At 40.6% G+C, this 143,502-nt stretch overlaps 10 protein-coding genes across 11 annotated transcripts in view; 7 read left to right on the plus strand and 3 right to left on the minus strand.

Annotated features, from left to right (window-relative positions):
* Positions 1 to 9,278: 9,278 nt before the first annotated feature.
* On the plus strand, positions 9,279 to 37,372 carry csnk1da (casein kinase 1, delta a). Its single transcript, XM_071540911.1, has 9 exons — positions 9,279 to 9,721; positions 22,871 to 22,981; positions 30,821 to 30,969; positions 32,140 to 32,368; positions 32,554 to 32,724; positions 33,365 to 33,513; positions 33,623 to 33,791; positions 35,575 to 35,681; positions 37,322 to 37,372. Exons 1-9 carry the CDS (start codon positions 9,646 to 9,648, stop codon positions 37,370 to 37,372), a joined length of 1,212 nt encoding a protein of 403 aa, XP_071397012.1. The 5' UTR covers positions 9,279 to 9,645.
* A 12,307-nt stretch (positions 37,373 to 49,679) lies between these two features.
* Positions 49,680 to 53,885, minus strand: slc16a3a (solute carrier family 16 member 3a). Its single transcript, XM_071540918.1, has 5 exons — positions 53,663 to 53,885; positions 52,432 to 52,575; positions 51,568 to 52,193; positions 51,017 to 51,197; positions 49,680 to 50,104 (listed from the first exon to the last, which is right to left on the minus strand). Exons 1-5 carry the CDS (start codon positions 53,883 to 53,885, stop codon positions 49,680 to 49,682), a joined length of 1,599 nt encoding a protein of 532 aa, XP_071397019.1.
* A 9,111-nt stretch (positions 53,886 to 62,996) lies between these two features.
* On the plus strand, positions 62,997 to 73,822 carry dus1l (dihydrouridine synthase 1-like (S. cerevisiae)). Its single transcript, XM_071540917.1, has 13 exons — positions 62,997 to 63,233; positions 64,416 to 64,524; positions 64,953 to 65,003; positions 65,284 to 65,396; positions 67,259 to 67,341; positions 68,009 to 68,112; positions 68,341 to 68,488; positions 68,991 to 69,087; positions 69,422 to 69,510; positions 70,150 to 70,319; positions 70,526 to 70,563; positions 70,707 to 70,782; positions 71,018 to 73,822. The coding sequence occupies exons 1-13, from the start codon at positions 62,997 to 62,999 to the stop codon at positions 71,164 to 71,166; spliced, it is 1,464 nt and encodes a 487-aa protein (XP_071397018.1). The 3' UTR covers positions 71,167 to 73,822.
* A 1,722-nt stretch (positions 73,823 to 75,544) lies between these two features.
* Positions 75,545 to 81,755, minus strand: LOC139662282 (tryptase-2-like). Its single transcript, XM_071540925.1, has 5 exons — positions 81,682 to 81,755; positions 80,611 to 80,782; positions 78,766 to 79,034; positions 76,953 to 77,092; positions 75,545 to 75,869 (listed from the first exon to the last, which is right to left on the minus strand). The coding sequence occupies exons 1-5, from the start codon at positions 81,731 to 81,733 to the stop codon at positions 75,681 to 75,683; spliced, it is 822 nt and encodes a 273-aa protein (XP_071397026.1). The 5' UTR covers positions 81,734 to 81,755; the 3' UTR covers positions 75,545 to 75,680.
* Positions 81,756 to 83,387: 1,632 nt separating this feature from the next.
* cln3 (CLN3 lysosomal/endosomal transmembrane protein, battenin) lies at positions 83,388 to 99,087 on the plus strand. Its single transcript, XM_071540922.1, has 15 exons — positions 83,388 to 83,733; positions 83,827 to 83,863; positions 85,645 to 85,741; positions 85,858 to 85,941; positions 88,310 to 88,389; positions 89,783 to 89,868; positions 91,054 to 91,126; positions 92,416 to 92,559; positions 93,077 to 93,225; positions 94,294 to 94,346; positions 94,454 to 94,522; positions 94,638 to 94,693; positions 94,794 to 94,887; positions 96,146 to 96,286; positions 97,020 to 99,087. Exons 1-15 carry the CDS (start codon positions 83,685 to 83,687, stop codon positions 97,134 to 97,136), a joined length of 1,329 nt encoding a protein of 442 aa, XP_071397023.1. The 5' UTR covers positions 83,388 to 83,684; the 3' UTR covers positions 97,137 to 99,087.
* A 1,390-nt stretch (positions 99,088 to 100,477) lies between these two features.
* LOC139662285 (serine/threonine-protein phosphatase 4 catalytic subunit B) lies at positions 100,478 to 108,785 on the plus strand. The gene is made up of 9 exons (XM_071540927.1): positions 100,478 to 100,614; positions 101,297 to 101,606; positions 102,394 to 102,445; positions 102,563 to 102,613; positions 103,256 to 103,357; positions 103,970 to 104,143; positions 104,578 to 104,704; positions 106,381 to 106,570; positions 107,723 to 108,785. Exons 2-9 carry the CDS (start codon positions 101,497 to 101,499, stop codon positions 107,850 to 107,852), a joined length of 936 nt encoding a protein of 311 aa, XP_071397028.1. The 5' UTR covers positions 100,478 to 100,614; positions 101,297 to 101,496; the 3' UTR covers positions 107,853 to 108,785.
* Positions 108,786 to 113,742: 4,957 nt separating this feature from the next.
* On the plus strand, positions 113,743 to 127,979 carry aldh3b1 (aldehyde dehydrogenase 3 family, member B1). The gene is made up of 10 exons (XM_071540914.1): positions 113,743 to 113,857; positions 115,159 to 115,328; positions 116,251 to 116,361; positions 117,735 to 117,855; positions 119,761 to 119,846; positions 119,940 to 120,021; positions 121,913 to 122,305; positions 124,309 to 124,475; positions 124,580 to 124,679; positions 125,755 to 127,979. Exons 2-10 carry the CDS (start codon positions 115,167 to 115,169, stop codon positions 125,952 to 125,954), a joined length of 1,422 nt encoding a protein of 473 aa, XP_071397015.1. The 5' UTR covers positions 113,743 to 113,857; positions 115,159 to 115,166; the 3' UTR covers positions 125,955 to 127,979.
* A 1,882-nt stretch (positions 127,980 to 129,861) lies between these two features.
* Positions 129,862 to 134,418, minus strand: clpp (caseinolytic mitochondrial matrix peptidase proteolytic subunit). The gene is made up of 7 exons (XM_071540921.1): positions 134,355 to 134,418; positions 133,089 to 133,190; positions 132,608 to 132,679; positions 132,411 to 132,507; positions 132,063 to 132,250; positions 130,952 to 131,057; positions 129,862 to 130,272 (listed from the first exon to the last, which is right to left on the minus strand). The coding sequence occupies exons 1-7, from the start codon at positions 134,364 to 134,366 to the stop codon at positions 130,046 to 130,048; spliced, it is 804 nt and encodes a 267-aa protein (XP_071397022.1). The 5' UTR covers positions 134,367 to 134,418; the 3' UTR covers positions 129,862 to 130,045.
* Positions 134,419 to 135,706: 1,288 nt separating this feature from the next.
* On the plus strand, positions 135,707 to 141,181 carry LOC139662271 (guanine nucleotide-binding protein G(I)/G(S)/G(O) subunit gamma-5). 2 transcript variants are annotated; one of them, XM_071540913.1, is made up of 3 exons: positions 135,707 to 135,855; positions 138,271 to 138,443; positions 138,597 to 141,181. In XM_071540913.1, the coding sequence occupies exons 1-2, from the start codon at positions 135,763 to 135,765 to the stop codon at positions 138,394 to 138,396; spliced, it is 219 nt and encodes a 72-aa protein (XP_071397014.1). In that variant the 5' UTR covers positions 135,707 to 135,762; the 3' UTR covers positions 138,397 to 138,443; positions 138,597 to 141,181. The 2 variants fall into 2 exon arrangements, with proteins under 2 accessions (XP_071397014.1, XP_071397013.1); XM_071540912.1 differs by having other exon boundaries at positions 138,271 to 138,397.
* A 1,616-nt stretch (positions 141,182 to 142,797) lies between these two features.
* LOC139662283 (histone-arginine methyltransferase CARM1-like) overlaps positions 142,798 to 143,502 on the plus strand; it is a gene marked incomplete at its 3' end in the record, with an annotated part of 7,895 nt that continues 7,190 nt past the window's right edge. Inside the window, exon 1 of the mRNA XM_071540926.1 lies at positions 142,798 to 142,940. Coding sequence (XP_071397027.1) covers positions 142,799 to 142,940 — 142 coding nt within the window. The remainder of the gene's footprint in view (positions 142,941 to 143,502) is intronic.

The following is a 143,502-nucleotide window of genomic DNA, read 5'->3' on the forward strand; positions in this document are numbered from 1 at the left end:
TTTCCCACAAAAGTGAAAAGTGAGAGTAAATGTTATCAATCATAGACCAACATAGATTTCTCCATATTCTTTGTGTATGGGTAGTGGCAGAATAAATGTAACAATGTTTCGGTGTGCCTCTGACAAAATACACAATTAATATCAATGCGTTTTTTTTAAGTAACTTCAATAAATAATGGCTAGCAGGGTAGAATTTCTGCATAATTTAAAATGACACTTAGCAGTATTTATGCCTTCTTTCAACATATTGTAGCATAATTGTTCCAATACAGCTAATTTTCCCTATAAATGTGTGTTAACTGAGCTGGCTCTTGTCAAGCTACAACTGAGTGTTTTGGAGAATAGAGCTGAAGACAAGACTACTGTGTCATAGTGAACTTTGGAACCAAATCCACCTTATCACACTATTCACTTTTACTGAGAACGTTACTGAATGGATCTACAGCCACACCACAACAAGCTGACTCAGCCAACACCTGTACACCTGCTTACTCATGCAATCATCCAATCAGACAATCATGTGGCAGCAGTGCAATGCGTAAGATCATGCAGATACAGGTCAGCAGCTTCAGTTCATGTTCACATCAAACATCAGAATGGGGGGAAAAAATGTGATCTCAGTGACTTTGACCGTGGCATTGACATGGCTGTTGGAGTGTTGAGTATTTCTGAAACTGCTGATCTCCTGGGATTTTCACACACAGCAGTCTCTAGAGTTTACACAGAACGGTGTGAAAAACCAAAAAACATCCAGTGAGCGGCGGTTCTGCAGATGGAAACGCCTTGTTGATGAGAGAGGTCAGAGGTCAGAGGAGAACGGCCAGACTGGTTGGAGCTGACAGAAAGGCTTCAGTAACTCAGATAACCTCTTTACAACTGTGGAGAGCAGAAAAGCATCTCAGAATGCAACAAGTCCAACCTGGAGGAGGACGGCACTTTGGCAGCCGGTTGACACTGAGCTGAAAGCTGATACCTACCCAGTATAAGTAAAGTGTTCCTAATAAAGTGCTCAGTCAGTGTATATTTAGACATTGTTTGCACACAGCTAAGTCTCCAGTGGACCTCCATGATGGTGCCAGACGTGGCTGTTAGGAGATTTGTGACGCAAATTGCAAAGCCTCTATTAAGCAAAGCCAGTGCAGTATAAGCAGCCACTGGCCACACAATAAAGATGGGAATTTTGGAGTGATGAATGATGGTTCATGTTCATGTTCATGTTCATGTTCATGTTCATTGTGATTGAATTGACCGCTCAATAAAGTCAGTAGAGTTTACCCACCGTTTTAGGCTGACATAATCTTTATGAGGTAAATATTAAATTCATACTATACATCCTATTAAGCAGTATCAAATAGGGCTGAACAACTTTGAAAAAATATCTAATTGCGATTATTTTGACTGATATTGCAATTGCGATATGATTCGCGATATTAGAGGGAATGATCATTTTTACATCATTATTCTCATTTTCATTGAAAAACGTATTAAAATGATTATGGTGTGATTTTTGCAGGGATCTGCACCAAACAAAGATGTTTTCTTAAGTCTGTAGAATATGATGTGTAGGCCAGGACATCCCTGCAGCACCACAATATTTCATTTAAAATGGTATTTTGACACACATTTCGCCTTTAACAAATATTGCGCCTCCTGCGATTTGAAAATTGCAGTAGGCCATATTGCGATTTTGATAAAATTTTGATTAATTGTTCAGCCCTTGGTATAACTACTGTAAACAAATGAGAGCATGGTGGAGATGATTGGTCGCCTCTATCTCACACCAGCGCTATTGTTAATGTTAGTGTTTCTCAAAATGAAGACAACATTTCCCACATTATTAATGCCTCAAAATTAATGTGGTAATGGTTTGTTGATGTATAAATGTATAAATGAAGGTAATACACATAAATTACACGTGTTTCTCTTTCACATACTGTTCTCTCAATCAAAACTTCTGTCATTTGGACTGTAAAAAAGCTAAACCCCATGCTTTAGCTGTGTGTGACTGGCCTCCCTGTTGCTGCTGTTTGCATTACCACAGACAAAGTGGTGGTTTACACAGTCTGTTGAATGCACTGACAAACAGTCTTAACGATTCAATTCATTCATTCTGGTGTGGGTGTGCAGGGTGTCTACCCAGAGCTCAAAGTAAACTGTCTATCCAGATTGTCAGCCTGAGTTTTGTCACAGATGGCTGCAGAGCTTAAGGATATTGTCAGGCATCTCTTATGTCCTTAAAGCAATGTTCCACTTTTTTTTTTTAACATGGGGGTTATTGAGCAGTTGACCACCATGAAAACCAGAATATAAACGAATCACCAAGATTGGATGCAGCTGGATGAGTTTGTAGCATTCTGATTTACTTCCCATTCATTTGAATGAGGCCACAAACATAGCCTGAAAACTGACATTTAACACATTGGTGAACAGATTCAACAACAGATCCCACTACTGTGATAGAAGAGAACATAGCGGAGGGATACCATTTAGGAGAAAAAGTTCATGTTTAGGAGACCGGATCTACTTTCATTTTAAAATTTCAATGTAAAACAAGAATAGAAATGAATGAATACAGGTGAAAGTGTAAACCCTGAACAAGTCTCTACCATAGCCGAAACCCAACAGAGCCAAGACTATTCTGTGGTGCCATTACATGACACTGGGGTTTTTCTGGGGGTATGTGTATATTTTCTGGTTCAGAGATGTTATCATGACTATAGATGAAGATCATTTGACTGCCAAAATCCAAACATTGCACACACACAGCATCAGCCTCCCCTTCAGTGTGAGTGGAGCAGCTCCAGAAATTGTCTCTTGAGAATCATACGTTTGAGTTTTTTGGTCTCTGGGAGAGAGTTCAAGCTCACAAACATTGATTTAACTGCCAAAGATAATAGGATGTGAAGATATGAATTAGGTTTTAAGATTAATTGAGATTTTCCCATTAAGTGAATGTTTCCACATGATAAGCTTTAGTTGTTTGAACATACAGTATATGTCCTAGCCTTTAGTTGGATGTAATCAGATGTACATTTAATACCAACTTAAGTTGGCATAAACGGAACTGTACAACATCAAAAGCAGATTGCAGAAACTCAAGAGCCTGCAAGACAGAAGACGAACAACAATAAATAATGGTATCATCGGCATATAAATGGTACATAGCATTTAGTATATTGTGACACAGGTTGTTGACATAGATGTGAACAGAATTGGGCCCAGTACTGAGCCTTGGGGCACACCTTTGGAAACATTCAAAACACATGGGACGGAACCATCAAATAGCACACACTGAGTTCTTCCAGAAAGGTAGTTAGCAAATCATCCCACAGCTTGACTAGATAAACCAATACTGAGAAGATGCTGTGGTCAGCCGTGTCAAAAGTCTTTGATGAATCAATGAAATAGGCAAACACAATTTTTTTTTGCAATCTAACCTTCAAAGCAGCAGTGCTGTGTTGTTTCCCAAAGCCTGACTGATATTGGGATAAAATACAATTTGAGCATAAAATCTCCTTCAGTTGTTCACTCACTAGTTTTTCAAGAACTTTCGCTAAAATTCATAACTTAGTTGGGCCTAATTGTTCAGATTAGAAAAATCTGAACATCAGCTGACTTCCAAATTTTAGGAATGTCATTTTTAGTGAGCGTGAGATCTGCAATAACATCAGCAGCTAACCTTAAAAAATAAGGATCCAGTTTATAAGGACCTGCAGGTTTTTTTAAAGATCCAACTACTGTAGGGCTTTGTGAACCTCAGTCACAGAGGAGGGACTTTATACTGACAATTCAGTATAAATAATGCATTATGAACAATGGAATTTTTATGGTCAGAATAGAGACAGACTTATTCAGTGAATCCCAACCATGAAATCAATGAAGAGATTCATTCATGTTATGACACACAATTTCCAATGTGTAAGAGGTGTTTTGGACAGTACAAAACAGGAACAGTCATGACAAATGTTCTATTTCCCAGGTCAGGCACTTTTACTGCTTGTAGTGGAAACCTCCCAGTATCTAGTAATCAAAGAATCAAACAATGATTTGTTTGGCCTACCTATGACGTCACACTGTCTGAGGTGTGTGAAGTCTACCTTTCATTGTGGGCTGAGTTGTTGCATTGCATGTGTGAAGGGACTGCTGCTGAATCACGGCTACATGCCCCAACAGGTCTTCACGGTGGGTGGAACAATGGGTTCCATCAGCGAGGTACACTGATTCAAGTTTGAATTCTGCCCTTAGGGGATTCCATGGGATAATTAAAGTTAGCAATGCAGTCCCCCAACCGACTCTAAACCACAGAGCAATATTGTGTGTGTACCTGGGTAGAACCTGCAGTAACCTGAAGTAAGGTGGCCCAGGTAAAGTCCTCCGGCACAGAAACTATAATAATTATATTGACTTTCAAATACTCTATAACTTGTCTATTCTCATGACAGGTTCAGGTCATACCTTGGGTTTCTAGCTCCTTCCTACTTTCTAGACTATTTACCTACCGAAAACAAGTGTCCAGAAATATGTACCAACTCATGCAGAGGACGTCCCAGCATATGTATAGCGTAATGTATTGCTTATCAGAGGTGGGGACTCGAGTCACATGACTTGGACTCAAGTGAGATTCATGATTTTAATAGCTTGAGACTTGACTTGATGCATGAAGAGAATTCTTGAGACTTGACTGGACTTGGGTTCTTGTGACTCGGGACTTGACTTTGACTTGTACTTTGATGACTTGAAAAGGTTTCTAAAGTCTTGACTTGAGATCTTGTGTTTGTGTAAATGACTTAGATTGAAAGTGATGAGATTTGTTCCAGCAGACGACTGAATTTAAATTCTGTTTTCTGAATTTGTATGGAATGATTGAATTTATTGGAGTTGAAACTGATTCTAGAAATCAAACTCCTGATGCTCTTACCAAGTTTTTATCCTATTAAAACCATATTGCATTGAAAAGTCCTAGATATTTAGTTTTCTTTAAGATATTAAATTGATACTGAACCCTTGATTTGTTCTGACTTGACTTGCCGTTCTACATTTAGACTTGGGAGTTGATTTGAGACTTGTGCCTTGAGACTTGACACTGACTTGGGACTTGTTGCTTACACATACAGTATATACTGAAACATATGCTGTGCAAGTAATGCCATATATTGTTCCAGAGCATAGGAATGTGAGGTTGGTCCAGAATAGTTCTTAAAGCTTGTGCTTCAGCTCCCTCCCAGTTGGCTGCGACTGGAGCCATTTGGACAGGAACCATTGTACAGTGATGGCTGTAAAGTGCTAATAGTACAGTACTACTTTTACTACCTGTTATTACTGCTATTACTCCATGAGGTTTACTTTACCAGTCTACAACAGAGCCAGACTTTTAACCAGTTTGTTGGTATTGGCTGCATCCTCAGTCTTGATGCTGGCGTGGCAAAGCAGCCGGGCAGGATGAAGGTATTGACGTTCAGGGCTTGGTAGTGTTTTTCCACAGAATAAGACGGAGGAGGAAAACCAAAGAATAAATATTTAGTGAGATGACAATGCCCTTTTCCACTGCCACTGAGGATAGCATCTCAAACACTGTGAGTCAACGTAGCATTTGGAATCTGCATGGAATACAGTTCACCACCTTTTTAGACTATATAAATCTATATCACATGAACTCAGGTTGCAGTCAACTTATTTTAATGTCAAAAAAGTTGCATATTGCAGCATATTGCAACAAGCTGAGCAGTGCATTTGAATCGGAGTACGCTTCCCCTTCAGCCAACTAGTAGATATTTGGTTTGCCATATGGCTTGGTAACCAGTCTGTCTACATGTGCATAGTACTTTGGAAACCAAAGAGGAAGGCTGTGTGTTCCCGCACCTCGACATGTATTATGTAAACCTATCAAGATTATGTTCCGCGGCTGGCATCAGCAGAGGCCAGCTTTGTGTAGGAAGCAGCTGATGGACGCTAAGCGGCCTTGAGGTATCACTGTAATTACTGGTGAGTAATCTGACCCCCCTCGCATAGCTGGGATGTCTTGTTCCTGTTAACCCTTGCAAAGGGGACAGTTTTGTATTGACAGGTGCATGTGGATGGATAGGGTTCGGGAGTCCTGAGGGAGTCATTCCTATGTTCCTAGGGTCCTATGTTCCCAGGGTCCTATGTTCCCCTGTTCTTCATATGTGCTCTCCCAGGGTCCTATGTTCCCCTGTTCTTCATATGTGCTCTCCCAGGGTCCTATGTTCCCCAGTTCTACATATGTGTTCTCCCAGGGTCCTATGTTCCCCAGTTCTACATATGTGTTCTCCCAGGGTCCTATGTTCCCAAGGTCCTATGTTCCCAGGGTCCTATGTTCCCCAGTTCTACATATGTGTTCTCCCAGGGTCCTATGTTCCCAGGGTCCTATGTTCCCCAGCTCTATATAGCACATAATGGGAACCTGAAAAAGATGTTCCCCGGCTCTGTATTCACTTAATATGGTTAGTTAGGGTTAGGTTGGTTGTGTGTAGATGTTTACTTAGGGTTAGGGGTATGGTTTAGGGTTAGGTTGTTTGTTTGTAGATGTTTACCCAGAGCCCTGACCACAACAGTTTTAAAGAACAGAAGGGCTTTTATTAGGGTTAGGGTTAAACATAGGACCCTGGGAACATAGGACCCTGGGAACATAGGACCCTGGGAACATAGATACGCTCCCCTCCTGAGCATGGTGGGACACGGGGACACTCAAGTCCTACTTCTGTAAGTTCATCCTAACCCTGTATTCACACTGCAAGCAACAGGATCAACAAGTCACCAGATGTCCATTCATTTACTATAGAGCTGAGCGACCAGGGAAACTCAGAAGATGCGTGGACGCTCAACAAGCTTATTGGCTGAGAAAAGTTGGCCATGGCTGAACTTTTCACCATCATCGGTCGTCAACAGCAGATCACATTTCCGTGCTGTTTCCCTACCGACGTGATTTAATTTCATGAACAATAGTTCCGCCTGGCAAGTGCAAAATGGATCGAGAAGCTGATGACAGCCGTTCAAAGTTTCCCAGTTCTCTACAACTTTTATTTGAAAGACTGCAAGAGTGTCTCAAAACCAATGCTGGAAGAACCGTTGCATCCATCGTTGGGATCGATAGTCAGCTCTGAAGTCATTTTATTGTTTTTTTTTCTGTTTATTTTCGATTAATGCTGCAGAAAGTAGCGCTGCTTTGTTAACTCATCAAAACGATGTAACATTATGAAAGGCAATACAAAGCTATGGCACAGTTTACTGGTCTAATGGTTCTATTAGCCTGTATCTCTTTGCAGACAATACATGTCAATTGAATTTCAGAATATGCTTCAGCAAATTCTCAATGGTTGGCTGACCTTCACATTTGGCAGGAAGAAACTGTCCACATGGTTGACTTTTGATTGATTAGTGCCAAAATGACCAGAATGCCTTTGGCTTATTGAAGCAGAACTCACTGTGACTAACTATCCTAAATGAAACATATATTCCAAATAGTTTAGTTTAGAAGTAAGAGAAGAATGAGCATGCTGGTGGGCAGGCATAAACATTCCCCTTTAATTAAAAACACATCTATCACATTATTTCTTTATTCTATTGCTACTTTGATGACATTTTGCCTCATTTTAAAAACAACTTCACCTATATTTGACTTCAACTTCTCTGTTGTCAAGGGTGTATCTGCTGCTGTTTGTTTATCAAAAGAAAAGCATATCTCTGTTCTTTGGTAATACAACAAAAATGTGTCGCTATATTAATTCATTCATCACAGAGCCAACTGAAATCTTGACCCCCTCCACTGGGAATTTGATACAAAATTATATGACAGATTCCATTTCCAGACTTCTGACCAATTCCATTTAAATGTAAAACAGTCTTCTTCTATTGATTGTACTTAAGTTGCTAAAGATGAAATTGAGTTTTTACAGTGTTTTGTTGCAAGTGAACTTTACTGTATTATATTCTGATGTGGTTCATGCGGGGAATTGTTTCTGAGAGGATGGAGTGAGGCCAGCTGGACAAAGAAACCAATCCATTGTTGTTATTGTGCAAGACCAGACACTTTTAAAATGAGGAGATTAGTCGCTAGCTGGAAATCAAAAGAGCAACACCATATGGCATAGAGGGATGCAAATAAGCAAAGATGGTGGCGACACTGTGTGAATGACAAAAATTACCAGATTCCATATTTCTATTTTCAACATGGACGTTATTGAGCAAAGGGCAAATTTGAATCCATTCATTTTTGTGGAGCAGCGACCAGGCACACCAGAACACTCCTTTTTCACAACTATCCCATGATTCATTGCTCAATCAATGGGATTTATGCTGCCTTCGAGTACTGTTGGAACTATTGGAATTACGATTCAAGCATACGTCAACGTATTCACAAAGGGGTAAATACGACTGGGAAAGTTGTATTTATTTTTTAATTGATTGTGAAAGTGATGTATTTTATTATTATGATATGTTATTGTTTGGCATTCTGTGTTCATAAATAGCATTGCTGTGTGATTCTATTTTCACTCCTTTTAACTTTTAGTTGTCACACATTTTTGTTTTTAATAAATGAATTAAAACATCAACAACAACAACCGGGCTAGAAAAAGAGAGATACCTGAAAAAGACAGTTGACAGTAGATCATGTAGAGCCATTCAGAAATGTTTTGAGTAAAGGTGAATAGCCTTAGAAGGTGGATTTGTTTCCAAATGAAGGTTACTGTGACACAGTAAACTGTCTTGTCTTTAGCCCTAGTCTCTACTCCAAAACACTCTGAGTTGTAGCTTTCTGAACAGGCTGGTAGCTAGCTAACTAGCCATTGGGCTAACTAAGAAAGCAACTGATGTTAATGTGAGACTACTTACACTAGCTTCTACTAGATACATTAGCTAGGGTGCTAATCAGATGCGTTAACAGGATAGTGATGGTTAGCTAACCAGGTAGTCAAAAACAGCACAGAAATTAAACATGTCAATTCAATTTTGTTGAGACGGACAAGTTGTACGTTTAGAAGCATAACCAGTTGTTCACAGAGCTGAGGACCTCCAATATGGCTGCCAGCGGGGGGTTTACGTCACCTGAACGAGTACTTGAAGGCAGCATGACTGTGTCCAGAAGCGTTAGCGCTAATGGTAGCTGTTGGCAGCTCTTTCCTGAAAGGCTCTTTGGCAAGGCCCAGCGTCCTCCCGCCCCGCCCCCCTCCTCCCTGGGCAGTAGGGAAGTGATGTCAGCCTCATCCAGCAGATCACCAAGCAGGCTCTCATACAGAGAAGCAGCCAGAGGGAGAGGACCCCTAGCTAAACGTTCAATGAAATCTAACCTCCTCGAAATCCATCTTCATCCTTGGGGAATTAAAGCGCACCGATATCACAATTAGCGAGAGCATAAAGTACACACTTAAACCTTTATAACAAGCGCCGTATTATCATAGTACGATATTCGGAGGATTTTAAAACGAGTGGCGAAAGATTGTGAGGTTGGAGCTGACTACATCCGGAGGCAACATAAAGAAGAGCTAATTCATCACTTGAGGAGATTTTGTGTCGATGTTTTTACACTCTTCGGTTGAAGCAGGCTTGGGCTTTTAACCCGAATATTTTTTTCGTGTGCATTTTGGAGCTAGCGAGTTTGCTTGCTAGCTTAATCACAGCTCGCTTATCATGGAGTTGAGAGTGGGAAACCGGTACAGACTGGGCAGGAAAATTGGAAGTGGATCATTCGGAGACATTTACCTGGGTAAGTTTTAACAAACAAGAGCCTTGCTGTCGTGTTTTCCATTTGTTTCCAGTCAAAGCAAGTCGGTAGCTAACGCCGTAAGGTTAGCCTGCCGGTTGTCTTTTTGCTGGGGTTTGCAGACAAGCTGATTGTCAGTCAGCTGTTCAGTGTCCAGTGTTAGCAACATTAGCTAGTCAGTTACCAAGCTAGTCTATGTATCAGTTAGTGGCTTGGTTCCTCTGGTGCTAGCCAGACTTCTGCTATCTTGTAATATTTTACAGAAACTGTGTGCCAGCCGGTGCCTGAAGCAGGAAGCTGTGTCTAGCTAACATAAAGCGAAATTATTCTCTGTTTACTGTTTACGACAACAATGCATACTGTGGCTGTTTCTGCGTAACTTAGCCTGTCTTGCTCGGTGTATTAACACCATTCGACAGTGAGTCTCCGCTCATTTCCATCATTATATTCTTAGTTACCTGAAAGCAGCGGTCCAAGCCAGACAGCTGACCTTACCCTTTAGTCCCTGAGCTGGCAATTCTGACATGTAGACCTGCTGCGACCTCTTCCACTCTGGATAATGACAGATAGGATAAGAGGTCCTTTTCCTTCATTGGTTCGTGATATTTTGTGGAGAAGGTGCTAGAAACAAGTGCAAAAACAAAAAAATATTCCTCTATAGCACTGATTCTTAACCCTTTTCATATCAAGGACCCCTAATTTAGTCCACATTAGGGCCACGGACCCCCATTTGATGAGATTTTGTCTCTTGGACCCAAATCTGAGAATATTTTTATTGTTAGATATGATTTTGTCCAGAATTGCATGACTATCTGTATTGTAGGTAGAGAGATAACAGAGAAACTATGATCAAAATAGTCATTCTCCTATATTCTCTAATTGAGTTAACTTCTTGTAAATGAAATGATGCTGAAGGTTAACAATTCATCAATTTGCTGGGGACCCCCTGGAACTCCCCCAAGGACCCCTGGTGGTCCCCGGACCCCACGTTGAGAACCACTGCTCTATATCCTTGGTTCTCAAAGTGGGGTCCTTGAAGGGGTTCCCGGGAAATGACCAATGGTTTAATTGCACCATAATTGTATTCACTAGAAATTGTCCCTTGTAGAGAATGTATAAGAACGACTATTGTAATCCTAGGTTTCACTCTGACCACCACTGTCTCCCCACAGACAGTGTAGATAGTTGTACAGTTCAATACTAAATTAACACAATCTTCCCATATGGGTCTAGTCTGAACATATGTCTATGTTTCATCCATATTCCACTCAGTTCCATCCACTATGTGCAAAGAGTTGTAGCCTATTGATTGATTGGGAGCCAGTCAGTAGTTCTTCATGATTGTTGGCTGCCTTACCATTGTGGTCCAGTATGGACAAAAGTGACTCCAAGAAATAGAGAGATCCACATTCATTAGGTAGTTAAGGCTTACTGAATGTGCAGAGTGGATTCAGATTAGCCACCAGAGCAATGGGTCTCTATTTCGTGCAAGACTGTGGTCTCCATTTGCCCATAGACCACTTAGACCAATGATGACTCCAGGTAACGAGCCATAATCAGGGCTTTCAGGTGATGTAATGCTTCCTCTGGCAGCCACGTTGGAGGTCCACAGCTCTTGGCAACAGTGGCTGAGAACAGCTGATCACATGTCTGAGCTTACGACTTGGCCATCTCAACAACAATAGACGGCAGACATGATCATTTCATCACCGACATCTGGTCAGCTTTGAGTTTAGATAATATCAAAGGCTGAGTATTGTCAGTGACCTCACAATATGACTCAGTACTTCAGCATAGTGTTGATAGCCCTAATCATTTCAGCTTATCTAGCTAGCTAAGCATAATGTCTGTCTTGTTGTTAAGACATCTGATTTGCATAATGGCTAACATTAGGCGGCTAGCACCTGGTAGTGGCTAGTAGTCATGTGTTAACATCAATATTGGTGTCTTTGCTAAATGGCTAGTTAGCTAGCTAACAGTTTGTTCAGGTTAACTGAGCTGACTCTTCTCAAGCTACGACTCGGAGTGTTTTGGAGTAGAGACTAGGGCTAAAGACAAGACAGCTTACTGTGTCACAGTAACCTACATTTGGAAACAAATCCACTTTATCAGACTTATAAAATTACCGTGTTTCCTCTAATGTTGGCCCGGGCCTATATTTACCTCAACTGCAGAGGGTACCAGGCCTTTGTTGGAAGCAGGCTTATATTAGAGACAGGCTTTTATTTCTAATTTCCTCTGTTTGATAAGTATATTTGCTCATATTTTAGTATGAAGCCTCCTTGTTTTCTGATCTGCTTCTGTTGGGGTTCGTTAGGTAGCCGTTTTTTTGTTACCGCAATGCATTACCGATAATTACGGTAATCGACGACGGCACGCTCCAGAGACTTCCGCCGGCCGAGCCATCTTGTGGCATACTGCCATCTTGTGGCACTTGTACGTTACTACAAACTACAGTTACATTATATAACAGGCACCAGGAGTTTACCGGTATCCACCGTTGTTTTTTCCTCTTTTTTTTTCCCGGCCTTTATTTGTTCGTGTCGACCACGGCCCCGGCTATTATCAGAGACCCGGCTTTTAATTGACTACCGGCCACTATTAGAGGAAATACGGTAGTTTATCTACACTCATGACTTTTGTCTTGTCCCTCATGACTTTGTCTCTTTTCTAGCCTGGTTTACTGTGGCCTTTATTAGTGAATGGCCACAGAAAATGACTGCAGTAGTTTAAATCTACTCTACATGGACATTCAGTTTATTTATTGCAGTTTATTTAGACCGCTCTTCAACAACAAGGTGAACAAGGGTGTCTTTAATTGCTCATCTAACTGGTTACTGGCGGACTTTTCTCTGTGTGGGAGGATATTAGATGTGGTTGTGCCTTGTGCTGGAAGTGGCAATAGATTTATGGCTTTGTTGTTCTCCTGATGGACCCACACCACACCAGACCAGTTTCCTCAATAACATGAACTACTGAGTCAGTGGTTTCATGTCTTGTGAGAAGCCTGTGACTAACTTCATTAGTGTCCGGGGGCCATGTCATACGGCTCAGGTGGAGTTAGATTAATAGAGATCGACGTGATAGGGCTTTGTTGCTAGTAAGCACAGCACTGATATGTTGTAAGTTGATAAGTCTCCCTTCTTGAATGAATAAACGGCAGTGACATATGCACAGGATGTCTTTTATATCAAAACTTAACTCAGATGTGGAAAAGGAAATGTGTGAAAAAAGGTTTCTCGGTAGCAAGTGAACATCCTATCTTGATGTCTTTGAATTAGACTTTGAGAAAGAATATTGTAGTTGTAGTAAATATGGATTTCCCAATCAACGTTTTTGTCTCTGATCTGAGTCATTTATAACTAGAAGGGCATAGGAGAGCACAGACCTCCGCCAAGGTTCGTGCTATTATTGCTTGTTCGTGAGTCGGATCTGGATCCGCTCCAAAATTTAATGGGTTCTTCCTTGGCCCATGCTACACCCTTCCACCAAGTTTCATGAAAATCGGGCCAGTAGTTTTTCAGTAATCCTGCTGACAGACAGACAGACAAACAAACGGCATCGAAAACATAACCTCCTTGGCAGAGGTAAAAATACTCCTTGATTGCGTCCAATCCCGATCTCTGACATTGGCTCAGGACATCCCTTATACTACTTGTCCTGCACAATTCTGCCTTCCATATAAATATGAGATGAAGGGAAGTGCTTGAGGCATTCATAATGAGGAAGCAGGTCCTGAGATAGGTTAGTTAAAGGTTAAAACAGACGGGTTAACTCGGTTGGATTCCGGACACTTGGTGAAACCCAACGTTTGCCCACGGATTTCTCTCTAGGCCTCGGTCCAGCCTCGTCGGTCGGTGTGTTGCTCCAGACAGCGGTGCCCCGGACACACGCCGTCCTTCAGTCTCTCCATGTGTTCAGAGTGCTTGGCCTCGCGCCCGACATTTCAAACCGCAAGAGAGGGAGGGACATTCCAGTCTCTTTTCCACGTGACCTCTCGGTCGGGGGCTGACAATGCAAGCCGCTTACATAATCAGGTTTTTGTTATTATATCCATTCATCCCGCCCTTCGTTCCTCGGTGATTGGGGGGGGTGGGGGGGGGGGGGTGATTGATGGGATGTAATATCGCCTGTTAATCAGTTGTCTTGGGCCTGGAGTGTCGTTATCAACCAGGACAGTCTGTGGCCCCTTGAAAACAGGAGTACCTGCCCCCACTGTAAGATTCGACTGATACAGGTTTTTGAAGTTCGATTTTGTGCCAATATTAAATATATCTTTAACTTTGACCATTTTCATAATCAAGAAATAAAAAAAAACTCATCCAATTATGTCGTGTTTTTCCAGGATTTTATTGTTGTCGAGGTGGAAAAGCCTCTGAAACAGCATTTAGACCATCATGGGACACTAAAAACTCTCCATCGAAACCCAGGTTTAGCAGCTCTTTAAGGCAGGGTGAACCCCCCTCTACCTATTCAATCCATTACATTGGAGGTGGATGACACTGATATTTTAAAAAGGCCAATACGGAGGGTACAGTAAATTACCACGTGAGCGGCCCCCCACAGTGTTTCAACGCAGCGGGCGCTAATCACGCTGACAATGAGTGAGCAGCCTGAATGTGTCGAGGCTGTCCGATCGGTGTGTTCTGCTCGCGTCGGTCTGAAAAGGCTCTTTTATCGGTTTGTTGGCAGCGGTAGGTGGTGAGGTCAGTTCTTGGCCCGGCTAGCTGCTGGAATAAGGCCTCATATGTGGTGTGACTGGGTGCAATCTGGACCGTAGGATCATGCTTTCACCGAGGTTCTTCTTTAACAATCTGTGAGAAGTTTAGTCGTGACTAGCTCTTGGTCATTTAGTGCCTTGTCGGTTTTTGCAAAAACTGGGGGGGGGGGGGAGAGAGACTTGAGGGATTTTGTCACTTCCCGTGTGGAGATGATTTTCCCACCGGTGACTATACCAACACCAGAATGTCATTTGGTCAAACTTGGGGTGGGGGAATGTACAGCATCTCAATTAGCCGGGGATGGGACGCTCTTCTTCTTTGTTTCTTCTCCAAGCTTTGTATTTCCCCCTAAGATGTTCCGTCAGCCAAAGGTTGAATCATCTGTCGGCCCCCGGGCCCCGGGCGTGGGTTCATGTTAAGTTCACGTCAAGAAAGTCGGAAGCCTAGGCAGACCGCTGCGTTTCCAGTCGCCGCGCAAACTCCCCTCGACCGGAATTTTGCCTCGCCGCTTCAATGCAACAAATAGTTCTCCTTTCATTTTCTTTCACGCTCTCTTCTCCTTCTGATGCCGTTTCTCCTCCCTTTTTCTCTCCCGCCTCTCTGCCCTCAGCCGTGAGTCGGAACGTACAGTGTTGGTTACGGATCATGAAAACAAGTGTTACAACATCGCCTGGCTTCGGTTCAGCCTGTAGCCCGTTGAGTTCTGAAGGTGACTAAACGACATTATGCAACAGCACAGTGTGGTGCTGCTTCAGCCTGCCGCCTGTTTGTTTGACTTGACTTCAGGACTTATGTAAAAGTTATATGAGCTTGCCACACCTGGGCCAACTGGAACGGCTCCAGCTCTATATGCTAACAGGGATGGGTCCAGGTCTATATGCAAATATTTTTTAGGCACTGGAACAATAATGGAGAGCTTAAACCAGGCTGGGACTTTACATAATTGAAGAGGCTAAACATGCCCCAGGGTGGCCCTGCCGCCTCTCTACTATTTTGTCTGCAGAGTAGGGCTCTGACTTGATGCTTTTGATCACAAAAGGTGAATGTATAGGCTCCAACACCTTTGGGGCACTGGGGTTAATTGGTTTATATGAATATCAAATCTGCATTACAGTTAATTCAGTTCATCAGGAGGTTTTTGCGGTTTTCATTAAGCCCGGTGTGCTCGGTCTTATCTGTAATTAGTTGGAGCCACAGCCAGACTCCTGCTACCCTTAGCATTGATCCTGTTCTCTAGACCATCTATGCACTTAGCTTTAGCTTTCCTGACAGTGCTATGCAATTCCTATTTGGATATACCACTCTTTATCCCTAGAATTAATAGCACCATTTCTTCTTTTTACAGAGGAATTTGACACCCTTGTGAAACTATGGCTCATTGTAGCTTAAAGTCAGACTCGGATGGAACACGTTTGCAGGATTAATAGATTTGACTGTAGGAAGCATCTACACTGTAACAAGACTCTTAAAAATGTTCCAGTTTGTTGTGGCCAAGCTGTTGACTTGGGAGACAGCTGTCTTTCAGGCCCGAGAACTGGTTTGGTGGTTTTCAGTTTCTGATGACACTTGGGGAGATGAAAGATTGTTCCGCCAGAAACGATTGCGGGGTGATGCTATAGCCTTGATGCCATATTTGGCTAGCTGTTATGCTTACATGGTGCATCCAAATCCACAACACCTAAGCCGCTGGAGGAAAAAAGTCAGTTTTGGTTTTAATACATGCTTTCTGTCCTGGATGTGTAGCAGTTTGATCCTGCTTTGAAAAAACCCCCCACACTGGCCACATGTGCATGCACACATTAATGTGACTATTGCTAATACTCCCATGAAGACAACAGTGTGATCAAGCCATTTACATGAATCTCTAAAGTGACTCGTTCCCTGAAAATAGTCTACAATCTACATGTGACCTTTACATTTCAAATGTATATGTTTGACCATTTACTTCACAGGTGTTTTGATAGATTCATGGTCATGCAATGCTGAAAATCAAACTGCAGTATATTTTAAGGATTATAAACATGTTAAAAGTAATGCTGTGTGATATTTACAGTGTCACATGTTGACCCTACATCAGTATTTGCATCTGGGAAACGTCGGGGCTGAGAAATCTCGGCCCGAGTTTCCTACTCGGGATTCAAACTCGAAAGGGCCGCGCCGTTCCATTTTTCTTAGCAGGAAGTCCGAATTTCGGACTTTCCGACATCCCTGGAACGCAGCATCAACACATGCTAACTGGCTTGGCTCGAAGTGGTTTTGCTTGGCCGGTCAGCATGCCAACAAGGCCGTCTGGCCTGAACCGCAGGCCCTACCGCTCCCAGCAGAGGATGAGGTTACACTCCTAACTCTGACGTTCTCTCTGTAATGTATTGCATGTGCTTGCCTGGCCACTAGCTAACGCCCCCCCCCCCCACCCTCCAGTATGCTGCTACAGGCCTAGCAGGGGACAGGGCTGAAGGGATGGTTAGCATTCTGTGGCTGGGCTGACTTCCCTCAGCCACGTATGGCCTCCCTGTTTCCACTGCAAGCACTAGGAGGTGTGTTCCCTGACTCTGGTAGAAACCTGCCACCAGGAAGAAGGGAGTGCTGCAGGCTTGTGGTAGTGTGTTAGTGCGAGGCCGAGGCTGTACTTTGATATGTCAGGCAGTAGAGGTGTGCTCTCAGTCACGATGACTTGGGCTTATTTCACACGTTCCACTACCGAGAATAAGGCTGCATAATGAGGTAGATGTCGATAGCCTTTTGGACCCGCAGTGCAATTATTTGGCTACAAAATAGGGCTGGGCGATATGGTTGAAATCAATATCATGATAATCATAAGGATTTTTCTCTATCAATATATATCACGATATGGTTCATGTATGCAAAATCACGTTAAATAATCAAATTAATGTTCATCTCATTGAACCGAATGGTGATGTTAGGTGTGGTGTCAAACAAAACAGAAATATTCAAATAATATTCCTACCATACCTCATTTTATGAGAGTTTTTAAGTAAAATTTGCTTGTCATCATCAATTTAGACAGCAGAAATGTGTGTCATGATATCAAAATTTCGTCATATCATCACGGCGCAGCGGGCGCCCCTGATGAGATTGAAAGCTGGGATTGACCAGAAGTAGCTAACTCACTGTGTGTTTGGTGGGGGAACAATGAATACTTCTCACATTTTAGCATGAAAATGCATACATTTATTGAAATGTAAAGATATTGAGGTACGGGTTGGAATCTGGCCCGTGCCCTTCGCTGCATGTCATCCCCTCTCTCTGCCCTAAAGGCTAAAATACTGGTGTCTGTGTGAGCCTTCAAAATAGGCCTGGGCAATATATCGATATTATATCGTGATATGAGACTAGATATCGTCTTAGATTTTGGATATCGTAATATCGTGATATGGCATAAGTGTCTTTTCCTGGTTTTAAAGGCTGCATTACAGTAAAGTGATGTCATTTTCTGAACTTACCAGACTGTTCCAGCTGTTCTATTATTTGCCTTTACCCACTTAGTCATTATATCCACATTACTGATGATTATTTATCAAAAATCTCATTGTGTAAATATTTTGTGAAAGCACCAATAGTCATCCCTACAATATTGTCGCAATATCGATATCGAGGTATTTGGTCAAAAATATTGTGATATTTGATTTTGTCCATATCGCCCAGCCCTACTTCAAAACCCATTTTAGTTGAACCCTGCAACCTGTGTTTGCATTTACTACAGGAAGAGCTTCATATGATGCGGAACGGTTGGCAACTCAGTTCCGTCCAATATTTGCATATTTGCCGCGGTTTCGTCTCTTTCAGGTTTGACTGTGTTGCCCTTTGTGAACCAGTGTAGAGGGATGTGTCTGGACATGTCTAGCCAGCAGTACTGCAGAGGATAAATACACACACACACACACACACAGACACCACATACGTACACACCCTCTGCCATGTAACGCACACACACACACCACCACCACCACCGTCAAACGGAAAGAGCGGCACCGGTTGGGGCTGCATTCCCCCAGACGAGTCTGTCCAGACAAATCAAATTCCTGTGAAGGAAACAGCCTACAACAACACACTCAAATCTGCCCTGTAGCCAGCTTATGAAGAGCTTACAGTGCCCTACTGCCTTACACACTGTCCTTTTTTTTTTTTTGCCTTGACCGAGCACAGTGGTTCGTTCCAAGCTAGAAAGTACCTACTGAAATTGTAAAAGACACTCCTCACCCAATGTAAATAGGACTTGAGATGACGTCTGTTTACTTGTACTGTCAGATTCATTAGGCTAATGCAACTTATATCCATGTATATCCTATAGGCTATGTATGTATGCATATATGCAGTATGGAAGGGGAGAGTGGTCCCAGCATGCATCAGGGTACTAGTTTTGCCAGCTTGTTGTCTCTTTATTTTGGTTTTTAAATTGGGTCTAGAGCTGCATCGATTAATCTATTAGTTGTCAACTATTAAATTAATCGCCAACTATTTTGTTAATCGGTTTGAGTAATTTTTTAAAGAAAAATAAGTCAAAATTCCCTGATTCCAGCTTCTTAAATGTGAATATTTTCTGGTTTCTTTCCTCCTCTATGACAGTAAACTGAATATCTTTGGGTTGTGGACAAAACAAGACATTTGAGGACGTCATCTTGGGCTTTGGGAAACACTGATCCACATTTTTCACCATTTTCTGACATTTTATAGACCAAACAACTAATCGATTAATCGAGAAAATAATCGACAGATTAATCGACGATGAAAATAATCGTTAGTTGCAGCCCTAATTGGGCCTTAAATTAAATTCCATGTAGCATAAATCTTAAAAAGCCTTAAATTTGGCCTTCTGAAACCTGCAGATAGCCTGCACTAAAATCATGCTTTATGGGAATGTACTGCTGAATTTGTGTATGCTTCTGATTGGGATGAAACCTGCTCTAAATCCACCTTTCTAAAACAGGATTCTCATTATTCCTGTAGTTCTTTCTATTTGGGTGGAAACTGCCCCGGCTGTGGGCTGATGAAAAAGGCTATCCAGTCAAGTCAGCCCTTCCCCATGAATAACGCTTAGATCGATGCCATTTATTTTAGCTGCACACACAAGGATCAATGATGTGCAGCTAGCTGCAGGGGAGTGAATTAGAGGTTACACGCCGAGAAATCAATGGTGTGCCGTCGGCGGTGCTGCCAGCCTATAGGATTGAACCGCCGCCCTATCTGAGACGGGGTGTGTTAGGCTGGAATACGATTACGTAACCCGGGTGTCCCGTTGCTGCGTTGGTGTAGAGGGAACCAGACCCCCCGGACCATATTTAGGAAGAAGCCAGCTTGGGACGCCCCGGCCCGCGGGATGACGGAGAGCAGCACCAGGCGCTTTCAGATGGAGCTTTGCCCCCACCCCCCCACCCCCCGTCCCCACCCCCCGTCCCGGCTTTCTCTGTTTAAGGAATTGGATTTAGATGATTCTTTAATGATCTCCCTGGGGAATTTAGGCTGTTGCAGCTGCAAGTAGTAATGGTGGTAGTGGTAGTAATGGTAGTAATTCTCATTTTCATTGAAAAAACGTATTAAAATGATTATGGTGTGATTTTTGCGGGGATCTGTACCAAACAAAGATGTTTTCTTAAGTCTGTAGAATATGATGTGTAGGCCAGGACATCTCTGCAGCACCACAATATTTCATTTAAAATGCTATTTTGACACATTTCACCTTTAACAAATGTTGTGCCTCCTGCGATTTGAAAATTGCAGTAGGCCATATTGCAATTTCGATAAAATTTCGATTAATTGTTCAGCCCTATTATCCAGTAGTCATCATTTGGCCGGCCAAACCAACTCCACCCATTGTGGTGTTTCCCACATATTGATTTTACTCAGGCAGCCCACCCAGTTCAATTAACAGCCACCCAAGTATTTAATGTGCTGTGATTCACTCAAACCTAGAATTTCTGATCTGTGTAATTTTCAAAAAAACAAATATTTAACTATTTAACCCTAACCCTAATGACCATAATTCATTGCACCCGTGAGGCAGTGCATGGAGTTAGTGCTCACTAATCACTTGGCCTATATGGCATATTGATGAGGCAAACCAATTAGCCGTATGTTATATTTGCTTCACAGAACTGTTATGGGCACTGATGGGCTGTCAAATCCATCATGATTTAAATGGAGGAATAAAAGAAGACTTCCCAAGTGTAGGGCTGGGCAATAATTCTCCCAATACTATCACTTATCTTTCAATAGAATCATATCCTGAAGAACTAATAGAGTTATCATGGTACAGAATACAGTAGAGTTTTATCATACTTTATATCGCCATCAGTGAGCATCAATTTGAGTCTCACTGCACCATGTCATTTTAGAGAATGTAACTGTCACCCAGGAGTCCACAGAGGCTTGCATAAATATGATATACAGTATATCTCCATATATAAATGTGTCACTTTCTGTAGGTTATTTCCAGCCTTGAGGTGGGTGGTATGAGCAGTGGGCTCTGCATTAGTATTAAAGCAGGGGGCCTGTGTGACTGTGAACACCAGGTAGGAATACTGTCATACTCATATTTCAGAGTTCATTGACATTTTCTTTGTCTTAAATTTTCATGTGGAGTAAGTTTCTATAAGTAAAGTCCATGTCAGCAAGAGATTTCAGAGCCTGAATAAGACGCTAGGGCTGTAACAAGCGAAAACATCAAGTTTGTGTAGTGGAATTCCAAAAGTATGGCTCTGAATATCGCGATAATCACAAAATATCGCGATATTTTTGGCTCCGGGATGAATTGTTTACACCGTTTCCATACTTGGGATGCTCTTTTTCGGAATTCCACTACATCAACTTGATGTTTCGGCTTGTTACAGCTGATAGTGAACATGCACATTGACAGCTTTACACAGGATTGCACCGATCAATCAGGCTCCGATCATAATCAGCCAATAGACGTTCTAAATGGGTCAGCGGTGATCGACTGGGACACGTTTCATAGATTGGTTATTTATGCTCATGTGCCATTTGACAGCAATTGAATACAGGCCTTTTATTTATTATTTTTTTAAAAATGAAAGAACGGTTTCATCTGTTATCTTCACGCCTTTTTACAGAACCATACTAACAAATATCCACATGATTATGCAGCGATGTCATAAAAACAATCTGTTAAACACAATGCTAGACTGACATTTTACTGTTTGTGCATTTTTACACAGCCGATCACACTGGTGCAGAAGCAGTAATCAGAACTGGCCTTTAGAAATACTCATCAGTGCACAGTGGTGGAAAGTAACTAAGTACATTTACTCGAATACTGTACTTAAGTACAATTTTGAGGCACTTGTACTTTACTTGAGTATTACCATTTGATGCTACTTTATACTTCTACTTCTACATTTCAGAGGGAAATATTGTACTTTTTACTCCACTACCTTTATTTGATAACTTAAGTTACGAGTTACTTTGCAGATTCAGATTATTAATACAAAATATAATCAACTAATAAATTGTGATGTATTATTATAGATTACTGTAAGCTACCCAGCAGTATATAAAGTAGTGGAAATCAGCTCCACCTTTTCCAGCTGCAACATTAAAGTGATGCTTACACATTAATGCATCAATAATTCTAATTCAATAATATAATATATACTGTATTATTCTGAAATGGGCCATTCTGCATAATGAGTACTTTTACTTTTGTTGCTTTAAGTACATTTTGATGCTAATACTTTTGTACTGAAGTAACATTTTGAATGCAGGACTTTTACTTGTAACAGAGTATTTTTATACTGTGCTATTTCTACTTTTACTTAAGTAAAAGATCTGAGTACTTCTTCCACCGCTGTCGACACGTCCCCTGAACTTACGTAAATTCACACGGGTGTCGTCGGCCAATCGGCGCACTCCTGCTCTGTTTATATCTTCCCGGATCTCATATCTAGCCATCGGAGGGGAACGCGGTAGTTCTCGCGCTCGCTCGCTCTCTCCGGGGCGTCGGGCCGGTGACACTCAGCCAGTTATCAGCCGGAGCAGAGACGGCTTCATCACGCCCACGCACGGCTTTCTGCAGGGGCCCGGGTTCGGTTACGGAGAGCGCTGACTCACGAACGCCGCTAATCCCTATTCATATACAGCAAAGCCCTGCTATTTGCGGATTAGCCACTGTTACATTTTGATGAAGCCACGCTGCAGTGTGTGTGTGTGTGTGTGTGTGTGTGTGTGCGTGTGTGCGTGTGTGTGTGTGTGTGTGTGTAACTCCGTCAAACATCCGGACGATAATCTTACCGGAGGCAAAAAGGCTGCTAATGTGAGACTGTTTTAAATGAAGCCATAAATAAAAAATGGTGCTTGTGTTCACATTCCAGCTGCACCGGCTAACCCCCCTGTGTGTGTGTGTGTCTCTCTCCCTCTCTCTCTCCATCTTTCACTCCCTCTCCGGCTCTCTCCCTAGGTACTGACATCTCTGTCGGGGAGGAGGTGGCCATCAAGTTGGAATGCGTGAAGACCAAACACCCGCAGCTCCACATCGAGAGCAAAATCTACAAGATGATGCAGGGTGGAGGTACGCCGCGGTCGACAGCACACACTCACACACACACACACACACACACACACACACACACACACACACAAGGTAACATTTCGGTGCTTTTATGTACCACCGAGCAGCGAAAAATGTACCCCGCCAACTTCTGACACTTGAACGTTCCAAAAAAATGTAATCTCACGGCCAAATGTCATCAGCTTTATTGTTTTCAGCTGTACTTGTGATTGGTTATGCACAGTGGTGGAAAGTAACTAAGTACATTTACTCAAGTACTGCACTTAAGTACAATTTTGAGATACTTGTACTTTACTTGAGTATTTCCATTTGATGCTACTTTATACTTCCACTCCACTACATTTCAGAGGGAAATATTGTACTTTCTACTCCACTACATTTATTTGACAGCTTTAGTTACTTTTCAGATGGAGATTTGACACAATGGATAATATAACAAGCTTTTAAAATACAACACATTGTTAAAGATGAAACCAGTGGTTTCCAACCTTTTTGTCTTTTGACATCTTACAAAAAGCAGTGTGTAGTCGGGTCACATTTCAGATGTCTATGAGTTGTTAACAGCTCCACCAAATAGTGATTTTTCCCTCTAAACCTCACATGGTTTCATTTCAATAAATGTGCAAATGATCCAATATTTCAGCAAAAATCAAAGATTAGAGAGAAAGTCCAAAAACTGAAAACAGATTTGTGTATCAGAACTTTGTTTTTTCTTCTTTCCTCTCCCATTAATCATCTCACGACCCCTCAGATTTATCCGGTGACCCTTTGGAGGAGCCCGACCCCTAGGTTGGGAACCACCGGACTAAACTAGCTAACTGTATATAAAGTAGTTCAAACTAGCTCCACCTCCAGCAGCTACAACAGTAACATGCTGCTTACACACTGATGCTTCAGTATTAATAATCTAATGATGTCATATATAATAAAATATCAGTCAGAGGGACCAAACCACTACTTTGACTTTAATACTTTAACTACATTTTGCTGCTAATACTTATGTACTTTTACTTAAGTAGGATTTTTCATGCAGGACTTTTACTTGTAATGGAGTATTTTTTACATTGCTGTATTGCTACTTTTACTTAAGTAAAGGATCAGAGTACTTCTTCCACCACTGGTTGTGCATGCAAGGCTGTGACACAACAAACCGCTCATCTAGAAAGGCAGCCATCAGCAAATCAAACAAATATCGACAACAGTAAGAACGAGGGTTCGGTGAGAAGCTTCATCTGCACCTGTCTGCTCTGCCATTGGCCCGTTCACTCCGTCTGAATTTAAACTCAACCGTAAACGAACAGATATCGCTCGCCTCTCCGAAGCAGAGTGGATCGTATTAGCGTGAATGTAACGGCTCATCTTGATTTTCATTATCTTGGACCGCTGACATCAGTGGATTCGCTGCCAATCTTTCCCCGCCTGTGTCGACACACTCTCCTGCGATTTGTGACACCGAGTGGGAGACGCATCGGAGCCAAACGGCAAAATAATTCCACGGCCTACTCGTAATTACCGCTCGGATCTTCCCCGGTCGGCAGCTCGTGTTTACGGCACCTCTGACACGGCGAGAAGGCAGCATTAGTCAAGAGCGTGAGTCCGATCACAAAATCTGAAAAGGGAAAGGCTGCTCCTTTCTTTGCGGGGGTTGAAAATGAGAAGTACGGTGGATCAAGCTGGAGTTTTTTTTTTTTTTTTTAAGGATTATTGCGTTTATTTGCGTTTTCGGCCTTATTGGTTACTAGAGAAAGTAGAGAGAGCCACCAGGACGCCCCCAAGCTGGCTTATTTTTAAAACAGGGTTCTTATGCAGGTCTTAAAAATGAATTCGATCACTTCAAGGTCTTGAATAGTTTGGGAATTTGAAAAAAAATGTCTGGAAAAAGTATGGAAAATGTTGCAGTTCAGGTCCGATACACACATAATTCTAGCTTTTATGTTGCTGTAGAGCCACTTTGAGTCCACAGTTTTTGTTGATGTGCAGAATAATGTTCAGATAGAGGGACGCTCTTATTACCCAGCCGCTGTCAGCATGCATTATATCAAATACCCACCAAAATCAAATCCGGTCAAGAACATAGGGTCTGGGAAAAATATGGAATTTTAAAATGGAAAGCGTGTAGGAACCCTGCCAATCATCTCACATATTGTGATCTTTGTCACTGTGAAGAACAATCTTCATCTATACAGTGATATGACCTAGTTAGCAGGGGCAAGATGTCTATCTGCGTAAATCATATTGAACACCAGACAAAACCTTCAAAACAAATCAAGGTCTGGAAAAAGTATGGGATTTTTTAATTGAAAATGTGTAGGAACCCTGTTAAAAGCACCATAATCACCGTAAGTGTTCACTAGATGACTCTCGGCAAGAGGTGGTAGCACCCAATCTGGATTTTTGGCAAAGCAAAGCTGACAACCATCACAACATCCCATTAATGTATTGGCAAGACGGAGGAATAGAGACTTACCGCCCTTATGAATTTCCATTATTGTTTTGTTTTTTTTCATGTTACTGCTGGTTACATTTACAGAAAAGCTTCTATCAGTTAGTTATAGGGCTGGGCGATATGGTTGAAATCAATATCACGATAATCATAAGGATTTTTCTTTATCGATATATATCACGATATGGTTCATGTATGCAAAAATGTTAAATAATCAAATTAATGTTCATCTCATTGAACCGAATGGTAATGTTAGGTGTGATGTCACACAAAACAGAAATATTCAAATAATATTCCTACTATATTCATTTTATGAGAGTTTTTAAGTAAAATTTGCTTGTCATCATCAATTCAGACAGCAGAAATGTGTGTCACGATATTAAAATATCTTCATATCATCACGATATGATTCCACTGAAAGACGATAAACAATAATATTGAATTATCGCCCAGCCCTAGTTAGTTATGAGAGGAAGTATAACATTTTATACTTCATTATCATATAGAATTGTTCAAAATCATTTGTTTGAAATGTATTCACCAACAATTATTAGCTTTTTTTTCTGCTGGATGTTACAGACTGTCAATACCATACATTTCCATACATATTCGATACAGCGGAAAATATCGTGATATTCACAAAATATCGCGATATTCAATATTATTGAATATCGGCCCACGCTTAGTAGTTACCCCCCCAGCTGTAATTAACACACACATACTCTCTTTGCTGTCGTTAAGTGGTTCTCAATGTGGGGTCCGGGGACCACCAGGGGTCCTTGAGGGGGTTACAAGGGGTCCCCAGCAAATTGATGAATTGTTAGATTTCACCATTATTTTATTTACAATCAGAGAATGTAGAAGAATGACTATCTCTCTACCTACAATACAGATAATCATGGGATTCTGGACAAAATCATATCTAACAATACAAATATTCTCAGATTTGGGTCCGAGAGACAAATCTCATCAAACGGGGGTCCGTGGCCCTGAAGTGGACTAAACTAGTGGTCCTTGATGTGAAAAAGGTTGAGAATCACTGCGTTAATGCACACACACACTCTACCGTCGATTGTTAACACACTCTGCTGTACTTAACACATACACACCCTGACACACCACCCTGACACACCCCTCTTAATCCACTTCTCTACTTAGGAATCACATCCCCTGGTGGATGTCTGAGTCTGCTGTGTGTGTGTGTGTGTGTGTGTGTGTGTGTGTGTGTGTGTGTCGTGCACTATTGATCTGCACTGAGCAGAGGGGCCGTGCTTTAATTAGCTGAGTAACAGCAGTGTGCCGGCTTGGCCTGCACTTTGTCCTCAAAGCACACACAGTCACCAGCGCACTAGAGATTAAAAGGGCCAGATTTAATTTACTTTATTAACTCTACTAAATTTACTTTAAGAATGTATTTAATTTTTTTTTTTATTCATTTACTTGGGACGGAAGACGCTTTATAAGCAGACTCGACATATCTTCGGACCAAAAAAAAAGTTAAAATATAGACCGACATTATCACTGTGTCCGGTGGAGCTGGAGAAAGTCCAAATCAAAGACTACAGACACTGGATTGATGCTGATCCGTAATGTTACTAGGCTTGGGCTTGAGGTTTTTAGTCCTAGAGCTGCTCACATTTTCAGATTCTGTTCAGACTGAGGATCACGCAGCATCACACATTGAAAAGACGCCAGCAGGATTTTTTTCCACAGATTTGCTAATATTTCCTCGCTTTGCATCACACAGGTTTTCAGTGCCTGTGAAGGATTATGCAGGCTCAAAACACCGATAATGGACTATGATGTTTTGAGTTTGAATGAAGCTACAACATATCCCTACACACACACACACACACACACACATACAGCAAACCACACAGAGAGAGAGATGAAGAGAGAGAGAAAATCTTGTTTCCGTTCTCATTGATATTGCAACTGAGATATGATTTGCGATATTAGAGGGAATGATCATTTTTTACATCGTTATTCTCATTCTCATTGAAAAACGGATTAAAATGATTACGGTGTGATTTTTGCGGGGGATCTGTACCAAACAAAGATGTTTTCTTAAGTCTGTAGAATATGATGTGTAGGCCAGGACATCTCTGCAGCACCACAATATTTACTTTAAAATGCTATTTTGACACATTTCACCTTTAACAAATATTGCGCCTCCTGCGATTTGAAAAATGCAGTAGGCCATATTGCGATTTCGATAAAATTTCGATAAATTGTTCAGCCCTACTCAGGAATATAATTTTTTTCCCTCTATGTGTTTGCTGAGCATGTGAAAATGTGTGTGCGCGCACGTGCATTTGTACATTTGCCGCGACCCGACACGATCCACTGGAGCACGGTGAATGACCCAGACTGAGGGGATATATTTGTGTGTGTGTGTATAAATAGCTGATGCAGTGTGTGTGTGTGTGTGTGTGTGTGTGCAGCGCTAGGTGCTGAGCAGCAGCATTATGTGGCTGTCTGCCTGTAGAAGGAAATGCCAGATGGCCTCTGTGCCTGCCAGCCAGCAACCAGCTACTACTAAACCAGCTGGCTGCTGCCGGAACACACCTCTGAGTGAGTGTGTGTGTGTGTGTGTGTGTGTGTGTGTGTGTAGGGTATGTGCATAATGTGCACCATCAAGCCTTTCCATTTTTTCTCCTCAGCGGCATGCTAGTGGCCTGTATCGGATAATTTGCCTCATGCTAAAATGGGACCCACCTGATTGAATGTTCTATGTTTTTCATCATCTTAAAGCCATTTAGATCTAAAGGCTTCTGCTTAAATGCTTGAAATTACTTTCTTAGGCAAATATAAATAGTGAAGTTGATCCTATGTATGAATTTCTTTCCAAAGCCTTTTTGCCTTTCCATAAAGGCAAAGGGCGGCTACTTTAAAGAATCTAAAATATAAGATAGTTTGGATTTGTTTAACACTTTTTTGGTCACTGCATAATTCCATTTGTGTTATTTCATAGTTTTGATGTCTGTACTGTTATTCTAAAATGTGGAAAACAGTAAAAATAAAGAAAAATGTAGTGTCCCCAAAGGTTTGACAGGCAGTGTACTTCTAAAATAAATGTTACCATGGAAAACGGAGAACATATGCCACTTTAGATTCTAACTGGAGTAGGGTATTTCCAGTTATGGTCAGATCATGCTTGTAAATTTCTTATGATGCAACTAAAATCTTCAATTTTTTATTTTTATTCAGTGACCCCAGAGTAATGATCCAAGTCTGCTTAACTCAGCAAATGGAGTGGATCAGTGTTCATTATTGGATGCTCATCAGAAATGGTAGTGAAGAAGTGGTTTCAGTGCATCACAGTGAATATATATAGTAGTAAATTGAGGAGTACACACAACTTGTGTCTGGTTTTCTAGCCTCTCTCAAAGCCCGCTCTCTCTCTCTCATTCTCATTCACACACGTACCTTCATTCCCTCACCCCTCCATCTTCATTAGACGACTAGCAGGACGACTAACGTGGATTTGTGGAAAAGCACTAAAATCGGTTTACATGTTCAGAACAAGCGCATCCATTCCAATCCTCCAGGAAAAAAAGGGAAACATAATTGACGTTACTTAACGTTAAATGCGCGAGTGTGTGCAGAAAGAGGCGAGATAAAGAAAGTGATCAGAATGAGTGTTTACATGACGAAATTTTATCCATCGACCGGATTATGAAAGGGTTAAACAGCCCTGATTATTATTCTGATTGAGGCGTTTATATGAGGCGTTTTTATTCTGATTGGGCTACTATTCTGATTAAAAGGCTCCATGTGAACGCAGCTTATGACTGTATTCCAAAAATAGGTCTACAATTCACTGTTTAGGCCAAGGAATACTCCTTGGCCTAAACAGTGAATTGTAGACCTATTTTTTCAGTCCTGTCATGGTTCAGCAGATAATACAAGAAAACCCCATTTGCTGGTAATGGAGGAAAGAAATCGGTAATCAATTCTGAAAAGGTGCGGGACATCAAACTGTACATGTGTAACAATTTTCGGTGCCATTACACAAATCGGAACGAGTTGGCCTATTTCCGTCCTATTGCACCTGGACTATCAGCTGATTCTCCCCTCCGGCTCCTGCCTGCACAGCTGAATCAGACGGGCTCCCCTCTACACGCTCGCCCCTCCCCCCCCCCTCCTTTCTCCTACAGCTTCCGCTCTGCACGAGTAAAGGTCACCTTCATCATGTGTGTAAAAATACTCCTCCTCCTCCGACGCTATCTTGTCTTGCGCTTGGAACAAGAGGAGCACCAGCTTGATCTCTAACTGTGCCAGTTCTTTCAGTTTCACCAGGATTTTAGTGTTTTGGTTTTTTTTTTTTTCAGTCAGATTACTATTATCCTGCCTTTTCTTCCCCTAGTTTTTTGTGGTGTTCTCCAAATAAAGTGTGATTTTCGATGTGCTGTTGAAACATTCCTCATTTCCACCAATCATTTTCAATTCACTGTCAATGGAGCAGCTCCAGAAAGTGTTGATGAGTGTCTTGATGAAGGGCCACAGATCACTGTTGATTCTCTGGTATCTAGCTTCATAGATAGTCATAGATATTGGTTGAGCTGTTGAAGATCATTGGAACAATACATGGCCTAGGTTTTTCCCTCTATCTCACATGGTATCTGTTTAAAAAAAAAGCTTAATATTAGTATTAATCTAAGAGTGGACATACATGTGGATCATAATTACTGTGATCAACTGGAAGTGCAGTAAGAAAATTAAACCAACACTGCTGCTAGTCCCATTCACATTTTTAGGTGAAACTACACAATTCATGACATTCATTTGTCTTACTTTCCAACTCCAGATATCACTGAATGTAAAGGGTTAGGACAATATGGTTGAAATCAATATCATGATAATCATAAGGATTTTTTTCAATATCGATATATATGACGATATGGCTCACATAAGCGAAATCACCTTAAATAATCAAATTAATGTTCATCGTATTGAACCGAATGGTAATGTTTGGTGTGATGTCAAACTAAACTGAAATTTTCACATAATATTCCTACCATACTTCATTTTGTCTGAGTTTCTAAATAAAATTTGCTTGTTCTCATCAGTTCAGACAGCACAATTGTGTGTCTCGATATCCCAAAATCACCATATCATCACAATATAATCCCACTGAAAGACGATAAACGTTAATATTGAATTATCGTCCAGTCCTAATGTAAAGAATTTGGCAATATCGCCATCTAATTTTGTAGTTGCATCAAAATGAAACATAAAAATTAACCTGCGTAACATGGTGGGAAAACGTGAAAATGACTCTATTTAACACATTTTAATTTACGACTTTTCAGACTTTTCAAGAACCCTTCTCTCAACCGTGATCCATTTAACCATTTTTTATCTTTCTTTTGTTGCTCTCTCTCCTCGCGCAGTGGGCATCCCGACGATAAAGTGGTGCGGGGCCGAGGGCGACTACAACGTGATGGTGATGGAGCTGCTGGGGCCCAGCCTGGAGGACCTGTTCAACTTCTGCTCGCGCAAGTTCAGCCTCAAGACGGTCCTGCTGCTGGCCGACCAGATGGTGAGACCCACAGAGAGAGCGGGGCGGGGGGGGGGGATATTTTCATGTCATGATGATATGTCATACCTGTTGTGACAGGTGACAAGGCTCTACAGACAGTAGAGTGAACACAGTGATATTCGATATCATGGGAAATATCGCGATGTTCACGAAATATCGCGATCTTCGATAATATCGAATATTGGCCCAAGCCTAATGTCTCCTTTTTGTTTTGCTTTAACCTGGATATGCAATGTTGTCAGGGTCAAGGTTATTATCGTTAACGAAAACTAACGAAATAACGAAAACTAGGTATGAAAAAAATTTTCATTAGCTGAAATAAAAATAAAAACGAGGCTTTACAAAAAAACGATAACTAACTGAAACTGTATTGTAATTATAGAGAAAATGTCTTTAGTTTTTGTCTTTGTCTAGTCTTGTCTATTTTGGGTGGATATGAAATCTATCTTCAAATTTTTTTTTTTTACCTTTTTGAGTCTCGCCCCTGACAAATACCCCATATTACAAAAAAACACTAAAACTAACGCTGAAACTAATAAAAACTACACTAAAACTAAGCATTTTCAAAAAATAAAAACTAAACTAGCAAACCCGCTTTAAAAACGAATGAAAACTAAACTGAAATTGAAAACAAAAAGTCAAAACGCAATAAAGATAAAAACTAATGAAAAATGCAAAACAATAATAACCTTGGTCAGGGTGTTGTGATGATGTCCCAGGGATGCGAGGCACTCTGTTGACATAGAAATACTTGCTAATTAATGCATTAATTAGCTTAATTAATGACGTTATTAGCAGAAGTGGTCGTGTTGGGGACATTAGGCAGCTTAAGTGCCTTTTGTGTACCACTGGGCCAGATTTGGCTTTATAGCTTTATAGCACAAACGGAGCTAAAGCTGTCAGAGTTTCTGGCAGCGGCAGATGGTGGAAGGAGTGAAAGGCCGATGGAAAAATCACTTCTAACGTGATTATCCTCTTCAGTAAAGACGGAGATGCCAAGGAGGGGCAGGGGGGACATGAGGCAGCGGGGTGTATGGGAAATGTAGTCTTCATTTAGTACTAACAATATCATTGGGGTGAGATAGAGGCTACCAATCGTCTCCAACCATGGTCTTCTATTGATGTTTAACTCTTTCTCGCATTCTCGCCCTTCCCCTCCCGCCCCTCTAGATCAGCCGCATTGAGTACATCCACTCCAAGAACTTCATCCACCGAGACGTGAAGCCCGACAACTTCCTGATGGGGCTGGGCAAGAAGGGCAACCTGGTCTACATCATCGACTTCGGCCTGGCCAAGAAGTACCGCGACGCCCGCACGCACCAGCACATCCCCTACCGCGAGAACAAGAACCTGACCGGCACCGCCCGCTACGCCTCCATCAACACACATCTGGGCATCGGTAAGACTCGCGCTCCTCCTGATCGGCTGGGCTCGGCCGGCTCTTTTTGTTTCCTTTTATGTCAGTGTTTTCATTGGCCTTCAATCCAGTCCCATCTTGGACGTTTGCCATCAGCAGATAAAATGATCATTCAGGCCCGTGCAGCTTGCTAATCCCGTCTTTGTCTTCTCTCCGCGGGCCTACAGAGCAGTCCAGACGGGACGACTTGGAGTCCCTGGGCTACGTCCTCATGTACTTCAACCTGGGCTCTCTGCCCTGGCAGGGCCTCAAGGCCGCCACCAAGAGGCAGAAGTACGAGCGCATCAGCGAGAAGAAGATGTCCACGCCCATTGAGGTCCTCTGCAAAGGCTACCCATGTACGTCCACAATTCCTCACTGTTCCCGACCATGTGTAGGATTTAGGATTCATATTAACCCCCACGCATCTTCTGCGCCTCATACCTATTGCCCATACTCACAGTAAAGAACACCCTTTCTGGTACTGGCTACAATGCAAAAACTCGACATCTAAACAAGTTATTTCGTCTATTATTGAGTCCTAAAATTCAAATTTTCTTAAAACAAGTGAAAAAATCTGCCACTGGGTTGAGATAATTTCACTTGTTTCCAATGCAGGTTCACTTGTTTCAAGAAGTTTATAAAATTGAGTGTCAATATCTTGGAAAAAGGCAGATCACTGCACTACTCAAGAAAATGACGCTCGATTCTAGAAAATTCTTGAAACAAGTTGATTTGCATCAGAAACAAGTGAAATTATCTCACCCCAGTGGCAGATTTTTTCAGTCATTTTAAGAAAATTTGGATTTCAGCACTCAACATTAAGCTGAATGACTTGTTAAGATGGAGATTTTTTGCAGTTTTTGATGTTTAAAATGTGTAGATGAGAACTTTTTAGTGGAATACTACTTGTAGTTAAATTCAAGCATTCCTCTACCAAGCCCCGGTGTAGACCTGCTGTGTTTGAACCCTCCTCTTCGTCCTCTTCCTCTGCCACAGCGGAGTTCGCCACCTACCTGAACTTCTGCCGCTCGCTGCGGTTCGACGACAAGCCCGACTACTCGTACCTCCGCCAGCTCTTCAGGAACCTCTTCCACCGCCAGGGCTTCTCTTACGACTACGTCTTCGACTGGAACATGCTCAAGTTTGTAAGTCGTCGTGCGCTTTGTCCCGGAAGAGGATTCAGTTCACACAAAAAAATAGATTATATATCGTCTCCTATGTGGACTGATTTTTCGGTGTTTTCTGTGTGTGCAGGGTGCCAACAGGGCAGCCGAGGACGCCGAGAGGGAGCGCAGGGAGCGGGAGGAGAGGCTGAGGCACAGCAGGAACCCCGGGATGAGGGGCATGGCCTCGGCCTCGGGGAGAGCCAGGGCCGCTCAGGACGTGGCCGCCCCCTCGCCGCTCACCCCTACCTCACACACAGGTCAGCACACACATCATGACCTGTGTATGCTCACAAACTGCCATATTTAAGAATGAATGAACGTATGATTGAATAAACCCAAAGGTAATTCAACACAACTCAACGCTAACGAAAGGGGAATAACGAATGAACTGCAGATAAAGGAAACTTAAGCAATCTTTTATACATGAATGCCTACAGTAGATGAGTTTAAGGTTCTTCAACTAAGCTCTTAAAGGAGCTGATGACAGAACTGATGTGGCTTCTGTTGGCTTGTGTCTGCTAGTGTGAGTCTACTTATGTAAGACGTCACTCAAGCAAATAGGTAGTGTCTTTTTTTCCCCACACTCTGAGAAACACTTAAGGCTACAGGATAGCAGCAATGATCCTGCAAGTAAACAGATCAGAAAGGACAAACAACCGACTGTTAGGGAAGTAAATACTGTAACTTTCCCAACCCCACCTTAAGCCTCCTAATGGAAGGCTTCCAGGTGACATAACAAGCCCTCTGGCAGCCATGTTGGAGGTCCGCAGCTCTTGGGCAACAATGGCTGAGAACAGCTTGTTGCGTTACTAAACTTAAAGCTCATTTGTCTTAACTATACGCAATAGCTATCATTAATTTCTGTGCTGTTTTTGATCATTTCATCACTGCTCCATCTGATTTGTTTCTGTGTTACAATCAGTGGTGGAAGAAGTATTCAGATGTTTGACTTAAGTAAAAGTAGCAATACCACAGTGTAAAAATACTTTGTTACAAGTTAAAGTCCTGCATTCAAAATCTTACTTAAGTCAAAGTACAAAAGTATTAGCATCAGAATATACTGAAAGTAGCAAAAGTAAAAGTAGTCATTATGCAGAATGGCCCATTTCAGAATCATATATATCATGTTATTGGACTATAATTACTGATGCATTAATGTGTTCATCACTTTAATGTTGCAGCTGGTAAAGGTGGAGCTAATTTTAATTACTTTATATACTGCTAAGTAGCTTAATCTATAAAAACATATCATAATTTATTAGTTGATTTATAATTTGTATTAATAATCTAAATCTGCAAAGTAACTAGTAACTAAAGCTGTCAAATAAATGTAGTGGAAGTACAATATTTCCCTCTGAAATGTAGTGGAGTGGAAGTATAAAGTAGCATGAAATGGAAATACTCAAGTAAAGTACAAGTACCTCTAAATTGTACTGAAGTACAGTACTTGAGTAAATGCACTTAGTTACATTCCACCACTGGTTACAATAATGTAAATTTGTTAGCTAGCTAACCATGGTATCTGGTCAGCCAACCACTGTCTTGTTAACATATTTAAACACTAGCTAATGTATTTAGTAAAAGCTAGCGTTAGAAGTGGCTAGTTTAAACATTTGTTGCTTTGCTAAATTAGCTTGCTGGCTAGCTAGCTAACAGTTTGTTCAGGTTAACTGAGCTGACTCTTCTCAAGCTCCAACTCTTCATGTTTTGGAGTAGAGACTAGGGCTAAAGACAAGACAGTTTACTGTGTCACAGTAACCTACATTTGGAAACAAATCCACCTTATCACACTATTCACTTTTACTTATCACATTGGTGAATGGATTTACAGTCACACCACAACAAGGTTTTTCACGTATCACTCTTTTTCTAGCTTGGTTGATGATGGTGGCAGATGTGGTTGATAGATTAATGACGCAACTGCAAAGCCTTGCTATCGCTCTGTGGCATTGTAAAACCCTACAATCCACATACACTTGGCTTTTAGATATATTTATTCTTAGTGATTTGACTCCCTGTACCCCTGTCTCGCTCTCTCAGGTATGGAGAGGGAGAGGAAGGTGAGCATGCGTCTTCATCGCGGAGCGCCCGTCAACATCTCCTCCTCAGACCTAACAGGACGCCAGGACTCCCGCATGTCCTCACAGGTAACACACACACACACACACACACACTCACTCAACAGAGGCAATGCTGTAGTTAGTCTAAAGGAGAATAGTTTTTAAAATAACTGACACTTAGGCATACACGATGTTGAGTGATAGTAGGCTCCATGCTAACGCTTTAGCATACACTATGTTGAGTGATAGTAGGCTCCATGCTAACGCTTTAGCATACACTATGTTGAGTGATAGTGGGCTCCATGCTAACACTTTAGCATTAAGTAAAATAAGCAGTAAAATAATTCAAAACAGAGAATATAAACAAGAATAGAGCAAATGAGGGTTATATACACATACTAACAGACAATACCAACACTCAAAACATATTAAATAGAAATATACGAATAAAAATGTTTAAAAAGAAGTCTGTATTCCAGCATTAACAGGATGTAAAATGGCAGCGGCAGTATCAGTAAAAGCAGAACTTACAGAGAGAGAAACACAATGTGAGATTTGTGCATTAAGAAAAAATATGTGTGTGCCTGCTTGCTTATGTCGGATATAGGTTTACAGTGCGCTCTACCATACTACTGTTAGTGTGGATTTAAATAGGGGAGCTGAGTTTGTTAATGTTTGAGTTTTATAACGTGAAACATGAAGCAGGACTGATGACTGATGCTCGCTCTGAATGTGACTGATGTGTGAATGGGTGGGTGGGTTCATTAGTTCCTTTGTTCTGTCCTCTCTGATAGGCCTAGTGCTCCCCCCAGGGGCCAAAGAACACATTGCAGCCAGCTCCTCCAGGAATTTCTATGGAAGAAGTTTCTCATTTAACCTGCATTATTTTAGTTCCCGTTTGGCCTGAGTCCACGGTTAGAAAAGGTCTACCTCAAACATAATTGGACTCTTTTTAAATGCAACTATACAAGTTTAGAACCATGAAATGTTTTCACATGGACTGGTTTTATTTGGTGCTTACTGTGCTGATGTGGAGTCGGAGGTCTGTTCATTAAAGCTGGACTCCAAGCACAGTATTTTTTTCTGTTCATTAAAAAAAGATGAGTAGGTTCTGTGGTATACTGTATGTTCACTATCACAGAAAGTGATTGTAAATAGTTTTCTTAATGGGAGAAAGTCATTTTTTTTGTATCTCTTTAGTACCATTTTTCCTTGACTTGCAATATTTACTGCCAAAATCATCGAAATCTCTCGAATCCAAGCACAGTACTTTTTTGCATCACTTTTTTTGTTTTGACCAAAGCTGCAAAATAATGCCAAAAAAACATCAGAAATCCTGGAGGAACTGTCCTTTCCCGCTCAGAGTATTTCAGTGTTTTGATGCCCCAGACCTCAGAGTTCATACTCAATCACAGTCATCTTTTGTTTTGTCTACCCAGACAATCTGTACCGATGCCCCCCCCCCCTCCCGATTAGAGCCCAGCTCATGAATAACCCAAATCCCTCCCTGAATAATTTAAATCTTATTTGCATTCATAACCATGCATGGCTGGGACGGTGACTTATGCATAGAAATGAATCCCTATGGTTATTGGCATTGTTATGAGGTGGCCTGCCTGTCCATGTGTAGCAGCTGAAAGAAAGAGCGTGTGTGTGTGTGTGTGTGTGTGTGTGCACGTTTTCTAACTCTTTCTCTCTCTCTTTCTCTCTTTCTCTCTCTCTCTCAGGCTCTATCCCGGGTCACACCCAGCGGCCTCCAGTCCGCCGCCCCTCGGTGAAACCTTCCCATCCGACCCCCCCCCCCCCCCCCTCCCTCACCCGGCACCATGGAGGCCTCAACACACACACGGCCTGCAGCAGCACACAACACACACTCACTCACACACACACACACACACACGCACACACACACAGGACTCTGAAACGACTACAACAACCACTACGCAAGAGTTCGGTCGTGCTCTTGTCCACTTGACGGAGGAACAGAGGAACGAGGCGGCGAGGGGATGAAGGGAAAGTGTATGTGTGTGTGTGTGATGGAGGGGTGGGGGGGGTGTACGGTTGCCTTAACCACCTCGGCACAGTCAAGAGCCACAGCCGACCCTCTGCCGCCACGGAGGACTTTGAAAAGCGCTCTCCTCCCCCCCCCCCCCCCGGTGTTGACGAAGCCATGGAGTCACTTTTCTCTGGCGTCTTAATTGGGTTTTTTTTGTTTTTTTTTCTCTCTTCTGTTTTTACTTGTTTTTGTCCTTTAGCAGATTCAAGATCCCTTCATACCAGCTCCATCGGCCTGATTCGCAGGCTGCCCGGGTTTTAAAACGGAGAACGTCAAGACACACTGGGTGGGATTTTTTTTTTTTATTGTTTTTTTATTTTTATTGTTTTAAATAAAGGAAAACGATGACGGCAAGAAGACACGCGGTCCGTCGTGGCAGCGCAACAGGACAGTGTCTAGACTTCCATTTTGTGTCCTGAAAGACTCCTGAAGTCCCACAAGTCAACATTTGTATGGGGCGGTTTTGTTTTTTTTTTCTTTCAAGTTGTGTTTGTGGTTTAAATTTCCAGCGAGGACTTCCCCACCCCCGCTCTTGTCGATTTTTTTTAAAACGGGACAACAAGGCGTCCCGTCTTTTTAATGTTCTATTTTCCAAGGCAGATTTGTCAGCGAGGAGGTGTGTTTTTTTTTTTGGAAACCCGGAATTTCAAAACACAACGTCCCGTCTCCTGTCTTCGGGTCGCGACTGTAGTGCGAAAGCTGTGAATGAAACGATGACACGCCTGTGATGTAGATCTGTCCGCGTTGTTACGGATGGGACACTTCTTTTCTTCTTCTTTTTTTTTTCCAGTGCTTAGTGATGTGATTTTTTTTTTTTTTTTTTTATGTGTGTGTTTGTGGGTTTCTGTGTGAAATGAGGTTGTAGGTCTGCCTTAGGTTTCCGGAAGCTCTAAGGGGGACGATGGGACTCGTGGAGGACGCTTTCGAAGTTCAGAAACTCCTTTGCGCTGGAAAGCATCCTGTCCCTCTGCTTCCATTTTGATGCCTAGACGCAGCTTGAATTGTTTGGAATCAGTCAGCTTCTGTTTTTTAAAAGCAGAACTTTGGCCGTTTTCTACCCGGACCCCGATTTCCCTTCGTTTTCCATCGCAGCGATCGATCCTGACCGAAATCTCGCCAACTCTCGTCAATCTCCGTCCAAAAGCGCCCAAAGCACGTCTTCTTAAACGTACTTTTCACTTCATTCACGACCTGACAACTTTCACTATTTATTTTGCACCGCTTTACACGGCGGTGCATGCACACGAGCACCCGCAGCGATGAAGTGCTAAAGCAACAGCCGAGGAAGCTGTCGCCGTCAGAGAAAAGCATGACCTTAGATCGGTTTCATTCACGTCACTTTTTTTCCTGACATGTTTCATTCCAGGGCGAGCGTCGGCGTTGTCGGACAAGACGTGCTTTGGCTGCTTACGGAGTCGGGTTTTTGGAGAGTCCGTCGGCCCTATAACACTACTGGAGAGCAAGAAAGATGAGGGAGAAAGAGATTTTTGTCAGATTCCATCAGTATGATGTAGGGACGGGACGGTGCGGTTATCTCGCGATACGATTCGATACGCGATATGGGGTTTGCCGTTCGATACAACCACGATGCGATGTAATGAATAGAAGTTCAACGACAGCAAAGTCTCACTGTGCAGAATTCTGTTTGTTTTTGCAAGCGATGGCATTGGCTTGCTGGAATGTAAACAACAAAATGCCATTACAAAGTGCAAACTAGAAGGGAACTCGGAGAGCGTAGAACTCCGCCAAGGTTCGTGCTATTATTGCTTGTTCGTGAGTCGGATCCGGATCCGCTCCAAAATGTAATGGGTTCTTCCTTGGCCCATGCTACACCCTTCCACCAAGTTTCATGAAAATCGGGCCGGTAGTTTTTCCGTAATCCTGCTGACAGACAGACAAACAAACTAGAAGGGCACTCGGAGAGCGCAGACCTCCGCCAAGGCCAATAGTCCAATCTGCTATAATATGCAAATTTCATGAGTCAGATCCGGATCTGCTCCAAAATTGAATGGGTTCTTCCTTGGCCCATGCTACACCTTTCCACGAAGTTTCGTGAAAATCAGCCCAGTAGTTTTTCCATAATCCTGCTAACAGACAAACGGCACCAAAAACATAACCTCCTTGGCGGAGGTAATAAGATAATTTGGATGGAGAGTTTGTGAAATTGTGATGGGCAAGTCATCTCATTTGTGATTACTACAGCAGAATAAAATGGAGCTAATATCGCGATTCATGTTTCTGCCCCACGATGCGTATCGTCACATCTTTCGTATCGCGCTATATTGAATTTCAATATATCGTCCCGTCCCTAGTATGATGGAAAACCGTTTTGAAAATAGAGCCCAGGTAGAAAACGGACGCTACGCTTTAACTTGAGGCACAATTTCGCCCATTTTAACGTGGAATTTTTGAGTGCGATCGCGATGCTAAGGACGCATCGACCCCCCCCCCCCCCCGGTGCTACGAGGTTCCGCGCCTCCAGCCAGCCAGCGTCCCTCCCGACTCGACGAATTCCCGCGAAACCTTTACGAGTAGAAGCTTCTCATTCGGTGTGGTAGACTGGTGGCAAAGTGCTGTAGGCCCTTTTTTCTGTAGTCGTTAAGGAAAAAGGGGGTTGTAGTGGTGACTTTTGGAAACAAAAACAAAAAAAACACAAAAAAAACAAACCACGTTTCTTCTGTTCTCGTGTGTGTAGGATGTGCCTACTCCGTCTGCACGAGCCGCTGTACGGTTGTAGGGCGATAGCGTACGGAGAGATCGGGAACGCGTCACTCCGTCGTAGCTTCCCCGCTCGGCTAGTTTTTTTTTTTTTTCGATCCTTCACCCGTGGGCTCAAAGACGGAAAAAAAAAAAAAAATGAACTCGTTTGTCTCACTGATGATGGTTACGGTGAATGCAAGTACACTTTTACATGGGCTAATTTATTGTCGTTTCTTCAATCTTTTCATGTCCGATTTCACCCTCACTTTTCTTTTTCGTTGTTGTTTTTTTTTTTTTTTTTTTTTTTAAATCTCCCGGTCGATTTTTTTTGTTTTGTTTTAACTGCGCGGTGGAGATGGTTTGCCGACGTCCCACGATGCATCTCTCTCTTTGGATTCATGGGAAGTCTCGTCTCAACCACCCACCCACCCCTCACACACCTTTTAAGACTTTTGTCCCTCATTTGTAATGCCACTGTATTTGTGTATTTTAAAATTGTGTAAATAAATTAATAAGTGCTTGTATTGGCTGGGGATTGTATTTATTGATTTGACAGGCTAGACCAGTGACTCTCAACCTTTTTCATATCAAGGACCCTAATTTTGCACACATTAGAGCCACGGACCCCCATTTGATGAGATTTTGTTTCTCAGACCCAAATCTGAGAATATATTTATTGTTAGATATGATTTTGTCCAGAATTCCATGACTATCTGTATTGTAGGTAGAGAGATAACAGTGAAACAGTGAAACTATGATCAAAACAGTCATTCTTCTACATTCTCTTACTGTGTTGTAAATTAAATAATGCTGAAGTTCAACAATTCATCAATTTGCTGGGGACCCCCTGGAACCCCCTCAAGGACCCCTGGTGGTCCCCGGACCCCACGTTGAGAACCACTGGGCTAGATGACTCGTGAAATTATTTGGCTATAGGAAATGTAGGTAAAAACAAAAGGAAACTTCTGACTATATACTAAAAATGCTTACTTGTAATTGTTAAGATTTACTTAATCGCATTCTATGGTTCTGGACGGGCAGGATAGAGGGGAAATGAATACCACCAGATACCAAGGTATTTTGAGGAAAAATCTACTCCACCTGCAAAAAAGCTCAAGGCAAAGAGGAATTTGATCTTTCAACATGACACTGATCCAAAAAAAAAGGAAGATCAGTGTCCTCGGTCCTATAGAAACCCTGTGGACCGACCTGAAGAGGAGTTGAACAGGAGGTTCCACTGCTGTTCGACTGAGCTTGAACTCTTCTGCAAAGACAAATGGGAGAAAATTCCTAAATCCAGAGGGAGCGTATCTATGTTCCCAGGGTCCTATGTTCCCAGGGTCCTACGTTCCCAGGGTCCTATGTTCTCAGGGTCCTATGTTCCCAGGGTCCTATGTTACCAGGGTCCTATGTTCCCAGGGTCCTAAGTTCCCAGGGTCCTATGTTCTCAGGGTTCTATGTTCCTAGGGTCCTATGTTCCCAGGGTCCTATGTTCTCAGGGTCCTAAGTTCCCAAAGTCCTATGTTCCTAGGGTCCTATGTTCCCAGGGTCCTATGTTCTCAGGGTCCTATGTTCCCCAGTTCAATATTCTGTTAACACACATTAACCCTCCTATTCTGTTCGGGTCAAATTTGACTCGTTTCAAGTTAAAATATTTCATAAATGTTATCCTTTTTTTTTTTTTATTGGAACAAGGCTTCAAAACAGCTATATAAACACAGCAAAACCAATGGTTATCATTTTCTTTGATTTTGAAGGTCTCTAACCCTAACTCTCCTAGCCCTAACCCTAACCCTAGAATTGGGGAACATAGGACCCTGGGAACATAGGAATGACTCCAATCTGGGAGTGTTAAATTGGCAGATACTGATCCATTTTTAACACATTAACTTAACTACTTTTTAACTTTACTTTGCTGGTTACTATATCCAAGTAAAAGGGGGGAAAAAGCATTGATGAAGCGGGTTCCTTACAACAGTGACTGAGTGTCACCACCGGGTGGCGCTGTGGGATAACCCGACCATCTGCGTGCCACTCATGATGCCGCTGCACTGCCAGGACAGTTACACAACAGGTCGTGCTGCTCCTATCCCTGCAGCATCCACCCAGGATAAGAATAACTGCCTGCTGTTGCAGTGTTATTCAGGGTTTTGACATGGGAAGCAGGACAATTTGGTAAAAAAAAAAATTCCAAATGATCCTGGAATATCATAGAATTTTGAGAGGTGTATTCCAGACAGGGGAAAGATAAATGGGTGGACTTCATGTCCCTTAACAATTAATTTCCTGGTGTCCTTTTTCTTATTCTGCCCATTTATAGATTCACAACTTTTATTAGCTGTGTTCTAGGCTTTGTTTCTTTATTGTGGTTTTGAAATTAGTCTTGAATTCAGTTCCAGGTAGCGTTAAAAAGGTCTTACATTTGGCTCTCTGAAACCTGCAGATCCCCAGTGGCATGCAGGGTTTCTGGGGTGGGAACAAAAGTGACGTGACTGGGAATGAGGGCCGCATTGAATATTGATGACAGTAGGAAATAGCAATGCTGTTTGGGTGGGGGAGAGTAGTGCTATAAATCCAAGTTGGAACAGAAATGTGTAGATCTATTTGCAAATGCGTACGAGGCATCTGGAGTGTTATTTTGTGTGTGTGTGTGTGTGTGTGTGAGAGAGATGGTGACGCGCTGTAAAGGCCACAAGCTTCTGTCCGACTGCCCCCACCCTCACCCCCACCCCCCAACACACACACACACACACAGTGTCATCTGACGTCAGCATAGCGGCAGAGTCTCTTCTCCGCAGCAACAACATGGCGGTTTATTTCTTCCCCTTATTAACACTCTTGTCAGTCAAACGAAGCGTCACACATTCAGGTGCAACACACACACACACACACACACACACACAAATTCATGCACACTGACAGAAATCAAAATGAGAGGAGCAGCTGCAGTTCACCATCTAATTACATCGAATCAGTTTCCCACAGCTAACCCTAGCACCAGAGTTTGACCCATGTAGATTCTGAAAGACGATATTTAGTGCCAATATTCAATATAAAAACAAAAACAAAATTAAATTAAAAAAAGTATTTCCCCCAGAATTGTATTGTTGTCAGGGTGGAAAAGCCTCTGAAACAGCATTTAGACTAACAATATATTCAGATAGCAGGTATTTGTTTTTCAAATCTGATCTGTAAGGCTGACTGTCAAGCATTGTGATTTACAAGTGAGCAGATTGGATTTGTGTGTTTGAACAGTGTACTCATTTACTGTCACATTGGTCGTCATAGTAACGATGGGTTTTCTGTTCAACAAGCTAGTCATGTGGCTTCGTTCCCATCGGAAGAGATTGGATTCCATGTTTTTTTTGCTGCTCAAACTTTAGAAAAAAATGGACTCTGCTAAGGTGGGGACTCCAGTCACATGAGTCACAGTGAGTGAGTTTTAATTGTTTGAGACTGGACTTGACTTGGGTTCTGGTGACTTGGGACTTGACTCTGACTTGTACTTTGATGACTTGAAAAGGTTTCTAAAGTCTTGACTTGAGATCTTGTGTTTGTGTAAATGACTTAGATTGAAAGTGATGAGATTTGTTCCAGCAGACGACTGAATTTAAATTCTGTTTTCTGAATTTGTATGGAATGATTGAATTGAAGTTGAAACTGATCCTAGAAATCAAACTCATGATGCTCTTACCAAGTTTTTATCCAATTAAAACCATATTGCAGTGAAAAGTCCTAGATATTTAGTTTTCTTTAAGATATTAAATTGATACTGGACTCTACTTAATCTACATTTAGACTTGAGACTTGACATTAATGACATGGACTTGACTTGGTAATCTACATTTAGACTTGAGACTTGACTTGAGACTTTCAATCTTTGTCTGTTGGCATTGAATGAAACAAAGTTGGTCTTATTACTAAGATTTTACTGAGAAAGGCACAGGGGATATTTCAAGAAGCAAAATGGCGGCTCTAGAAAGAAGCCCTCGCTCTTTGATTCTGAGGGACTGACATCAAAACCTGATGTTTACCACTGATGTTTCAGATGGCTGAAAAAAAAATGGAAATATCTGGACGTGATGGCACATTGTCTACATTTGGCCAGTTATCCACAGGAATAACAAAAATACACCAAATAACTCACCAAAAGCTGTTTTAAAACAGTTTAAGTGCCAGGATGATGGTGGATGTTGGTGTTCAGTGTAGGACAAGATGCAGGCTGAGGCCTATTTCAAATATGTTTCCTCTCTCAATGTGGTATGGAGGACCACAAGTGTCACGGAAATAGTAATAAAGCATTTCATTAATTAATAACTAATTGTACAATAAAAATAGGCATTAATAAATTTATTTACAAATTAGCTAATAGGAAAAGGAAAAGCAGCGGGGAAATGGAAATGCAAATGGGAAAGGAAATTGACCTTTTAAATGCCTGATTAAAATCTGTATTCTTAGTTCAATTTGTGAATCCAGTTATTTATTTCTCTTTCTATTTTTTTAAACTGCATTTTCAAATAGATTTTTAAATTCCATTATTTATTTATGAATTCATTAATGTATTTTTAAATGATGTACTTATTGACGGTTTTATGGTTGTTTTGGTAAATTCCTTTTTAATTTGAACTATTTATTGATGGATTAATATTTCATTTGTAAATTCTTTTTATAATTCCTCTTTTTATTGCCCATTAAAATATCAAATAATGAATTACTTTGTAATTTAGTCTATAGACTAATAAATTAATTTATAAACAAATTTATGAATGCCTATTTCTATTGTACAATTAGTTATTATTAATTAATTAAATGCTTTATTACTATTTCCGTGACACTTGTGGTCCTCCATAATGTGGTAAGTTACGGTATGTATGTAAATTAGAATGTAATTAGTTTTCTTTTTTAGTTACTTTTTAAGGTAAATAAAGTTGCTCTTATACTGAGAAACATAGGAAGCAGAGTGGATTCTATAATGGCCTATAAAGGTTTAGTAACTGTTATAATACTTTTTCATAATGGATCAAATATAATTTAGAGATAGAAAGTCTTAAACTTGTCAAAACTCATACAGAAGGAATTTAGAATACTGATATTTGGTTTTAAAAGGAAAACGCAGCACAAGACAAAATACACTTCTGTCATCTCTGTGAACCAGTTCAGTCTATTTCAACTGATAGCAGAGTGTCCCATTGACAGTCAATGGGAATATGTGGTCATACGAGTGTGAAAGCACCAAGGGATGTGACCACACTTTCAAATTCATGACTGTTAACACTGCAATGAAATGAAACTTTGGTTCATTCTGAGTTAAAAAAAAAAAATTCTTAAAGTAGCATCATGATTGTTGCACATAATAGGAAGTGTGAGGTTTTCTGTTTAGATGTCAAACACATTTGATACCATTTGATCACAAGTTTATCACACATAGCACACGGACTTAAATGAAGTCATGTTTTACAGAAGAAACCAAAATGTAGACACAGGAAAACGATATTCAAGTAAATACACTGTCTTGCAGTAAAGTGAAATGACTAGTGTGCTGTGCAACACCTGACAATGAAATACACAAACACCATGCCTGTTATCTGTCTATCAGTTGTTGTAGGCGAACTGTTAAAGGAATACACCTGCTTGGTAGATTGTCCCGGTAGCCATAAAGTGATGAGAACATAGACACCAAAATCATCCTTGTACACTATGTTGAGTGATAGTAGGCTCCATGCTAACACTTTAGCATACACTATGTTGGTTATAGCAGGTTCCATGCTAACACTTAAGTTTAGCATACACTATGTTCAGTGATAGCATGCTAACACTTTAGCATACACTATGTTGAGTGATAGCAGGTTCCATGCTAACACTTAAGTTTAGCATACACTATGTTCAGTGATAGCATGCTAACACTTTAGCATACACTATGTTGAGTGATAGCAGGTTCCATGCTAACACTTAAGTTTAGCATACCCTATGTTCAGCGATAGCAGGCTTCATGCATGCTAAAATGAGCCTGTCCTCCCCCAAAAAACGACCCCATAGGTCGTTTGTGCAAGCAGCTTATTACGACCTATAGTTACGTTTTAAAGTTAAGCGACCTCTAGCAGTCATGTAAATAACGACAATGTGCTACGTTGGTCTGCGTTTTTTTAATTTAACCATGACCAAACCATTTTCCTAACCATAACCAAGTTGTTTTAGTTGCCTAACCACAACTATAACCCAAGTTGTTTTATTTGTCTAAACTTTACCATAACCTTAACCCTAACCTTAACCAAACTTGTTTTACTTGCCTAAATTTAACCAAAGTTCAATTTGTGGCGGAGGAACATTTTCAAATTCGTCGAGGTCGTGTTCATTTCACGTATTTTTGTGAGATCACGTTGGAAACACTCCTGTGGGTCGTATAGGAACAAACGACCTATGTGGTCGTATGGGTTGGAGGACTTGTTGGCTAAAACCTTAGCATACACTATGTTCAGTGATAGCAGGCTCGTTCGCATGGAGCCTGCTATCGGGACAACCTACCAAAAACTCTGTGCATTCCTTTATAGTAACTATAGTGATCTGTTCAGGTAGCTAAAACTTCAGTGATGTCTAATGGCAGAAAATAATTCCTGCCCCTAATTCACACAATTACAAACAAAATAAACTTTCTTTGTAACAATATTGCCTCATCTTAATATAATTCTATTGCACATTAACCCACATAGACTGTATACACACAATGCAAAGCATGTGGGCAATGGAGTCAAGGAAAGTGCTATCAATCAATCAGTCAGTCAATCCTTCAAAGTCTGTTTCTCTCTCTCTGGAATGTAACAAGTCTGTGGCACTGTTAATAATCAACCACTCTCATTAATTATTCATATTAATTCTGTCCCACTTGTAAACACATACAAGACTTTGTAAGCTTAATACTCCATTACTTGAACAGTAACTACAGTCACAGACATACAGTTAAGTGCTTTCCAAAGACAAAGCCTGGTGATTGAAACAGTGAAAGCAGCAATGTGAATAATGGAACAACTTGGGCTGTGCCTTCAGCCAACAGTACTACAGTCTGGCATGAGTGATTCCCAATCAGCTGTTCTGTTCTCTACAGTGATACAGATGGTAACCACAGCAAAATGTCTTAAAATGAGATGCAGACCACAGCTCTTTCCTTCCGCATTTTCCCCACTACTCATTTCTAACAATCTACTCATAATGGAAAACTAAACACTTTTGTTGTGTAACTGTGCACACCCTTTATTATTGAGGTTTGTAATTGTGTTAAGATTTAATTAATCACATTTGGTTTGCCTTCCCATGAGTCCTTGTGTTTTGGGGTCATTTCCTTTAGTTGGTACGATTACGTTCTCATTATGGGCAGAAATATGTGTCACTAGAAACTGAAATTGAATTATTTATATTTGAATTTGCTCAACTTGAATAATTGCGTTAAAAAACTGAATTTGAATCACATAATTTGAATTTATATTGTTTAACTTGAATAATTGCATTGAAAAACTGAATCTGAATAGCATAATTTGAAATTGAATTTATTAGTTTGAAACTGAATTCCAATAAACTTGAAACTGAATGTAATATTATGAAATTGAATTCATTTGCTCTGAAACTGTATTCAGTTCTCACAATTCAAATTCAGTTCTCGTAATTCAAATTCAGTTCTTTCTCGCAATTCAATTTCAGTTTACTGAGACACACATCCTGGTCGTTGAGGAAGAGCAATCGAGTGCAGATTCACGGAACTCCTTTTCGGCCAATCAGCACCGACTGTATGTTTTTGACCATTTCCTTCACTCCCATTGATCCATGGACTTGATACACGTTGAAGAACGTTTCTTGAGGCTCGGACTGGGCTGTCAAACAAGGTAATATCAGTTTACCATATATTTTAACGATCTTTTGACTGTTTAACTGATGTTAACGTTATAGCTATTGTATTGAATTCTGCACTCAATTGCTCTTCCTCAACGACCAGGATGTGTGTCTCAGTGAACTGAAATTGAATTGCAAGAACTGAATTTGAACGAACCACACTGCAGTTCTCTTGTTAGAGGACTGAGACTCGCATTTTCAGGTGTCTCGGTGCTGTTATTTGGCGCCACCTGAGTTCAAATGACATTGCTCTCGGCCTGGACAAACTGAACTCAATGAGGAATGGTACAGAGTTCAAATAAAGCACTCCTAACATGCTTGGTGTCCATCTTAAACACTGTCAGTCTCCCAAAGCCATGTGGGAAAATGTCTGGATTGAAGACTTAATTACTATCCTCAGCACTGTACGCACAAGCTGCACTGACACAGTGAACAAGAACACGACAGCATCTGTTGTGTTACAAAGAGCCAAGACACCAACATTTTATATTCTTGTGTCAGTAGGGACTAACGTAGCTATAAATGAGTCAGTCACCTACTCTTATTCATATCTAACACTGATTTAGTGAATAACAAGCTGATTAATCTTAGGCAAAGACAAATGGGAGAAAATACCTAAATCCAGATGTGTTAAAGGAATAGTTCACCCAAAAATGAAAATCCTGTCATCATCTACTCACCCTCATGCCAAATGAAACACAGGTGAAATTTGTTAGTCCATATAACACACAGGGAGGTTGCCAGCACAACTTGGTAGCAGCCTTCTCCAAAACAACTGAAGTCAATGGGGACCAGTTCTTTAGAGTTGGTGTAAATATACTGTAGGTCTTTTTGGAACTCTGAAGAACTGGTCCCCACTGACTTCAGTTGTTTTGGAGAAGGCTGCTATGGAGTTGTGCTGGCAACCTCCCTGTGTGTTATATGGACAAACTTCACCTGTGTTTTAATTGAAGGGTGTGTATACTTAAGCAACCAAGCTGTTTTAGTTTTCCATTTATAACACATTAACTTTACTAGTTCTGTTTTTAAAGTTAATTTTGCTGGTTGCTATATCTAAGTAGAAGTAAAAATTGAAATAGTGTATAGACTTTTGATATGAACTGTATACACAGGGCAGTGCTGCAATGGAATTCTCCTATAGTCTCCATACTGTGAGCCACCACACTTAAACACCTAGTGCTAAACTATTGCTGACATACATAACTCTTATTATTATCATACGGCAGTGCAGTTGTCACATCTATTTCACATTACGTTTGTGCATGTCTTTATACGGCACAGCCCCACAAACGACGACAAACACCTGGATTTAACACTGAAGGATGGGAAAAGCCCAGCTATCCCTTAGGGTGCTCATTAGCACACATAAAAGTACACTTCCTCATGCCGTTGGGCTATTTCAAAAATGGAATGGGGCTAGATATCGTCCCAGCGTCCTCCTCCATTCCCGTTCACAGGCATGTTTCAGGGCTGGTGGCCATGCCGCCATTTTGTTGTGGCTCTTTCAAGAACCTCTCCACCTCCTGTGAGTCCACTGTTATACTCTCCGGCCTGACCTCGTCTATCGCTTTCTCTGTCTCTCTCTCCTCTTCCTCCTGCTCCTCTTCCTTTAACTCCTTTACCTTCTTTGTCTCCTTCTCTTGCTCCTCTTTCTCCCCCTTCTCCTCTTCGTCATCTCCCTCCGGGGTTTTGCCAAATACGTCCATCTTGGCGCTGTTGGTCACCACGGCGTTCTCCACCTTGTCTGCCGGCGGCAAAGTCTTCCTCCCGATGAACAAGAAGTTGCAAATGGCCAAAACCAGAGCCGAGAGGACCACCTCGCAACCCGCCAGCAGGAAGACGTACATGTAGTTCTTGGTGGCATCAAGCAACCGGCCTGAGACAGAGGAAGGACAAAAGGAAACAGAAAGAGGAGAGAACGGTCAAGGGAAGCTCTTACAAGCTCTCATTTTCTCACTTTTGAGAATGCCTATCACTCAACCTAGTGTATGTTTAAATGTTAGCATACTATCACTCAACATAGTGTATCCTGAAGTGTTAACCAACTATCACTCAACCTAGTGTATGTTTAAATGTTAGCATACTATCACTCAACATAGTGTATGCTAAAGTGTTAGCATGGAGCCTACTATCACTCAACATAGAGTATGCTAAAGTGTTAGCCTACTATCACCCAACATAGTGTATGCTTAAGTGTTACTATCACTCAACAACGTTTAAGTGTCAGCATGGAGCCTACTGTCACTCAACATAGTGTACGCTAAAGTGTTAGCATGGAGCCTACTATCACTCAACAGTGTATACTAAAGTGATAGCATGGAGTCTAGTATCACTCAACATAGTGTATGCTAAAGTCTTAGCATGGAGCCTATTATCACTCAACATAGTGTATGTTAAAGTGTTAACATTTTGGTGGCTATGTTCTCACCACTTAATGGATAAGTTGACCAACAGGAAATCAATGTATTCCTTTAAAGAATGTATAATATTGACTATAATCATAGGTTTCACTCTCACCTATATTATCGCTCCACGTACAGTAGCCTATAGACAGTTCTACAGTTGGATACTTAATCAACAAATCTTCCCATATGGGTCCCTGGGACAAAATATATATATTTTGTGGTCATGATAAAAAAAAACCATTTGAGATGTATAGTGTGCTGTGTATGTCTGCTCTCTACAAAAATCAACAAAGACTCAGTGGCTTGTCCACTTCTCAGCAGAAACCTTTAAAATGGATTGGGTCCAACATGGGTATTGTTGTGTAGTTTTGGTGCATACTGACCAGCGCCCGGTGGCCCCACCAGCACAGCAATGGCCTCCATGAGCAGAACCAGACCGATGGCGCTGGAGAACTTCTCAGTGCCGACTATCGTCATGAGAACCTCAAACTGCAGCGCGCCCACCATGCCATAGGAGATGCCAAAGAAGATACAGTAGACCACCAGAGACGTATAGTCATGAGCCTAGGACCAGGATGCATGGTATTAGACTAGTGTTAGAGAAATAATGATATAAGATGCAGAGTCAAGGCAGAGCCAAGCTAGCATATATGGAAGGTTCCATATGTGCTTAGGTTTTTCTAACTTGCTAAACATTCAAGGGAAAAAACATCACAGTACTGGACACACTGTTTGACACGTGATCTCTGGGAAGTGCAGGGCAAAAACACCACAGCAATGAGCACTTAGCACCAAAGATGGACACAAAATAAAAAAAACACCACAGCAATGAACACTTACTACCAAGGACGAGACAAAAGAAGAGACAAAATGTCCAAAAAAACAAGAAACAAGAATTACTATTCCAGTTGATTCCCAACGAGCCTTCACCTACCTGCGATCCCACCAGGTCAGTGGTTCCGTTGAAGATCAAAGCGAAGCTGAAGAGGTAGACGCAACGAGGCCGCACCCACTTCAGCCCGGCGATCACGCCGCATGTGGGCCGCGCAAATATGTCAATGAAGCCCAGGATGGAGAGCAGCAAAGCCGACTTGGTGTCCTCGGTCCCTAGCTCCTTAGCGTAGCTGACCACAAACACCGGAGGCACGAACAACCCCAGCACCATGATGGACGCCGCCACAGTGTAGATGACAAAGCCGCGGTCTTTGAACACAGAGAAGTCCAGCAGCTTGACTTTGGGCTTTGTCTTCTCTGGCGCCTCCAACGCCTCCTTTTCCCCTTCTTTGCCCTCTTCCAGTTCCTTGACCGTGGGGATCTTGGGGGCAACCAGAGGCCTCATGAGGGCCCCGCAGACACAGCAGTTGAGCAGCATGCCGCCCAGGATGAGGAAGCCGCCCCTCCACCCGTACTGGTACTGGAGAACCTGGCCCAGTGGCGAGAGGCAGCACAGAGCCACGGGGCTACCTGCTGCTGAGAGCCCGTTGGCCAGCGGACGCTTTTCGCTGAAGTAGCGGTTGAGCATAATCAGAGAGGGTTGGAAGTTCAATGCCAACCCCAGACCTGCAGCACAAGGAAGAAGAAGAGTGGAGGCTCTGACTGATTTGAAAACAAAATCCTGAAAACTAAATAATATGGGACGTACATCAGTGTAATGCCACTTCTAAAAGGGTAGAGTTTAGGTGGGTTTACTCTCCACCACATCCCTGGTTAGGATGCCGAGGTCAGATTGAGTCAAACTGTGATCTAATAATCTTCCACTAGCAAGGTGGGAAGGTTTCAGGAGACAAACCGCTCAAACCTGTAATGACCCCGGTACAGAGGTAAATGTGGATGATGCTGGTGGAGAAGGAGGCCAGGATCATTCCCAGGGAAGCGAAGATGCCGCCCACCATCATCACCGGACGACAGCCCACTCGGTTCACCAGCACACTGCATAGAGGACCTGCACAAGGTACAACACACTCAGTCAGACTCTGAGAATCAGTTTTACACCGTCAGAGTGAGGACTGGGATTAAGACTTGGGTTTAGGGTTAGAATTAGGTTTAGATAGGATAAGGGTTAAAGCTTAGTATGGTGGCATTTCCATAACAAAACTTGCGAGAATAAGACCGGAAATGGCACCGCCGTGCAAGCGCAGTAACAGCTCTCGCACAAGAGGGAACATTATCTTTGTGAGCAATATTGCAGCTTGCAAGCAGAAACCATATTTGAGCAATTTCATCAGTTACTGTAAAGTCCCTGACTTTGTCCGAGACTGTGTTTTGAATGTCTGTCTGTTACCCTCTGAAGCAGAAAACATAGCAATGCCTGCTTCTACCCCTTTCTTCTTTGTTGTTTTCTTTTTAATCTTTGTTGACATTGTTGCACGGGCTTCAAGCCAATCACAACACATTTTCAGATAAGGGTAATGCATGGACAATGCTCTTGCTCAAGTTCTCTGTTGTTGTTTTTGTCATGGAAACGCCACCACAGTTAAGGTTAGAATTAGGAATAGGAAAGGGAAGGGAGTGTTAAAGGAATAGTTCACCCAAAAATGAAAATTCTGTCATCTCCTCACCCTCATGCCAGTTGAAACACAGGTGAAGTTTGTCCATATAACACACAGGGAGGCTGCCAGCACAACTCCATAGCAGCCTTCTCCAAAACAACTGAAGTCAGTGGGGACCAGTTCTTCAGAGTTCCAAAAAGACCTACAGTATATTTACACCATCATTTAGTGTAAATCTTAACTACAGCTGATTGATTTGCAACAAATAATGGTGTATAGGTCTTTCTATTCACAGTGTGATTGTTTGGTTGTTTTTGTTTTGGAACTCTAAAGAACAGGTCCCCATTGACTTCAGTTGTTTTGGAGAAGGCTGCTATCAAGTTGTGCTGGCAACCTCCCTGTGTGTTATATGGACTAACAAATTTCACCTGTGTTTCATTTGGCATGAGGGTGAGTAGATGATGACAGCATTTTCATTTTTGGGTGAACTATTCCTTTAAGGTTAAGACAAATGCGTGTGTGTTTGCACTAGTAACATACCTGTACCGTAGAGCATGGCCAGCAGTATAGAAGAGATCCAGGCAGTGTCACTGTATCCCACTCCAAACTCCCTGATCAGCTCTTTAAAGAAGACACTGACAGCTTTAGGGAAAGCGTAGGAGAAGCCCGTGATGACAAAACAGCCGGACAGCACCGCCCAGCCCCACCCCCCATCTGGAGCCTTCACCCCCCCCGCGCCCTCGTCCGCCGCCACGCCTCCCATGGTCCTCTAGGGTTGTGTCTGTGACGGAGGCAGACAGAGAAGCTGGAGAGAAAATGAAAATTGGATTGAGTTTCTCTGTGAATGGGCCTAATTGAGTATTGTACCATTAAAACTGCACTAAGCCAGATTTTTATGTAAAAGTCAAGCCGTCTTATCAGCCTAAATCACTAAGTGGGGCTGCAACATAGAAGAAAACAACTGAAATCTTATAATCCTTTAAAGTCATGGTTGAGTATCTGTCTGTCTGACTTTACCCATTTGCACCTGTTGCTTTTACCTGGCAGTGGACGGAGGTACGTAAGTTCCATCTTCCATGCCTCATCATGTTTCTCTCTGTTTTATTTGCTTTTGTTATCTCATTATAATTGTCCATGTTACTGTCCATTTAATTGTTTTATCCCGGCACCTATTGCACACTCAGCTGGCCCAACCCTAATAAGGGTTTCTTGGAGGTTTTTCCTTTCCTTCACTGAGGGTCCAAGGTTGGTGGTGCCTGGTAGGCAGAGGTGGTAGAAGTACACAAATTCCTTACTCAAGTCAAAGTGCAAATACTCATCTAAAAATATACTCTGGTAGAAGTTGAAGTACCGTTTCAAATCCTTTACTCAAGTCAAAGTATAAAAGTACGTGGTCTTAAATTAAAGTTTAAAAGTAAAAGTCGTTCTCTAAACTGGTTTTCTGTTGAGCGTTCCTCTGAATCCCAGATGAGAAAGAGTCTGCAGCTCAAATCACAAACGTTAATTCTAGCAGCTGAATTCACTAACGTTAATTCTCTCTCTCTTGTTGCTTCTCTCTCTCTCTCCCTTTCCTTCCTTTTTGGTGTCGCTTTGCTGATCAAGCAGCCAATCCCATCTGGCTCTTGATCAGCTGCTTCTGGGATGGAAGCTGTCTGATGTGGAAAATTTAAAAAAATTATGAAAATCAGTTGATGATTTCCCGAGAGTAATGAGTCTGTTTTGAAAATGTAGTGAGTAGAAAGTACAGATTTTTCTTTTGAAATGTAGTGAGTAAAAGTAAAAAGTCTTCAGTGAAAGAAAAACTTGAGTAAAGTACAGATACTTGAAAATCTTACTTAAGTACAGTAATGAGGTATTTCTACTTTGTTACATCCCACCTCTGCTGGTAGGTTAGGCTCGGTAGACCTGTTGATTGGTTGTTGAGTAGTTAGATCTATGTAGGTCTTTGTAAAGTCCTTTGAGACATGCTTTGTTGATGAAGGGCTACATAAATAAACCTGACTCGACTTGACTTGAGTATTGGCACAAGTCTCAACATACTGAGCCAGTTCCTCATCAACTATGTATTGCTGAGTCATCATAAAAAGGCTGTGTATAACATACAAACACATTCAGAAAAACAGATAAACAGTCATTCAAAAAGCCTTTTGAGGTATTATATCGCTCTCATTTTAGAGTGGAAGCACAGAGGGAGCTTCCTATCAATATACTCAACAAATCATGAACTTTGACCAATTTCTATAGATAAACACAAATTTTTCGATTCATCTCCCCCACAACATTGAGGGTTGGAAACCTGACTGGTGTGAGTGTGTTTATTAGGGTTACACCTATATATGGGGCTGATACTGGCCGTTTCTAATATGATGAATATGATACTTTTTGATTTATTACATATTAACTGTATAATTGATACATATTACACTGGTTGCCTAAGGGAAACCCTTAACCTGAACTGATTCTAATGAGACAATTTGATTGGATTCCACACAAATGCATAAATATGTTATAATAATAATAATGTCCCATGGTCTAAATATTGTCTCATTGGCTTTTCCATCCTGACAAGAATAAAATTCTGAATTCTGAAACACTGAATACTTGTATTTTTAAAAATTTCGCTATTTAGGGTTTTTTTTGTTTTTTTTGGGCATGAAATGAAAATGGTCACAGATATTGAATATCAGCACAAAATATTGGCTATTGGCAGCTTCAATCCAAAACTCAAACTCAGTGTCCCACCCATATAGGTTCGACCCTTATTTTCATCCCAACATTTTCCCTTATCGCCTCCGCTCAAGCAGCAAGCAGAACAATGAGTGAGGCTTACAGATTACAGATTGTATCCCATTATGCTGTGTAATGGCCAGCGAGGGATCCATGGAGAGCAGTGAAGTGCCCCTGTGATTTATAGTTTCACTGGGTCTGGCTTTCACCACCACAACAACACATCAGCACCTCAGCCAAGGGTGGTTCGGGGTGCATGGCAGAGCGTGAAATATCTTAACAAAGTCCCAGGAGACACTTCTGTCTCCAGATTTCTATATAAAACAAGAGAGTAGAGCCAGTCGGTTGCTGTTTGGAGAGTTCTGTTACGGCTTGCAGCTTTGACAGTTTCATCGCAGTGTCATCGGCTAATTTATGAGCTCTGGGAAAGTTGGGAGGAGCAAGCTGTGTGCTAGAAATGTTGGCTGGGTTCACGGACCGACACAACAGAGAGCAATCCAGTGTCGCCAGGTAACATGATCATTTCAAGCCTCGCGCTGACAGGAATTTGGACGTGATCAGCCTGAAAAGTATATGGACCACCGGATGCAGCGTGTTTCAATGGCACTAAGCCAGTCTCTGGGGAAATATGCTGTGATATTAGATTCATAAGCAGCTCTGAAAAATATCCTCTTTTTAATTTAACCTTTATTTAACCAGGTTGAACCCATTAAGATTCAAAAATCTCTTTTTCAATGGAGACCTGGCCAAGACTGAGGCAAAACAGAAAATAATTAAAAAGGAGAGAGAGAGGGAGAGAGAGAGGAGGAGGAGAGGGAGGGAGAATGTTAGAGGTGATTAAGAAGAATCCAAATGTGTAGCAAGCATTTAAAACACTGGTAATTTCCAATTTCCAGTCATGTTCCATAGAGCTGACAATCTCTTTAAATCCACCAAGAGTTACCAGTTCATTAAGTTTCAAGTCCTTTTGCGAGGTAGCAGGTGGGCAGCATCCATGAATGCTTCCCCCCCCCCAGCTCTGTTCAAGCTTTGGGTGTGTGAAGTAAAAGAGTCTTGGGACCTCAGACTATAATAAGGAGTCCCGCAGTTCTGAGTCATACAGACACACAAACATGACAGAAGCTTCCCCAGAATGGCCTTATAAATCAAATGTTAAATTATAAATCATATGTTTGCTTCTGAAATAATACCCCAACATCAGTCTTAGCTTTTTAACAAGACTGTCGATGTGCGGCTTAAAGGAAAGACAATCATCAGTTACAATGCCCAACTATTTAAAAAAAGATACAACCTCAGTCTGCTTGCGGTGAGTTGCAACAATTTGCGTAAGGTTTGATGGTTTGTTTCTTGCCTTTGAAAACATCATCTTTGTTTTGTCTGCATTTAGAACAAGCTTGAGCTCACACAGCTGAGGCTGAACCAAATTAAATGCAAATGTCAGATGTTCAAGAGCCTCTTTTAGTGCAGTATATAAGTGGAAACATGCATTGGGCACATTTTGATCAAGACTATTGATGTACATAGTGAACAAAAGAGGACCCAGTATTGATCCCTGAGGCACACCCTTGCAGACATTAAGATATTTTGAAGTCCATCAACTTGAACACACTGAGATCTTCCTGGTAGATACCATAGTTGTCAGAAGTGGAAAGTAACTAAGTACATTTACTCGAATACTGTACTTAAGTACAATTTTGAGGTACTTGTACTTTACTTGAGTATTACTATTTTATGCTACTTTATACTTCTACTCCACTACATTTCAGAGGGAAATATTGTACTTTTTACTCCACTACCGTCATTTGATAACTTAAGTTACTAGTTACTTTGCAGATTCAGATTATTAATACAAAATATAATCAACTAATAAATTGTGATGTATTATTATAGATTACTGTAAACTACCCAGCAGTATATAAAATAGTGGAAATCAGCCCCACCTTTTCCAGCTGCAACATTAAAGTGATGCTTACACATGAATGCATCAATAATTATAATTCAATAATATAATATATACTGTATTATTCTGAAATGGGCCATTCTGCATAATGAGTACTTTTACTTTTGTTGCTTTAAGTACATTTTGATGCTAATACTTTTGTACTTTTACTTAAGTAACATTTTGAATGCAGGACCTTTACTTGTAACAGAGTATTTTTATACTGTGGTATTTCTATTTTTACTTAAGTAAAAGATCTGAGTACTTCTTCCACCACTGGTAGTTGTCAAACCAGCCACCTGTTGGTTCTGATACTCCTACCCAAATAAGCCTTTTCCTCAATACAGTGTGGTCAGCAGTATCAAATGCCTTGGATACATCTATAAAAAAGAGCTGTGCAGCATTGTTTATTGTCCAAGGACTCAATCAAATCATTTACAACCTTTAAGACTGCTGTAATTGTGCTATATTGTTTTCTAAAACCTGACTACTTGGATGAGATATTGTTTGAGCACAGAAACTCCTTCAGCTGTTCACTCACTAAGGTTTCCAGTAGCTTAGCAAGGATAGGTAGTTTAGAAATGGACCTACAGTTGTTTAAAAGTGAGGGATCCCCTTGTTTTAACAGGGGGAGGACATATGCAGATTTCCAAGGGAATACAACAAACACCAAAATGGACCCAAGAATGCAAGGTACATGCCAATAGCTGTTTATCAACAGTTTTAGGAGGATTTTCTTTTCTTTACTTTTTTCTTTTTTTTTTCTTCTTTTTTTTTTTATACCAGTTTTACAGGGTCTCTCCCATACAAGGATGACATTTATCCTGAATTTCCCCAAGGGGAATAATAAAGTGCTATCTTATCTTATAGCACTTTTATAATGTTCTTTTATGTCCTATTTTATCGGGTTGGAATCCTGTCTGTCTCCTATTTTATTTTATTTTGCCTTTATTCTCTTTTTGCCAGTTGTTTAGAAAAGTGCCACATAATAAATAAATAAATAAAGTTTATTATCATCTATTGTTATTATTCCTTAGCTCGCTGCCTATGAGTTTTTTTCATTCATCATTTCAGATTAACAAATGGCCAAGTTAATGCATCTATTCAGTCAGTTCCACTAACTTCCTCTATATCAGCATCACTCTGTTACACAGTAACTTATATAATAATGTTATATGGGTGCTGCGCCAAGCGGGTGTTGTCAGACCTATAGGCAGTGATGTAATGGTAAACTATGCATCATCACAAGGCAAACAACCACCAATGTGAACACAAATCAATTATATTTTTTAGGAAAGCAGGAATTTACTGTCTAACTTCCATCAGTTTCATCCTGCTTACTGTGAGGTAGCCTACGTCAAAAAGATGTATGCCAGCCCAAAAAAGGAGGTGAACTCTATCTGACCCTCCACAGCATCCCTGCCTGTAGGTAAACACTGATTTAGGTTTTTACAGTATGGAGATAGTGAAAATAAACCCGGCTCATCCTCAGATGGATGCCGCTGCGTGCTTTGCGTGGCACTTCAACTCTGTCACGACAAGGGCAGCCGGCTGTCATCCATGAGAGTAAACGTGGATAAAAAAAAAAAAAAAAAAAAATGTTCAGATATCCAGATATTCCCATCGGCTAGACTTGGTTTAATCTCTACAGTTTTATTAGCTGTTAACAATCTTTTATCTCTCTGACCTGCTGATGCTTGCCTCAGCCTAATCCACTCAGTCGACTTGCATTTCTATACGACGGGAATGATCTGTGGTAAAAAATAATTATCCCCATGGGCGGATGAGCAGGTCATCATTATGTCACCGTTCCGAAATTAGCAACAGGCCAAACATGTGAGTTCCCTACCTGGGTGATGCTGCGGCGTGTCCCTCCTCTCCTCCAGCCTGCCTCAGCACCGGAGAGCACAACCACGTTTATTCCCGCACGTCTGACTGCAGACGTCAGTGGAGCAGGGAAGCCCTCAATCTGGGTCCTAAAGCCGGTTAAGTTAATCAATTATGACGACAAATCCGGTCTGTTGTTTTTCTTTTCTTTTCTTTTTTTTTTTGCATTATATGCCCTCGTCTGATATGTTAGACGCTTTGCAGCTTCATCACGAATCTCATCATGGTGGTCTACTGGGGAATTAGCTATGCGCAATATCGGGTGAAATAAAATAAAATAGCTAAATAAAAATGAAATGAAATAAAAAAAAAAAATTTAATTAAATTTAATAACAAAAATAAATAAATACATTAAATTAAAAATTACATTAAATAAACAACCTGGCTAGAAAAAGAAAGATACCAGAAAAGGACTGCTGTGTAAAAAGAACAGTCCGATAAGACTATTAGGTTAAGATTTGTTTCCAAATGTAGGTCACTGTGACACAGTAGACTTGTTGTCTTCAGCCTTATAGCCTCTACTCCAAAACACTATAGGAACAGGAAATATAAAAGCTTCATGAATTGGGTATAGGTTTAATTACTATTGTATGGTACCAACAGAGTGATAGTAAGAAGCAAAAAAAACAACAACAAAAAAACAAGGATCCCGAGGATTATTAAACTTTAATATTTATTGAGTTTTTGTTTGTGCATACAACCAAAAGTATTGTGTGTGTTGACTTATGACTTTTTTACAACCAGAAAGATAGAAAAAGAAAACAGAAGCAAACAAAATAAACAAAACAAAAACAAAACAGCCATGGTTACAAGTGTCCATTATGGAAGAAGGGTGTATACAAATCTAGTATCTTGAAATTTATATATCAGTTAGTCCGTAAGCATTTTCCACTCTGTCATAAATCATCCATTTCTTCCATTTACTAACAAAAACATTTTCTCTCACTCTAAGCTGATAGGTCATTTTTGCCATAGTATAAATCTCTCTTATTATTTCTCACCATTGTTCTATAGTAGGGGGTTCAGTCTTATACCAATTTCTTGTTATTGCCTTCTTGCTTGATCAATAACAGACCTATTTTGGTTAAATATCTATCATTGTCAATGACACAATCATTTATATTTCCAAGGCACATAACTTTGCATTCCTTAGGTATTGCATATCCCAGAATGTCTTTAATTGTAACATGCACATTTTCCCAAAATGAGTGTAACTTATGACATTCCCAAAAAATGTGTGTGTGGTTACACTCATTTTCCCAAAATGAGTGTAACTTATGACATTCCCAAAAAATGTGTGTGTGGTTTGCCTCTCTATTCCCAGGATTACCATTTTAATAACTGAACAGTGTCAGTGTCAGATGGGTCAGGATAGGCCGCCAGGTTCTGTAACAGATGTAACTGTTTCTAGCTGACTGGCTTATTAGTAAGCCTTTTCTCACCAACCAGCACAAGGTCTTTCATTATCATACAGTGTTACTTCACTGTGACGCAGCAAATCCTCTGTAGAGGGCCTGGCCAGCTTCATGTGTGTGGGTTGTTTGTTATTGCTCAGGATGGGAACAGCTGAGAGCTACAAGCAGATGGAGACAAAAATGGAAGCCGCTGTCATCTCTCATCATGTCACTGTCCACATCTCACCACACATACAGGATATCAAACATACACTTTCCCAATGTTTCTCTCTCTCTCTCTCTCTACTCACTTTGTGTGTATGTGTGTGTGTACACTTATGGATATATAGGATATGTATGTGTTAAGTGTGACTTTGTGCTGGGAATTGTATTATCATGTGCTTTCTTGTGAAGAGGTAATATATCACCACAAGGTAATATATCACCATGCTAAATGCTGGAATAATAATACAAAGTCAAGTCAAAGTGTTTGTATTGTCATATGTGCAGTATAACACAGGGTCATTCTGTAGCATAAAAATAAAAGAAAATAGTACATTTTCTTTTATTTTTATTATTCAGTACTGTGTGTTTTTTTTAATTTTTTTTATACTGATACATTACTTAATTTGTTTGATTTGTTCTGAATTTTGCTGGACCTTTATCAGCCAGCAGTACCAGTTTTTGTTTGGTTTCATTTTAATGGTAGTCTATACTTTCAAACTAACAGTGTCATTATTTTTTGTATTATTTGAATGTATATTATTTGTATTCTTAACAGCCTGTACAATTCCATGTCTTTTCCCATGACTTTCCATAACTAAGGAATAGGGCTGTCAATCAAAATCCCGGACCCCCAGTCTGCCTGTGCCTAGTTTATGAGTTCCGACATTTGTTTCCCCATCGGTACTCTTTGACTGTTACACCGACGTGGAAACTGCTGCGGCAGGAATTCCCTGCAAATTTCAGTGATACAGGTGAATATTCTCAGCAACAGCCTATATCGAATAGATTAATTAAACACAGATAGAGAGGCATTGTATGACACAGTTAGAGAAACATGATTCAGATGTATTTGCTGTCAGATCCGTTATAACTGCGTCCTGTGGCGGTGGATCATGTGCTCCATGTCAACTGGCTGGAGCTAGCTAGGTTAGCTAGCAGACAGTACAACATGTAATTAGATAGACTAAGTTAGTAGTAACTATTTGAGCCATACGGTGGGGACTCAAACGTTGCTTCTGATGGATTAAAATTAACAAAAAATGTCATTCATGTCGTTGTAGGCAAATGGAAATTAAGCTAACCATGCCGTATTACAACTAATCCCAGCTAGATAGCTGGTGGAGGAGCAACATATCCTAGTCAAGTAGAAGTCCTGTCACTCTGCTGACGTTTTACTTTAACATTACTAACGCTATAAGTGTAATTACTAGTGTAAAAAGTGACTAAAGAAAAAGACAAACGCAACTCGTTTAAAATGTACTCCGAGTACGGACGAATCTACATGAAACACCGATGAAAAACAGTGTTAACTAACCGATAGTACGTCATGTGTTTAATTAGACTTTGTAGTTACTGTTGAGCCACACAGTGGGAACTCGTTGACTTGCTGGATTTAAACCTAAACTAAATGCCAAATGCATAATTGTCCATCATGCCGTAGAAGGTATGATAAATAAGCTAACCATGCCATATCATAACAAAGTAGAAATGGCTAAAACCAGATAGGGAGCAGGTTGGTGCCAGGGGTGGAAAGAGGACAGAAAGTAATAGTAGGCTACTGCTACTTTGATGAATTTTTACTCTAGCAGAAGTGAAGCTAGGTCGCATTTCAGCCGACTTCACTCAAGTGTTGCCAAACAGGAAAAACACCTACTTGAGTTTTTAATTTTCTCTGCCTCTGTGTCTGGTGAAGCGAGCTGTGATGGCGAAGCTCCAGGGCTACGAGTTCTGGAGGAGCACCTTGAAGGGGGCGCGCTTCGTGGTGGCACCCATGGTGGACCAGAGCGAGCTGGCCTGGCGCCTGCTGAGCCGCCGGCACGGCGCCCAGCTCTGCTACACCCCCATGCTGCACGCGCAGGTGTTCGTGCGCGACGCCAACTACAGGAGAGAAAACCTCTACAATGAGGTCTGTCAGGAGGACAGGCCGCTCATCACACAGGTGAGGACACATACACACACACACACACACACACTAGGGTTGGGTGATTGGACGAATACGTCAGGGATTGGTGGTGAATCCAAGCCAAATTAAAGGAATAGTTCACACAAAAATGAAAATTCAGTCATTATCTACTGACCCCCATGCCAGTTGAAACTCTGGTGAAGTTAGTCCATATAACAGATTGAGGACCGATCTTTAAAGTTCCAAAAATAACAAAAGATAACCATAAAATTACTCCATACATAAAATTACTCCATACTCCATACATAAAATTACTCCGTACTCCATACATAGTTACTCCATACATAAAATTACTCTATACATAATATTATTCCATACATAAAATTACTCCATACTCCATACATAAAGTTACTCCATGCATAAAATTACTCCATACATAAAATTACTCCATACTGCATACATAAAGGTACTAGTTAAGTTATTTTCATTTTTGGGTGAACTATTCCTTTAAATGATCTTGTTATCTGGTAATTCATAATGTAGCCTAACACAAGACACTCAGAGTATCTTCCAGGTCTTTATAGCCAAGGTGGACCCACTTGAAAAAGAACGGCCCACCTTGACTACAAAACCCTACAAACGTAAAACTCCAGTATGTGTTTATTTTCACTAAGACCAAAGCCATTTTGAACGCAGGATCTGAATGTGACATCTGCTGGCCAAAAGCAACATTGAGACCAACGAGGAGCATGTTATTGTGCATTTACACCTCGTATTAACCTGTGTTTTTCTTCATCCAGATACCAATAGCATTTTAATAGCAGGTGTAAATGGCGTCAGAGTGTAAGCCAGTGGTTCTCAACATTGGGGTCCGGGGACCACCAGGGGTTCTTGAGTGGGTTCCAGAGGGTCCTCACCAAATTGATGAAGTGTTAAACTTCATCATTATTTAATTTACAAGAAGTTAACACAATTAGAGAATGTAGAAGAATGACTGTTTTGATCATAGTTTCACTGTTATCTCTCTACATACAATTAAGATAGTCATGGAATTTTGGGGCAAAAAATCATATCTAACAATAGAAATATTCTCAGATTTGGGTCCAAGAGACAAAATCTCCTCACATGGGGGTCAGTGGCTCTAATGTGGACTAAATTAGGGGTCCTTGATTGATCCTTGAATCGCTGGTGTAAGCCTTGTCTCTCTTGCGTTTTCAGTTCTGCGCCAACGACCCCGGGGTGTTCGTTCAGGCTGCTCTGCTGGCCCAGGACTACTGCGACGCCATCGACCTTAACCTGGGCTGTCCGCAGATGATCGCCAAGAGAGGTACTCGCCACGCGTAGAGAAACGTACAAGAGGGCGTGTCCCTCCTCGTTTACGGACCAGTAGATGTGTGTAAAGTGTAGGAACTAGGGACGTACTGGTAAAGTTCTAACGGTTCTGGTTCTAATCTACGATCGGAGGCTGTGATCGGAAAAGAACCGTCAACGCCAGATGGACGGCAACTTTCCGCTGACCTCTGCAAATTGGCTCGGTTTTTATTTTGGGACCGTTTACCGGCTGATTACGATCAATGCCCGATCGATCGGTGCAGCCCTAGTTAAGAGAGAGTGTCCAAGCGTTTTTGATAGAGGGAGATGTACAAAATATCAGTCACTCTCTTGGATTCTCTGCCTAAAGTTAGAATTGGATTTGTAGCAAGCCTGTACAGCATACACCAAATTAACCGGTCCCGGATGCTTTCTGTTTCTCAGGACACTATGGAGTTTTCCTGCAAGACGAATGGGAGCTGTTGGAGAAAATGGGTAAGTCTGCCCTAAAGAGACGAGAGGTGAAGAAAGACAGATGAGCCGTTTACCTGTCCCTCCAGGAATTTTGAGGTTTTGGGGTGGCGATATTTCGCGCGAATTCAGCCAACCCCTGCAGTATTTTTGAGAACTCAGTTACAGCACTTTTTTTGAGAAATCCCACCACAAAGTCAAGCACTTTTGGCGATAATCACACAAAAAAAAAAAACTCCCTTAGAAATCCTTTTATACAGGAAATACAGGAAGACGTTCACGATGTTTTGTTCATTTCCCATAGTCAAGTTGGCCAACGAGAAGATCTCGGTGCCCATCACATGCAAGATCCGCGTGTTCAAGGAGGTCGACAAGACGGTCCGCTACGCCCAGATGCTGGAGAAAGCCGGATGTCAGGTATGAACGGAGTAATACTTTTAAACATGAACGCTCTATGCCTGTGATTCTCAGTCTCGTCTCGTGGTGAGGCCCGGTCAAAGCAGGGGGGCACTCCTGGGCAAGTGGGCCTTTTCAAAGCCACATCTCTTAATTCCTCCCCTTTATCATGCTGTGATTCCTTGTGTAGCAGTGTGACCATGCTGAGAAGCGAGAGAGTAACTAGTGTTTCTTTGATGTTGAGGCAGTGTTAAACCTACTGGAACCTTTAGCTGCCTCTGCTGTGTTTGGATCCTGCCTGCGAGTTGGCAGCAAATAGCAAATCAGATACACCTAAAAGACTACTTCCAATGTAATATGTCGTTATCCATGTAATTGTGTACTAACAATCAAGTCTTAGCTGTGCACAGATTAGTAGATATGATAGAGATAGTAGGACAATATGCATGCATCTGCCTTACTGAACACAGTTGGACTTCATGTCCCTTAACATTTAACGTCCTGGTGTCTTTTTTTCTTCTGCCTATTTATAGTTTAACAGTTTTCATCAGCTATGTTTTACTCAGAAACAGGCTATTTTCCAGCTTTCTTTATTTATTATGGTTTTTAAATTGGTCTTAAATTCAATTCCATGTAGCATTAGTAAGGGCTTAAAAAGCTTTCTGAAACCTTTGCCATTTAGCCGTTGGAAAGCACTTGACTCACAATACCCAGCCTATGGTACCCAGTAGTTCTGTTCTTCAGCACCCCTGGAATCTAAGTCCACATATTCTCTTTTTTGATTTTAGTTCTGCATTTAACACCATTGTTCCTGTTAGGTTGTTTGACTCTCTACAGGCACTGGGTATTAATGCGTTATTGTGTCACTGGATCTTGAACTTTTTATGTAACAGGAAACGAGTAGTGAAAATGGGTAATCATGTCTCGCTGCCTAGGCTTCTGAACACTGGCGCCCCCCGGGGTTGTGTCTTATCTCCTCTACTGTACTCTTTATACACAAACAACTGTAGATCACACACCGAGTCAGTTCTGTTGTGTAAGTTTGCTGATGACACGTCTGCGGAATCAGCCTACCGCAGGGAAGTAGTAGAGCTGATGATCAATGGTCAAGTTGTAGAGAGGGTCTCCTCCTTCCGGTTCCTTGGGACCACTATCCACGAATCCCTATCATGGGATCTTAACACCAGTCTCATAGTCAGTAAAGCCCACCAGCGACTCTACTTCCTGCGGCAGCTGAAGAAGTTCGGGGTCGGTCAGAAAGCCATGACTCACTTCTATAGATCTGTAAGTGAGAGTGTGCTCACTTTTTCCATTCTTGTCTGGTACGGCCACACAACCACTCAGGACAAGACTAAGCTTGAAAAAAGTGATAGGCAGAGCATCTAAAATCATTGGTTGTAGTCTTTCCTCGCTCGCATCACTTTATTCCACCAGAATAATCAGGAAGGCTAAAAATATCACCACAGATCCCTCTCATTACCTCTTCAATCTCCTCCCATCAGGTAGAAGATACAGGAGCATTAAGTGTAGAACATCTCGCTTCAGGGATAGCACCTACCTCAAAGCCATCAGGCATCTGAACTTGCACTGATTATCTCTAAATGCACTTAACCTAGCACTTTAACACGGTATGCACTTTACTACGTGCTGGATAACATGCTGCTTTCTGGGTATTGTGCCGTAAATGTAAATTCTGTGTGTTGCTGTTTACTGTTTTACTGTGTGTATATTGTGTGCTGCTATTGCATTGTTGTTGTAGGAGAGTGAACCAAAACAAATTCCTATCAACTATGTTGACATGGCAATAGATTATTGAATCTTGAATCTTGAATCTTGAATCTTGAATAAGACCTACATGTGGGCTTCCTCCATCTCTTTCCCAGTTGCTGACGGTACACGGCCGAACCAAAGACCAGAAAGGAGCCATGACTGGCATCGCTAGCTGGGAGCACATCAAGGCTGTGCGGTGAGTTGCCATGGCCTTGTTTTAATCTATTACATGCATCTGCACTGGAACATGTAGTTGCAGATTTTTTCCATTTCTTCAAATGGTTCAAACTAGGGTTAGACCAGTATATACTGGCCAATGTCAGTGTTGTCCACCGTGGATTTGATAGAGATTCCTCTCTGACCACAGCTACATAAAACAGTGACTTTTTCTCTGGAAAACCTGAAATGACGTTTTATTTTCTTTGCCCATTTTATTTTTGTTCAGTAATGTTTTTTGGAAATTGATTCTTCATTTAAAGACGGTGACTTTCCTCTACTATTGAATAGGTGGGGCGGTTCACCGTGCCATAAAGAGCTGCTAACCCTAAAGGAATTTCATCAGTCTGGGTTTCAATTAAGCGTTTGTGTCCCATGATGGCTGTTTCAGAGGCTTTTCCATCCTGTTAAGAATATAATTCTGGGCGAAACACTCAATACTTGGACTTTTTTACAAGTGGAAAGTGGAAAATATTGGAAATATTTAGAGGTATTGAACACAAGATATTAGCTGTCAGCAGCTTCAATACAAGCGTATCGGCACCAGCTTTCAAAAGCAATATTGGTCAAACATGCAAAATGACACATTTGCCGCAGCATAAAATTTGCAATATTTCTAATATTTGATGGGTGTGTGTGTGCCACAGGAAAGCGGTGAATATCCCAGTGTTCGCCAATGGCAACATTCAGCATCTGAGCGATGTGGAGCGCTGCATTCAGGAGACGGGAGTGCAGGGTGTTATGTGCGCTGGTGAGGAACACATGTACACAATGTATACTATGAATTTCTGTAGTATTTAGGCAGGAACACTTGAAATGACACAACAAATTAAAGTACAGACTGCTTTAGTTTGAGGGAATTTGTTTGGTAAAGTTGGTAAAGGCAGTTTACTGCACAATGTCTGATTATTGAAGTAAAAAAAAAATAAAAATCTATTTCTAATTTTGTATTGGTGTGCTTCGTGTGTCCCGTCTTCAGAGGGGAACCTCCATAACCCGGCGCTCTTCGAGGGCCGCAGCCCCCCAGTATGGGAGATGGCTGAGGAGTACCTGGAGGTGGTTAAGCAGCACCCCCCCTGCACCCTGTCCTACGTACGAGCCCACCTCTTCAAGCTCTGGCACCATACGTATGTCAATGTGTGTGTGTGTGTGTGTGTACGCATACAAACATTTAGCAGAAATCCAACAACAGCACAGAAACATACACAGTATATTCACATTTGTGCAGGGTATCTGCAGGTCCTTTAAAAAGTCTCAAGAAGTCTTATAATCTAATTTTAAGAGTTTGGAAAGCATTAACATGTCTTAAATGTAGTTATTAGAAGTTTTTTATATTGGTATTTTCAGAAATATAGCATGGGCCTTCCTGTTATGTACATGTACATATATTATGCATACACATGACATGAATAGTGACACCCTCCCATTTAGTTTTAGAACTTTCATTAGCTGTGCTCAAGCAGAAATAGTCTGGTTGCTTGGATGCTCTTTCTTCATTTTGGTTCTTAAATTGGGTGTTTCATTATTTCAAGTAGTATTTAAGGAGGTTTTATGAAGTTTTAAATCTGGCTTTCCAAAACCTGCGGATACCATGCTGTTAATGAGGACCTATATGGTGTGTGTGTGTAGGCTACAGATCCACCAGGATCTGAGGGAGGACTTGGCCAAGGTGAAGAACCTGCAGGGTCTGGCTGACGTCAGCAAACAGCTGAGACTACGCTGTCAGGTACCAGCCAACCTAACCGTCTTTAACCCAGAGGCATCCAACCACAGAAGCTTCTTTGTAAATACTAACACTTTGGGAATGACCTTGGGCTCCATATATCAAGAGCCGCTCACCAGGATGTCCTTACTTTGAACACATATTAACACGATTCAGGTTTTTCTTGTTTGCCATGGTATCGAAGTAGTATCGAGTTTTTAGATATTAGACAACACCAGTCTCGCATTAGTCCATGCAAACGAATCAACAACAACTTTCATCATGTTACTTCATGCGAATTCCATCTATAGCTTTCATACACGAGCAGTAGGGTAATGTTGTCTGTCCATACATACAGGAGGAGATAGCCAAAGGAAAGGATGTGGAGCAGAAGGAAGGTGGCCTGCCCTTCCCTCACTGGATCTGCCAGCCATACATCAGACCAGTGTGAGTCACCACTTCCCATTCTTCTTTGTCCTTTTTTTTTTTTTCCCTTTATCCCAATTTTCTCTAGGTAATCTCTTCATGGAGCCGATTCTGAATACAATTTTACACTTAATTTATTTCAGTGTAGGCCCATGTTGACAGTATTGTCCACTGAGTAATTCTCCCTGGGACAAACTGCGGCATGTCGAGGGGAGGGTCTGTGACTTGTTTAAGGAAGGACAGCATCAGGCTCTCAAAAATCTTCAAAATAACTTTGAAATTCTTAGATGCAGACTCGATATACAGAGATAAAGGGCAAAGAGACAACTGAGTTTTGTCTCAGGGCCTGTAATATCATGTCAGACTTTTCAGAGATATAGTCCCTAGATGTTACCTAGACAGCCATGTAATCCAACAACTTGGATTGTTTGGTTCGACTTAGAGATGCAGTTGAGTGTCATCAGCATATTGGAAGAGTTGGTGCTATACTGGCAAATATTGCCAAGGGGTAACATATCAAAAGAGAACTGTCTCTGCCCAAGAATTGAGCCTTGAGGCATACCAGAGAAGAATCATAATCACCGGTGGAAAGTGAAAATCTGTTTGCAACAATAGTATTACATCATATTGATCTTACCCGTGACTGACTGTGGCTTGCAGGCCAAAGGAGCCAGTCGCTAACGGTAACAGCCAGGGGTCAGAGGTGAAGAAGACGGTGTGTCAGAAGAGGGCGCTGGAGGACTCTGACGGAACAGTGGACACCCTCTCCAAAAACAAGCAGAAGAAGAAGTCGCGCAACCCCAACAAGAACTTCTGTCCCGAACAGAAACGTGAGTCGTACCGATCGCATTATCATCTTGTCAACAGGGTTCTTTGGAAATTTTCTTTCGCTGCCAATTGTCCAGTGACCAAACATCAATCAAAACATTCACCAACATCAATTAAATGATTCACATTTCATGGTTTTCAGTAGATGTCTTCAAATCAACGTTCGTACGTAAAATCACGATTTTTGCGTCTCTCTTCCACTTTGCAGCAAAGTACATCAAATGTGAACAGTGTGGGAACCCAAAGGTAAGTTGATAGTCGCCCAGTCAATTTAATCAACCAACTGCCAGTCAGTGTCTTCGTGTGATTAATATGGTTCATGGATGAAAGAATAGACAACACTAGATAGAAAAGTGGAAGATCCTAATCGGAGTCTTTTGTCTCTGTAGGGAAATAAATGTGTCTTCAATCTGTGTCGAGGCTGCTGCAAGAAGAAGGCGTACAAGGAGGTGGCCGACTGTCCAAGTCAGTACACACACACACGTGCATACACACTGATAATAGTGTCAGTTTGTTGCCATTAGATTGAAACTATAGCACCCCCTAGCGGCCATATTGGAGGCCCAGGAGCTGAGGACCTCCAATATTGCTATAATTGATCTCTCTTTTTCTAGCACGGTTGTTAATATGTTTCGATATTATTTTTTGTTATTTGTGATGTAAATATAAAACCACTGTAATACCTCTTTGTGGTCCACAGGCCACGGGTTGAGGTTCAGGACCAAGGCGGAGAAACTGAAAGCCGAGGAGGAGAAGAAGGAGGGATTGGTAGAGGAGGAGACGGGGACGCCCAGCAGCTCCTCTCAGCCTCCGTCAGAGACACCCACAGAGGGACAGCCGGTGCTATGAGCAGGACACTGGCTACGTTTACACGCACCGAGAACACTGTTATTAACCTGGTTTTGTGTGGATGCATGTAAACATCATGCCTGGGTTAGAGTAACTCGCTAAGCTCATGCTCTGATCATGAGAAACCTGGTTAAGGAAACATCTTTATCTTTCACCGTGTGTACAAACTCGGACTCCCGCAGGATTCTAGATACATCAAACATCAACACCATTCTTGTTCCATCAACAAAAGACAAAGACTAGTTTTGGTCCAAATGTTTACCCCAATTAAGTTTGATGGAGCAAGAATGTTGTGTGGACCTACTTACAGGGTTCCTACGCAGGTCTGGAAAGTCTGGAAAAGTATAAAAAATGAATTTGATCATTTCCAGGTCTTGAATAGTTTGGGAATTTGAAAAAATGTCTGAAAAAGTATGGAAAATGTTGCGGTTCAGGTCCGATACACACATAATTCTAGCTTTTATGTTGTTGTAGAGCCACTTTGAGTCCACAGTTTTTGTTGATGTGGAGAATAATGTTCAGATAGAGGGACGCTCTTATTACCCAGCCGCTGTCAGCATGCATTATATCAAATACCCACCAAAATCAAATCCGGTCAAGAACATAGGGTCTGGGAAAAATATGGAATTTTAAAGTGGAAACCGTGTGGGAACCCTGCCAATCATCTCACATATTGTGATATTTGTCGCTGTGAAGAACAATCTTCATCTATACAGTGATATGACCTAGTTAGCAGGGGCAAGATGTCTATCTGCGTAAATCATATTGAACACCAGACAAAATCTTCAAAACAAATCAAGGTCTGGAAAAAGTATGGAATTTTTTAATTGAAAATGTGTAGGAACCCTGTCAGTCAAAGAGGGAGGGAATATTCTGTTAACTGGTTTATTCATGGCACCAGGGAAATTCAATCACAGGGTATCAAAGATTCATGAAAACAGATTAACCGACTAAGACCTTAACCAGAGTATGGGCAATAGCCAGGTTAGTCCGTGCATGTAAACGTAGCCAATGGCTAGTCAGCACACACGCGCACACACACACACACACACACACACACACTCACACACACACACACACACACACACACACACTGCAGCTGCTACGTAACCTCAAGGACATAGTGGTCGTTCCAGGACCAGACTCCCGACTGTTTGGAACTGATGTTGAAACGTGGACATCTGTCAGCAGACCGATACCGTAGAGTAACGAAAAAAATATTTTTTATGCGATATTGATGGGATTTTTCTCTAGACTTTCTCTAGGAGAGCGTTGAAGCTTCCTCACTCCGATATCATCACCCAAATGGGAGGGTTGCTCAACTAATCATGTCAGACTTTCTTTTTTTTTTTTTTTTTTTCTTAACGAAAGATTTTCTGAGAATTTCTGTTGGAAATTCTTTTGGCCAAAATTATTACTCGAGTCACCAAAGTTCAACGATTCAGTCACTGTCAAATCGATGTAGGAATTACATATCTTTTTTTTTTTTGATGGATTGTTCTTTTATTACCTTCATTTAACGTCTTGAATGTGGTTGCGTTTTCATCTTGTTTGCTAGCCGTTTTATTTATTCTACCGGGGCTGCGGTTCGCTCGTAGTGCATTGACTTGAAGTATGTGCCTTTTTGATGAGAAATACCACTGCCTATCCAGATATGAACTTGAGCTGATGAGGGGGAAAGGGAGAGGGCAAGATCAAAGTGGTGCTCCATCTGCCGTGGTCTAAGACATGCTCAGTGGCTAGAGATTTGACATCAAGTTACACTTTAAAGGTGCTATATCATTTTTACATCAATAAATAATTAGCACATTAATTTTGAGCCATTACTAGAATTGCCGTAAGCAAACGAGACCATCGGCAAGAAGATTGACAGCCTCTACCAGCCTCTACACTGCGTTTTACATCGTGTGCCACTGGGTCAGATTTGGAGGGAAAACTGCTGGATTGCTTTATGGCACAAAACAGGAAGAGGGCGTTGTTCTTCCAGAGCAAACGGAGCTAAAGCTTTTTGGAGTTTCTGGTAATGGCAGATGGTGGAAGGAGAGAAAGACCGATGGAAAAATCACTTCCAACGTGTTGATCCTCTTCGGGGAGGGGGAGGGGGCACCAGAAGCAAAGGGGTTTATGGGAAATGTAGTCTTCATTTTAAGAAACACTAGCTCTAACAATACCACTGGTGTGAGAAAGAGGAGACCAATCATCTCCACCATGCTCTCATTTGTTTACTATAATTATCCCAAGGTGTCACAATTAATTTGACAATGAGATTAACACAAAGCACCTTTAAGGGATACAGTTACAATAGATTATAGTGTGTTATACCCTACACCGTCCAATTTACTTGTTATAAGAGCATCTAATGAGCCATTAGATGCTCTTATAACAAGTAAATTGGACGGTGCTTCATCACATTTGAATTGTAATGTTTTAACAGTGAGTGTTATGACATATGTGTTATTTATCACACTCAAAGTCCAGAATCTACATCGTTTAATCTGCTCGACAACTGACGAGCCTCCTAAAGAATAAAGGGATGACTGTTCTCTGGCTTCTTCTGTGAGAAATGTAGTAAACGGTAATTATCCTGTTCAGCCCCACCATGCTGTTACTCTTAGAGATGTGAAACTTGGTTTGACCTCTAGGACCCATAATATCTGCAATAAATTTTTTGCTGGTATTTTTGTTTTGTTTTTTTAAAAAACCTTTTAAAAAATGAACTGCAGGTCAGCATGACTTGACATTTGGCAAATAAATATATTGGGTATGTGTTTCTTAGTTTGTGAAAAGCTATGGGGTTGTTATTCTAAATTGAAAATGTGTAATAGCATTCATATGAAACTGTTGAAACTGTTTGCATTATAGGAATATGGGTGCTAGGTTATAATGAATTGGTGAAAACGTGTATGTGGGCTGCAAAAGCAAAATGGAGTTACCTCTACTGCTATAAATAAGCAATCTTTGTCAAATTCTAACATTTCGTTGACGGCTACAATCCATGCCATAGTTCAGAGTAAGCATAGTTGGGTATTAATGTGTTACTTGGTATCTAATGCTTGTGGATGAATGGATGGATGGACAGTTTCTGAGACATAGTACATGGAAGGGTTAGGGTTATTTTTTTTACATGCACAGTATCAATTATGTGTAAACTCAAGAAAGAAGGCATCATATTAGACCCTGTTTAGACCAGCTGCCTCTTGCTGCAGGTTATGTGGTCAAGATTTCCTCTCCTTTTACATTGTGAAGATTAGGGCCATGTGAAAAATGTGAGTTCTGAGTTTAAAGTCAGAATTCTGACTTGATTCATGTGGCCCTAATCCTCTTCCGTTATATTCAGACTCAAGATGCAAGTAAATGCAGATTTTCTACAGCCTATGAGATGAATTCCAGTGACATGTTGATGCCGTTTGGGCTACGAGATTCTATCACTTTCAAAGATCCAAACCACTGTTTGAATGGCTACCTCTGGTTCAGCCTGGGACCTTTGTCACATGCCGCCCTCCTCTCTCCCATCTTTCCTGTCTGTTAACTGACCAATAAAACAGAAATGCCAGCATATGCTCCTCCTGAAAAAGCACATGGTAAGATCTGTGGCATCTGTTGTTTCTTCTGGTTTTGCTATTTAGGCTATAAAACTGTCACAAATATTACACAATGCCAGATTTGCCATAAAAGTGCATAATACTGCTGCATCAAAAATTTCAAAAAAAGGTTGTCAGTATGATTTTGAAAGTCAGTCAGTTTTGAGTAGATAATTGGATTTACATTGGGCGACCATCTGTGTTTAAGTTGGCAAGGCTCTGGTTCTTGTAGTACTGCTATTTTAAATAGAATCTGAACCTAGTCCAAATCATGATGTTTTTAGCATATTAGTGGTGAGTAAAGATCACTAAAAAATGCCTGAAATCTATTAGGAAGCCATATCTAATAATGGTTGTACCAGGAAAGGGTTCAGTATCTCTTGTGTATTAATTCATATATCATAGCATTTAACTTATAAAAACTAACTTCTAGTGTCCCACTTTATCTAGCCTGCTGTCCCACTTGGTAAATGAATGAAATTTGGCTTTGGGCACACTGTACACAAATGAACGTGTCATGGCTTCTGCAAATCTGATAACATAGATCCTGCGTTTGGTTAGGGAAGATGTTGAGGAATTTGGAAATGTATCATGTGTTGGGCAATTATGTTGGATAAGAGGTTGATAGATGCCACAGAAGTTGGAAATACAAAATGTCCCACCCTAAATGTTGCATGGGTTTGTATAAAGTTCTGCCTTTGCAGCTCAGATTATTTGTAAAAAATTCCTGCCTGTATTGTCAGCATACGTTGCACATAAATTCTCCAAAACACAAAGAAACACAGACACACAAAACGAATGCTTCAAGACTTTACTGCGAGAATGCACAACATTTCTATTCATCTATGCGGTTGAGAAGCTGAACAGAGCGAGGATTGGAAGGATGTTCCAGTGGGTGGACCGGACAGCTTCAGCTTCAGCTTCAGGGATCGTCTAGGTCTCAGCTGAGGCCTCCAGGTAGCGGTGGATGTAACTGTTGATGAAGGGCAGGTATTGATCCACTCGGGTGTAGACGCTGGGGAAACCCTCGAGAGCGCAACCCGAAGAATTCCCGTAACTCATGATGCCCACCTGCACGAAGCCGCGAGATGTACGGCACATGAGCGGGCCGCCGGTGTCTCCCTGTGAAGCAGAAATGCCAACTATCACTTGAGATTCCCACTTAGCATCACTGACCCTCCTTCCTTAGATTGGAAATCGATTTGATTGCTCTAAGCCCGTGATTCTCAACCTTTTTCATATCAAGGACCCCTAAGCCACGGACCCCCATTTGATGAGATTTTGTCTCTCTGACCCAAATCTGAGAATATTTTTATTGTCAGATATGATTTTGTCCAGAATTCCATGACTATCTGGATTGTAGGTAGAGAGATAACAGAGAAACTATGATCAAAACAGTCATTCTGCTACATTCTCTCATCGTGTCAACTTCTTGTAAATGAAACAATGGTGAAGTTTAACAATTTATCAATTCGCTGTGGACCCCCTGGAACCCCCCCCCCAAGGACCCCTGGTGGTCCCCGGAACCCACGTTGAGAACCTGTGCTCTAAGCTAGCATAACTTCAACTTCACTGATTTAACCTGTTAGGGTGAGACACAACATGCGAAAATGTTGATTTTGGCTGGATTGGTCAATCTTGAGATATTATCTTTTACGCCTATACCTACATTAGTTTCATAAAACTACACACAAATCAACAAAAACAACTATAAATAGCCAATTTCTGTTTTTATACCAGCTGCATCAAGTACACTGAGCACAAAATTAGCTAAAAAAAAAACAAAAAAACATGCTAACACATGCTAAATGCCTCCAGATTTGACCTCCTGCTTCTTAACAAAAATGGTTTGTAATTTACACTGCCTTTTTTGTATCTTTTGTCATTTCTAATTTATATTAAAATATAGCAAAAAAGCTATGTTTTCAGATAAAATTAAACAAAACAAAAAAAACCAAAAGCTATATGGCGCAAAGATCTGCACCATATACATAGTATTTTGTAAATAATTCATCAAAAAACTTTTTCCCCACAAAATCCCTGTGCGCATTATCAAATATATAATTCATCAGAATAAAACCAGAAAACGGGAGAAAAAAAGTTTTGATTTATGTATTGATTTTTGTGTCCATATTCAACACATAAAATGTATTTTTGATTGGATGAAAGGATTTTTTTTTCCTCGACTTAAATGGTAAAACTCACATCACAGGTGCCCCTCCCTCCTTCCAGGTATCCCGCACACAGCATTTTATCAGTCATGCCGGGGTACGCTGCCTTACACTCGATTTGACGGACAATGGGGACCTGCAGCTGCTGGAGGACTTCTTGACCTGGCAGTGGGTCTGAGACAGACAGAGAGGGACAGGGTGGACAGACAGGGGGAGAGAGACAAGGAAAGCAATGAGGAAAATAAAGAGGGTGATAATGGCAAAGAAGGAGAGAATGCTTTTATGATATTGCTACGTACACATAGTATCCAAGGTTATGTTTATATCTGATTATCTTTGCTGTTAAAGAAATACACCACATTTTTGGTAGATTGTCCCTTTGGTCAGCTTAGCCATGAAGTGATGAGAACATTGACACCAAAATCATCCATGTGTTGCCTGTAGCTCATTGGCACCGGTGCTCTTTAACACAAGTGTTAGCTCCATGCTAACACTTTAGCATTCACTATGTTGAGTGATAGTGGGCTCCATGCTAACACTTTAGCAGTGGTGGAAAATAACTAACTAAATAAACTAAGTAACTAAAACTAAACAGTACTAAAGTACTGTACTTCAGTACAATTTTGAAGTACTTGTACTTTACTTGAGTATTTCCATTTTATGCTACTTTGTACTTATACTCCACTACATTTTAGAGGGAAATATTATACTTTTTACACCATTACATTTATTTCACAGCTATAGTTACTAGTTACTTTTCAGATCAATATTTTATATTGAAAACATTTGATCATCTTTATAAAATAACTATAAAATAGCATTGTTATAGATTAGACTACCCAAAAGTATAGCTAAATTGTTAAGATTAGCCTAACCCTAACTTTAATATGTCAATAAATCAGTATTAATATTCCAATAGTTTATGAAAAATATAACTCTCTAAATGGGGACAGTTTGCATAATGAGTACATTTACTTTGATACTCTAAGTACATTTTGCTACTTATGTACTTTTATTTAAGTAAGATTCTGAATGCAGGACTTTTACTTGTAATGGAGTATCTTTACATTGTGGTATTGCTACTTTTACTGAAGTAAAAGATCTCAGTACTTCTTCCACCACTGCACTTTAGGATACACTATGTTGAGTGATAGTAGGCTCCATGCTAACACTTTAGCATACACTCTGTTGAGTGATAGTAGGCTAAGCTAACACTTTAGCATACACTATGTTGAGTGATAGTGGGCTCCATGCTAACACTTTAGCATACACTCTGTTGAGTGATAGTAGGCTAAGCTAACACTTTAGCATACACTATGTTGAGTGATAGTGGGCTCCATGCTAACTCTTTAGCATAAACTATGTTGAGTGATAGTGGGCTCCATGCTAACTCTTTAGCATACACTATGTTGAGTGATAGTAGGCCACTAGCAATATCCAGTAAAACGAATGAGGTTTTAGCAATAAAAAGTAGTAAGTAGTTTTTATTATATGGCTTGTAGATAATAATATTGTATTGCAATATTCAGCAAAGTATTCATCTGTCTCCGATCGCCCACCAACTAACGATATTGGTGTCCATTTTCTCACCACTTAACGGATAAGTTGACCAACGGGACAATCTATCAATAACATAGTGTATTATTTTTACGTGAGCTCATTTTCTAACAGTGTTATGTGGATATTGTATATATAATGGTAATGTTACTTAAATTGATTTGACAGGAAATTCTTGAATCTGATGACCCCTAACATAGTGATAGTTCATAATGGATGGATGTCTTTTATGTGTGCTATGTCTATGTGTGTTCATTTGTCCCTGCATGGGCATTATGTGTTGAACTCACTATTTTTCCCAACGTCGCCCCAGCCAGTGATCCAACACTCGGATGTGGAATCAAAGCTGTCCTGGGTCGTGATCAGATTCACAGGTGCAATCACCGGGGTGAAGACGACCTTCTTGGTCATCTTAACCAGGGCGATGTTGTTCAGGTTGCCATTGGACTGGAAGTCATTGTGGGTGATGATGTTCCCAAGACGTCGGAACCTGGAAAACCCCCTCAGGGCGTTTGAGCCAAGCCAAGCCATTGATTTATCCGCATTGGTGTTGTGCTGTCTGTGACACACACATGCACAAAAAACATTTGTATTATTTACTTGTGAGGACCTTCCATTGACTATATAACCCTTAACCCTTACCGTAAACCTTACCCTAATCCAGTGATTCTCAACCTTTTTCATATCAAGGACCCCTAATCCCAATCCTAAACAAGCCCCTTATAGAAGTAAGGATTGGCCAAAATGTCCTAAGTATGAAGGTCTAAAACTCAAACTGGTTCGCACAAGGATAAAAGTACAAGAACATACACACACTATTATAGTAGTAGAGACTTATGGCTAGGGACGGGATGATAAATCGAAATTGAATATATCGCAGTACAAAAATGTGAAAATGCGTATCATGGGGCAGAAAAATGAATATGCGATATTAGTTACATTTTACTCTGCTGTAGTCATCACAAATGAGATGTCTTGTCCATCCCAATTTCACAAGCTCTCCATCCAAATTATATCATTTACACGTTGTAAAAACATTTTTAAATTGTTTAGCCAAAGCCATCGCTAGAAAGATTTGTGGCTCAGAAATAAACAGAATTCTGGTATGGCAGCCAGTAGGGCTGGGCGATATGGACCAAAAATCATATCTCGGTATTTTTAGGCTGAATGACGATACACGATATATATCTCGGTATTTTCTACGAAGTGGGTTACATGTTCAGTTGTAAGTAGGGCTGGGCGATATGGACAAAATCAAATATCACAATATTTTTGACCAAATACCTCAATATCGATATTGACAATATTGTAGGGATGACTATTGGTGCTTTCACAAAATATTTACACAATGAGATTTTTGATAAATAATCATCAGTAATGTGGATATAATGACTAAGTGGGTAAAGGCAAATAATAGAACAGCTAGAACAGTCTGGTAAGTTCAGAAAATGACATCACTTTACTGTAATGCAGCCTTTAAAACCAGGAAAAGACACTTATGCCATATCACCATATTACGATATCCAAAATATAAGACGATATCTAGTCTCATATCACGATATCGATATAATATTGATATATCGCCCAGCCCTAGCAGCCAGTCTTGGATGCGGTGGACCCCTCTGGATTGAACTTCGTTCTGCCTGATTAGCAACACTGGAACTGACTGCAGCATACCCTAGTAATATGAATGTAATTATGTCAGCTGGTGGTGTGTGTGCGTTTTTTTTTTTTTTTTTTTTTTTTTTTTTCTTTTTCAGTCTGTTATGTATGTTTTGTTAAGGTAGTTCAAAAACCTATGGAAAAAAGTGGTTTTGTACAAATACCGAACTGGAAGTCTATGTAATTGTTGCCAGAGCACCATTAAAAAAAAAAAAAAAAAAAAAAAAAAAAGAAATAAACAGAATTCTGCACAGTCACACTTTGTTGTCACTGAACTTTTATTTTTTGCATCGTATCGCGGTCGTATTGAATCGTGAACCCCCGTATCGCCTATCTAATCGTATCGTGAGATGAGCGTATCGTCCCCGTCCCTACTTATGGTGATCAATGATTCCACTGCAGAACACACACACACACACACACACACACACACACACACACACACACACACACATAGACGAAGACACACTTACCGGTCCACACAGCTCGCGGCGGTCAGCACCCACTCGTCAGTGAGGAGCGAGCCGCCACAGCGCCACCTCTTGCTGCCGTCGCTGATGTTCAGGTGAACCATCCACGGCCAGCGGCCCACCGGAGCGTCCTGCCCCCCCACGATGGAGCTCCTGACCTCGACTCTGAAAGAACCTAAAATGCAGTGTAAGTTAAAGTGGCACTAACCCCCCCCCACCATAGCACAAAATGTCACTTCTGTAGGTCTTTTTTGAAACTCTGGAAGAACTGGTCCCCACTGACTTCAGTTGTTTTGGAGAAGGCTGCTATGGAGTTGTGCTGCAGCCTCCCTGTGTGTTATATGGACAAACTTCACCTGTGTTTCAACTGGCATGAGGGGGAGGAGATGATGACAGGATTTACATTTTTGGGTGAACTATTCCTTTAAAGTCTTATTTATCACAAATGTGCAAATATTTGACTACAGCTGAGAATCAGTCTCAAGAATTTTCAATGGTTCGCCATAGTATAAGTGGAAGCATCTTACATATTTGATAAACAATTTCAAAGTCTACATCAGTGGCACTTTTTAATGTACAGTCATACCTAAAAACAAAGATCAATTATACTTACGCTAAAGCATTCATTAACAGACCCAATCCTCAAATGACTTACACCAATTTGATAGTACTGGTAACACTTTACAATAAGGGTCACTAAGTTAAGGGTTAGTTAATGCTTAATAAGCATTAACTAACCCTTAATTAACAGTTAACAAATGTGTAATTTACTAATGGTGTTGATGTTAACTAAGGTATTAATTTATACATTATTTAATACTTTATAAAGATGACTATTAAATAATGTATAAATTAATACCTTAGTTAAAACGAACACCATTAGTAAATGATTACCAGACACATTAGTTAAGTGTTAACTTAGTGACCCTTATTGTAAAGTGTTACCAATGGGGTTAAGGTGGGTTTATCCTCCACCATATTCCTGACTGTATGGAATTACATGCAGCCTAACTCCTCACATCCATCCTTCTAGATGAGAATAATGTCCTTAAGACAGCGATAGTGTTTTCTCACCTGCGGCGTTATGGATCAGCAGACCCACAGTCAGCAGAGCAGAGAAAGCCATGGCTGAGACGGAGTGACCCGGCAGGCTCTGGCCCAGAGGAGACGGGACGAGCTTCAGCTTTATACACAGCTGGAGAGATGAAATCAGCAGCAGCTTCTAATCGGCACTATCAGCCTTCCCTCTCCTCACCACTGAAAACTGTCACGTAGGTGTTGCTGCACATCGTGGTTCTCGAAGGTGTGGGCTTTTGCAGTTTATTACATGTCAAGAACCCTCATGAACATATACTAATACTAATAATACAAATACTGTTACTACTACTACTACTAGCACTACTAAGCTTTCACTGAAATTTGAAGAAAAATGGTTTGAAAACGTTCTGTCAAAGCCAAAATTAAGGACATACTGTATGTGCATATCAAACAGAATTTTAGCCCTGAATTATATGTTACATCTCCTTTATCTAGAAGCCAAAGATCTTTGGTTGCACAGTTGAGAGCTGGTATTCTTCCTCTGGCCGTTGAGGCTGGTCGATTCAAAAATATCCCGGGGGAAAACAGACTGTGTGGAGCTGTGTGATTTGGGTGAAGTGGAAAGTGAGTCCCATTGTCTTTTGTACTGTACAAATCATGATGACTTAATAGAGTTACTGTTCCATGAAATCGTTTGACAAAACCCTGAAATATTCTGGTGTTCAGATGAGCAAAAACTGGAACGGCTGTTTCATTTTGATGTGTTTAAGTTTGCTAACTTTATCTCAAAAGCCTGGAAAAGAAGGCAAGATAGATTGTTTAATTCATATTTATTTTGATTTTTCATTGAATGTGCAGCCTCGACCATCACCAGGTTCTGAACTCAACCATGTAGAGGTCTTGCCTTACTTAACCAATTCTTCCTTTTGCGTATCTATAGAGTTTCACATTGACAGGGGCCTGTGCCTTGCCGATGGCTCCCTTACACAACTGTCCAGTCGTCAGATGAGGCAGGGGGAGTCATGGGATATCTTTTTACAAACCTAACCCTAACCCTAACCCCCCCAAAAAAAATCCAACTAAGTGTTGTCTTGGAGAGAAAAAATGTGATCAATTAAGACAAATTAATTGTCATTTTCCAAGCTGATTCAGCTGGCTCTGTATGATAGACTATAGTGTTGTTTGGATAGGATGTATATCTAGAAAGAACAGCGAATGTTCAAGTTTTCATGAACTGGCTATATAGGCTGAATATGTATTGTGTACTCTATTGTATTTAGGCTATGTCAAAGATTAAATTAAAAAAAAAACAAATTACATGCCTGATGTGCAATTTCCTCCTCTTCCTTTCACAGCACAATAATAAAAAAAGAATAACAAATACATTTGTACTGCATTATTTCTAAATTAAAACAGCCACCAAAAAGTGCTTTTGTGTCAACGTCTATTTTTTATCATCTCCGAGCAAAAGCACTTGAATGTCAAGAGGTCAGATGTCTGTTTCTTTTTCATCCCCACATGACAAGAGACAGACAGATGTCTTCAAAATAATAATAATGGAAGTCTGGTATTTTGTGTTGTTAATTTTCCTTCGCAGCTTAGTTTATGTGTCGGACAGAGCATCAGTTGGGTGGTTTTGTTTTCCTTTTCCCCCTTGTCCTTTCTCCACTGAAAAGGAACGTTCAAGGCTGGTTTCCGCGGGGATCTATTTTTGTGAAACACCGTCTCGTGAGTCACCAAAGTTCTGGCACGACCGACAGAAGAAGATGGAATAGTGAAACAAAATACCGTTAGTTGTCAGCCAGTAAAATAGGGAGTTTATCGTGTACTTTATTATGTGAGTTGTCTGTCTGTCCTGTTAAATCTCTGTGGAAGCGTATGGAGCTAACGTTAGTTAGCCGCTGTTAGCTAAGTTACTACGATGCTTCCTGCAACCAGCTAAGCAGGTAATGAAGCGGGTTACCAGCTGGAACTTCTCCAGAAGGGAATTTTAGCTAACGTCAGTTCGGTTTTATGTTATTTATACTCTTTTCAAAATCATGGAGCAAACAGACAGCGTCAACGCAGATCCTGTTCAACGTACTGAGGGTGAGTCAGTCTGTCAGCAGTCTGTTTTTAACCTAATTATTGATTATCAAGTGCCTGAGTTTGCTAAAGCTGCTCCCTATTTATTATTTACAGGTCGTTGCTCACAATGGCGCAACTGGGCTGGATTCTGGTGAGTATCAGATGTTGGGAAGCTACACTGAAAGACTAGTTTTCCAAGCTGCCAATTCATTCACAGTGGAAGAAGCTGAACTACAGCTAAGCTACCTTCAAGTGAAATGAAGTTAGTTCACTGAGAGAAAACTAGTTCAGACTTCTATGTAATTAGAAATATCATATCTACATCTACAGCCTCATATAACAGTCACGTGACTGCCAAAATACCACTGATTAGGATGTTAACAAAACTAGCATTTTATTTGAAATATAGTGAAGGAATGTTGACTGAAACTAGAGTCCAAATCAATTAAGCCTGTCTGGCTTCATCACAGTGTTAACTCTCTGTTGGATGTAATGTCCATCACTCCTACATTTACACTCAGTCTGGACCTGAACTCCAAACCAACTGGCCTACACTCTTTGGTTTTCTCAAAGAGAAAAGTGGAAGGAATGTTAACTTTCTGTTGGATGGAAATATAAAGAAATACGTTTTTTGTCTGGATCTGACTGGTACAAACCTTCTTAACTTCAAACCATTTCATACGTTTCACAAACTAGGCTGTAATAACGGTCTCAACAGTCAAGTAAATCTGTCAACTTAGTTGTCAATAATAACATTATTTATTAAATAAATTTATAAGCACAAATAGTTGGTAGTTGAAGTAGTTAACTACGCCTCAAAATGACAAAACAAAAGTACTAAACTACTAAAAAACACTGTCCACATTTGATTGTAGCTGAACTTCCACCAAAATGTAGTTCAACTAGCAGTTTAGTGAAGTGAAACTACTAACCGACACTGCATGTAGGTGTGCGAAATAGAAATGATCAAAATAGAAGTTACTGTAACACTTTCTATGACACCCATGTCTATAACGCATTATAAACATACTTATAATGCGTTATAATCTGCTTATAGTACTTCATAATTATAGTTATAAGCACTCATAAATATACATAATGCTTTATAACAATAATCATAACACATTATAAAGCATTTTATAATGACTTATAAGGTCAAGTATCATAATACTTCATAATTGCTGGTCACTCACTGACATTTTTTTTTTCGCAAGGATCATAGTGTATTATAATTCTCATAGTTGTAATACATATAATCATTTTATAATGCATTATAATGTGATTATAAGTTACTCTAAGTGGTCATTGGGTGCTTTAAGTGAAGTAATGAAATTCCTGAGGTATAGGCAGATATAATACATTACAAGCTGGTTATAAGTCACTATAAGATATAATAATTTAATTATAATATAATAAAATATCATTAAATCTATGCACAAACAACACAAAATGTTGTAAAATTAATTTATCTGTTTAACAGGTCATAACAGAAACTGAGTACTCCAATTTGACATATACATATATATATATATGTATAGGTTTTTTCACCATGCAGTGACAGGTTTCTCTGCACTGCATGTCCACTTCTAGCTTAACACAGAATAGGGTTAGTAGCAGAATATACAGTACATCCTATCTGCTTATCTACACAGAGTTGGACTTCATGTCCTTTAACATTTAATTTACTTTCCTTGTTCTGCCAATTTATAATTTCACAACTTTAATTAGCTATGTTCATTCAGAAACGGCCTGTTGTTCCAATTTAGTTTCTTTATTTAAAATTTGAAATGAGTCATCTAATCAGTTCCAAGAAGCATTGAACAGGTCTTAAGAAATCTTAAATTTGTCTTTCTGATACCCTGATATCCATTTAGTTATCAGTTACTGTCACATGTTAATGACAGAGTGTTATCTCCCTCTTTACCTCTTCAGGCTCCTGGGATTGTGCAACAACTTTGCTTATGTGGTAATGCTGAGCGCCGCACATGACATCCTGACAAAACAAGGGTCCGAAAACTCCACAGCGCCTGTAAGAAAAGCACGTTTGTATGAGCGGTTTGCACTCATTCCAAAGGGTTTGAAAACTGTATAAAGTCTTTAAAAAGCAAATGACCAACTTTCAACGATCTCCTGTCTGTATTCTAGACTCCGGCCACAGTCGCCTTGGACTTTGAACGGGGAAACAGGAGCAACAGTAGCCGCTATGACTGCAACCCTGTCTCTGCTGCGGTAAATGGAGATTCATCAGACGACACTGGACAACCATAACCAGTGTTGAACATTGAGAGACAACTAGTTGCTCAGTTAGGGGATTTATACAAAAAAAAAATGAGATAAGCAATATTTGCTGGGATGCATATAGGGCTGAACGATTTTGAAAAAATATCTAATTGCGATTATTTTGACTGATATTGCAATTGCGATATGATTTGCGACATTAGAGGGAATGATCATTTTTACATCATTATTCTCATTTTCATTGAAAAACGTATTCAAATGATTATGGTGTGATTTTTGCGGGGATCTGTGCCAAACAAAGATGTTTTCTTAAGTCTGGAATATGATGTGTAGGCCAGGACATCTCTGCAGCACCACAATATTTAATTTAAAATGGTATTTTGACACATTTCACCTTTAACAAATATTGCGCCTGCTGCGATTTGAAAATTGCAGTAGGCCATATTGCGATTTCGATAAAATTTTGATTAATTGTTCAGTTAATAAGATGATATTCTGAGAGCGGATAATGTTTCAGCGATCTAAAACATCAGTGGTAAACGTCAGGTTTTGGTGTCAGTCCCTCAGAATCAAAGAGTCGACTTCTTTCTAGAGCCGCCACATGGAAATAAGTTTTGGAAACTTTATGTGTTATCCTCAATGATTTTAATGAATGCATGACTGATGGCTATGCATTGTTTTTGATTATCAAAATAAACGAAACTAAGGCCATTTTGCACCAAGACACGCTCACCAATCATACAGGGAGAAATCCATCGTAGAAGAGGCAGAGAGACTAATTCCTCCACTGAAGCAGTAGCCTCAGTAGACCAGAATGCAATGCAGCCACAAGACATGGTGCATTTTGTGTAGCAGGTACGGCCTTGATCATAAAGTACCGTATTTCCTCTAATATTGGCCCGGGCCTTTATTTACCTCAACTGCAGAGGGTTACATTATATAACAGGCACCAGGAGTTTACCGGTATCCAACGTTGTGTTTTCCTTTGTTTTTTTCCCCGGCCTGTATTTGGAGCCGGCCTTTATTTGTTCGTGTCGACCACGGCCCCGGACATTATCGGAGACCCGGCTTTTAATTTACTACCGGCCACTATTAGAGGAAATACGGTAGTTGGCTAGCTAGCTATAATTTATACACCCATACACTCATCTTTGATTGAATGCAACAAGTTCACCTCACTTCTCTGCGGGTGGTCGAAAGGCATTCTGGGACAAAGCAATAGTACTATTCCATACTTAGTATTTAGCATGGTGATATACAGTATTACCTCTACACTAGATATTTCTGTTGGATCTCCGCTCCAATTAGCTAGCTTATTGCTCTACTGTGAAAATGTGACTTTGTTATTTATGCCAATTACAGGCCACCGTAGCTCAAGGGGACAGGAGTGGGAGGGGGGGGGCTTTAATTCCATTGAAATTTGTTGTTTCCGTTCAGCATTTCTAATTTGGCACATGATATATAAAAATTTTTTAATTTAAAGTTTTTTAATGAATTTTATGCAAAATACAACTACAAAAAACAAACCAAAAAAAAAAAACAGGCAGGTAGCCAAACATACATTGATATAAGCAAGGCAATTATTTGGTTACGATAATGTAGTGGGCATTAGAACATGGTAATAATTACAGATGTACAGTACCAAACCATCAGATTCTTGTCAAGGTTAAGTCGCTCCCTTCGGACATACACCCACTAAAGCCGTCCCATTGTTCTTTAACCATATCACTTTTCCAGTTCAATCTTCCCAGCATCTTTTCACATGCAACAATTTCCACCATTTGTTCCCTCCACATTTTCAGTGTAGGAGTTTGAGGTTCTTTCCAACATCTAAGAATCAGCCGAGCACAGGTTATTAAGCCAGTTGTTAATACTGTAAATGCAAATTTGCTCAACTGCGGCACTACAGATCTGTCCCCAAGGAGACACATCTTTGGTGATCTGGGCAGTTCACATTCTAACCAATCACCCATATATTCCAGAACATTCCTCCATAAAGGAGAAACCATGGCACATTCCCATAATGCATGTATGTATGTACCTTGTTCTGTTTTACATTTCCAACATAAACTCTTTAATTAGACCCATTTTATTGAGTCTTGTTGGGGTGTAATAATATCTATGAAGTATTTTATAATGAATACATTTGCCTCTGGCTTCTCTAATATATTTCCCATTGTTGGAAAGAATCCTCTCCCATGTCTCTTCATCAAATGTACAACCCAAGTCTTTTTCCCATATCATCCTAAGGTTTTTACAACCATTGTTATTTACACAGGGACATATCTCATACCACGTTGATGCTTTATTAATAAGCACTTGGCTTCACATGTGGTTTACTGTGTGGTCCTCTCCTCAGGCGGTGCTGCTGGCCGACATTCTCCCCACCCTCGTCATCAAGCTGTTTGCTCCCTTCTACATCCACAAGCTGCCCTATGGGTAAGAGAAGGATTATCACTTATAACCCTGTTCTTAAAAAAAAAGTCGACATCTTCAGTGTGGATACTGACGCCTTGGGTTTTGACCACAGCCAACCACCATTTGCTTTAAGTCACGGGCCACAGATAAAGAGGAAGAAACACTTTGTTTCATCCTATCAGACTGAGATTTTTTATGAATGTGGACACAAACACAAATCCTTGACTTAAGTGTTTTGTACTTGTACTTTACTTGAGTATTTCCATTTTACGCTACTTTGTACTTATCCTCCACTACATTTTAGAGGGAAATATTGTACTTTTTACTCCATTACATTTATTTCACAGCTATAGTTACTAGTTACTTTTCAGATCAATATTTTATATTTAAAACATTTGATCATCTTTATAAAATCACTATAAAATAGCATTGTTATAGATTAGACTATCCAAAAGTATAGCTAAATTGTTAAGATTAGCTTCACGTTGACAACTTTAAAATGCTGCTTACATGTACATGTATGTCAGTAAATCAGTATTAATATTCCAGTAATTTATGAAAAATATAACTCTCTAAATGGGGACATTTTGCATAATGAGTACGTTTACTTTGATACTCTAAGTACATTTTGCTGCCAATACTTATGTACTTTTTCTTAAGTAAGATTTTGAATGCAGGACTTTTACTTGTAATGGAGTATCTTTACATTGTTGTATTGCTACTTTTACTTAAGTAAAAGATCTCAGTACTTCTTCCACCACTGGTTAATAACATATTCAAATTGGTTAATTATTCAAACATTTCATTAAAATGTGTGACACAGTGGATAAAGTCGGACTGCATTTTTCTGTTTCATTCTGATGACATACAGATGGATATGGAAAAATTGTGTTTATTTGATGATTTACAGAATACTATGTATATAGCAAAAAAAAAATCCTCTAAAATGCCTCAGAAAAAGGAATAACAAAAGATATATAAAGCAGCCTAAATTACCACTTATTTTGTTAAGAAGCAACAGGTCAAATTTGGTTAAGTTGGGTCAAGTTAAGTTGGAAAAAAGAATTAGTGGACAGGGAATATCTCATTTTGTACTTGGTGTACTTGATGCAGCTGGTAGAGAAATGTATAAATTAACTATTTAGATAGATGATAGATAGATAGCTGTTGAAACACTGTTGAACATGTCATTCACAGCCTCAGGGCCAGCACTAGGTTTCAGGACACTGAGTGTGGCTTCTGTAGGCTGTATCTAATTGACAACCTACAATGCTAAATTAAAAGTCCACGGCTATCTTATTAGTAGAGACAAAGGAATATTGTTTTGCAAAATGAGAAGTTTGGTCATTTGAAGTGCATGACTTGACTGTTGTGCACCTTAAGGAACTTGTCTAATGGCTGTTTTCACTTCTAGTTTCCGAGTGTTGTTCTGCGTCAGCATGGCAGTAGCAAGTTTTCTCCTTGTGTCCTTCTCCGCAACTATGTGGATGAGCATTCTGGGTAATTAACTCATAGCCTCCATCTCATACATACTTGTTTTGTTTTGTATGTCATATTTGAGTCTATTCAACAATAATAGTCATGTCTTTAATTGGTATTGAGAATGGCCTGGTTGAAAATGCTGACGATGGATTTGATGCAGCTTAATTATTTTTTATCTGGGTTTCAGTTTCTGTTATCTGATCTCCAGGAGTGCAGCTGCGGTTATTCCACTGAAACCAGATAATGCTTCACTTTTACCACGGTGATAAATGCTTCTGGCAGCAAACTGCGAGAGCAGACTGATCAGTTCACTGATCATTAACATAAGCCTCAGTTTCTACACTACAATTTAGACATCACAGAATACACAAAATGTGCACATGAAACAAATACATCTTAGTTATTAATCATTTTAAATTCGAAGCATTGATATCTTTATGTCATATGTAAATTTTACAATCTCTAACACAAACCTGCCAGACTTAGCCAGATATCATTTAAGATGACTTGGCATTTAGCTTTAGAGCTGCTGCATGGTCTCATTTTCTCACTTTGCAGATGATACTAGAGGCTTACTATCAGTCAACATAGAGTATGCTAAAGCGTTAGCATGGAGCCTGCTATCGCTCAACATAGTGTATGCTAAAGCGTTAGCATGGAGCCTGCTATCGCTCAACATAGTGTATGCTAAAGCGTTAGCATGGGGCCTGCTATCACTCAACATAGTGTATGCTAAAGCGTTAGCATGGGGCCTGCTATCACTCAACATAGTGTATGCTAAAGCGTTAGTATGGGGCCTGCTATCACTCAACATAGTGTATGCTAAAGCGTTAGTATGGGGCCTGCTATCACTCAACATAGTGTATGCTAAAGCGTTAGTATGGGGCCTGCTATCACTCAACATAGTGTATGCTAAAGCGTTAGTATGGGGCCTGCTATCACTCAACATAGTGTATGCTAAAGCGTTAGTATGGGGCCTGCTATCACTCAACATAGTGTATGCTAAAGCGTTAGAATGGGGCCTGCTTTCACTCAACATAGTGTATGCTAAAGTGTTAGCATGGAGCCTACTATCACTCAACAATCCTGGTTTTCCTTTTATGTGGTTCATGTTTTTTTCTCTCCTACATGGACATGTTTAAGGTGCTTCTGTCCTTCCCCGGTTCACCTAGTCTGACTCCCTCTCTGCCTCTGTGTTTCCAGGTGTGATCTTTGCCAGTATGAGCTCTGGACTTGGAGAACTGTCCTTCCTCTCTCTCACCGTCTTCTTCAGCAGGTAAAGACGTATTCCATCCATTTCTCAACATTTGTTCCCCTCTTTTTTCCCCCGAAGGCTCAGAAAATGTAACACTCTTCCAATATTTCATTATACATTCTACTTGTGATGAAATTGTTGGTTGCCTATGGTTTTTTTAAGGCCTCTGTCTCTTGTAGCTCCTTCACTCTTCTACCTATTTATTTAATTTTTTTCCTCTTCAAACCACTTTCATTTTTCTCCATTCAAACATCTCTTGTCTTTCTCTCTTATGCATCTCTCAACTCATCTTTTCTTCTTGAACCAATTTCAAATTTCTCAATTTGAATGTCTCTTGTTCTCTCTCGATTCAATTCAGTAACTTTATAGGCATGACTGGTTATCAGAAACAATATCATCAAAAATGTCAACTTTCATTTTAATATACATTCTAACCATGTTGCGACGATAAATAATTTGATTTTAAACATGTTCAATACAATAGTATATAATCATCAATATCTATAATAACTGTATTTGGTTTGAAAACATGTTCTATACAATAGTATATAATCATCAATATCTATAATAACTGTATTTGGTTTGAAAAAATGTTCTATACAATAGTATATAATCATCAATATCTATAATAACTTTATTTGGTTTGAAAAAATGTTCTATACAATAGTATATAATCATCAATATCTATAATAACTTTATTTGGTTTGAAAATATGTTCTATACAATAGTAAATAATCATCAATGTCTATATTATAACTATTCATTATTTGATATGAAAACATGTTCTATACAATACTACATAATCATCAATATCTACAATGACATAAAACTATTACTGTGACTTAAACCATTCAAAAACCAGTAAGAGCATATCAGACATTCTAGAAGTGTGTGTGTGTGTCTGTGTGTGTGTGTGTGTGTGTGTGTGTGTGTGTGTGTGCACGTGCACGTCCCTTAGGATGTGGTGTTTCATATCAGATATTCTATTTCCTGCACTTACAAGTATCTTTAACATAGATTGTAAATGTTGGTTAGGGTAAATCATTGTCATAGGAAGTTTGATAAAATAAAAACGTTTTAATCTCGGACACTTCAGAGATGTTCTCACAGTTATTTCAAACGTGAAGTCAGTCTCGCATTTTGTTTTCCCACAGCATTTTTAAAACGTGTTAAATTTGACTTGGTGAAACTTCCCTGACTGCAAGAGAATTCCTGTCCTACAGTGACTCCATCTTCTGTTTTCCATGATTTCTCCTATCTCCCTTTCTCAATAACCACTCGGTCTCTCCCTCCCTCCCTCCCTCCCTCAGGGATGTACTGGGAGGCTGGGGTTCAGGTACCGGGGGTGCCGGTGTCGCTGGGGCCCTCCTCTACTCGGCCCTCACCCAAGCCGGCCTGTCGCCCCAGATTACCCTGCTCATCATGTTGGTGGTCCCCTTTGCTATGGTGATCAGGTCTGTAGAACTTCCTGTATTCATTCTCTTCACCAGTCAATTCTCGGTCCTAAAATTAACTTTTTTGACTCATACATTTTTATAGAAATATGTCACCATATCTATTTTCAATGCCTTTTCCCTGTGTAGGAGCAGGTGTTGTGTGAAATATTCAATAAAGGGACGAGCAGATTCAGACTTTTACTTTAAAGCAGTTTCCCAAGTAGTGGATTCTATTGTCTATGTATGATGTAATAAGATAAGATAAGAGATCACTTTATTAATCCCCTTGTGGAAATTCTGGATGTTTCTCAGTCCTTACAGCTGCGATACATTTAGTCTGTCCTGTCAGTGATGTATGCTTATTTAGCAAGTGAATTTGTGATATCATATTTTAGGACCCAAACAGAGAGATGGGACTATTTGTATTTGTCAAATGACATTGAAAACATCAGCTGCAAAATACTTCTTCCCCCAATCCTAACACCTCCCCTTTCTCTTCGACCCCCCCTCCCCCCATACCCAAACCCACCACCAGCTATTTTTTCCTGCTGGTCTTTCCGGCGTCGTTCCCTCAGTGGCGAAGCGGAGAGGAAGAACACGCAGCCGGAGGCTCGGAGGAGAGACAGCGGCTGATGGACGAATCGGAGGAAGAGGGAGAAGAGCAGCGGGAGAAAGCGGCCCGAGGTGCGTGGCACTGTGTTTGTGCAGGATTATTGGATATACCACTTCCCCACCAGAAGTTTAGGCTCATGAGACCGGTGTTTTTTTACATAAATACATAATATATAATACACAGTGTAGCTTTAGACTACCAAGCAGCACAAGAGACCCTGCCAGAGGATCTCAGAAGCCTGTTGTATTGTAATACTGCCTGATCTGAAGCAGTGTGTCAGTTTTCTAACTCTCTGTCTGCATCTGATTACCTGTCCCCATTTTCTAGTCTTTCTTTATTTTTCATTTGCAGCAGATTCCGATTATAGGAAACTGCTGATTTCTTTGTGATGCATTGCTCCATTTTTGTCCCCCACCAAAAGGGGGACTATGGATCGGTCTCCGTCCGTTCGTTTGTTAGTTAGTCACACTGTAACGTTGACTTTGTGCTGCTAGGGGCGGCATTGACAATGAATGGGGACTCAGTGGTAAAGCAGGTCATACAGTTAAAGTTATCATACAATGTGGGGGACAATGAATGGGGACTCAGTGGTAAAGCAATACAGTTAAAGTTATCATACAATGTGGGGGACAATGAATGGGGACTCAGTGGTAAAGCAGGTCATACAGTTAAAGTTATCATACAATGTGGGGGACAATGAATGGGGACTCGGTGGTAAAGCAGGTCATACAGTTAAAGTTATACAATGTGGGGGACAATGAATGGGGACTCAGTGGTAAAGCAGGTCATGCAGTTAAAGTTATCATATAATGTGGGGGACAATGAATGGGGACTCAGTGGTAAAGCAGCTCATACAGTTAAAGTTATCATACAATGTGGGGGACAATGAATGGGGACTCAGTGGTAAAGCAGGTCATACAGTTAAAGTTATCATACAATGTGGGGGACAATGAATGGGGACTCAGTGGTAAAGCAGGTCATACAGTTAAAGTCATCATACAATGTGGGGGACAATGAATGGGGACTCAGTGGTAAAGCAGGTCATACAGTTAAAGTCATCATACAATGTGGGGGACAATGAATGGGGACTCAGTGGTAAAGCAATACAGTTAAGGTTATCTTCCCCCTGAATGTAACAGAGGACAGAACCACTGGACCGCTCACCTTCACGGAGAAACTGCACGTCATCAAGGTAAGTGTGCTCTTCATTACACTTGAGATTTGAATTCCCAGCAGATAATCTTTGAGTAGTGGCATTTGTCATGGGATTGGATTATTCCTATTGATTCCTCTGAGCAGGGTTTGCTGAGGTTTGTGTTTCCCCTGGGGTTGGTCTACTTCGCTGAGTACTTCATCAACCAGGGCCTGGTGAGTTCTCCTCTAATGCTTTCTTTCATCTTTCATGTTTACTGCCTCTTTAAACCATTGAAATATAGCTTGGTAATCTTGAAACAAAACTAAATGCGGACCATACCTTTCCCAGCTGGAACTCCTGTACTTCCCAAACTTCTACTTGTCTCATGCAGAGCAGTATCGCTGGTCAGTTACTCTCATCTTATTCTCAAGGAATTACTTGGTATATAAGAGTCTTTTAGGATGTAGACCCCAAGTTTTCTTTTTTTTTTGTGTGTGTGTTCAGGTACCAGACACTGTACCAGGTCGGTGTGTTGGTGTCTCGTTCCTCCCTGTGCTGTGTGAAGATCAAGAAGGTGTGGGCTCTCGCTCTGCTACAGGTGAGAGCCAGGAAATAAAAAAGTACACATTAGCAGAGAGGAGATCGGTGGGTTTACCTTTTCATGGAGAGGTGCTCATAAAAAATAGCTAGCTAGCTCTCTAATCAGGGACTGATTTACACCTGGAACGCCAGGTGAATGCAGTTAACTGCAGTGAACTACCTAGTAGGATAGAAAACCAGCAGGACTCTGGACTCTGAGAACCACTGATTTTAAAGGAGCGGTTCAATATCGTTATTGTCCCAAAGGGAAATTGGTTGTGCAGTCAGGTAAACACAAGGGTAAAAATGACATGGAACAAACACTGTAGATAAAAAAAAGGAACAAAATCCTTAAAATAACACGTAAAACAAGCATCAGAATCCCTAAAATCCCCAAAAATCTACTCTTGCACACCTGATCCAATTAAGGTGTCATAAAAATGTGTAGCCCTTAATTGGATCAGGTGTGCAAGAACAGGGCTGGAGCAAGAACATGCAGGACCGGGACCATTTGTTCAAGCTTATACTGTGACAGAAGCTGAACTGAGAGAATCGTCTGCCCTCTATCCCTCCCTTGTGCACGTGCACTAATCTATTCCATGCATAGAAAAACAAATGTGTCAGTTCTTTATAGGTGCTTGGGGGGGGGGGGGGGGGGGGGGGAGTGGAAATACATTGACTTTATAAACTCCTTTTAACACTAAAGTGCTGCAGTAGCACAGTGTTGACAATTCCAGGTCAAAACGAGGTCACATATTGGCCCAGAGGGGGCTGCATCATTTGTGAGGGAGGAGATACTGACTGTTGCCTTGTCAATAGAAAGTAAATATTGCATTGTTGTGAAAATTGAACTAATTGTGAAGTCTTCACATCATGGCTGTGATTTTTCACACGGCTCCCATAATCCTCCTCTTGTATGCAAGTGACTTTACATGTCACATGCAGTGGTGGAAAGTAACTAAGTACATTTACTCAAGTACTGTACTTAAGTACAATTTTGAGATACTTGAGTATTTCCATTTGATGCTACTTTATACTTCCACTCCACTACATTTCAGAGGGAAATATTGTACTTTCTACTCCACTACATTTATTTGACAGCTTTAGTTACTTTTCAGATGGAGATTTGACACAATGGATAATATAACAAACTTTTAAAATACAACACATTGTTAAAGATGAAACCAGTGGTTTCCAACCTTTTTGGCTTTTGACGTCTTACAAAAAGCAGTGTGTAGTCGGGTCACATTTCTCTCTCTGTCTGACTTCCCCCCCAGGTTGTGAATGCGGTGCTGCTGCTCTTATCAGTGTGCTACCAGTTCCTGCCCAATGCCTGGCTGGTGTTCGCCATTGTCCTCTATGAGGGCCTGCTGGGCGGGGCCGCCTACGTCAACACCTTCTACTTCATCAGCAAGGAGGTCAGCCCCGTCTGTCTGTCTGTTTTGCTTTGCTAGTCACGGCATCCACAGAAAGGTTGAATAGGAATCATCTGTATGTTTTTAAATAGGTTTCATTTTGATGCAGCTAATATTAGATAGAGGTATTAACAGATTCTTTAGAGATATTTAGATTTGGAAAGTAAAGCTGTAAGCTGTTTCCATGCCACAGTAACGACTTGAATATGGGAGAACGGCAGGTTAACCAGGTTTGTCATAATCACACACATAATAATAATAACTTTATTTGTATAGCACCTTCTAACAAGACTGTTTACAAAGTGCTTCACAGAATAGAAAGGCATAAAAACAAAGAAATAAAAGGAGTAAAACAATAAAAACAATAGTAAAAAGGACACAGAAGTACCAGAAAAAAACACTAAATACATGTAAACCAATTTACCACCATCTAATTGAAAGCAATGGTAAAAAGATGTGTTTTCATAATCATATAGTACATACATACATAATCACATAATGAGCTTATGTGGGTTATTCTAACCCAGTTATGATGTTTACATGCGTCATTCCCAAAACCAGGTTAGTGGAGTCACTGTGTGAAGAAGGAAATTGTCCCCTGCTCGTAAATGTCACCACTGATTTACTAGATAGGCAGAGTGACCTCGCTGCTTTGTGAATGTGTTTTGCAACCTATGTGTTATGTGTGTCATCGCCCTGACCCCCCCCCCCCCCCCCTTCTCCCCTCCCCACACAGACCGGAGACAGGCAGAGGGAATTCGCCATGGCCGCCGCCAGCGTGGGAGACAGTCTGGGCATCGCCCTGTCCGGCCTCACCGCTTTCCCCGTCCACAGATACTTCTGCTCCCTATGACCCAGTCAGTGAGACGCTGGTGTGTTCCAAGCTGCACTACTACTGTCTTACAGTGTCAGTGCAAAATCCAGATTCATCCTATTTGACCAAATTAAATTCTAGTGTGGTAACTGGTGGGAAACCTTCTCCACACAGGAAGTGACGAATCCAAACTTAAAGGAATAGTTCACCCAAAAATGAAAATCCTGTCATCATCTCCTCCCCCTCATGCCAGTTGAAACACAGGTGAAGTTTGTCCATATAACACACAGGGAGGCTGCCAGCACAACTCCATAGCAGCCTTCTCCAAAACAACTGAAGTCAGTGGGGACCAGTTCTTCAGAGTTCCAAAAAGACCTACAGTATATTTACACCATCATTTAGTGCAAATCTTAACTACAGCTGATTGATTTGCAACAAATAATGGTGTATAGGTCTTTCTATTCACAGTGTGATTGTTTGGCTGTTTTTGTTGTGGAACTCTAAAGAACAGGTCCCCATTGACTTCAGTTGTTTTGGAGAAGGCTGCTACCAAGTTGTGCTGGCAGCCTCCCTGTGTGTTATATGGACTAACAAATTTCACCTGTTTCATTTGGCATGAGGGTGAGTAGATGATGACAGAATTTTCATTTTTGGGTGAACTATTCCTTTAAGTGTGAAATCCAAAAGAGTCTTAATCAGCAGGGAGTGGTCCTCAGAATTCAAACGGTTACCTCTCACTGCACCAGCATGCCAAATTGCCTAGTGCAGCTTTAAAACTAATGATGGTACTATAAAAAGAATAGTAGTTAACTTAAGTCTGTGGTTGACACCATGACAAATTTGTTACAGTCGAGATTCCTCTACGAATTACTTTTGGAGATACTGAATGATGAAAATAAGACAATATGAGTTTTTTCACGTATATTTAATCATATGGAAACAAACTCTTTGTTTCTCCAGTGGCTTCCTTGCTTTACTTTGTCTGCACTAATGCGGCAAATACTGAGGATTGTTACATACTGAATATTCTTTCTGGTTGTTAGGACACCAACATCATTTTATGGTTATCACAGCTGAAAGAATTATATGGGTCACTACAAAATAAGGCTTGAATGGCACAGGGTCACTTGTCTAAAAAAGAGAAAATCAGCATTATTAAAAACAACGGGAGGTCAGAAACTCTCCAAGTCCTTGAGATTGATGGAAGTTAATGTCTTCTCAATAGTAAATATAAAAAATGTTATGGCCTTTTTATATTCTGGGGAATTGGTTGGTGTCTGTAAAAATGTAAAACTGTCATTTGTTGCTTAACTAACTTAATTTCATTATATGTTGTTGCTTTTGTACTCAATGTTTTGCCAGTCACTGGTACTACCAAAACAGGTCATGATTAATATGATCAAGAATGCCTTTTATTTTTGAGTTGCCACCAAAGGGAGAAACATTTGTCTTTTTATGTGGATCAACAGTTGATTTAATTATAACCATCAGGGGGAAAAAAAGCAGAATGTCCTAACACAAGCTTGTGATGCAAATAAGAATTTAATTTGTTAGTGAAAAAAGCGTTGTAGCAAAAATTTACAAAACTATATGATTTTTCGGTTATAACATCATCAGTATATTCACATAACCAAAACTGTTTTGTTCTGGTTTGCACATTTTATTGCACTTTTTTATTAATTTTATGTATGAAGCTCTTCTTTTTACCTGCGGCCAGCAGCTAGTATAAGTCGGTCAGTCAGTCGTTCCCAAAATTTTTAAAAATTTTACTGCACATTCCATTGCGAGTCCATTTCAAAGCGCCCAGCCGGTCACAGTTTATCAAAAATGACATGCTTGTTTGCATCATCAGTCTCTGTTGGGACAGCAGTAGTAAACTTTGGTAACACTTTACAATAAGGGTCACTAAGTTAAGGGTTAGTTAATGCTTAATAAGCATTAACTAACCCTTAATTAACAGTTAACTAATGTGTAATTTACTAATGGTGTTCATATTAACTAAGGTATTAATTTATACATTATTTAATAGTTTATAAAGATGACTATTAAATAATGTATAAATTAATACCTTAGTTAACATGAACACCATTAGTAAATGATTACCAGACACATTAGTTAACTGTTAATTAAGGGTTAGTTAATGCTTATTAAGCATTAACTAACCCTTAAGCATTAACTAACCCTTATTGTACCCTTATTGTAAAGTGTTACCCTTTATTTCTATTCAGAAGTATATATACAAAGTGATTTAAAAACCAAATAATGGCAAACATAGTGTATGGGTTGCATTTGTCTTTTCATGTAGTTGACCATTATGTGGACCATTTTCTCCGACATTGTCTTAAACATTTGTTTGGACCACACCCCAATGTGCATGTTCCTACTGAAATTTTCACTACCAATATTTCATTTTATGCTGCTACTGTTGAGTCGTTACAATTTTGTTACAGCTTACTCATTGTGTTTTTAAAGCTTGAGCTTGTTTGATCAAATTGTTTAACTGATTCTTGATTTAACAATGTAAGATGTAACAACTTTTACTAACAGCTTTGTCAGAGTGGGGTCTTTTAATCTGTGTTGTCATATGAAATAAAAAAAATTAAAATGTGGTGTGCGTTTCAGAAATGTGATTTAAATTTTTAATAAAGCTGTCCATTCAGGGGTTTGCACTGTAATCACTGCTTCTGATTTCATATGAAATTCAATGAGAAGGCGTTTGTTAACCATGTAGGCCTACTGTTTTTTATAATGCAAAGGAGCTGTTAGGAGTCTCATATTCCAACACCAGACAACATATCTGCTAAATTGGAGTTCTGAAATTAATTGTGATTTTTTCCTATAACATCCTACTGAAGAGGAGTGTTATTTTCAGTGATGAAGAGTTTCACTACATGGGAGTTCAGCTACATTCAGTTTTGGATTGTGTTTTAGTAGGCTTAGTTAATTCATTTTGAGATACAGTTAACAATTGCACTAACCATTTTTAGCTGTAAAAGAAAAGGGAACTGCAGTTTTTCATCATTTTATTTATCTTATTTTTATCACTGCCTCATGTCTTGCTTCAACCTTTAAAAAAATAAATAAATAATAAATTAACCTAATTTTGCATTTGTGATTTTGTTGATAGTTATGATCATTTTTTAACTGTTATTTTGGTTAACAAAAATATATTTCTCTTGAGGGAATCTTTGCTGTAGTTCTTTGGGGTAAGTGCTTGACTTCTTAAAGTAGATTCACCAACACTGAACTCAATGGGAGCTCTGGAAGCAGCGCTCGAGTCCTAGATACCACAATAGGGTCCAAGTACAGATGACGTGAACGGCTCTGTTTGCCTGACAAGACTGCGCAATGCGCGCCCCCTCCACCGGAAGTTGTAGTGAAGTCGTTCGCGTTTAGCAGGAGTGAACCGGTGAAGAAGGCATAAGGAAGGGCCGGTGGACGAAGGAAGAACAGATAATCCACGGAATGAAACATAGTGGTGTTTATTTCTCGAAGTTATACCACCACCCACTTAACGGTATTTACTCATATTTGTTTTGTCGGTTTTCCTGTGCTATTTGAATCGTTTTGATATGGCTTGCTAGCCTTAGTTAGCCTACTAGCTTGCTCGTTAAATTAGCAGAGCGGCGCTAACGTTACATAGCCACAGCCGGAGCAGGTTAGCCAGGTGCTCAGACAGCATAAGCTAATGTTGACCCTTTAACGCTAACTATGTTTCTTTATTTCACAAGCACATCAAGCCCGTGTAGTTGCTAGCTAGCCGACGTTAGCTATAACCTTCTTGACAGTAATTTGCCAACTGGAAGTTTGCTAACTTGACGGTTATGAACCAACTCTCGCTAACGTCGTTGTGTTAGCTAAGGTGCTAACTAACGCTAATGTTTAGCTTGCTTTTTAGCTACGCCCAGGGGCCTAACGTTAACGTTACTTGACGAATAATATCACATATGATGCATAACTTCGCAAAAACTCGCTGCTTAATCGAATAGAAAGGTGGAAGTTCTCGTAGCTGTGACATTTTTTTTCTGAATGAGAACTAAAAATCACTTAAGTTAAGAAGCCATTTGGGAAACCATTACGGGCCCAGTTTACCCCAGCAATTTAACATGTTTGTCCATTGGTTTGAGTACTGTTACCTTTTATTGCTTTTGACTCAAGTTCGTTATTGAATTCCTTCCCTGGTGTCTCTCCCTCCACAGTTCCTGACTCTGAGTATCCTCATAGCAAGTGCCTGAAGTGCAACAGTTAAAGTGGCCTGCCCATTTCCCAGGAGGGTGTCTGCTGTGCCTGTCTGCCTCAGTGTGTGTGGAGGAGAGAGCCTGTTGTCTGTGTGGCTCCTCTTGTTTCCCGGTGCGTGAGAAGAGGAGTGTGTGACCGGAGCGTGTGAGCGGCTCTCCCTATGTGTGTGACAATGGGGGACATCAGTGACCTGGACCGACAGATAGAGCAGCTCAGACGCTGTGAGCTCATCAAGGAAAATGAAGTCAAAGCACTGTGTGCCAAAGCCAGGTAATGGATGGAGTGGGTTCCTATAGCACAACAACAAGAGGCACATACAAGCAGACAGTTGTTACTAAAGCTGATTATTGACCTTTAAATGTAGGCACTTAGATAAAATGTTCTGTAGCACAGTGGTTCTCAACGTGGGGTCTGGGGACCACCGGGGGTCCTCGAGTGGGTTCCAGGGGGTCCCCAGCAAACTGATCTATTGTTAAACTTCAGCATTGTTTCATTTACAAGAAGTTAACACAATTAGAGAATGTAGAAGAATGACTGTTTTGATCATAGTTTCTCTGTTATCTCTCTACCTACAATACAGATAGTCATGGAATTCTGGACAAAATCATATCTAACGATAAAAATATTCTCATATTTGGGACCGAGAGACAAAATCTCATCCAATGAGGATCTGTGGCGCTAATGCAGACTAAATTAGGGATCCTTGATATGAAAAAGGTTGAGAATCACTGCTGTAGCAAATGGTAGCTGTTTTAATCATGATGGTGTAAAATATCCTACATCATTTTGCTGCTGGTGTATGAGGTCCGTATTCCTTTAGACTGAACAGTGTGTGTTTAGACCACATGCCCACGTGAGTTCCAGGGTTTCACCTGTTAATCAAAGGTATTTCAGTCAACTGAACATTACACGTTAAACTCCCTGAATTCATGGGTGGTTCATAAGGCTTGCTTTATGTCCAGCTGCAAGCCATGAAATGGTTCCACCTAACACAGTTAAGTAGAACTGTTAACTCTAAAGTTGTAAACACTGAAGTTGTATGTCCGTGTGTTTTCAGAGAGATTCTGGTTGAAGAAAGTAATGTCCAGAGAGTAGACTCTCCTGTCACAGTGAGTAACCTCTTCTAGCACTACTTGCTTGCTAATGATGACTGTGTAAGAATTTGCCTGGAATTTAAATTAATGTGACATTGTTTTTAATGTTTCTCCCACCTTTCTTCATTACAGGTGTGTGGTGATATACATGGGCAGTTCTATGACTTGAAAGAGTTGTTTAGAGTAAGTACCCCAGCCCCCTCAACATCCTGTATTATTTCTCTTTATTGTAGGGCTGAACAATTAATCGAAATTTTATCGAAATCGCAATATGGCCTACTGCAATTTTCAAATCACAGGAGGCGCAATATTTGTTAAAGGCGAAATGTGTCAAAATAGCATTTTAAAGTAAATATTGTGGTGCTGCAGAGATGTCCTGGCCTACACATCATATTCTACAGACTTAAGAAAACATCTTTGTTTGGTACAGATCCCCGCAAAAATCACACCATAATCACATTATGGTGCATTTTTGTCAATATGTTCTCTAGTGCTACAATACTGTCCATTAATTGGAATTTTCACAGCAATCTTCCTTTGGTGTAGTTATTTAACACGTGGGTAGGCAGTGCCAGGCTGCACACCTAGCAGGTCAGACCTGTCAAGCTGTACACCAATTGTGAAAATGTGACGTATTGCATGTCACCAATCCACCCAGGAAAGTGCACTCCTCCTCCCTCCACCCAGCCCTGGTTTCCTGCTTTGTGAACAATGGCGGTTGTTGTGTGTATTTTATGCTGCCAGTGCATAATGCAAAAAGTGCGTTATATCACTACCGCTCCAGTTTCACTAGAGCTACTTGTCTGTGATCTTTCCATGTGGCAGGTTGGCGGAGATGTTCCAGAGACAAATTATCTGTTCATGGGCGACTTTGTGGACAGAGGTTTCTACAGTGTGGAGACCTTCCTTTTGCTGCTAGCTCTTAAGGTACACAGCAATTTCTCTTTTTACCTGGGTTGTTTAATCTAAAGTTTTCCGTAATTGGATTGGAATAAATCTTAAAATTGGGGTTTGCTAAATGAGAAATGTGATTATGATCATTCAGATTGGGATTTGGTTATCGGTCTGAAATCGATCTGAAATGTTTCTGTGAATATTTTTAAATGAATCCTTTATTATTGAAGGGGAAACAGTTTACAGAGAAATTGGTTTTGAATTTAAATTATTTGTACCATCCAGTGAAACTTGGAATTTTGTCTTTAAGTTCTTATACATTGTATACTTGTGTAGGTAAGTGAATAAAAATAACATAATTTTTTTTTTTTTTTTTTTGCTTTCCATCCTAGATCATGTCTAATTCACCTAACATCTAACATTACTTGTCCAGCAGATAGCAAGATAGAGATATATTAAAAGACTAATGATCAGTCTGATCCTGGAATGCAATAAAGGGGTTTGGAAAATCTGTATAATTCTGATCCAGTTGAAAAGTTTTGATTAAACTGGACCCAGGAGACACTTCTGAATCCGCGCATTAACGGTATATGTTTTGGTCACACTTTGCGGCTCCTGTCCCCCTCTGACATCCCCCTCCCTCAGGTGCGGTATCCAGACCGGATCACCCTGATCCGGGGGAACCACGAGTCCCGGCAGATCACCCAGGTCTACGGCTTCTACGACGAGTGCCTCCGCAAGTACGGCTCGGTCACCGTCTGGAGATACTGCACCGAGATCTTCGACTACCTTTCCCTCTCCGCCATCATCGACGGCAAGGTGAGAGTCCCCGTTCACTGCGATGAGCACCGGTAATACAGGGCTCCCACTGGTCATGGACTTCCTGGAATATCGTGGAATTTAGAAAGGTGTATTCCAGACGGGGAAAGTCGGGGAATTGGATAAATTCTCTGGAGATGTCGGGGAATTTTAGAAATGGGTCAGTTTACAGGAATTTTCCAGCTTTTTTCACACGTTCATTACATTAGATGGTTTTCAGCCCAACTGGAGGGGAAACCAGACTGAAAAACATAAACAAACCAGGAAGGAAGAATATTTTTAGCTCATGGAAGTGCTCCGACTCAGTTATGGGAAGTAACGGAAAAAGTCTTTGAATTTTTCATAGCTGGTTGACTAGCTTTTTGAATGCCACATCCACCAGTACAGCAGGTCCAGGAGTTCGGCTTGATGCATTTCTCCCGCCTGTTCCTCAGATCTTCTGCGTGCACGGCGGCCTGTCCCCCTCCATCCAGACACTGGACCAGATCCGGACCATCGACAGGAAACAGGAAGTGCCCCACGACGGGCCCATGTGTGACCTGCTGTGGTCGGACCCCGAAGGTACAGAGGCTTCCCTTCAAACCCTCTCAGCATCAGTTTGCCCCTTTTTTTCCTCTTTTGAAAGTTGCGCTGTATTGATCCACACGCTCAGGAATGTACAGAGAAGCCAGTGTTTCAGGTGAAGTGTAATGTCCGGTAGGGCTGAACGATTTTGAAAAAATATCTAATTGCGATTATTTTGACTGATATTGCGATATGATTCGCGATATTAGAGGGAATGATAATTTTTACATCATTATTCTTATTTTCATTGAAAAACGGATTAAAATGATTATGGTGTGATTTTTGCGGGGATCTGTACCAAACAAAGATGTTTTCTTAAGTCTGTAGAATATGATGTGTAGGCCAGGACATCTCTGCAGCACCACAATATTTACTTTAAAATGCTATTTTGACACATTTCACCTTTTAACAAATATTGCGCCTCCTGCGAAAATTGCAGTAGGCCATATTGTAATTTTCGATAAAATTTTTATTAATTGTTCAGCCCTAATGTCAGGGATTCTTGAGTCTCCAGTTAAGAAATTTTACTCTTTTGCGAATCAGAAATCTGCTTCCAATTTTGAACGTCTCCAATCAAAAATCATCTACTTTTGTTGTCATTGATAATCAGTTCATCACTTTAATGCAGCGATGGGTCATGAGCATTGAATATTTGTTCGCAGGGATTAATGTCAACTTTTGCAGTTTGGTATCTGTAAACATTTTTTCAAATATTGACACATTTAAATAATTTGAAGAGTTGAACCATGTAGAGCTCCAACAGCTGAGTAAGCGCTATGACAAAGATCGTCCACTAGAGGGCCTCTGGTGTCCCTTTAAAAAAAAAAAAAAAAAAAAAAAAAAAAAAACCCTGCCCCTCTCTGACCTTTTGTCTCCTCCTCCGCTGGCTGCTTTCAGTAGCAGTCACGTCTTTGTCAAAGCCACACTAAAGCGTGGGGAAACTTCAAAGGAAGTAAAAGCCAATCTGGTGCCACAACAAAAACATCAAACAATTCTACATGCAAGGAGGATGGACCTAGTCAAACTAGTATGACAACGTTTTTGCCAACCTGCATATTAAGGGAAAAAGTGACGCATGTGATTTTTTTTGTTGTGTGTTTTTTTTAAATTTTTTTATTGAAGCTGCCATTAGCCAGTACTTGCGCTGATATTCAGTATCTTTAAATGTTACCGTTCTTATGCCAAACAAGTGTTCAGTGCTTTCCCCAGAATTCTATTCGTGTTGGCTAGAACAGTGGTTCTCAACGTGGGGTCCGGGGACCACCAGGGGTCCTTGAGGGGGTTCCAGGGGGTCCCCAACAAATTGCTGAATTGTTAAACTTCACTATTATTTCATTTAGAAGAAGTTAACACAATCAGAGAATGTAGAATAATGACTGTTTTGATCATAGTTTCTCTGTTATCTCTCTACCTACAATACAGATAGTCATGGAATTCTGGACAAAATCATATCTAACAATAAAAATCTTCTCAGATTAGGGTCCAAGAGAAAATATCTCATCAAATGGGGGTCCGTGGCTCTAATGTGGACTAAATTAGCGGCCCTTGATGTGAAAAAGGTTGAGAATCCCTGGGCTAGAAAAGCCTTTGAATCAACATTCAGACCACACGACACTTAAAACTCTATGTACCCAGATATTTTACTGACAGACTTTTCCCCTCCCCGATCCCAGACACCACAGGGTGGGGGGTGAGTCCCAGGGGTGCCGGCTACCTGTTCGGGAGCGACGTGGTGGCCCAGTTCAACGCCGCCAACGACATCCACATGATCTGCCGAGCCCACCAGCTGGTCATGGAGGGCTACAAGTGGCACTTCAACGAGACGGTGCTCACCGTCTGGTCGGCACCCAACTACTGCTACAGGTGGGTGGGAAGGAAAACCACACGGTCCCTGTTTGAGTGTAAGCTGAGGATCTAGGTCAAATAACAGGATTTTTATTGTAATTTTGTCCTTTTGTCCCATCCACTCTCAAAAGATTGCAGGACAAAATGCAGTGGCTCAAAGAATAAAAGCAAAGAAACCGCAATAACAGCTGTCCATAGTTTAGGAATTGTTACAGTACACGTTGGCGAAGGCTGACCTCAAATCAGTTTTTGAACAGCTTCTCCCCAACGTTTGTGACTGAGAGGAAAAAGTCAATAACAAGGCCAGAGAATGTAAGAGTTTCCATATCTGTTAACTCGCATTACTTCACTTGCAGTTGATCAGAGTGAGTTTGATCCACATGCATATCCACTCTTAGATTATTCTGCCCATTTATAGTTTCACAAAATTCATTAGAAATAGTCTGTTTTTTGCCAGTTTATTCTGGTAGTTAAATTGGTCTTAAATCCAACTCCAGATAGCATTTAAAAAAAAAAAAAAAAAAGAAAAGAAATGGTTGCATGAAATAATTTCAATTATCAATATGTAAAAAAATATGTGACATATTATATGACATAGATGTGAGATCTGGGGACCATTTCTAGATCACTTGGAAAAGATTTGACTACCCTCTTGGGATAGTTGGGCCATATATTATCTTTATTATTATTTACTACACTGTGATATAGTACAACTCTACCATATACATGATATCTATTAGATTGTTTCTCTTTGAGACCATTATGAATATGTCAGATGGCATTTCGGTATGTGGTGGGGCATTACATGTTATGTTGTATAAGATTATAGAGTTTTATATTGTACTTGACCATGTTAGATATATTTGGGCACGAGACATGAAAGGCACAATGACATTTTTGTATATACACATACTAGTATGTCTGTGTGTAATTGTTTTTTTAATTTATTTATTTATTTTCTTTTTTCTTGTACCATCATGTCTTTTTTCTTTTCTTACACGTCTGTATGTCTATTGTTAAACCGCAAAATAAAATGTACAAAAAAAAAATCTTTTAAAAAGTCTTAAATTGGCTTCCTGAGACTTCGCAGATCCCCCGAACACGCCTTAACCGGTTCTCTCTCTCTCTCTCTCTCTCTCCCCCTCCCTCTCTCTCTCTCTCTCCAACCAGGTGCGGCAACGTGGCGGCCATCTTGGAGCTGGACGAGCATCTACAGCGGGAGTTCATCATCTTCGAGGCGGCGCCGCAGGAGACCCGGGGCATCCCCTCCAAGAAGCCAGTGGCCGACTACTTCCTGTGACCTCTCTCTCTCTCTCTCGGCGGGACGGACCCCACCCCCCTCCCCCCCGGTACCGCTTTCCCACCGGCCGGCACTCCTCCCATTTGGCGGCTCTGTCAGTCTGAACTCGAGCCTCCCCCCCCCCCGCCCCCAGCTGAGATTTTGTTGACGTCAAGGTGGAAGGATGGGAGGGGGGGGGGATTTTTTTTTTTTTTTTTTTTTTTTTTTTTTTTTTTTCTCCTCTTTCGCCGTACTGCCCAAGCCTGACAGAGCGGTCACCTGTGAGAAGGTTTTTCCGAGGCGAGGCGGAAACCCGGGGTCCATGACTGTTGTTAATTTCTCTTCAGCTCCATAAAATGGCCATCAAGATTTTTTTTTTTCTCTCTTTCTTCTTCTTCTTCTTCTCCTCCTTCCATTTACGTCTCTCGTCCCTCTCTCTCACTCTGTAGATATGGTCCCCTCCCTCCCTCCCGCCACCGTTGTAGTATTTTTACATGATGAACATTGTCACTTAGTTTTAGGGGTACTTGGAAGGAGTTAGTTTTTTTTTTTTTTTTTTTTTTTTATTCATTCAAGATATGCAGACTTTTCTCATTTTAAGGAATTTCTCCAATGCATACATTCTCTTACATTGCTTTCTTTTTGATTTTTGTATAATTGTTGCTACCAGGATTACATGCAAAATGACCTCCTTTTTTTTTTTTTTTCTTCTTCTTCTTTCCTCCTCACTTAGCTAATATTGTATGTTTCTGTTTGACTGTCTTCTGTGTGACACTATTTAACATAGTCAGTGCTGCTGCTCAGCACCATCAGAGATAAAATACCAGAAATGAAATGACTGGCCAAAGGAGTCACTATATTCACACTTGTTTTCCCTCTTAATTCCTTTCATCTACAAATCTCTGTAGGTCTGTCAATTTTGATATTGTGAGAATAAAGGTTTTTTGTATCAATGCTCCTGTATTTTCAGGTGTGGTTTCATGGTGCATAATATAGTAGGAATGCAGTTGTATGCAAGTTGATTGACATTATTGGTTGGGATGCAATAACAAGAGGCAAGTGTTAACATGTTAGAACAGAAGTTGATGAAATCTGATTTCTCTGGGTCTCCTATTTTCAGATGTCAGTTGATCATTTCCCCTTTTTTTTTTTAATGAAAAAGTAAATGATGGTAGAAATAAATTGAGCCACAAACTCTCTATCACTCCAAAGAACAGCAGAAGAATAAGAGGAGCAAGACTGTGAAAAGCCAACCTTTTCATTTATTTATATGCCTCCATTCTATTAGTAGTTGAGGTGAACTTGACTCATGGATGTAGTTGAATATGAATTAATGATGGATGATGCAGACCTTAATATGAGTCCTGCCATGCCAGGGAAGAGAGAAAAGGAATACCACGGCTTCTTAGACACTGATGACCATTTTTGTATTTGATGCCTTAAATATGAATCCTCAGTGGTGGAAAGTAACTAAGTACATTTACTCAAGTACTGTAGTACAATTTTGAGGTACTTGTACTTTACTTGAGTATTTCCATTTGATGCTACTTTATACTTCCACTCCACTACATTTCAGAGGGAAATATTGTACTTTCTACTCCACTACATTTATTTGACAGCTTTAGTTACTTTTCAGATGGAGATTTGACACAATGGATAATATAACAAGCTTTTAAAATACAACACATTGTTAAAGATGAAACCAGTGGTTTCCAACCTTTTTGGCTTTTGACGTCTTCCAAAAAGCAGTGTGTAGTCGGGTCACATTTCAGATGTCTATGAGTTGTTAACAGCTCCACCAAATAGTGATTTTTCCCTCTAAACCTCACATGGTTTCATTTCAATAAATGTTCAAATGATCCAATATTTCAGCAAAAATCAAAGATTAGAGAAAAAGTCCAAAAACTGAAAACAGATTTGTGTATCAGAACTTTGTTTTTTCTTCTTTCCTCTCCCATTAATCATCTCACGACCCCTCAGATTTATCCGGTGACCCTTTGGAGGGGCCCGGCCCCTAGGTTGGGAACCACTGGACTAAACTAGCTAACTGTATATAAAGCAGTTCAAACTAGCTCCACCTCCAGCAGCTACAACAGTAACATGCTGCTTACACACTGATGCTTCAGTATTAATAATCTAATGATGTCATATATAATAAAATATCAGTCAGAGGGACCAAACCACTACTTTGACTTTAATACTTTAACTACATTTTGCTGCTAATACTTATGTACTTTTACTTAAGTAGGATTTTTTTCATGCAGGACTTTTACTTGTAATGGAGTATTTTTACATTGCTGTATTGGTACTTTTACTTAAGTAAAGGATCAGAGTACTTCTTCCACCACTGTGAATCCTACAGTAACATGCTGTATACCAAATGAAAAAGGAGATTCTGAACAAGTTTATGGAGGTAATGCATACTACCTGAAACAGAGTCGCCATTAAGAATCAAATGAGAATATGATCATAGACAAGCTATGAGGAATACTAGAGGCCATAAATAGGTTTATAAAGGCTACCAAACCTAGCTCAAATCAAATCTAAATTAGATTTAGAAGGGAAATTTTGTGGGAATAATATCCAGCTGACAAAAAGAGGATACAGTAGTTTTCTCTACAATCAGGGTGATGGGTTTAAAATGAGTTAGTTCAGCAGAATTTACAGAAAGGCTCAGTAAGATTTGAGTCCTGATGTTCTCCACCTTATTAATAAAATAACTAAAACTAATAATAAAAATTCCTACTTTTCTGTTCAATGTTAAGGCTGGTAAAGTACAAATTTACACAAAAATTAAATTAAGTACCCCTATTTCTAACTTAAATTTGTATTTTTCCCTTCATGGTATTGACCCAAATAGAGCAAAAACAAATTGTTTGGATACATTTTAAGACATGCTATTTTCTCATGATGCCAATGCATTTCAAACGTGTTAGTTTTATTAGCATCTAATTAACTTCTAGTAAACTCAAATAAATGAACTAAATGCCTGGTTACATTGATCCAATAACAGATACTTGGAACAGATTTTAGTGCATTTTATCTCTTTCAGTCTAGGTCAGTGGTTCTCAACGTGGGGTCCGGGGACCACCAGGGGTCCTTGAGGGCATTCCAGGGGGTCCCCAGCAAATTGATGAATTGTTAAACTTCATTATTTTGTCATTTTAGAATGACTATTTTGATCATAGTTTCTCTGTTATATATCTACCTACAATACAGATAGTCATGGAATTCTGGGCAAAATCATATCTGACAATAAAAATATTCTCATATTTGGGTCCGAGACACAAAATCTCATCAAATGGGGGTCCGTGGCCCTAATGTGGACTAAATTAGGGGTCCTTGATATGGAAAAAGGTTGAGAACCACTGGTCTAGGTGATATTAAGGCATTTGTGTTGGTTCTATTTATTTTCTTCAAACTGTGTTCCATTGGATAAAATCAACTTCATCTTTCTCTCTTAACTAACAGAATCAAAGTTCATGTTTTGAGTGTGTGGATGAGGGAGAGGGCGGCGATAAGACGAACTCTCGAACAGTTCTGCTGTTACACCCAAACACTATCTCTGTTAGATTCACAGTTAAGGCAAAACAAAAATGCTAGAGGTGTAAAGATGGAAATCCCAGATCCAGATCCCCACCAAAATCTATTGTTCCTTGATTCAAGGTCTGTCTATTCACCAAATTTCATGGAAACCCATCTGTACGTTTGGGAGATATCCCACTGACAGACAGACAGAGCCCCCTTGGCAGAGATAAAAAAGTATTCTGGGGTCATTTGAAGGAAAGAAGTAATATGAAATAAATAAAAAACAATATAAAAAATGCTGCTTTTGGGCATCCTAAGGCGACACCCTGAGTTTGAATCTAGGATCTGGGACCTTCATATGTCATCCCCCCCTCTTACTCCCAATCTTTCCTGTCTATCTCCACTGCCAACTATCAAATAAAGGCAAAAAATGCCCGAAATATAATCTTTAAAAAAAAAACACCTGCTTTTTGATCTATAGTTGTCTGGAGTATCTAGCACACCAGACAGTCAGGAGCCTGAGACACTGAACCTGTTTTCAAGTCAGCGAGATAATGTCAGAGGTCTTCAAGAAGCCAGCAGGCTAGGCTTTGATCAGGAATCTCATCAAGGGGAATCAACTGTCTACTGTGAAATATCGCCACCTAGTGACTTCCAAGAGTTTGTATTTCAACAGTGTAAGTAGCCTTCTGTGTTGAAGCAACTCTTACTGTACATATAGCCTAGTAGGCAATACAGGGGAATTACAATATTGGCACTAGTCTTTCCAATGCCATTTAAACCAGTGGTTCTCAACATGGGGTCTGGGGACCACCAGGGGTCCTTGAGGGGGTTCCAGGGGGTCCCCATCAAATTGATGAATTGTTAAACTTCAGCATTATTTCATAAGTGAACACAATTAGAGAATGTAGAAGAATGACTGTTTTGATCATAGTTTCACTGTTTTCTCTCTACCTACAATACAGATAGTCATGGAATTCGGGACAAAATCATGTCTAACAATAAAAATATTCTCAGATTTGGGTCCGAGAGACAACATCTCATCAAATGGGGGTCCGTCGGCCTAATGTGGGCTATTTTGGGGGTCCTTGATATGACAAAGGTTGAGAATCACTGATTTAAAACATAGAAGAAAACAGAAGTTCAAATAGTTAATGCAGTACAGCAGCTGTTTATAACCACTAAGTGAGGTTAAATAGCTTTTATCTGCCCCTCCTCCTCTTCCTCCTCTTCTTCTGCTTCATACAGCTGACTGGAAGGGAGTACAGGCAAACATAGTTATCCCCTTGTTTCTCAATATGGCTGAGCTGTCATTTGACATGGTCTGTTTAGTGAAGTTCATTCTCATTTTATTGAGTAAAAATGACCTTGACCTTGACATTGAGGGATAGGGACTATACACTGGGCTTAATACTCAACACCACATGAGACACTTTGGACACGAGACACTTTGTAATAGTTTTATATTGTTTATCCTAATTTTTTTTGTAGTGATGTAAGTGATGTATTCAATAAAAAATGTAAAGTATTTGAAAAATGTTGGTGTCTGTCAGTTTTATTTTTGTCCATTATTATAGTTCTTATTAGGTCTACTTAGTCAAAATCTAACCTTAACCATGTGCATTCATTTCAATCAATGTATTCATCACAAGGAACTTTATTGCCACCCAAAACCAGCAAGAAGCTCCATCAGACACTGGTCACCAGCATAAACCAGCTGGTCACCATCAAAAACCACCATTCAAAACCAGCTGGTCACCAGCATAAACCAGCAAAAACCATCATAAACTGGCCACCAGCTAAAACCATCCTGAGGGCCGGTTCACATGCAGCGTCTTTTGCGCGCTGAAATCTATTCATTTTTCTTCCGACCGCGACGATGGCGCACTGAGAGTGAAAGAGAGAGGGATGTGTTCATGGCGAGATCTTTCTGCTCCACATGTAGATCAAGAAGTAAAGCTACTACGACAGTTTTACTGCGATGGCAATCCATTATTTCAGATAACTACCAAGGAGGTTCTATATTAACCACCATGTCAAATTGGCAGCAAGGCTGAAATCTGACGCCTGGGGGCTGATAACTACTAACAAACGTGTGAAGTTGTTGTCTTTGGTTGCGCGGTAACGCCAGGCGCACCCGTAGCGCCACCGTCCAAGCGCAACCAACGTTCTGTGTTCACGGTCCACTCAGCTGCATGTGAATCGCTGCATGTGAATCGGTGAATCGGTGAATTAAGATGATAACCATCAAAAACCAGCATGACCATCATGAACTTGTCTCAGCTGTTTGTTTTGGGTTTTTTTTTAGCAGGGATGGCACGTGTTGCCTGACAAGTTTCAAGGCTAGTTTTTCAAGCTCGACATTCCCCTTCCCGTTTCCAGCACCGAGATAAAGCAACACCCGGAAGCACGGAACACTCTTTTCTTCTCCCTCCTGAAGAGAAGTCAGGGCTGGCGGCAGGAGACGATACACTTCCCAGAGGAGACCAAGTGAACAGGTGACAGCGTGCAGCTTTTCTCTGCTTTGGATTAGTTTGGTATGCAAAATAGGTCCTGCGGATTGATATCACATAGTTTACTGTTTGTTGTAAGACAATTCTGGTAAAAACCCCGCGAGGAAACTGATTAATTGCACATCTTAGATGTCAACTTAATGACGACAAAGGCATAAATTTGTTACAGTGTTAAAAATGTGGACGAGCAATACAAGCTGTGCTGATTTAAAACAATGTTTAGGCTTATACTTAGACTTCGACAAACGGTTGCTGTTGTTGGTACTAAACTAAACATGGGTAAAAAATATTCCATGTCAGACAACTTTGTAACATCTAACGTTAGTTGGCACTTTGCATTAACCGTTTTCACGTTGTTGCAGTGGTCAAGTGCATTTTGTCTCGAGGCCATTGCCAAACTCCATTGAAATATCTTTCAGTTTAATGTTGCCTTGCTTATTTGCAAAGGTAAAACAACGGTAGAACATATCTTAAGACATTTTCCGAATCATTAGGGTCTTCTGGCAAATCCGGCATGTAGATATTCCACTCGACAACACTTTATTTCAGTATAATTTCACCTTTTACAATTGTTTCACATTGTGTATTTAACCCAGGTGGGAGAAGACCGTGGGGGTAACAGCCATGCAAATTCTAGAAATTGACATTGTATAGAAATAGCCTAGGCTACATGCTGTCTGGGTTCCTAACAAGTCGTGTTCTAACAAGTGAGTGTGTGTGTTTGCCGATAAGCAAGGAACTTTAAATGGCTAGATTTTGAGTTTGGCTTGATTTTCTTGGGTATAAGCAAATAATCTGCTTGGTTAATCAGCTCAATTCTTGAATAACAGGCTTGCTAGCCTACTTTGGCCTAGCTGATTAACAAAACATTTTCCTTTCAAAATAGCTCCAGTTCTAGTCTAGTTCTAGTTTCCCTTCCTTTCCTTGACGGTGTTCAAGTGCAGTTTGTGAAGTGAAGTTTCATATGGAAGAAAAATAGTGAAAATCCATTGCATTTCATTATAAAATAAAACAATAGAAAGTGCAGGAATTTCCTATATAATCAGAGGGGATGATGATTTATTTGTATTTGTATTTTTTGCAGTTAAACTCAAATTAAAGTAGGGAGTCAATACTTACATAGATATTTTTTAGTTTAATTTTGCACTTTCATACTTTTTTTTTTAGACTTGCAATGTGCAACTACCACCAATATTTGATCCTCAATCAGTGAAAATGTTTTTTAAAATGAACTGTGCAGCTTCTGTTGAGTGACCTGTGTGTGTGTGTGGGTGTGTGTGTGGCAGGTGACAGGATGGACACCCAGAGCCCAGTTGTCAGCAGGTTGCGGTCTGCGTTTCGGTCGGGCGTCACGGTGCCGGAGCAGTTCCGTCGAACGCAGCTCTCCAAGCTCCTCTCCCTGGTCAAAGACAACGAGCAGCTGATCCTAGACGCACTGCACAAGGACCTGGCAAAGGTAGGAGAGTGTGTGTTCATCTGTTTATACACACACGTTTGTATAGCTATACTTGTGAGGGCCTTGATTCACTACATTCATTCCTTAACCCCAAACTTAAACCTTAACCTAACCTAAACCTAATCTTACGTCTGATGTTAATCCTAATCCTAAACTAGCCGCTTGTAGGTCTAAAACTGGTCCTCACGAAGATAGAAGACACACACACACACACACACACATTAGAACCACAGCAGCTTCAACTAAGGAGTCAAGATGTTTGAAGCAAATTTTACAATTTGTATGCCTTCTACTTTTGTTTTTTTTTCACAACTTTGTTTATTGGAATGTTTAGAAAATACAAAATGTGCAGTAGGTCATACAAAAATATAAATAGTATATAAGGCACAGTTAACAGGTATGCATAGACTTACAACATCCATACACACCCACAGGCACTTGCATGCATACCTACCTGAGAATATTATATACATATATGTACATATACTGAAACACAACATATAGCCTGGACGCCTAGTCAAGTAGAGAAACACAGTTTGTATACTCAAGATAAATAAATAAACAATATTATATAAAGAATTATAAAGAATTATACAGAAAAAATACAATGGTCAAAAATAGTAAAGGGATACACCCACATATATTACACACCACATTACCACATTACACACATGTAAACAGATTATCCCAACCAAATAATATTGGTTACCTAATGCTCCTTATGGGGTATCAAGTGAACACAGTCCCTTAACATAGTTAAAGAAATGACCCCATGTTTTATACAATCTGGTTGTTGAACCCCTCGTGACACATCTTATTTTCTCCATCTTAATAAAGTACAAAATGTCCCTGAGCCATGCCCTCTACTTTTTAATAATCAATAACTTCCCTTTCCCCCGTTATCGCTGCCCTCGCCCCTCAGCCGAAATTCGAGGCCATCCTGTCGGAGGTGGACATGGTGATCAACGAGCTGCACCACGCCATCGATAACCTCCGGAGTTGGATGCGGCCGGATTACGTGAGCAAAAGCATGGTAGGTTTACGCTTTTGCATTTACTGAAACCTGAAGCGTATCTGTGTTCCCAGGGTCCTGTGTTCCCAGGGTCCTGTGTTCCCAGGGTCCTGTGTTCCCAGGGTCCTGTGTTCCCAGGGTCCTGTGTTCCCAGGGTCCTGTGTTCCCAGGGTCCTGTGTTCCCAGGGTCCTGTGTTCCCAGGGTCTTACGTTCCCAGGGTCCTGTGTTCCCAGGGTCCTGTGTTCCCAGGGTCTTACGTTCCCAGGGTCCTATGTTCCCAGGGTCCTATGTTCCCAGGGTCCTGTGTTCCCAGGGTCCTGTGTTCCCAGGGTCCTATGTTCCCAGGGTCCTATGTTCCCAGGGTCCTGTGTTCCCAGGGTCTTACGTTCCCAGGGTCCTATGTTCCCAGGGTCCTATGTTCCCAGGGTCCTATGTTCCCAGGGTCCTATGTTCCCAGGGTCCTGTGTTCCCAGGGTCTTACGTTCCCAGGGTCCTATGTTCCCAGGGTCCTATGTTCCCAGGGTCTTACGTTCCCATGGTCCTATGTTCCCAGGGTCCTAAATTCCCAAGGTCCTAAGTTCCAGTTCCCAGGGTCCTATGTTCCCAGGGTCCTATGTTCCCAGGGTCTTAAGTTCCCAAGGTCCTATGTTCCCAGGGTCCTAAATTCCCAAGGTCCTAAGTTCCCAGGGTCCTAGGTTCCCAGGGTCCTATGTTCCCAGGGTCTTAAGTTCCCAGGGTCCTATGTTCCCAGGGTCTTACATTCCCAAGGTCCTGTGTTCCCAGGGTCCTAAATTCCCAAGGTCCTAAGTTCCAGTTCCCAGGGTCCTATGTTCCCAGGGTCTTACGTTCCCATGGTCCTATGTTCCCAGGGTCCTAAATTCCCAAGGTCCTAAGTTCCAGTTCCCAGGGTCCTATGTTCCCAGGGTCCTATGTTCCCAGGGTCCTATGTTCCCAGGGTCTTAAGTTCCCAAGGTCCTATGTTCCCAGGGTCCTAAATTCCCAAGGTCCTAAGTTCCCAGGGTCCTAGGTTCCCAGGGTCCTATGTTCCCCAGTTCAATATTCTGTTAACACACATTAACCCTCCTATTGTGTTCAAGTTAAAATATTTCATAAATATTATCCTTTTTTTTTTTATTGGAACAAGGCAAACAGCTATATAAACACAACACAACCAATGGTTATCATTTTATTTGATTTTGAAGGTCTCTAACGCTAACCCTAGAACTGGGGAACATAGGACCCTGGGAACATAGGAATGACTCAATTTCTTTTTCCCCTACCTCTGCTGAAGTCGGTGTTTCCGTGTCATTTGTCTTTCTCGTTGTGTCCGTGTTTGTCCGTCCGTGTTTGTCCGTCCGTGTTTGTCTGTCCGTGTTTGTCCGTCCGTGTTCAGGCCGTAAAGCTCGACACCTGTTTTGTGCGGAGGCAGCCGTTGGGGGTTGTTTTAATCATCGGGGCGTGGAACTACCCCCTCCAACTCATCCTCTCACCCTTGATTGGAGCCATCGCTGCAGGTATTGTCCACACCCATGTCAAACAGGCTAAACGGTATATTGAATTCATGTTGATACTGCACCAGAAAAGATGGCAATATGTATACTGCAAAGTCTGCAATGTGGGCATTTTCAAGTCATTTTTATTAGAATGAGAAGACTTCTTGAGTAAAATTTTGAGAAGCAATAAAATATAATATGACGAGATTGGTCATAAGTGGGAAGTCTAATGGGGGAATTTAGGTTTTTACATACCTAGGTTTTCACCAGTATGTTATAAATATTAGTTATAATTAATATTATTAATTTTTACTTGCCTACCATAGGCTTGGGCCAATATTCGCTATTATTGGAAAGGATGATATTTGATATTATCGACATTTCCTGTGACTTCGAATATCACTAACCCCCCCCCCCCCCCCCCTTCCCCACACCCCCTTAAATTTTGCCTAGAAAAAAAAAAAAAAAAACGAGATAGAAAACAGAATTAATTTGACCGTGTAAATTTGGGGTTCTTCAAGAGTTTTGAGTTTTAGATGGGGACATTAACTTTTTAGAACTTTTTTTTTATAGTCAAACAAAACTCCAAATAACAGTTTACATGTTTAGCTGTCATTAACTCAGTAGTTCAAGCTCAAAAATAATTTTCAGATCCAACTCAGTCTTCATGTGTCTTAAACAAAACAGAACTAAAGGTGCATGGTATTAAAGGCAATGGCTAGGCAGGAAGACAGGAGAAGGTGTGAAGTCCATGACCCAAGGACAAAGAAGCCAAGGTTTTAAATAAAAACCCGTTCACAGGCAAAATCCTCATTGTGCACTTTAAATAGACCAAGTGGGATTAATCGCTTTTGAGTCGGTGGCTGTATGTACATGCAGATTTTTTTTTTTTTTTTACAGGCAAATAATACACATAACACACATGACAATATGCTGACATGACAATATATCCTCACAAAAAAAGAAAAGGAAAAAAAAAAGTAGTAAAAAAAGTAAAAAAAATAAATAAAAAAGACAAAATAAAAAAATAATAGGATCCCTTCAGTAATTCAAATAATTCGATTGAAAGTACCAGTACATTTAGAAACTGAAATATACATATGACAGGTAGAGGGTATTTAGAGTTTTATATAGTCCCACTCTTCACTAGAGCAATTTTTTTCCCATTTCATATTGTGTTGTGCTACTTTGTAATGGTTTGTAGCAATTATTTTTTCCGAAAGAAATTGGCTTCACACTGTATTTTTTTAAGAAACTTGGATTCAAATTAGTTCTTGATTGAGCTTTAAATATAAATATTTTACCTAACAGAATAATTGTATTTATTATCTGGGGACAGTTTTCATCCAGAACCCCCAACATAATGTTTAAAGGTGTAAGTTTATAATAAATATTGAGTGGCCTTAGCCAATTTTCAATATTGGTCCACAAACTTGCAACATATGGACAATAGAAAAACAAATACAACTGGTCTTCCTCTTCCTCATTACAGAATCTACATAATGATGATTGTTCAATATTAAACATGTTAAGTTGTTTTTTTAGTAGCAGGAATTTTGTCTTATGCTTAATAAGGGTTAGTTAATGCTTAATAAGCATTAACTAACCCTTAATTAACAATTAACAAATGTGTGATTTACTAATGGTGTTCATGTTAACTAAGGTATTAATTTATACATTATTTAATAATTTATAAAGATGACTATTAAATAATGTATAAATTAATACCTTAGTTAACATGAACACCATTAGTAAATGATTACCAGACACATTAGTTAACTGTTAATGAAGGGTTAGTTAATGCTTATTAAGCATTAACTAACCCTTAATGAATGTACCCTTATTGTAAAGTGTTACCCACGTAACCAAGTCACATCAATTCACCAGTGTAATTATTGATATGATGATGATGATGTCACCAACCAGGAAACTGTGCGGTCATCAAGCCGTCAGAAGTCAGCGCAGCCACGGAGCGTCTGCTGGCAGAGCTCGTCCCCAAATACCTGTCCCAGGTAAAGCACGCAACTTTTCGAGCCCCCACCCCCCACCCCCACGCAGTTTTCTGGATATGACCGTTAAGCTCGGACCCTCGGTTCCCATTGCAGGACTGCTACGCGGTTGTTTGCGGCGGAGCAGAGGACACCAAGGCACTGCTGGAGAATCGATTTGACCACATCTTCTACACAGGTACAAGCCTCCTGGAGAGATCAGACGGCGGCGTTACACACTTTTCCTTTTCAAATGCGGATGTGTGTGTATGTAGGTCTTGATACTCTTCAGACCAAAATGTCACGTTCTTTTGTCTCCTCTTCCTTGTTTTGGTCTCCGACATGGTTCCTGAATATCTTGAAATTCCTTGGCTGTTCATTCTTTTATTGTGTTTTTTTTTTTTTTTTTTTTTTTAACATAATCCCTCTCCAATCATTGACAGCCTGCACATTTCAAAACAGGCTGGTTGACTGTTTTGTTCAAGAATCTGACCAGGAAGGAGTATGCTATTGGATACTATAGGCCTACAACTTTTCATGGCACAATTAATATAAGATGAACCCATAAATATCTGCAAATAATAGGATATAGATAAGAATACAACAAATAAAACGTATAACAATAGTACAGTAACAATGCAGATGTGCGAATTTACAGCATATATGCATGGTATGCAAATATGCATCCTGCTACATTGTTCACAATGGAAACATTTAAAAAAAAAAAAAAAATCAATGTTTGGCACATCTGGTCAGGCAAAACAAGCTTTTAGGGAGCTTAATCAAGATCGCTGACATCACATAGAAATAATGTGTTTGGAGTTTGCTCTTGAGATGGATACATGCTAGGCCAGTGTAAACATGGCCAAATGTAACAGAAGTCTTATTACTCCCAACACAAAAACAGTCTAGACAAGCATGTTGCCTTTGTCTGAAGCTGTGTTGAACTGGCTCAGGACATTCCCCGCTGTACTGAATAGAGGTATACAGAGACGTCATTATCTGTATCTGTATCTGTATCTGTATCTGTATCTATTCAAGCAACAAAATTATCTGTCTCTGTATCTGTATTCGGATAGAAGACAGGAAGTGGGCGTGGTTTATACCGGAAGTCACGTTAAATCGGGCAAATGTTGTATTTTCTAACCTAATATTCATTGGCAATGCAATTTTTGTGCCTTCAAAGCATCAAATTGATTTAATATTGGCATGTAATTAATTATGAAATATATTTCCACATCCTCATACTGTACTTTTCATCTCTTTCATTTTTTTTTAACAAAATTCCATGAAACCTATGGCTGATACATACAGCATGTTACATCGTAAACGGATGAATATTGATTGAAATACAAGGTAAAACGTTGTTTTTTTTCAATATTTTGACTGGGTTTTTTTAAATGGAGGAAATTAACACATACAGCTAAAAACTACAGGTTCTAAGCTTCATTTTGATGTATAGGTTGTGGAGATTTGAAAGAAATCCAGCTGCCACACCAGGCTTTTGTCTCGCTAGTAGAGGTCTGCAACCCGACGGGACCCGAGACTGTATGTCGGGTATCGGCCGGGTCGGGCTCGGGCTCGGTTTTTAAATAAATAATTCGGGCTCGGGTCTGGTCACTGGTGCTGAAAGACGCACAGCGGCTACAGTACCAAAATGGGCTTTTTTCATTTGTGTTTTACTACTTCATTTTCTGTTTTACAAATGATAAAGGGAAAATCAAGTCCTTTATTTACATGGCTTTTTTTCTTTTTCCGAATAATAACGAGCAACTTCGGGTAGAAGAAATATCCGTTTCCATCGCGTTATTTGTGCTTTCCCGAATAGCGTATTCGGATTCGGGTACATCCCTAGTACTGAAGCAGCATCTGTTGCAGAAGCATTTTTATGCAACTTGACAAACAACTTCATTCAGATCAGCTGGCTTTCAATCATATGATTCAATACGATACCTTGGACATACCGCCCAATGATACCACCCAACCGTATTAAAAGGAACGGGAATCTACCAAGCCAAAGAAGAGGGTATAAGAGCTATAGGAATGGCATTGGGTATATATACTCCCCCTTGACTTCTCCCTCTTCCTAGGTTCCCAGGTTGTAGCGCGCAGCATCCTGCAGGCGGCCGCCGTCCACTTGACCCCGGTGACTTTGGAACTGGGCGGAAAGTGTCCGTGCTTCATCTACGGCCGGGTGAACACCATGGCCGCCGCCCGCCGCTTGGTGTGGGCCAAGTTCTTCAACGCCGGACAGAGCTGCGTGGCGCCGGACTACGTCCTGTGCTCGAAGGCCACCCGCGACACCCTGCTGCCGGCCCTCCGCGAGACCCTGGAGAGCTTCTACGGCAAGGAGCCCCAAACGTGTCCGGACATGGGCCGCATCATGTCGGACCGCCATTGGACTCGTCTGATGAAACTGCTGGAGAGGTCCCGGGGCAAGGTGGTGCTGGGAGGGGAGAGCCAGCAGGAGGACAAGTACATAGGTGGGTCAGGATGCCGGGAAAGAATACGGAGTGTGTGGTGTCACGTAGTGAGCATGTGTCATTTTGAAGAGAAAAAAAACAATCTAAGTAATATGATTGGGCTGAACAAGAGAAAATCCACCCATAATAGGGAAATGTTCTCAGCGCGCAGAAAGTGACGAATCAAAACTGGAAAATGCATGTTTTATGACCATCTTTTAAAACAAAAAAGATAATTACAAGGTATCCAGTTACTTCAGAATCAGCTTTATTGGCCAAGTATGTACACATACAAGGAATTTGACTCGTGGTTTTCAAAGGAAGTATCTGTCAGAATTCTGATTTTTAAGTCAGAATGAATTCTGAGAAAAGTCAGAATTCTGAGTTATGACTATATTCTCAGAATTTTGACTTTAAATTCAGAACTCAAATAATTTTTTCACATGGCCCTAATCCTCTTCCGTACTCATCCCTTTAGTATATGTTGGTATAAAGAATCACAAGACCAGCCAGGTTGGTAAACATGCAGTTTACTGACGTCACCCTACAGGATTTTTGGGTAATGGAAGTCCTCAAAATTCAAACAGTTACCTCTTGCTGCCATTTGGGGCTGCCAATGTGCGGAAATTACATAGTGCAGCTAAAAGTTGTTTTCACTCACTCTCATTCTGTGGGTGGAGAATGTGTATAGGCTTATTTGGAGTAATATAATTACTCCTATACTGTGGTGCAGTGCCATGTAATGCTTTCAGTTCTATTAAACTCTGAATTCAAGGTAGGAAAGGGATGAAGTGTAGCATTTCAGGAAGTCTAAAGTATCCAGAAGGAAATACTTTATGGTGCATTCCATTGGAAGTCGGAGGTCGGTAGTTCCGACTTGGAACTACAGACAAAGACAAAGCAAAGAAATCTATCTACTGAAGCACAAGTCCACTGAATTATGTTACAAAGGGAAACTACAAAGTTGTTACAACAGGTTTTCGTAACACCAAAAACTACATATCAAGTAAAATCAGCCTACAGATTGATGCTGTGACGACAGCTGTGTTTATATCGGATAACTCTGGCGGAAATAATTTTGTCCGAGCTTCCGACTGGGAATTCCGACTTGAACGACCGTTCCGTTGCACTTTTCTGTGTCGGAAGTCGTTTTTTCTTAGAGTTCCGAGTACAATGGAAAGCAGCATGAGATTTCCTTTCCGCCCATCAATCTGGCTGGAAAGCTATTGTAATGAATGGAATGAAAGTTGACTGTTGGGAAAACAGTTGTAGTTGGTTAAACACTGTGATTGCAATGTTATTATAGCTCGGGTCAGCTTGTCGGTATGTAACTGAAAAACTGGAATGTAAACAAATGAACTTTATCAGCCGGGGTGAAGTGTTGTTTTTTTTATGCCATTATGTTTTCGGGTTGTCTGTCCGTCTGTCCCATTCTCATGAATGTGATATCTCAGGAACGCCTTGAGGGAATTTCTTCAAATTTGGCACAAATGAGCTGATTAGAATTTGGTGGTCAAGGTCACTGTGACCTCACAAAAGACGTTTTTGGCCATAACTCAAGAATTCATACGCAAATTATGACAAAATTTCACACAAATGTCTAATGGGATAAAATGATGAAGTGATGATGATGATGATGATTTTATATCCAAAAGTTCAAAGGTCAACTTCACTGTGACATCATAATGTTTTGCTTACCACTGTAGCTGAGAAAACGATCTTGGGTCATTCTACAAAAACGGTGGAAGTGCTGTCACTTACTTTTGCAGACACCAAAATCCTTTAAGTTGACCTAATAATCACATTAATTATATATGTTCAATAAATAAAGACTGTCCTTGCAATGATAAAACAAAGTTTATTGGCGGGGGCATATAACCGGGAGGTGGTTATTTCTAATTTTTTTCAGATGAATTGTGCTGCACAGCCATGGTCTTATTTATTTACAGTAATTGTACCATATCATAATTCATATGACAATGATGTAATGCTGTTTTAAAAACGCTACACAAATCTCTCACCAGCTCCCACAGTGGTGGTGGACGTGGAGGAAGGCGACGCCCTGATGGAGGAGGAGCTCTTCGGACCCATCCTGCCCATCCTCACCGTCGAGTCTCTGGAGGAAGGCATCGACTTCATCAACCGCAAAGAGAAACCGCTGGCCCTCTACGTTTTCTCTGAAGAATCCTCTGTAAGAACATGCGAAGCAAACCTTTTTTTTTTTTGTATTCCACGGCGTTACCTCAGACATTAGCATTTTGTGTAATCTTATATTGTGACATCTTTCTTTTTAAGGTAGTAAACACAGTGCTGGAAAAGACCAGTAGTGGAGGCTTCTGCTCCAATGATGGGATCGTCTACATGACCCTTCCAGGCCTGCCCTTCGGAGGCGTAGGTAGGTGTGACCCTGGTTTAAAGCAATAGTCCACTTAGTTTTAATATGGGGGTTATTTGGCACTTGACCACCATGAAAACCAGAATATAAACTAATCACCAAGATCAGATGCAGCCGGATGAGTTTGTAGCGTTCAGATTTTTACTTGCCATTCATTGGAACGAAAAATTGGCCACGAAAATAACCTGAAAACTGACATTTAACACGTTGGTGAACAGATTCAGCAACAGATCCCACTACTGTGATTTTCAACTGACTGTGGGTCCAACGTTTTAGAACATAATTTCGCCAAATAGCATTTTTATTGATAGAAGAGAACATAGTGGACGGATACCGTTTGGGAGACCGGATCTACTGCATTCAAGTGCCAAATAACGCCCATGTTAAAACTAAGTGGAATATTGCTTTAAGTGCTGGTTCATTATGTTTTGTTCATTATGTCATCGTAGCTGAATTCTGCCTCCTTCCTCACATCTTACTTCAACAAATGTAAAACTGTAATTGGTGAAGTGCAGGCTAAAAATGATCTGTCATTTTTAAAATGTATGAATCTACAGGCTACATAATAAAAAACACTAAAACCTTTTTTTATTACTTAAAGGTAGGGGTGGGACAATATCTTGAAATTCAATATTGCAATGCAAAAATGTGATGATGTGTATTGTGGGGCAGAAAAATGAATCGCGCTATTAGCTCCGTTTTATTCTGCTGTAGTAATCACAAATGAGACGCTTGACCATCACAATTTCACAAGCTCTCCATCCAAATTATATTATTTGCACTTTGCAATGACATTTTTAAATTGTTCTTTACATTCTAGTAAGACAATGCCATTGCTAGAAAGACTTGTGGCTCAGAAATAAACAGAATTCCGCGTAGACAGACGAATTGTATCCTGAGATAAGCATATCATCCCATCCTCACTATCCTTACTCCTACTTTTTCCTGGGACAGCCCCCGTATTCCAGACCCTTTCCACGTGTCCAGAGTCATTCTAAAAATCCAATATTTCCCTATAACCTCTGTCCTCACCGCCAACCAATCCCTTCCCCTACCCCGCTTCTCCTCCCTACAGGGGCCAGCGGTTGGGGCCACTACCACGGCCGCTGGGGCTTCGAGACCTTCAGCCACCAGCGGGCCTGCATGCTGCGGGGCTGGGCTCTGGAGAGGATCAACGTCCTGCGCTACCCGCCCTACCGGGAGGACAACCTGAGCTGGCTGCGCTGGACCACCTCGGCCAAGAAGACGGCCTGGAGCAGCTGCGCCCTCATGTGACCGCAGGCTGGGAGGGGAGCGTATGTGTGTTTATAAGAATTGATTATTCTGAGATAATGTATGACTTTTTTTTTTTTTTTATTCATCTTGCAAGTTGATCTCCCAAAACATACCTTTTTAGAAATTTTGTAATAATCTTGATATCACTGTTCAGAATTTTGTCTCTCCAGTTTTTAGGAGTCACACTACCCTGCATGTTCACTCAACTGAGGCACATTTCCCCCCTTTTTCTCACTGGGTTGTATTTGTTCTTTTTTTATTCTGGGTGAGGTACCCCCATTCGGAGTCCAGTCTTATTACCTCAAACCACAGGAGCTGAGCTCATGTGCTCCTGTTTAACTGAGTTAAACGATGTGTAAGACTGGTTTCACCTACCTTAACATCACTATGGTGAATCTCACTTGTCCTTTCCTTGTCTCCTTTCCTTTATCCTCAGTGATGGGTGAGAGCAGGTCAGTTGAAAGACGAGAAACAATATACTTTTCAGCCTGATCATTTGTCAGATGAACACAGCTGTGGGAGACAAGTGGCTTTACATTTTATGCTGTCATATTTTCTCAGTTTTAATAACATAAATTGATTTGTTAAATTGGTATAAATCCTTTTATACAAGTTAGATCTATTGCTGTATTTTCTCTTGGTAAATATTAGATATAATCTGTGTTTTTGTGTGTTTTTAAATGTTTTTTTTCATGAAATAGTGTAATTAAATTAGACATTTTATTCCATTTGCCGGATAATGTCACGTTGGTTCATTTCAAGGTATCATATTTTGTGGTGACTCATTTAATTGTCTCTATTCCCTTGCCCATAGAGGAGGGGCAGTGAGAAAATGAGAAGTATAGCAGATTAGTCTCTGAATTGCTAGCTGGCTGTCTAGTACAATACACAGTGTTTATCACAACATCATCTCTGAATGCTCTAAAGTTAACTTCGGCGTACCACAAGGTTTAATACTAGGCCCAGTGCTATTCTTTACTCACTTAACCTCTTGGCGAAATTATGACATCTGTCTCAAAGGCTATGCTGACGATACTCAACTCTATAAAGCCTAATGACTGCTCACAATTTGCAAAACTAGAAGGACGCTTATCTACAGTGAAGAAATGAATGCCATTAAATTTCATGCTACTAAATGTCACCAAATAGAGATGTTAGTTGTTGGCCAAAACACACAAAGGTCTCGTGTCTCGGACGTCACTTTAAATTTTGGGATTGTCTAAGAGAGTCCCCCATTTAAAAATCCTAGATTTTATCCAACTATCTTGTTCAACTCACACATCAAAGATATCAAAAAGATAGTATTTTTAGACCTTCACAACATTGCAAAAATGTGTCCTTTGTTAAATATGGCCGACGCCAAATGCATTTGTTTCGTCAAGATTGTTTTATGACTTACCAAACTCCAGTGTTAAAAACTTTAAACTTGTACAAAATGCTGCTGAAGGAATATTAACTAGAAAAATTGATCATGGTACACCCACCGTGACCTCCCCTCACTGGCTCCCAATTCAAGCCAGATCTGTCTTCAAAGTGCTTCTTCTTCTCACATATAAATTGTTACACAGGCGCAAGCCATCATATTTATCGGACCTCATCGTCCGTTATGTCCCCCCTCATGCCCTCTGATCGCAGGACGCTGGTTACCTTACTGTCCCAAGAATCAAGAAGAAATCATCAGGCAGCAGAGCGTTTGCAACCAACTTTCTCTTGCGATTAAGGAAGCTAATACTTTGTAAATCTTCAAATCCAAACTCAAAGCATATATATTTTATAGTAGACTCAAATATTTTTACATTTGTAACATGGTATGGAGGACTGAAAGTCAAAATTCAAATGCAGTCAGAAAATACTTTCCATTTGGAATAATCATGCCACAATAAAATGTACATGTGAAAATTAAATTATAAATTAAATTATAAAATCGTTCGGGTCTTTGCTCCGTCTAGTCTACTTTTGCGTCTGTGAAGCGTTGAAATACACTATTTTGACTTGTGTGTATTGTGGGTGTATCTATACACAATAAAGAAATAGAAAATCAATATGTGATCTCTGTATTTATTGTGCCAAAATTTCAGTGCCCTGATTGAAATGAATGAATGAATATTGTTTGTCTTGTTAGGTCTGTGCCTATAAATAAATAAATAAATAAATAAATACATCAAGTAACCTATTTACTGTGACCAGAGTTCAGTTTCCTGATTGAAGCCACTGAGTGAAACAAAAAAATGTGGAGAGAGACCAATATATTCCCATTATTCAAAGAATGCATGTATGAAGAAATTGCAATTATTTTTATTCAACGTTCCTTCAAAGTCACATCACTTCTGGGCTCAAATAGAGCGAGAGGCACACCATGTATTTGCCAATTCAATAGGCCAACAGACGGCTTATGCAGTTGTAATATTAGTTATCACTTGCGTTACCGTTGAGTTGTCCATATAAAATTACAAAGACTGGTATACATCATTATCAACAGTTCAGATTGATGTAAAGCTGCACTATGCAATTTCCACTCATTGGTGGCCCCCAAATGGCAGTGACAGGTAACTGAAATTTGAGGACTTCAATACCCAGAAATCCTGCGATGTCAATAAGCTGCACACTGCACGCTAATGTTTACCAACCCGGCCATGTGGGATTCTTTATACCAGTGGCCCCGGGCCCTCAGGACCCCAAGTACTGCTGGCCTAAAACATAAAGCATTTTCCAGTTTCATCACTTTTCTTTTTGAGGAGATTTCCCACCAGTATCCATACCAGACACCAGAATCTCATTTGGGCAAAAGGGTGAATCTTAAGCATCTCAATTAATGGGGATGGGACGCTCTTCTCAGTTGCAGCCTCACTTTGTGATTTAGGCTGATATGACAGGTGTATTTTTACATAAACATCTTGCCTAGTGCAGCTTTAAAGTTAGGTCAAGGTCATTCTGCACACAATTCTAGCTTGCTGAAATGCAATAAACAACTGATCTTATTCATTACTAATAAGCTGCCTGTTATGGATTCTACAGATACTCTGCTGCATTTGAGACTATTGTGGATCAAGAAGAGGCAGTACATATTTTGTGAATTCTGGTCAAAATGATCACATTTATTAATACAAACATTGAATATTCAAATGCAGATCAAGCTGCTTCTCCACTCTTCTTCTAACAATATCTTCCCAGCAAGGAGGTACAGAATAGGATAGGTCCATAGTCTTAACAGGCTTCCCGTCCCCAAATGAACTAATCTAAAGCAGTGCGTCTTCTCTTACTGTGCGTTCACACTGTGAGCAACATGATCGACGAGTCAGCAGAAATCCATTCATTTCCAATAGAGCGACCGGGGAAAACCGGCCGATGTGTGGACGGTCAATAAGCTTGTCAGCCAAGAAAAGTTGACCACAGCTTAATTTGTACCAGTCATCAGATTTGCGTTCTTCCTTGTTTCCCTACCAGTGTGATTTCCTCTCATGAACAATAGTTTCCTCCTGGCAAGTGGAAAATGGACAAGAAGCTGATTACAGCCATTCAAAGCTTCCCTGTTCTCTAGGTTCTTTTTTTTTTTTTTTACAGGAATACACATCTCAAAAACGATGCTTGGAGAACGGTTGCATCAATCTTTGAATTTCATGGTATGCTCTGAATTTTTTTTGTGTTTTTTTTTTAAATCAATGAATTAGCACTAGCTAGCTATGTGAACTCATCAAAGCAATGTAACGTTATGAAAGCAAATAAAAAAACAGTGAAAAATACATGAGTTGCCTGTTACACCACTACATAGATACAATTGCAGCCTCTAGCACTGCCCACAATTGGTCAGAATAGAGCGACACATCAACTAAGTTGCTTGCAGTGTGGACACACTAGACCTTTATCAATAAGGCTCTACCCAACATTGGGTTCAGCTTTGTTTTCTGACATGCAGCCAGGATGTTGCCTGTGCATGTCTAGAATGCACAATGGCGGTGGGGGTAAGATGAGGACAGAAGGAAGCCACTTAAGACAACTGAAATACACCATGGAGACTCCTCCTTGCTTTCATCTCAGGCATAAAATCCATGAGGAACTGTGTGCAGAACTCTGATGGCTCCGGGTCGGAACGTTCATGGTTCGGGTTTGTATGAGGAGGGGGGATTGGTCCCGGGGGAGGCCTGCTCGGGGGCTGAAGACTCCGGGGTCGGGGGGGGACTGGTCGGCGCCGCCGGCTCTTTCTGAACCAGCTCGGGCTCGTCCTGGCCCGCCTGAGGGGGGTGGACCAGGACCCGGTCGATGATACCAAAGTCCTGGGCCTCCATGGGGCTCATGTAGCGGTCCCTCTCCATCACACTCTCTGAAAGATGGGAAAGGTGAAGAGAAATGGGTGCTCGCTGGCTACTTATCTGTCCCGGCAGTCAAAAAGAAAACTGCAGGTAGCAAAGCTTTTTCTCAACGGTTTCCTTGCTGCGATTAGAGAGGCAAGCTATACTGATATCTTTAAATTCATGCTTAAAACCTATTTATTTTCCCCACTATTTGACTAGCCTTAGCTTTGCACAATTACTGGCAGTGACATTCTCTTTTTAGAGTAAAGTTTTGTAGATCCTACTCAGTATGAGAGCCATTTTGGATGGTATTGATGGATTTACTTCACCGCCAGACTGCATCCTATAATGCAGTACTATACTTTAGTTTACTGAACAACCTAGAAGGAGAGGAGAGGAAGGGAATGGCAGCAGATTGCTGTAGAGAGTAAGGAGACCCTCCTTCAACCAGAGGACCTGGGTTCAGGCTCAGGTGACAGCAAGCATCCTGCCGAAGCGTCCTTGAGCAAGACACTGAAACCCTATCAGCTCCAGGCCTGTTCTGTAGCTATAGCTGATATTCAATGCTATAATCTTTGCTTCCGTTGGAGATCCCCAAAAGAAATGCCGACAAATAAAGTTTTCGCTCTCGTCTCCTTCAAAGGTTCGTCTTCCCACCTCGAACCGCACAACAGGCAGATACAATCCCTGCTAATTAGCGAAACCTACCGATGGTTTCCAGCGGCTGTCCAGTGTGTTTGGCGTATAGGTTGTTGATCTGCCTCTTCAGCTTCAGGATCTCCTCGGCCTGGATGGCGATGTCTGTGGCTTGACCCTGGACACACAGCACTTTGACCATCATTGAACCGTTCCAGCAACTACTGAAAACTACATACTGGATTCTTCCTAATACACGCAAACTAACTTAATGCCACAGTTATGAGCCGATTTAACTGACTACCACAAACCAGAGAGCAGGGTTCCTAAACATTTTCAATTCAAAAAATTCCATACTTTTTCCAGACCTTGATTTGTTTTGAAGATTTTGTCTGGTGTTCAATATGATTTACGCAGATAGACATCTTGCCCCTGCTAACTAGGTCATATCACTGTATAGATGAAGATTGTTCTTCACAGCGACAAATATCAGAATATGTGAGATGATTGGCAGGGTTCCATTTTAAAATTCCATATTTTTCCCAGACCCTATGTTCTTGACTGGATTTGATTTTGGTGGGTATTTGATATAATGCATGCTGACAGCGGCTGGGTAATAAGAGCGTCCCTCTATCTGAACATTATTCTTCACATCAACAAAAACTGTGGACTCAAAGTGGCTCTACAACAACATAAAAGCTAGAATTATGTGTGTATCGGACCTGAAGCGCAACATTTTCCATACTTTTCCAGACATTTTTTCAAATTCCCAAACTTTTCAAGACCTGGAAATGATCAAATTCATTTTTAATACTTTTCCAGACTTTCCAGACCTGCGTAGGAACCCTGAGAGAGGGGGAACTAACCAGTGAAATCAGCAGCTGCAGTGTTTAGTTGTAATGAAAACCTACTGACTCTTGGGCCTTAATGACACGTGGTTGAGAACCACAGGGAAATGAAACCATTTCTCTCAACATTACATGCAAGCCACTCTATTTACTTTCATATTTGTATGCAATTTTGAGAGCTCCAGTCCCCACTGACTTGGACTAGCATTGCTAACAAACGGTAACAGCCGACTGGTGCCCTTAACTGCATTTAAGATATTTTAATGCTTTTTAAGGCCTCACGTTTAGATAGTTTAAGACTTTTTATGGACCCGCGGACACCCTTGGTACCTTACCCTGGCTCCTCCTGAAGGCTGGTGCACCATGATGCGGGAGTTGGGCAGCGAATGCCTCATTCCCGACGTTCCCGCTGCCAGGAGCAAGCTGCCCATGCTGGCTGCCTGGCCAACGCACCAGGTGGAGATGGGATTAAGGATGTACTGCATGGTGTCGTAGATGGCCAGGCCCGCCGTCACCACACCACCTTGGGGGGGGGGTGGAGAGGGTGGATGGGAGGAAAAGTGGAGAAAGGAAAAGGTTAAGTAAAAGGGGGCACCGTCCAAGATTTCTTAACCATAATTCAACTCTTAATCCTTCTATCTACTTCCCTATATGCCCCCCCCCTATATGTCCACCTCTCTTACCGGGACTATTGATGTACATGTGGATGGGCTTGTTGTTGCTCTCTGACTGCAGAAAGAGCAGCTGGGCAATAACCAGACTGGCTACAGAGTCGTCAATCTGAACAGAAATGAGGGAAGAGGACCCACTTTAAAACCCACATTCAAAAAATCAAAGCCTAAAACTCAAGATTCATTTCAACATCCCGGAAGACACTTACAGGACCCATGACACAAATGATTCTCTCCCTCAGTAGGCGGGAATAGATGTCATACGCTCGTTCTCCTCTCCCCTACAAAAAAAAAAAAGGAGGTAAGAATTTAAGAAGAATTTTATAATCTTTAAGAATGCTGACAAAGCTAATTCTACCCAGTGTTGTATCAGTCAGGTGAATCATTGACAAACATGAACTTTAAGATGCACTATGCAATTTTCACAAATCGGTGGCAAAAACTGACATTTATATGAAAATGTTGGATATTATTACTCTAAAGTTTCGATTTGTCACTTCCTGTGAGTAGAGATTGTAGTATATGATGTACAGTATGTATATAATGTAGTAAACAATGTAGATTAAGTATGTATATGACCTAGTATAGGATGTATATGATGTGTATATATAGGTAGTATGTATATGTAGGATGTAGTATGGTATATGACGGTGATGGTATATAAAGCCCTTTGAGACTTGTCTCACTCACCGTCTGCTCCACAACTATGGGTATAAGTGGACTCCTGCAGACAGAACTGTGGTGGATGGACCTGCTGCATTTCAACGCCAACCCTCCAACCTGCAGCACCCTCTGAGAGACACAATGGTAGTTAAAGGAATAGTTCACCCAAAAATGAAAATTCTGTCATCATCTACTCGCCCTCATGCCAAATGAAACACAGGTGAAATGTGTTAGTCCATATAACACACAGGGAGGCTGCAGCACAACTTGGTAGCAGCCTTCTCCAAAACAACTGAAGTCAATGGGGACCTGTTCTTTAGAGTTCCAAAACAAAAACAGCCAAACAATCACACTGTGAATAGAAAGACCTATACACCATTATTTGTTGCAAATCAATCAGCTGTAGTTAAGATTTGCACTAAATGATGGTGTAAATATACTGTAGGTCTTTTTTGAACTCTGAAGAACTGGTCCCCACTGACTTCAGTTGTTTTGGAGAAGGCTGCTATGGAGTTGTGCTGGCAGCCTCCCTGTGTGTTATATGGACAAACTTCACCTGTGTTTCAACTGGCATGAGGGGGAGGAGATGATGACAGAATTTTCATTTTTGGGTGAACTATTCCGTTAAAGCAATGGAAATGCGGAATGTTAGCTACTGCACATACTTCTGCCTGTCACCATATAAAGACCAAGCTAGAGTTAGCAATAAGCTAGCAACGTCTTATGCCACAGGAAAGGCTAGGAAATCTCTCTCTCCTCTCTCTCATATTCTTTCATTCCCTAACCCTAAACACCAACATTAACTCTCGTTCTAATCCCAAACTAACCCACTAGAAGTAAAGAGCGGCCAAAATGTCGTCACTACGAAGGTCTACAACTCAAACTAATTGTCTGACAATGATGTAAGTACAATAACACACACACACACACACACACACACAGAGAGAGAGAGAGAGAGACAGAGAGAGAAAACCGAACTGACATTCGAATGGTCTATTATATTTTTGTTGTTGTTGTATCTACGGAGTGACAGTTTTCTAACCGTATCCTATCCTGCCTCGTTCCACTAGCCATCGAACCTCAGGTCAATGTAGATAAAACTAGTTCGTAGCTGGGCAGCTTGACGTAACGTTACACAAGTCGCGAGCTCTTCTACCTTCGCGAGCTGTTCCATAAACACTCGACACCAGAAATCATAAAAGTTACCGCGGCTTTTTATATGAAAGCACTTTCGTCTACAATTCAGACGACACATTTACATGAACGTCTTTTAGAACTGCAAGTAGTACTCACTCGTAGAAGCATGTTGTAGTCTTGTAATATCTCTGGTAATATGCAATCCCCCTCTGCGTGACCCCTAGTTGCACCGGAAACAAACCGTCTTCTTCTTCTTCGTCTTCTTTTACTTTACAGCAGACTAGACGCTACCAGACGCTACCGGACGCTACAGCATGTTGCTGCCTGCTGCCAAGGAGGTTTTGTCGCTGATGATCTTAATATCTCTTTTATATTTAGGACAGTCAGTTTTGCCTAGCTGTGACATGATTTACTGTTTATATTTTATAATTAGCCTATCATTTTTAGGATGATTTCAACCTGTATGGCACAACCTTAATCTGGTGATGACGTTCTAATAATCTTAATAATTAGATGGAGCTCTATCAGCTGGAAAAAATAATGTCCATAATGTCTTTTGTCTAAATTCTTGATGAACTTGAATACTGAAATGAAAAGATTAATTTCCAGATTTAGATTTTGGCGGCTTATTCAGACTGACTTCAACCCAATAATATAATACTAATATTATAGGCTATCACAATATATAATATAAACATACTATATAATACGATAATATAATACTATCCATGCTTCAACTCAGGAACTGGGGCTCCTATTCTACAGTTTTCAGGAACAATTGTGACACTGAAATAGGCTAAAATGGATGTTTGTTTGTTTGTTTTTTTAAGATAGCCAAATATAAATGTGGTGTTTGAGAGTTTCTTTGTATATTGTTGGCAGACCTGTATGGCATCTTGCACAGGCCTATGAACAGTCTTCATGAACAATTGTGCCTCTGAAATGAGTTCAATAATATTAGCCTACTAATAGTACAGGTTTGGTGTTTGAGAATTTATTTGTATTTTCTTTTTCTTTTTTTCTTTTTTTGGCAGCACTGTATGTGCACATGGTCTTATAAGACTATGTGGACATTAGAAATTGGGGCTCCCATTCTTACTGTCTTTAGAAACAACTGTGCCACTGAAAATGGTTAAAATAGACTTTTATTTTTTTTATAAGACAGTAGACATCCAGATTGGTCTTAGTTTGTAGAGTAGTTTAGTCTTAATTTGTAGAGTTTTGGTAGCCCTGTATGGCATACTAGGCCTATGGCTACTAATAGGCTATATGCTGTGAAAATGACATTTTGTAAAAAAAAAAAAAAAAGAAAAAAGAGAAAGAAAAACAGCAAATGTTTTATTTTTTTCCCCCTAGAGATTCGTCGTTAAATTCATTCAGATTTTTCACTTCTCTATGCTACTTTGTAGGCTATTACTCCAAAATAAATCGTGGCACACGTTGGTCAGTAGGGCTTTTATTTTGAAGGTTGCTAACCGGAAGGTTTAATTTCTATTCCAGCTGGTTGACACTGGTGTGACTGTCCACTCACTTTCGTCACTTTCTCTGTTATTTGGACGCAGACATGTCGAACAACACCGCCAACAGCAGCAGTTTAGTCATCGCCCAGAAAGCAGTGAAACAGCTTCGTCTGGAGGCCAGTGTTCGTCGGATTAAGGTATGTAGGCTTGACCAGACTAAAAAAAAACAGTTAAATCAGACTTTTATCAAACTTCTCCGCTGGGTGTGACTAGGGCTTTGAAGTGTCAACATGCTCTGTAATGAGAAGCCTGCCGTAGCTAATTACTTTCAGAGAGCACATTTAAAAGGTTTCAGTTTGCATTGTATTACTACTATGTGGCAACTCAAGAAACTCTTATGACAATGTAACGAGCTGTAAATTCAATAAAAGGCTGGGTAAACTGACCTCCAGACCGTGGTCATCAAAACGGAACACAACTAGCAACAGACACAAAATCAACTAACAAGCCGTTATTTTCATAAAAGTATCGAATTATTATGCCTTTGTTTCTTAAAAAGGTGATACAACCCAGGCTACTATGATGTTTACTCCGAATTAATGTCAAATTTATGACAGGAATATGTCTATTTATGTCAAATAGGCCTACTGCTGGAGTTTCCTCAAAAAGTGAGGAAACGGTTATTTTGAAAATGAAAACGTGAACTGGGTTTAGCTCGATTTACCCTCCACTACATCTCTGCTGCCAACAGTTTAGAAGAACCCAATTGAAAGTCAATGTAGCAACTAGTCAATTAAATCAAATAAAACAGTTCGGTTAACTGTGACCTCGTTATCATTATGAGGCAATTAAGCAACCACCAGCAGACAAAAAAAAACGTGTTTTCAGAAAAGTATTGATTTATGCTTTTGTTTCTATCCTAAAAACATCCGTGTATAACTTAGCCTACATCAGTTTGATACTAGTTACTATTAATTTATGTTAAATATTCATGTCTAGTTAAAAAGTATTTCAGTATTTTATTTCCAGTAGCCTATTTATGCTCATATTCTCTAAATAAGTCGTTCAGAAGTCTTCTCCGAGAGTATAATTCCCTGGTATGCTGTGTAGTGTAGTGAAAGTTAGCAAACAGATGTGTCTGTGCTAGTGCAGCACAGTGGCGGCTTTGTCGATTGTGCTGGTGTGTGACTGGTGTGATTGTTGGATGACTACTTATTTTAGAACAGAAGTCAGACTAGTTTCAAGTGCCAGCCTTAACCCCCGAGGCAAGCTGTCAGGAAAGCTCTCTGAGGCAGCAAGTTGTGCTTTGAAATGCAATGAAACCAGCTACATTTTGTGATAACTTAGATATATTTGAGTACAATGCTCATTATAGACAAATCACAGGCCTAATAATGCACAACTAATTAAAGTAATAATCTGCAACATTTTCATATAAATAATTGCCTCTTCTGCTACTCTCTATCTGATTGCTACAGTATACCACAACAGTGATTCAACCTATATCCAGTTCATTAAAGCTTAAGAAGTACTGAGATCTTTTACTTCAGTAAAAGTAGCAATACAACAATGTAAAGATACTCCATTACAAGTAAAAGTCCTGCATTCAAAATCTTACTTAAGTAAAAGTACATAAGTATTGACAGCTAAATGTACTTAGAGTATCAAAGTAAACGTACTCATTATGCAAACTGTCCCCATTTAGAGAGTTATATTTTTCATAAATTGTTGGAATATTAATACTGATTTATTGGCATACATGTACATGTAAGCAGCATTTTAAAGTTGTCAACATGAAGCTAATCTTTAACGATTTAGCTATACTTTTGGGTAGTCTAATCTATAACAATGTTATTTTATAAAGATGATAAAATGTTTTAAATATAAAATATTGATCTGAAAAGTAACTAGTAACTATAGCTGTGAAATAAATGTAATGGAGTAAAAAGTACAATATTTCTCTCTAAAATGTAGTGGAGTATAAAAATAGCATAAAATGGAAATACTCAAGTAAAGTACAAGTACCTCAAAATTGTATTTAAGTACAGTGCTTGAATAAATGTACTTTCCACCACTGCTTTTACATTTGCTGTTCTGAACATCCGGTGTCTGGTCGCTTTTTTCCTGGGAAAAATCCTCTGCCGCACAAGAAGCGATGTGTTTTATGTTTCCGGTTTGTTTAGAATAAACAGAAGAAGAGCTGTGTAGTTAGCATGAGCAGCGATAGCCACCATGGCTGAACAGACAAAGAAAAGAGCGCCACCTACATACAATACTTACAATAAAAAAAGAAATTAAAAAACACCCCAGCAATGAGCGCTTACAACTGCTTGTAGGATGTAGAAGGGCCTTTCCTTTCCGTTACATCTGCAGCCTCTAATTTGAAGGATGTGGTGCGCAAAGTTTTTTAATAGTTGTATTATTGTGCACATGTAAGCATAGCAAAAGGTATTGATAAACAACCCTATCAACCCTCTGCAGATATATGAAGGTAATTTTGTGCTTTAAGTTCAAACTACAAAACTCTGAACTACTAAACAGAACTATTTGGTGTATTGACTATCATAGAATTGTATCTTCAGTTGTGTGGACTCTCTCTTTTCTATATGCAGGTTTCTCAGGCCGCCGCAGATCTGAAGACCTTCTGTCTGCAAAATGCGCACAAGGACCCTCTCCTCATGGGAGTCCCCTCCAGCGACAACCCGTTCAGACCTCCCAAGTCCTGCGTCCTCATCTGAGGTATGACGACGAGTCCGACTCTATTCTGTTTGCTTGAATTTCTCAGGTAATTTTAATTTATTTCTCCATATATTTTCTTCTCTGCCCCCCGTCTCTTAAATACCTCTACCTTCCAGAACCACTAAACAATAAACTTGCTGTCTCTGAAAGCACAAGACGTGTATCCCTTCGAGCTAAATGTATTTTCTGTCTCTTTTAGGGCGATGCAGGCATGCATAAAACACAAACACACTTCTGATCATTCCGATGTGGATTTCTGTCATGTGTCCCCACTGCCTACAGACACTGAAGATAAAGAAGCCAGGACTACACACACACATGCACGCACACACAGACACACACACACACACACACACACACACACGCGCCTACTAATGGAGCAGCTAAACAATGATATCGCCAAAAATCCAGTTAATATATTCTGAATGTTTTGATAGGATATGTGTTTGCAATTGCAAAGCCATTTTACAACTGATGGTACATTCACTCTGTGGGCAACTTGGTTGATGTGTCACTCTGTTCTCACTAGTTGTGGGCGGGGATAGAGGCGACAGTTGCTTCTCTTTAGTGGTCTTAAGTTCAAAGTTTTGACCAGGTAAAATCACATGTATTTTTCACTGCTTTGTTTGTGCCTTTCATAACATTACGCCGTTTTAACGAGTTAACAAAGCTAGCTGGCAAACACTATTAGGTAGCATTAATCAAAAATAAACTCAATAAAATAACTTACCAAAGATCCCAATGATGGATGCAACTGCTCTCCAAGCCTCCTATTTTCCTGTAGTTAAGTTATAAAGAACTGGGAAGCTTTGAATGGCTGTAATCGCATTCTCATTCGTTTGCACTTGCCAGACGGAGCTATTCTGCGTGAAACTAAATCAGGAGAGAAACACAAATCTGAACAAGCTTGTCGGCCAACTTTTCTCAGCAGAGAAAAGAGAGTCGGCCATCCACACATCGTCCGAGTTCCCCTGTAACTGAATGGACTTCTGGTGACATGTTGATCATGTTGCTTGCAGTGTCAATGCACTGTAAGGGTTCACGTCTTTCACACTGGTCTGGTGTTGCTCAAATATTCATGTCTAATATGTACTGTGGTAAATATTGACCATGAAAAAGTCACTGTTTGTTGTGTTATGTTGAAGCCTTTCGTTGTCATAAGCCTGTCACAATTGGTTTATCTGGCATTTACTTTGTGCCTCATTTATTATAACAAAATTAGCACTGTGCCTAATTCCACTACTCAAGAACCATCTGACTTGATGTAAAATATTGCAGAGGAGTTGGGGGGGAAATGACACTAATACTGTGTTCCAGAGATGTCGGAAAGTCAGAAATTCTGACTTTCTTTCTACTAGGAAAAATGCACTGGAACAGCCTTTCACGTCAGAATTCCAAGATTTTTCAACCCCCGGGTTTTACAGCATACACTGTAAACGCTACACAGCATTACTTCTAACATGTTTATAATCCTCAAAATACACTCAACTTTTGTCAGCATCACATGACCTTAAATCTATCAAAACACCTGTGAGGTAAATGGCTAAACATATAAATTTGAAACATAAAGTTGCACTTACACTTGCTAACTATGCTTACTAGCTAGCTAACATTGCCAAATATCATTGACATAACATTAGCTGTTGCGTGGGGAACAGTATTATGTTGGGCAAAGACAATCTTGTGGGTGCCCATGTTCTTCTCTGGTTTTTGCCTGAGCTGGACCACTGGAGCATGTGGAGAATTAGGACCTACCAACTGTGAATTTCCCATTTCCGGCTTTAAACGGAACGCAACATATTAAGTAACAATGGCACCATGAAGTATGCACAAATCTGTTGTTTTACAATCGGAAGCTGAAAAGAGGACAGCAAGGAGCGTAATAAAAAGAAGAACCGTATGACTTGGTAGACTTATCTTTTATTGTTGATATGTTTGACTGAAAGAGACTGTGAATGAGACTGTAAGACATTTTTGCCTTTGCAGAAAACCTAGCTTGCTGTTGTATTTCTATGTACATGCTACAGTATGAAGAATACAGCAAATATATGATTTCACCATGAATACAATTTATGTCAGTGTTATGTTATCAAACCCACAAACCTAACCCTTTATACTACTGTCTTGACCAGTGTACGCCATGATTACACATAGCTTTGCTTGCGCCAATGGCACATTATTCTTAGAAGGTGCTATGTGTGTTATTTTAACAATAATAAATCATTACCACATTAATTCTGAGACATTAGTATAATTACTGTAAACAAATCAGACCATCACCAAGGTTGTCAGCCTCTACTGACCTCTACTCTGCGTTTTCCATTGTGAGCCACCAGGTCAGATTTGGAGGGAAATCTGGATCGCTTTACGGCACAAAACAGGAAGAGGGCGCTGTTCTTCCAGAGCAAACAGAGCTAAAGCTTTCAGAGTTTCTGGCAATGGCAGATGGTGGAAGGAGTGAAAGGCAGATGGAAAAATCACTTCCATGATTATTCTTTTCAGTAAAGACAGATGCCAGGGAGAGGTTGGAAGGACAGTAAGAAATGGGGTTTATGGGAAATGTGGTTCTAATTTTGAGTAACACTAGCACTAACACAATACCACTTGTGTGAAATACAGGCAGCAAATCTCCACCATGGTCTCATTTGTTTACAGTAATCATACCAAGGTATCACAATTAATGTGACAATGATATATCAATGGTTAAAATGATGCACAGCACCTGTGATGTTTCCTAATATACAGTATCTGTCAAACGTGTTACCAGGGAAATGTAGCTAATAAATGGCTTAATAAATCCAACTTTTTTATTTAAATTAATGTCACTGCCATAACCAAATGGTATCTATTTTCTATATATTAGTTCCTGCATCACATTGCCAGCTTGCCTGGGAAGCTAAGCAGGTTTGGCTGTGGTCAGTCCTTGGATGGGAGACCACCTGGTGCTGGAAGTGGTGTTGGAGGACCAGTAGGAGGTGCTCTTCCCTCTGGTCTCATGCATAATATCCCCAATGCCCCAGGGCAGAGACAGGGACTCTGTCCTGTGAGTGAGCACCGTCCTTCGGATGAGACGTTAAACCGAGGTCCTGACTCTGTGGTCAATAAAGATCCCATCGGCACTCATCGCAAGAGTAGGGGTGTAACCCCGGTGCCCTGGCAAAATTCCCAAACAGGCCTTCCTTCCATCATGGCCACCTAATCATCCCTCGTTACCTAATTGGCTCTTTCAGTCCTCTACTCTCCACTGAGACAGCTGATGTGTGGTGAGCGTTCTGGCGCAAACTGGCTGCCGTGCATCACCCAGGTGGGTGCTACACTTAGGTGGTGGATGAGTTGAGTCCCCCCCCCCCCCCCCCCAAATATGTGAAGCGCTTTGAGTACCTAGAAAAGCGCTATATAAATGTAATCAATTATTATTATTATTATTATTAATATATAATTTCTCAAATTAAGCATTACAATCAACACATACTTGACATTAACAACTGTACAGATAACATTGCTTTTCGTACCATTGGAGTTCAATGATAAAAATAAGAGCAAGTCAAGCTGAGGGGAGTTTAAACAGTTAAGTAGAGTGGCAACACTTTAAGTGTTCATTAACTAATGTTAACTAACTAATTATTAACATTAATTAAACATGAATAACAACATTAACAAAGATAGTTAATGTTAAATGCACATGAACAACTGCATAAATTAATGTTGTTATACAGGTTTGTTAATAATGTTAAGTAATGTGTTTACTAACATGAATTAAGCATGAACAGTGACGTTAACAAAGATGAGGTCATATTAAATGCGCAATAAACAACTGCATTATGTAATGTTGTTATACATGTTTGTTAATGCCAATGTCTTGTCTAAATCGAAACCCTATTTAAATATTTTTCTGGGTCCCCAGCAAAATATGGAATAATTTAAATTCACTGAAATTTGCCAGAAATTATCCCAGTCAGAGAATGTGTAAGAACTATTGTAATTCAAGGTTTCATTGTCACCACTATTATTTCCCCACATACCATGTAGACAGTTCTACAATAAATCAACAACTAAAATCATTTGGGTGCCTGGGAATAAATCTAATGAAATTGGGTCTAATGTGGGTCTATTAGGGTCCATAACATGAAAATGTTTGAGAACCCCAGGGGACTGTAGGAAATCAGGATCTGTGTGTAGTGTGTGTGTATGTACACACACACACACACACACACACACACACACACACACACACACACACACACAAACGCTTCCAGCATACAGCCTGCAGTAAAGGTGGATGTCCCGCTTCAAGACGCAGGGTGGCGGTGTGGGAGTGGCTCGTGTTGATGTGTCTCCAGCAGGGAGCAGAGCAGGCTTGGATGTGAGCGCCACCGAGCTGTCTCTGTCTCCAGATTGAAGATGGCGGTGTCGGTGTTCCCCGGCGTGCGGCTCCTCTCCATCGGAGACGCGAACGGAGATATCCAGCGCCACTCGGAGCAACAGCCCCTGCGACTAGAAGTGAAAACCACACAAGACGCTGCCCTGATCAATCTCTCCAATGGTGAGTTGACCTTTTTCTGCAGCTAATCCTCGGATGTTCGGCCTGTCTTAGCTGCCAATGCTAATGCTTACAGCTAATCTAGCTATATGTAGCGCTAGCTACCAAGTAGGTAGCACAGCTTGAGAGACCACGTCGCCTCCCCCTGTTCGTCACGAGGAAGCTCCTTAAAACTCCTAATTTTTCGTTGTCCGGTGAGATATTGGAGCTTGTTAGCGTCAGGTTCTTACCCCCCACAGCAGCTCATTACTTTGGAGAGCTCGTCATGGATATAGCAAAACCTTCATAGCATTCCCTTCGTTAAGTTAGTAACATTATAAGCTAGCTAACAACAAGACAGCTAACTAATGCAGTTTAATGCTAATGAACCCTGGCTAGTTAAACAATGCTGCTAGCCATGCTCCAGCACTGATGCGCTGCAACAAACCAGCTCGCGTCTCACGTCTTTGCCCTTCATGCCCCACTAACATTTATTTTGTCAGATAGACTTGCCCTAATTGTGTTACTGTTTTCCAGTTTGCCCCCAAGATGTCCCAACAACGTTACTTAGCTCCTTAGCTAGCGA

Source organism: Centroberyx affinis, unplaced genomic scaffold, assembly GCF_046629955.1.
Source record: "Centroberyx affinis isolate AG114_WGS23_722 - 3 ecotype Tasmania unplaced genomic scaffold, CSIRO-AGI_Caff_v1 ptg003745l_1, whole genome shotgun sequence".
Lineage (NCBI taxonomy): Eukaryota > Metazoa > Chordata > Actinopteri > Beryciformes > Berycidae > Centroberyx > Centroberyx affinis.

Bases quoted from the DNA above. Each gene is read 5' to 3' on its own strand.
- clpp (XM_071540921.1), bottom strand. The intron at 132,508-132,607 runs GTAAGTGTCTTC...ATTTCTGTTCAG, and splicing joins TCATTTGTGTCATGGGTCCT to ATTGACGACTCTGTAGCCAG. The intron at 130,273-130,951 runs GTAGGTTTCGCT...CCCATCTTTCAG, and splicing joins ACAGCCGCTGGAAACCATCG to AGAGTGTGATGGAGAGGGAC.
- LOC139662285 (XM_071540927.1), top strand. From the start codon at position 101,497: ATGTGTGTGACAATGGGGGACATCAGTGACCTGGACCGACAGATAGAG. The intron at 102,446-102,562 runs GTGAGTAACCTC...TCTTCATTACAG, and splicing joins GAGTAGACTCTCCTGTCACA to GTGTGTGGTGATATACATGG. The intron at 106,571-107,722 runs GTGGGTGGGAAG...CTCTCCAACCAG, and splicing joins GCACCCAACTACTGCTACAG to GTGCGGCAACGTGGCGGCCA.
- dus1l (XM_071540917.1), top strand. From the start codon at position 62,997: ATGGCGAAGCTCCAGGGCTACGAGTTCTGGAGGAGCACCTTGAAGGGG. The intron at 68,489-68,990 runs GTATGTCAATGT...GTGTGTGTGTAG, and splicing joins TTCAAGCTCTGGCACCATAC to GCTACAGATCCACCAGGATC. The intron at 70,564-70,706 runs GTAAGTTGATAG...TTGTCTCTGTAG, and splicing joins AACAGTGTGGGAACCCAAAG to GGAAATAAATGTGTCTTCAA.
- slc16a3a (XM_071540918.1), bottom strand. From the start codon at position 53,885: ATGGGAGGCGTGGCGGCGGACGAGGGCGCGGGGGGGGTGAAGGCTCCA. The intron at 52,194-52,431 runs GTTTGAGCGGTT...CTTGTGCTGCAG, and splicing joins CTGTACCGGGGTCATTACAG to GTCTGGGGTTGGCATTGAAC. The intron at 51,198-51,567 runs GTAGGTGAAGGC...TCCTGGTCCTAG, and splicing joins CTGACCTGGTGGGATCGCAG to GCTCATGACTATACGTCTCT.
- cln3 (XM_071540922.1), top strand. From the start codon at position 83,685: ATGGAGCAAACAGACAGCGTCAACGCAGATCCTGTTCAACGTACTGAG. The intron at 83,864-85,644 runs GTGAGTATCAGA...TTACCTCTTCAG, and splicing joins CGCAACTGGGCTGGATTCTG to GCTCCTGGGATTGTGCAACA. The intron at 91,127-92,415 runs GTAAAGACGTAT...TCCCTCCCTCAG, and splicing joins CTCACCGTCTTCTTCAGCAG to GGATGTACTGGGAGGCTGGG.
- LOC139662282 (XM_071540925.1), bottom strand. From the start codon at position 81,733: ATGGCTTTCTCTGCTCTGCTGACTGTGGGTCTGCTGATCCATAACGCC. The intron at 79,035-80,610 runs GTAAGTGTGTCT...TGTGTGTCACAG, and splicing joins GCCGCGAGCTGTGTGGACCG to ACAGCACAACACCAATGCGG. The intron at 75,870-76,952 runs GTGAGTTTTACC...TCTGCTTCACAG, and splicing joins GAGGGAGGGGCACCTGTGAT to GGAGACACCGGCGGCCCGCT.
- LOC139662271 (XM_071540913.1), top strand. From the start codon at position 135,763: ATGTCGAACAACACCGCCAACAGCAGCAGTTTAGTCATCGCCCAGAAA. The intron at 135,856-138,270 runs GTATGTAGGCTT...TTCTATATGCAG, and splicing joins CCAGTGTTCGTCGGATTAAG to GTTTCTCAGGCCGCCGCAGA.
- aldh3b1 (XM_071540914.1), top strand. From the start codon at position 115,167: ATGGACACCCAGAGCCCAGTTGTCAGCAGGTTGCGGTCTGCGTTTCGG. The intron at 120,022-121,912 runs GTACAAGCCTCC...CCCTCTTCCTAG, and splicing joins TGACCACATCTTCTACACAG to GTTCCCAGGTTGTAGCGCGC. The intron at 124,476-124,579 runs GTAAGAACATGC...TTTCTTTTTAAG, and splicing joins TTTTCTCTGAAGAATCCTCT to GTAGTAAACACAGTGCTGGA.
- csnk1da (XM_071540911.1), top strand. From the start codon at position 9,646: ATGGAGTTGAGAGTGGGAAACCGGTACAGACTGGGCAGGAAAATTGGA. The intron at 32,725-33,364 runs GTACGTCCACAA...CCTCTGCCACAG, and splicing joins CCTCTGCAAAGGCTACCCAT to CGGAGTTCGCCACCTACCTG. The intron at 33,514-33,622 runs GTAAGTCGTCGT...CTGTGTGTGCAG, and splicing joins ACTGGAACATGCTCAAGTTT to GGTGCCAACAGGGCAGCCGA.